Here is a 144,179-nt window from a genome sequence, read left to right as displayed (position 1 = left end):
TGGATGAAGGCACTAAAGCCAATGCGGGGCCGTCTACGGCCATACCACCCTGAACGCGCCCGATCTCGTCTGATCTCGGAAGCTAAGCAGGGTCGGGCCTGGATAGTACTTGGATGGGAAGCCAATGTGGGGCTGACTCTAACTAAAAAAGTCACAAAGCCCAGACTCAGTTCACCTGCAGATTAAGTGGACTCACACCTCACTATTGGCATACCCTTCTAAGTAAATATTTACTTCACTGTCTATCCGTCTTCAATATAGAGGTTCTCATAAACAATGTTTTTTAAAAAGTTGTTAGATATGCAAAAAAGCAGAAAAATTTTAACTCATAAGGCAAGTCAATACAAGGAGACCCACAGACAGGATGATAGAATTATCAAAGACTTTAAAATACAAATAATACACATGTAAAAGAATCTAGTAGAAAAGGTGAACATGCATAAATGAATAAGGAATTTGGCACAGAAATGGAACCTACAAGAGACTGAAACAGAAATGTGACACCAGAAATAAATAATTTTATTCAGTAAAAGATAACAGTAGACTGGAAACCATGACAACAAAAAAATCTATATACTTGAGGAAAATAGAAATATCCAAGTGAAAACTTAAAACAAACAAAAAAAAGCATTAAAAACCAGAAGACGATTTCAAATAATCTAGAATACAATTAACTGGAGTCCTAGAAGAAGGAAAGATAGAAAAATATTGGAACATAATGGCCAAAATTTTTCCAAAATTAACGAAAAGACATCAACCCACAAATCCAAAAACCTGAGTAAATCCCAGGCAAGATAAATTAAAACACACAGATACACTCTGAAGTACATAAATAATGCACATATATTCAAACAGAACAATAAGAATTATAGCTAATTTCTACTGGGAACATTAAGACAATAGTACTTTCAACAGTGCTGAAAGAAAAAAAACATTTATATCCAATAAAATATTGGATATTTTAAGAAATATTAAAATTTAAGAAATATTAAAATATTTCTTTTAATATTTATATTAAAAGAAATATTAATAAATACATTTTGTTTTAAGATTTTATTTATTCATTTTTAGAGAGGAGGGAGGGAGGGAGAAAGAGAGGAAGAGAAACATCAATGTGTGGTTGCTTCTCGCACACCCCCTGCTGTGAACCTGGCCTGCAACCCAGGCATGTGCCCTGACTGGGAACAGAACTAGCAACACTTTGGTTTGCAGGCCCATGCTCAAATTAAATACATTTTTAGACAGACATAAACAGAGACTGTCTCCAACACATCTGCACTTCAAAAAAAATGTTAAATAAGTTCTTCAGACTGAAGGGAAATAAATACCAGATGGAACCTCCCATCTGCATGAAGGAATGTAGAACACCAAAAGGGTGAATAGCAACAGGTGAATAGAAATGAACTTTTGACATACACACACAGACACACACACTTCTATTCCTTAAAAACTATTGATTATTTCAAGCAAAAACAATCATGTATTATGGGGTATACAAGCAGGTATAGAAGTGGATCTATGAAAACAAGATCAAAGGGCGGGGGAAGGTAAAATGGGAATCTGTGATGGTTCTTAGTTCATAAAGTAGTGAAGCCCCACGTGAAGGGAGACCGGGAGTTCACACTTTATAATCCGGGTGGCATTACAATCACTAAAGGAAATGGCACAAAGGCAACAGGGCCATTACAGAAAGTCACAGAAGAAAATAAAATCATAAACTAAAAACACTCAAGTCACTTCAAAGAAGGTCAAACAAAAAGGGAAAGAGGGGCAAAGTAAATACAAAAAGAGACAGGAAAAACTCAATACCAAAATCATTAAATTAACCCACCACCACCGGTAATTACATTAAAAGACTAAAAACCATGTAAAAGGCAAATAGCCTGGATGAAAAAACCTGTATATTTAAGTTGTGTAAGAAAAGCATTTTAGATATTACTTTATACCTGTTAGAATGGCTATTACCAAAAAGACATAACAGAAATAACAAGTGTTGGCGAGGATGCGGAGAAGAGGGGACCACTGTGCACTATTGGTGGGAATGCAAATTGGTGCAGCCAATGGAAAACAGTTTGGCGGTTCCTTGAAAATTAAAAACAGCCCTGGCTGGTGTAGCGCAGTGGATTGAGCGTGGGCCTGTGAATCAGAGGATCGTGGTTTGATTCCCAGTCAGGGCACATGGCCTGGGTTGCAGGCTGGTTCCCTGCAGGGGATGCAGTTCCTGGCAGGGGGCACAGAAGAGGCAACCATACATTGATATTTCTCTCCCTCTCTCCTCCCCTTCCCTTCTAAAGATAAATAAATAAAATCTTTTTAGAAAAAAAAAAAGAAAGGAAAATTAAAAACAGAACTACCATATGATCTAGCAATTCCACTTCTGGGTATTTATCCAAAGAAAATGACAACACTAACTTGAAAAGATATATGCACCTCATGTTTACTGCAGCATTATTTTCTTAAATGTTTTATTTATTTATTTTAGAGAGATGGAAAGGGACAGAGAAAGAGAGGGAGAGAAACATCGACATATGAGATACATAAATTAGTTGCCTCTCACATGCCCCCAACCAGGGACCTGGCCCCCAACCCAAACCGGTGACCCTTTGGTTTGCACGCCGGTGCTCAATCCACAGAGCCACACCAGCCAGGGCTCATTTCAGTATTGTTTATACTAGCCAAGATACGGAAACAGGGTAAGTGTCCATCAATGGATAAAGAAATTGTGGTGTATATATACAATGCATTATATATATATTTTAAAAAAGAATGAAATCTTCCCATTTGTGTAAACATGGACTGACCTTAAGGGCATCATGCTAAGTGACATAAGGTAGAGAAAGACAAATACCCTATGGTCACCCTTTGCTGGAATCTAAAAAAAAACAAAGGAAAACCAAATTGAAGCTCAGAGATAAAAAGAACAGACTGGTCGTCGCCAGAGGTGGGAGTTGGGAGGTAGGCAAAATGGGTGAACTGGTTTTTTCCTAAGTGTAAATAAATTGAGTAATTTATGTAAAAATAATACACTTCATATTTAAAGTAAGAAAGAAGTTAAAAGTAAAGGGTGGAAAAAGATCAACCACACAAAGACACAACGAAAGAAGGCTAGTATGGCTGTCTATATTAATGAAATCAGACAAAAGACATTCCAATGAAGGAGTATGAGCAGAAATAATTATAACAACATCAATTCATCAGATAAATATAATGTCACAAGTACACACATCTTTAAACAGTCCCAAAATGCATGAGAAAAAAACTGACAGGAGAAAAAGCTATCCATAATTGATAAGCAAGAAGACCAAAGTAATAATAAATAAAACCTGGAGCTACAACAATTAGATATTCACATGGGGAAAAAATGAGCCTTGATCCTCATACATAAAAATTAACTGAAAAGAAATCACAGACCTAAATGTAAGAACTGAAACTTACAAGAATACAGAAGAAAAATCCTGTTATCTTAGGGGCAAAACCAAAGCAAAACACCAGCCTCTCTTTCTGCCACCTTGGAGCCTGCTGAGAAGAGGACTTCTAAAATTACAAATATGGCCCTGACCAGCCAGTGTGGCTCAGTTGCTTGGGCATTTTCTTGTACGGCTCAGGGTTGTGGGTTCGATTCCCAGTGGTGGTCCATGCCTGGGTTGCAGGTTCAGTCTCCAGTAGGAATATGCAAGAGGCAACCAATCAATGTTTCTCTCTCATATCAGTGTTTACCTCCCTCTCTTTGTCCCTCTTTTCCCCTCTCTCTAAAAATAAATACATCTTAAAATAAAACAACAAATATGTCTGTAAGGCTGTGGTCCAAGGCCATTTCTGCCGCCTATAAGCAGGGTCTCCAGAACCAGATGGAGCACTTTTCTTAAATTGAAGGTGTTTATGCTTGAGGTTAAACTGAATTCTACCTGGGCAAGAGAGTTTATGTGTACAAGGCAAAGAACAACACAGTGACACCTGGTAGCAAACCAAACAAAACCAGAGACATCTGGGGAAAAGTAACGTCTTCATGGAAACAGGGGCACGGCTGGAGCCAAATTCCAAAGCAGCCTTCCTGCTCAAGCCACTGGACACAGAATCTGTGTAATGCTGTCACCCGTCAAGAATTTAAAATTATTAAAAAGTAAAAAAATAAAAGTGGATTAAAAACAATGTTAAATTGGACTGGATCAAAATTTAAAACTTCTCAAAAGGCCCTATCAATAAAATGAAAGGCAAATCACAGACAGGAAGAAAATATCTGAAGTGTATATAATCTCAAAAAGGACTCATATCTTGAAAATATGAAGCATTCCTACAGTCTAATAAAAAGATAAATGACCCAATAAAAATATGGGCAAAAGATCTGCACTGATACTTTCCCAAAGATGAGAGAGAGAGAGATGGAAAACAAGCACTTGAAAACATGTTCAAGATCACTTGTCGTTAGGGAAATACCAATGAAAACCACAAGGATATACTACTACTGCAAGTCTTATGTGGCTAAACACTGAACGTATAAACTACTGGCAAAGATGTGGAGAAACCAGAATTCTTAAAACACTGCTGAAGGCAATGTAAGTGGTTATAACCACTTTGGGAAACTGCCTGGTTGCTTCTTAAAAGGTTAAACATACACACACCATAAATGCCCATACAAAGACTTATACACTAATGTTTATAAGAGCTTTATGTATTATAGCCAAAAAAACCCCACCCAGAAATAATTCATCAATAGGTGAATGGATAAACAAATTACTATACATACAATAGATTATACACCCCACCAAAAAAGTATACCCTATATGACCTCATTTATAAAAAATGTCCTAAGATATAAAAACAAAGGAAGATCAGGGCCCTGGCTGGTGTAGCTCAGTGGACTGAGCGCAGGCCTGTGAACCAGAGAATCCGGGTTCGATTACCAGTCAGGGCACATGCCTGGGTTGTAGTCCAGTTCCCTACAGGCCAACTCCCAGCAGGGGACACACAAAAGGCAACCATACACTGATGTTTCTCTCCCTCTCTCCTTCCCTTCTAAAGATAAATAAATAAATAAAATCTTTAAAAAAGAACAAAAAAACAAAGGAAGATCAATGGTTACCTACGGAAGAGGGAAGAGGGAAGGCATGGGGCAGGACGAGAGAGAAAACTTACAGAGGAATATGAAGAAACTTCAGTGGGGGGAGGGGTGGCATTTTTTTTTTTTTACCTTGATTGTGGCAACAGTTTCATGGGTGTGAACATATGTCAAAACTCAGCAAAGTATACATTTTAAACATGGGCATTTTGTTCTGTCAACTATACCTCAATAAAGGTATTTAAAAATGGATAAAAAAACGCACACTCCACTACCACTACAGAAGATGTACAGATGCTAAGCTTGTGAAAAGATGCTCAGTATCATTATTAGGAAAATGGAATTTAGAACCACAATGGAATACTACTAACCACTTACCAGAACAGTTAAAATTGAAGACTGACAGTATTTTTAAAACCACCACCAGACTAAGTCTCTGTCAACTTATCGTGTTCTCAATGTACTTTATTTAATGATTATTTTTAAAATTGTCTTTCCCTTTAAAGATCGTATTTTATTTAGAGAGGAAGCGGGGGGGGGGGGTACAGAGGGAAGCATCCTTGTACCAGATACTGGTTGCCTCTCACATACCCCTAGCCAGGGACCTGGCCCACAACCCAGGTCTTCCATAGATACCTTCTCTGTGAACACTCTGACTTTTTCTCCCGCATTCACTGAATTATCTTAAGTCTTTCTCAACATCAGTACTTTGATTTCTAGTCAAGCCTATTGTTGTTTATACTCTAAATTTATTATATATATCACATTGCGTGGCTTGGTTTCCATAACAATTCAATTTCCCTTGGCATCTCATGGTTTATTTTCTCACCTTTGACCTCTTGGTTTCACTGAATTCACTGTTCTGTATCTTAAAAAATCTGGTGGGAATTAGGTGTTCCGTAGATCGTTTTCTTCCAGATATAGTTCTTGACTCATTTTTGTATGTTCCATTCATTAAATTTTGTGGCCCACAGTGTAATTACGTGAGTGGCATTCCACTTCTCATCAAGCTCATACCCACGGGGCAACTCCATGTAGACCACCCATGTACTCCAAGATGGTGTGTTGGGTTTCTTCCTGGTTTCCCGTCAGCCTTCTATCTGAGGTCCGTTCTCTCTTCTCCAAGTGCAGTTTTCATTTCCTCTACCTTTGTGTAGGTGGTAAAAGACAAGGAATTGGGTGGGGTAGGACGTAGTTCTGCTAAGACTGGATGCAATCTTTACTAGTAACACTTGGGCTTTGTTTTACTTCCCAGAAAGGGTAGAAAGGCCCATGTTGGGAGAGAGCCCACTTACATGGGGGAGTTGCCCTTGACTTCCCTCCCTATCACGGCTCTAACTCGTGGAACCCAGTAACTTTTGTTTCTGAGAGGTAATCCCTAATTCCACACCCCATCACCCCCGACTCTTTGTCCAAGAGACAGTTCCACTATCCTCCACATCAGAAAATACAGATTTTCCTGTTTCCTTCTTTCCAGATTCAAAATTATTAGTTTTCAGAATTTTGTGACAAGAGGGATGCATGGTTAGAAACTGCACTAAACCATACCAGAGATTTCTATGCCTTTCTTTATAAAGAGTAAATCAGGTACATATACGAATTCATATGATGCACAGAATAGTATTAGACATTTTGATACTATATCATGAGCTGCCACTTTTGAGTTTTATAGTATTGTTTTTATTTCAATTCTAATGGAAGGGATTTTTTAAAATATATATTTTATTGATTATGCCATTACAGTTGTCCTATTCCCCCCCTTCATTCCCCTCCACCCTGCACACCCCTCCCCCACCATTCCCCCTTTAGTTTATGTCCATGTGTCTCAAGTTTAGATTCTCTATTTCCCATACTATTCTTGCCCTCCCCCTGTCTATTTTCTACCTACCGTCTATGCTACTTATTCTCTGCACCTTCTCTCCCCTTCTCCTCCTCTCACTCCCCTGTTGCTAACCCTCCATGTGGTCTCCATTTCCATGCTTCTGCTCTTGATCTAGCGGTCCTCTTAGTTTGCTTTTGTTTTAGGTGTGGTTGTTAATAACTGAGTTTGCTGCCTTTACACTGTTCATATTTTTTATCTTCTTTTCCTTAGATACATCCCTTTAACAATTCATATAATAAGGGCTTGGTGATGATGACCTCCTTGAACATGACCTTATCTGAGTAGCACTTTATCTGTTCTTCCATTCTAAATGAAAGCTTTGCAGGATAGAGCAATCTCGGATGTAGGTCTTTGGATTTCATGACTTGGAATACTTCTTTCCAGCCCCTTCTTGACTGTAAGGTCTCTTTTGAGAAATCAGCTGACAGTCTGTTGGGAACTCCTTTGTAGGTGACTGTCCCCTTATCTCTTGCTGCTTCTAGGATTCTCTCCTTCATTTTAATCTTGGCTAATGTAATGATGATGTGCCTTGGTGTGTTCCTCCTTGAGTCCAACTTCTCTGGGACTCTCTGAGCTTCTTGGATTTCCTGGAAGTCTATTTCCTTTGCCAGACTGGGGAAGTTAGTTTCCACTCTTGGCTGTTCTTCGTCCCCTTCTGGTATGCCTATAATTTGGATGTTGGAACGTTTCAAGATGTCCTGGAGGTTCCTAAGCCTCTCCTCATTTTTTTGAATTCTTGTTTCTTTATATTTTTCTGTTTGGTCATTTTTTTCTTCCTTCTGGTCCACTCCCTGGATGTGAGTCTCAGTTTCCTTTCCACCACTATTGGTTTCCTGCGCATTTCCCTTCATTTCAATTAGTTTAGCCTTCATTTGTTTCTCTAATTTGTGACTGAAAACCAATTCTGTGAGCATCCTGATCACGAGGATTTTGAACTATGCATCTGAAAGGTTAGCTATCTCTTGGTCACTTTGAGCCGTTCTTGAGCCATGATGTTTTGGTCTGTTCTCACCTGTTATGTATGAGGGGCGGAGGCTTAGGTGTTCACCAGGGCGGGGCAACTCAGGTCACTGGGTTGTGATGCTGTATGTGGGGGTGGGGTCAGAGAGGGGCAATGGCATTTGTTCCACTCTCTCTCAGATTTCTGTCCCCTCTGCCACTTCCCACAAGCAAATTGGGCCCTTCTGGTGCTGGTTCCTAGGTGTGTGGGCTTGTGCACCCTCCAGGACCCTGTGGGTCTCTCCAACGAACTCTCTGTGAGCCTGGGAGCCTCTCCCGGCACCTCGACCCCAAAAGTCTTTCCAATTGGTGCTTTCAAGCTCTAATTCCCGTCGCTGGGGCCCTGACCTGAGCAGTCTGTCTCACTGCTCGCTCCTTCGCTTGTTTTATCTGCATGCGAATGTGGGACCTCGGTCAGCCAGACGCCTTGCGCCCTTATTGGGTCTGCCCGATGCCACACCATGCCTGGGGGATTTTCTTTTTAATATTTATAGCTGGTCCTTGAACAATAACGTCAGAGGCACCCACTTAGTCCAAAGTGAAGGATGACCTGTGACTCCCCAAAACTCTGTCATCCCTTGGTATACATGGCAGACTGGTTTCAGGACTTCCAGTTACCAAAATCTAGGGATGCTTATGTACCTTATATAAAATGGTGTAGAATAATGCATACAACTGGCCTCTGCACCTGCAATTTTCCAAGCTTGGATAAATACTATCCTGCAGTCTGTGGCTGCCTGAATCTGAGGGTGTGAAACCCCAAATACTAAGGGCTGACTATATATTTATTTTAAAAAAATGTGTAAGTGAACCCCTGAAGTTCAAATCCATGTTGTTCAAGAGTCAACTAACTGTATTTGTTTTTTTCTATTTTATTTTGGCTTATTTTTATCTTTCATATTTATTGTGTCAGGTATTGGGGGAAAAGACCATTTGATTTCACTATGCCTACTTTATCCAGATCCATTTTCACAAGTTTTCACTGTCATTATTTTTATATACACCTGCTGGGTACACCACTTCCTCTGAGGCCTCACTGGCATGCTACTTAAAAAGTCTTTTACTTTCCTCACTTATCACTTCTGGAAATCGTAAGACATGTGTTTTAAATACTAGAATATAAAAATCTTAGCCCTGGCTGGTGTGGTCCAGTGGACTGAGCGCCAGCCTACGAACCAAAGGGTCACCGATTCAATTCCCAGCCAGGGTGCACGTCTGGGTTGCAGGCCAGGTCCCCAGTAGTGGGTGCATGAGAGGCAACCACACATTAATGTTCCTCTCCCTCTCTTTCTCTCTCCCTTCCCCTCTGTCTAAGCACAAATAAACAAAATCTTTTTTAAAAATCTGTAAAAAACAGGAACTTTGTGTCATTTCCTGCTGTATCTGCAGTACCTGTAACCGTGTCTTGCATCTAGAACAGACTCAATAAATATTTGCTACATGAATGAACATGTTCACACCGCACTGAATCCTCCCTATAAAGCAGGGATTAAGCCCACTTTACAGAATAGAAAATAACAGTCACGTCATCTGCCCGAGGCAAAATCTTCTAATGTCAAAACCAAAGCTCTTTTCACCCTCACCTTGTTTGAAAAGGCGTTGCTCCAATGAAGACTCAGTGAAGTATCGACTATATGTGGGCGCTGTGCTTCGCACAACAGTTATATACTGTCCTCACCAACAAAGAATTTATAGACATCAGGTAATTCAGTAGACTCCTGTCCTAAGATCACAAAGAATTCATAAATATGCCGCTACTACTAAGAGATCCTAACAGATGTTTCCCCAAAATGTAGAATCGATTTCAAACAAAAGTTAGTATTTGTATGCATTTTACCGAGTATTTCTAGTTACCACCTCATTTAATTCTCATGGGAATCCTATGAAATAGGTAGTGGTATCATCACCCTTACTTTAGGGATAAGGCTCTGAGTGAGGATAAGGAGGTTAAGAAGGACTTGGATTCAATATCCTATACAGCACTGCTACTTACTACAAAAGTAGTATTTCTTCAACATACAAAGCTTGTATAGTAGAATGCATTAACAAAACAAAATACAGAGTAGTGACAAAGATTTAATTAATAAAGATTTAAACCAAACCGACAAGAACACACTTTGTAGTCCAAGGAAAAATCAAGACCCCTGGGCTCCAGATGACAGGCTCAGCAAGTGTCCAACCTCACAAACGGGCACCTGGAAACCACTTCTGTTGCTGTCCAACCTTTTCCTCTCAGACTCGGCGGTCACCAGACCTGCCATTACCCACGCATCTCCCAATTTATCTCCTCCTCACACCCTGGGCCGTGCTCCAGACCCTCTCACCATCTCTCACCTGGATTCCCTTCTCTGAGTGACCGTAACACTTCCCTGGCATCCCTCACCATGCAATAAACAAATTATTTAGGAAGAAATGGGTTGAAAACATGCTGACCCATGGACTGGGTCAGATGAGCACCCAATCCATGCCAGTACTAGGTACCAAGCATAGGGGGCACCTAGCCTGAGAAGAAGAAAAACAAGGGTATATGTCCTAAAGGAAGTCAAGGTACGGAACTGCTCTCACTTCAAACACTGCGACGTCTAGCTCAATGAACTGGCCCGTCCCCACCACTACGCATTTGGGTACCTTTTTCCTTAGTCAGTGACCTCTCTGACTTGGAGCATTCGTGCCTTTTAGTCCATGCAGCAGGGCTCAGGGCCCAAGCCTGTCTCTTTTGCACGATGCCTTCCCTGAGGCACCAAGGCACAGGCCTCTCTCAGCCCTCCTCTGTTTCCTGCACACTTGTTCACAGCTCCATTGTGAACACCTGTCATGGCGTACAATGCTGTCTGCCTCCCTGACCAGACTGAGTACTTTTGCGATCAACACCAGGGACAGTAGTTACTGGTCTTCCTCCCACCCCAGCACACAGTAGCTCATCCCTTCAGTAACAGGGGTTCACTGTGGGCAGTGAGGGAAGTAGCCCCTCCCAGGGGATGATCTCCAGCTAAGAATCATGGCTGCTACCGAGGTGCCACGTGCTTAAAAAATTGTTTGAAATGAATATCCTGTTGAAGATAGCATAATCTGGGCATGTTTCCATGAGGTCATATGTTTTATGAAATCTCCAGTTGCCACACCTAATTAACATAAAGAGAAATAAAATAAACTTATTTGCACCAATAAAATTAGGATGCAGGAATCAAAAGTCTGACTTTGCATTAAGTAGTAAAAACTACAGCCAAAAAATACATAGTAAGGAACTGAAACAAACTGGATGGGAACATTTAAAAACCTAGTGATATATATAAATACATATGAAAGCAAAGTAAAAAAACAAACAAATCAAGAAAATCAATCATAATAAAGGGTAATCTTCCTAATATATGAATTCCTAAAAATCAAAAGAACCAAGAACTTATGGAAAAATGGGTAAAAGATATGGATAGAAATGATTCAAACACAGAGAAAGATAATAAGAAGAAAAGCAAAGTAAAATTATACCAAGATGCTCTTCCCTCCCTGAACTGAAAGCATAAAGCTCACACTATGGGTAAGGTTATGGGAAAAGAGACACTTACAGACTGCCAGTAGGAATTAAAAGTTTGATATACTGCCAGGAGGCATTGAAGTCCTATGGGAGTCAATTTGGTGGTGTCAATCACAACTACAACTGCACAGGGCTTTTGCTTAACTATCAGGGAATGTACCCTACAAATACACTTGCACACACGCAGGATATCATAGGTGCAATACTGTTCATTAACATAATTGGTAATAGCAAAAGTTTGGAAACAACATTAAATGTCCATTAAAAAGAAGTACTGATGGGGGGAGTGGTGAGGGGAAAATGCAGACAACTGTAATTGAATAACAATAAAATAAATAAAAAAACAAATACTGACATAGGGCTACAGTACTGTAAAGATTTTTTAAAATAAAATTCCCAATGTAGTAAAAAGAATACAGTACTCCTAGATATAATGTAGAGTTAAAAAAGCAAGAATGTGCCTAGAATGCATCATTTTGTGTACAAAAAAGGAAAGAAAAATGTAATGACTGTTTATGCTTATACACGCATAAATAAACTGTGAACACATGCAGGGAACTAGCAATAGTGGTTGACTCAGTAGATTAGGAATGGTAAGAACAGACATACATTTTTTAAAAAATCCTTATCCGAGGATATGTTTACTGATTTTGAGAGAAACCTCGATGTGAGATACAAATGATCAATACACGCACTGATTAGGGACCGAAACCACAACCTAGGAATTGTGTCCTGACATGGAAAGAAGGAATCAAACCCTTTGATGGATGGGACAATGTTCCAACCAACTGACCCACCAGCCAGGAAACATATGTGTGCATTTTTATATTGAGATTTAGTAATATATCACCTATTGAAAATTTAAGTTAAAAAAAAAAAAAGAGCCCTAACCAATGTGGTTCAGTGGGTTGGGTGTGGTCCTGCAGACAGAAAGGTCGCAGGTTCAATTCCTGGTGGGCACATGTCTGGGTTGTGGGTTCTGTCCCTGGTCAGTTCAGTCCCCAGTCAGGGCACATACAAAAAACAACCAATCAATGTTTCTCTCCCTCTCTTTTCCTCTTCCTCCCCTTTTCTCTACAATCAGTAAACATGTCTTCAGATGAGGATTAAAAAAAAAGAAGAAGAAGAAACATTTTGAAGAGTTTTTTTAAAGATTTTATTTATTTATCTTTAGAGGGGAAGGGAAAGAGAGAAGGAGAGAAATATCAATGTATGGTCTCTTGTGAGTCCTCTGCTGGGAACTGGCCTGCAACCCAGGCATGTGCTTTAACTGGGAATCGAACCGCGATCGTGTGGTTCGCAGGCCCATGCTCAATTCACTGAGCTACACCAGCCAGGGCCTCCATTATATTTTTAAAAAATACACAATACCTACCTACATGCATGCATCCAAATGTATATATAAAAAAATAAGTGAACGTAATACACTGAATCTTAGCCTCTCAGTTTGAGGAAAATGGTGGATTCTGGTTTCCTTGTTTTACTTTCCTGTGTTTTTCCAAACTAACATATATTACTTTTATAAGCAAGAGAAAAAAATGGGAGAAAATGCACCTTTACCTCAAAATCTGCTCCTGACAAGCAGCAATTCTCTTCATGAATTTGTAAAATATCTTATCTCCACTTCTAGTTATGGTCTTCTCATATTTTTCATTACCATCACTAGAAAGACTAAAAAGAGAAGCAGAAAATACTTTTGAGTGTCTATATCCAAAGAATTACAGTATTTAGAAAAAAAGACAAGATAATTAAAAAAATTTTTAAACCAAAGTTAGCATATGCACACAATTTAAATATCACAAATTTAATGTATAACAGTAATCCCCTACACACCTTTTCCCAAGTCCTACTACTTAGCCATTTTCAACTCTGGGATCATTATTTACTATTTAAAAAGTTATGGCCCTGGCTGGTGTAGCTCAGTGGATTGAGCTCGGGCCTGCGAATCACACGATCGCGGTTCGATTCCCAGTCAGGGCACACGCCTGGGTTGCAGGCCAGTTCCCAGCAGGGGATGCACGAGAAGCAACCATACATTGATATTTCTCTTCCTCTCCTTCCCTTCCCCTCTAAAAATAAATAAATAAATCTTTTTAAAAAGTTATTATAGGCCCTGGCCAGGTATTTCAGTTGGTTAGAGCACCATCCCAGTATACCAAGATTAAGGGTTTGACCCCTCGTCAGGGCACATACAAAAATTAACCAATGGCCCTGACCAGTGTAGCTCAGTTGGTTGGGCGTCATCACACAAAGGTGGCCGGTTTGATTCTTCGTCAGGGCACATGCCCGGGTGGCGGGTTCCATCCCTGGTCAGGGTGCATACAAGAGGCAACTGACTGATATCTCTCTCTCACATCAATGTTCCTCTCCCTCTTTTTCTCCCACCCTTTCCCTCTCCCTAAAAAATAAATAAATAAGTAAATAAATACTTAAAAAACAGAATCAACCAATTCATGAGTAAATAGAATAATAAATCAATGTTTCTCTCTCTTCCTCTCTCTAAAAATCAAAATAAAGACTTCCAGCCCAGATGGAGGCGTAGGTGGAAACACTGTGCCTCCTTGCACAACCAAGTTTAAAGACAACAAAGTTTTAGTAACAAAAACACAACCAAAACACAGAAAATTGAACTATACAAAAGACCGACAATGAGCCATTCAGCCAAACTGGTAAGAGGGGCAGAGACAGCGACTGGCAGAGCAGGGTCGCACAGGAAAACTGGGCCAGACCGCCCCAGTCGCGTGGGCGGTGGTTGGCAGATCCCAGGCTTGGGGTTGTGATGGGCAGACCCAGTGAGGGTGCAAGGCGGCTGGCTGACCGTGGTCACACATTCACCCACAGATAAACCAAGTGAAGGAGAGAGCAGTGAGATGGAACGCGCTAGTCCCAGCAGCAAGCAGCAGCAGAGGGGACCACCACTGCCCCTCTCCGACCCTGCCCCCACATACAGCATCACAACCCAGCAACTGAGTTGCCCCATCCTGGTGAACACCTAGGGCTCTGCCCCTCATATGTAACAGGTGCGAACAGACCAAAATATTACGGCTCAAGAAAAACTCAAAGCCCTAGAGCCAATAACTCTAAGTGACCAAGAAATAGCCAACCTATCAGATGCACAGTTCAAAATACTGGTGATCACGATGCTCACAGAACTGGTTGATTTTAGTCACAAATTAGAGGAACAAATGAAGGCTAAACTAATTGAAATGAAGGGAAATGCACAGGAAACCATTAGTGGTGGAAAGGAAACTGAGACTCACATCCAGGGAGTGGACCAGAAGGAAGAAAAAAATGACCAAACAGAAAAATAGGAAAAAACAAGAATTCAAAAAAATGAGGAGAGGCTTAGGAACCTCCAGGACATCTTGAAACGTTCCAACATCCGAATTATAGGCATACCAGAAGGGGAAGAAGAACAGCCAAGAGTGGAAACTTATTTGAACAAATAATAAAGGAGAACTTCCCCAGTCTGGCAAAGGAAATAGACTTCCAGGAAATCCAGGAAGCTCAGAGTCCCAGAGAAGTTGGACCCAAGGAGGAACACACCAAGGCACATCATCATTACATTAGCCAAGATGAAAATGAAGGAGAGAATCCTAGAAGCAGCAAGAGATAAGGGGACAGTCACCTACAAAGGAATTCCCATCAGACTGTCAGCTGATTTCTCAAAAGAGAACTTACAAGCAAGAATGGGCTGGAAAGAAGTACTCCAAGTCATGAAATCCAAAGACCTACAGCCAAGATTGCTCTATCCTGCAAAGCTTTCATTTAGAATGGAAGAACATATAAAGTGCTACTCAGATAAGGTCATGTTCAAGGAGTTCATCATCACCAAGCCCTTATTATATGAATTGTTAAAGGGATATATCTAAGGAAAAGAAGATAAAAAATATGAACAGTGTAAAGGCAGCAAACTCACAGCTATTAACAACCACACCTAAAACAAAAGCAAACTAAGAGGACAGCTAGATTGGGAGCAGAACCACATAAATGGAGATCACATGGAGGGTTAGCAACAGGGGAGTGGGAGGAGGAGAAGGGGGGACAAGGTGCAGAGAATAAGTAGCATAGACGGTAGGTAGAAGATAAATAGGGGGAGGGCAAGAATAGTATGGGAAATATAGAATCTAAACTTGAGACACATGGACATAAACTAAAGAGGGGGAATGGTAAGGGAGGGGTGTGCAGGGTGGAGGGGAATGAAGGGGGGAATAGGACATAGTAATGGCATAATCAATAAAATATATTTTTTTAAAAATCCCTTCCATTAGAATTGAAATAAAAACAATACCATAAAACTCAAAAGTGGCAGCTCATGATATAGTATCAAAATGTCTAATACTATTCTGTGCATCACATGAATTCGTATATGTACCTGATTTACTCTTTATAGAGAAAGGCATAGAAATCTCTGGTATGGTTTAGTGCAGTTTCTAACCATGCATTATATATATTGCATTATATATATTGGGAATGGTGGGGGAGGGTTGTGCAAGGTTGAGGGGAATGAAGGGGGGGGAATAGGACAACTGTAATGGCATAATTAATAAAATATATTTAAAAAATAAAAGTAAATAGAAATAAAAATAAAAATAAAAAAAAAATAAGGTCATTATATCCATTGATTCTCCATGTCTTTCTCCATTTCTGCATTATTTTCAAACACCAACATATCTTGATGCAACCGAACATTATCCTGGAAAAGCTTATAACTGAAAGAGCTCTGATAGAGAATCAAGTCATCTCTCTAAACATCCCATTGTAATTTTATTGTAATAGCCAAAATAGTATTTCTTACTCTTAGAGGGCTTTGGTTTATATAATCTTTCAGGACCTACTCTCTCCCTTGACTTCCAAAACCACCTGATGAGACAGGGACTAGATATCAAAATCACTCCCACTTCACGGGTCAGAACTAAGGCTCTGGAAGGATCTCTCAGGTCCTAGGCCAGTTTTTGAATCATAGCCAACAGTCAATGATCAAATGGCACTTTTCTAATTTATCTCCTTCAGTTATACACTTAGAAACAGAAAACAAAGTTGAGAGAGATAGTGAATACTTCTTCTATAAATAGTTGGCATCCCTGCCTTGTTTGTTCACTTTCTTGAGGGTGCTTCGAAATAGAACAAAGTGTTTTCAAGCTAACCCAAAGGTGGCTAAGATCCCCTGGTCTCTGCCTCCCTTTTTCGCCCAAGAGGACTAAAACACAAAAGTCCTACACATACAGTTCTGCCTGAAAAAGTTTTCCCAGGAACCAGGGTAAAATCAAAGGGTATCTATCTAGTGCGGCAGCTTTCTGATCCAAGTTACTTCTTCACCTCAGCCGCACACATTCTCACCTTTGGGAAAGCAACTGTTCCGTATCAATTCCTTCTCGCTGTTGATACTCCCTGAGAAGACTACGAGCGTGATCTAGACCGACAACACCACTGTAATCATCCTCCTCTACGACACAGATGTAGTAGGACAGGAAATGGGGCACCGCAGAAGGCACCCTAGGAAGCACAGGAACAGCAGCACCTGGTACAGTATCCTGAAGGTGCAGGTCTTGGAGCTGGGCAGTCCAGTCTATGTCTTTGGCGCTGTTAGAATCATTTCCAAAATCCAAGGTAAGCTGTGGTGAAGGCCTCTCCTCATTATCACTTCCCCAGTCATCTGCACCTTCACACCAATACTCAGCTGCAAGGCCATTTTCCTGTTTCTGGAAAAATATCCAGTGAATGAGGTCCAAGTACACTTAGGAAATCTCACCTATTCCCTTGGCTTTAGCCACTTGTCCTTTCACCCCCACCGAGGGAGACTTCACACCAGCCATTTTCCCTCTGGCACACTCTGATTCACTCACTTCCTGGGCTCCATTTACTCAAAAGCACGTTGGAGGTGTCAAATAGCGTATTTCCTTTTTAGAGGCATTACAGCAGATGTAGTAAGGTGTCTTCAACCACCCATTCCAAACTGCATTGTGCATCATGTAATGCAGAATCTGGCAGGAAAGAACTACATTTCCCAGACTCCTTAGCAGCAAGTGATCCAAATGTGATCAGGGTTCTGCTAATCAGGTCCATTAGCGGGAGAAACCAACTTGTGAGGCCATGAAGCAACAGTCTATAGATGGAGACAGAGCAAGGCTCTGGGGTTGACGGTGCTGACAAGGGCAGCTTTCAGTTCACCTCTGCTCCTGACTGCAGCAGAGGCGGACACGCTCCCTGGCAGGCCAGTTCTGAGGTGTGGTTCTGGAGGTCATTCCTGGAGTTGCCTTCTCCAGGTTGTCCAAATAAGTTGGCAAAAAGCTAAGTTTAAGTCTGTCTCACCTGGAATAAGTCAAAGTGCTTTTCTGTGACTTTCAATTGTACCCTGACAAATATAGGCAGACACCACGCTCATCTTTTTATTCACAGTACTGCTAGTACTATGCCTGGCACATGTAAGAACTCAGCACATACATAAAGCGATATTTACAAGCAAAGGGAGGTTAAATTCTGTTCTGAAGCTACCAATTTGCCTGACTTTTGGATTATTAAATTCAAATTTCACCTTACTAAATGTGTACTACATGTGTACATAAACACATACCACAGTAAGAATATTTACTATAAACACATGTATGTATTACACACAACCGTGTGTATATACTTACTCATACTTTTTCCTCAAATAGAAAAATCAATAAGCTATTGGGTCTCAAGACCGTCGGTGCATATTAAAAGAAACAAAACCTTAAACAAACAGCATTTTATGGTCCAGAAAAGAGCAAAAATCACTCCAAAGTATTTCAAAGAACACAGCTTAAACTACTTCTTAAACGATATTCTGACAAACACCCTCAAATCACAGCAAATGCTAACATACACAACCGCTTTACCTGAGTGTCCGGCGCTTCTTTCTCTGGCATTTGTAGGGACTGGGAGCGGAACACCTTCCAGCTGAAAGATAAAGACAACTGCTGTGCGGGCTCCACGCCGAACTGCCTGCCCGCGGGCCAGCCCCTCTCCAAGTGCGCTCGGTACCGCCCCTAACTCCCGCCCGCTCCGCAAAAACGCTCGGAGGGAGCTCTGCATCTCGCTCACCTACCTGCGTGCCCCGCTGCTGCCACACGGAGGGCTGGGGCAAGCGAACACGTGCAGGAGCCGATGAAACGGGGAACTTTCCAGCGGACAGTACACCTGCACGACCAAGGCGAGAGGCTGCCTGCAACGTTCACACACCGGCCTCGGCACAGCTACCGCAGGTAAGGCGTCCTAAGGGAAGGGGCGGCGCTCAGACCCGACTGCCGCGGAACGGAGCCCACTCCTTCACCTCGTAGCCCTCTCCAGCACCCGCCGACCCCGACTCCGAGGCCCCACCTCACCGGAAGGCCGCCAAGCTTGCTAGCAGTCCAGGCGCCCGACCCAGCAGGGTAGCCATGCACCGCTACATCCCGAAGGCCAAGCAGCACAGGTTTCCGCAGGGCCGCCATGACGACATCGCGCCCACGTGAAAAGACGAACTACGGAAGCCGAGTTGGTACGCCCTCTGCGCAAGCGCACTTCCTACTCCCGCGAGCTGGGCTTGCCGCTTAAGATCATTTCCTGGAACTAAATTAAAATAAAGGTTCTAACCTCAGAAAAGCTGGGGGAAAAAATCCTTTCCTAGGGTGGCATGCTGAAGCCATATAGGCGACTTCCGCTGTTCTGGCCTCAAAGTCCGGGATCCCAGGCTTTCATGTGTCTCCTGAAGCACCGCAGTAGGAGTACTCACAGTCTACTAGGAAGTGGTATCGCCACAGTTTTACCTGGAATAAGCGGGAAGATAGCATTATTGTTAATAAGGAAAAAAAAGTCCTTAACTTTTAGAGATTACACATCAAAATGCTTACAGATGAAACATCTAGGGCTTGCCAAAACATGTTGGAGGGGTAGATAAAATGAGACCTTGAGTTAATAATTACTGAAAAAAAAATTTTTAAAGATTTTATTTATTTATCTTCAGTGGGGAAGAGAAGGAGAGAAACATCAATGTATGGTTGCCTCTCGTGAGTCCCCTGTGGGGAACCAGCCTGCAACCCGGGCATGTACCTTGACTGGGAATAGAACCGCGATCGTGTGGTTTGCAGGCCCGCACTCAATCCACTGAGCTACACCAGCCAGGGCTAATTACTGAAATTTGGTGTCAGGCACGTGGAGGTTTTTTTATACTGTTTGTTGTATGTTTTGAAATTTTCCATAATAAAGTTTTTCAAATGCCTGTGTCACAACATAGGTGAACTTCAAAAACATGCTAAGTGCAAGAAGCCATATTCTAGAAACAGGGTAAGCTTTAAAAGATGAAGAAATCAGCCCTGGCTGGTGTAGTTCAGTGGATTGAGCTCGGGCCTGTGAAGCAGAGGATGGGGGTTGGATTCCCAGTCAGTGCACATTAACTGGGTTGCAAGGCCAGTTCTCAGCAGGGGAGCATGAGAGGCAACCATACATTAGTCTATTAGTGATCCTTTCCCATGGAAGAAAATGGGACTAGCTAGAGTCGGGGGTGAAAGGCATAGTTTCCAGGGCAAAGCAAGGTAGGAAAAGCAAGAGTGGCTGAAGACCAGGGTGGTAAGCCCCTGGGGTGGCCTGAGGCTGGGTGGCCGGAGAGCCAAGAACACTAAGAGCACCCCAAGCCCCTGAGGAAGAGTGAGTCTTTTGTTCTCAGGACTTATATAGTTGGTGGGATGGGAGGGAAAAAGTGACATATTGATTAAGGGGAAAATGTGGTGCAAGCTTTCCCAGGTGCGGGGAGGTGACTACCCAAACTTAAGCGTGTGTGGGGGTCTGTTAGCCCAAATCCTTATCTTGTTCTGGACTCCATTTGTTCATCTTGTAAAACAAATACGTGACAGGAGGCGGTTAATTAAAGTTGAGACACTTTCCAAAGTTATTTATGGGCTCTTTCTGTAAGCATTTGGGACTCCCTCATAAAACAGATAGTGACCAGAGGCAGACAATTAACTAAAATTTTCTTATGGGCTTCTTTGGGTACCAGAGACCCTCTCCCACATTCCAGGCCCTGGAATGAAAGCAGTTTCAAGGCTTTCTTTCCCAGATAGTGGAAATGTTACATAGAATTTCAAGGACTTCCCTTCTTTCTTGCTATTAGTGTTTCTAGTGATGTTGGAACACCTGACAGTATTACTGGACCAGGCTCAGGACTGAGTGTGTGAGACATGTCTCCTTCCCCCTCCTTGCCTTGGTTTACTGTTCCTTCTGCCTAAGTGATAAAGGTGTCTCCTGGCAACCAGGATGCTAGACGGCGGCCAGTAAGAGCAGTGCAGTCTCAGACTTCTTCCTATGCTGTCTCCTGCCTCAAAACCAGTTTACTCCTGGTTTATCAATGCCAATCTGATAGCTTTAAAAAGGGCTGTGAACCCTTGCTGGTGTGGCTCGTTTGGAGTTTTGTCCTGCAACTGGAGAGTTCAGATTCAGTTTCCGGTCAGGGTACATGCCTGGGTTATGGGATCGCTCCCAGGTGTAGGCGTGTGCAGGAAGCAACCAGTCGATGTTTCTTTCTCTTTCCCTTCCTCTCTCTTCAAAAGCAATGAAAAAATGTCCACGGGTGAAGGTACAAAAAAAAAAATTATTTTGAAGGGCTGTGAAATCTGACCTTGGTGTTCACTTCAGGTCTATCCAAAGAGCTGGATGATTTGACATGTTTTCCATGACATATATTTATTTTTATTTTAAAGATTTTTATTCATTTTCAGAAAGGGGAAGAGGGAGATGTGCGACAGAGACAGAAACATCAATTGGCCCGCAACCCAGGCATACGCCCCAACATGGAATCAAACCGGCAACCCCTCAGCTTGCAGGCCACAGGGCCACACCAGCTAGGGCTCCCATAACATATTGTAAATTATAGCAAGAAGAATCAAACTTGAAAATTCTTATTATTCATGCTACCACAGTAATAACAGCCTCCAACTATCACTGATCACTCTCCAACATCAGTCATGTGTTTACATCATAACATTACCTCTTACAATGAAGTAGGAGGGCAGCACGAAGGCCTGCTATGGAAGATGAATTTTCAGGACGTTAACTGCTGCCACATTCTAAAATCTCAGAGGCAATTTAACATCAAAGTTGACAATTACATCACTGCAGAGTCCTTGGAACAATGTAACAAAAAAGTGCTTACACGTGTGACTTGAGAGATCCAACTTAATGCATGATGTTCTAGGGTTTGGATTACCTGACAAACTCACACAAATCGACAAGTTACAATAGAGTTTATACGAGGAAATACAGAATTAAAGATGTCGAAAGCTGCTTTAATCTCACACTGAGGAGTTAGCCACCTGCTTGTGACGGTTAACTTCTCCTGTGTCAGCGGGGCTAAGGGATTCCTGGGTAGCTGGTGAAATATTTCTGGGATTGTCTGGTGTTTGCAGAACATCTGAATCAGCAGGCTGAGGAAGGATGAGCGCCCTCCCCAGGATGGCTGGGCATCAAGAGCTTGAATAGAATAAAAGGGACGAAGGACAAATTCTTCTTGAGCTGGGACATGCACCTTCTGTTGCCCTTGGACCTCTGAGCTCCTGGTTCTGACCTTGACTCTGGGATTTACACCAGCGGCTCCGCCCGTTCTTAAGCTTTCACTCAGACTGTGGTGCACCCTGGCCTCCCTGGTTCTTCCGCTTGCAGACAGGGTATCGCGGAACTTTTCAGCCTCTATAATCACATGAGCCAATTCCCAACAGACCCATAGTAAACCTCAAATTACTACATGTATATCATGTTGGTTCTGTTTCTCTAAAGAACTCAAATTCATACATTGTACAATACTTGGAACAATAGACAGCCTTGGGACATTTAAGTGGAAGCCACGAGTGATGACAGTGGGACTGATGACGGGTAGAATAAGAAAAGGCAAAGTGACATGTGGCCAGTTGTCATGTGCCACTTGCTTCTGCATAAGACACGAGAACTGGCAGCTGGCCCCCAGCAGTGGCCCCACTGCTAAGAGATCTTTCACGTGGAGCCAAGTTAACCCAAAGGTCTGCTACCTTGAACTTTTCCTGTCTGCAGACTTTTTTGTAACAGAGGAAGTGGTTCTGACCGGAAAAGACTTTCACTTTATATAAGCTATATTAAGAAAGGAGGCGGGTCAGGAGGAGCATAAACAGAGCTCAGCTGTCAAAGAACGTGTATCACCTGCAAAGGTGGGGTGAGAGGTGGGCATTCCCTTCTGTAAGTAATAAAAGTAAACCTGCTTCACCAATAGAAAGAGGAGAAGTGCTGACAGTTTCCAAGTCTCATTTAAAGTGGACATCTGCACCTACATAACCACTTTCAAGAACCACAATATTCACTGAGACTATGGGGCTGCAGTCTGCCTTCTTAAGGGAGCAAAAAAAGTATGAATCCTGGTTTTCTGTCTTATGGCAGATCTGTGACCAAGCCAGAGTACAGCTCAGAAGTGGGTGACCCAGGAAAGAATGGGCTACACGCAGCCCGGATGGCAGCACACGTTCCCCGGGCGGGTTTTGTTTTCTGGGGTAGGAGATAAGTCCTGAACACTCAGGTCTAGCCTTCTCAGCCATTCTGCCCATCACTCTCTAAAATTCCTTTTCTGCTTAATGAGCTGGAAATATTATTCAATAACTTGAATAAAAGATAAAAGAGTAGTTTGTTTAAAAACCCTTTTTTCCTACCTTATAAAAGGAAAGAATTACCTGGGCCTCTGGTAATTCTTCTGTTCAGCACAAAACAGATATGGTTTTTGAAACCATCCAGTGAACAGAAGTATACAATTCCTCCAAAGTCACAGAGGTGAGGAGCGGAAGACGGAGAAGAGATTTGATTACAGAGGCCAGGTTGCCCCTGCGACTCTGACTGGGCCCCACCTCGCCCAGTCTCTTCTCAAGGGCCCACCCTCCATTCTGGACCTGCTCTCCACTTACAGTCAGGCCTCAATCAAGGCGCCGCGCTCCACCTACCAACTCTTGCATAAAGCACCACCTCAGGAAGCAAGAGGCTGAGCTTACAACCTCCTTTGCGGCACCTTTATTTTTCGACCTGGCACGGGAACAATGGTGAACGTGGGTCAGAACAATCAGCTGCACTGAAACACTCCAGCTAATTGTAAATCAGAGGGGCGAGGACACGGAGGGTGGGATGGCAATTCCAGACCAGCTTCCTCCAAGGGCTCGTGGTCTAAGCCTGTGACCAGAGGGTGCTCTGGGTAGGACCATGCAGTGCAGACTCTGGTGAAGAGGGACAAGGAGGACAGTCACAATGGGGACGGCAGCCCAGCATGGGTTTATTGGCTTATGGCTTCACGCTCCTGCTTGATGAAGCTGATCAGCCCGTTGGTGGAAGAATCGTGAGAGGTCACTGGGCTGCTGCCATCAAGCTCAGGCTCGATTTTCTTAGCCAGCTGCTTTCCCAGCTCCACTCTGTCAGGAAGAGGAGAACGAATGGGGTGAGGAAGGTTCTGGTATTGGTAGGAAATTGCAAAAGCATCGCCCACCCTCTCCTTGAGTCAACAACTCACCCCCACTGGTCGAAGCTGTTGATGTCCCAGATGATCCCCTGAACGAAGATCTTGTGCTCGTACATGGCTGCAGAGGTGGCGGACAGTGCACGTTAGGGCCCGCCCAGCCCAGCCCAGCTTTCCCCAAGCCGGCGGGACCTTCCCCACTCACTCACCAATCAGGGCTCCAAGAATGAATGGTGTGAGCTTGGTGAACACGATAGAGTTGGTTGGACGATTTCCTTGAAAGACCTTCAGAAAACACCCAGGGATGTCCCCCAGTTAGTGGTGATCCCTAAATCCTCAGAAGGGAAGCCCATCCTGCCCCAGAAGCTAGGATAGGTAGGTCTTTGAGAACAGCCCCTCCTTCTGTGTAGGGCAATCCAGGCAAACCATGAGCCCCTGCCTCGGCCCCAACTCCGGGATGCCACCTGATGCCCTGTGCTGACCTTGTGCGGCAACAGCTTCTCCAAGTCCTCCGGACTCTTTCCCGCAGCCTGGAGTTCCTTCCGAGCCTCCTCCGTCGACTTTCCCTTCATCAGGGCCTCAGTCTGGGCCAAGAAGTTGGCCAGGAGGATCTGATGAGAGAGACATCCAGTTATGTTTGGAAGCGCTGCCTGAGCTTTAGGCAGAGGGACAGACCGCTGGCCCCCACTCTGGAGCTCGCTGGATCACAGGCAGAGGCACCAAGGCATCTGATGACACTGGAAAACAGTTAACTCCCTTAAGGAACAGGTACTACTTGCCAAGGGCCCTGCTAAGAGTTTCACCGACATGTTCAGGTCTTGAGGAGGAAAGGCATCACATCACGTAGTTGAGCCTCAGTTTCCTCGAGTGAACAGCACTGCCTTGCAGAAGCAGGGAGGAGAAGACTCTGACTTTAAACCCAGGTGCCTGAGTCCAAAGTCGGTGCCCACAGTGACCCGTGCTACTCTGCACACCCGAGGCAAGGGGTGACCAGTCCTCCCCAAGGACTTGGTCAGGTGAGGAGCTGGATGATTTCCCCTTTGCTGCCGTGGTCGGCAAGGCCCTGGCTCCATGATCGGTGCCCCTTGCTGACACACCTGTGTGCGTTATGTCACATGGCAAAGGGATTTTACACATGGAATGAAGGTTACAGACCTTAAGATATAGAGATTAGGCAGGTGGGACCAATATAATTACATGAGCTTTTTAAAATATATATATTTTATTGATTATGCTATTACAGTTGTCCCACCCACCCCCCTTCACTCCCCACCACCCTGCACACCCCTCCCACCCACATTCCCCCACTTTGGTTCATGTCCATGTGTCATACTTATGAGTTCCTTAGGTTCTACATTTCCCTTACTATTTGTACCCTCCCCCTATTTTCTACCTACCATCTATGCTACTTAGTCTCTGTACCTTTTTCCCCCTCTCTCCCCCTCCCCCTCCCCTGTTGCTAACCCTCCATGTGATCTCCATTTCTGTGGTTCTGTTCCTGTTCTAGTTGTTTGCTTAGTTTGTTTTTGTTTTACAGTGTGATGGTTAATAATTAGGGGTCCGCCGTCATTTTACTGTACATGTTTTTACTACATGGGCTCCTAAAAGCAGAAGAGGAAGGCAAACGAATCAGTCACAGAGATGTTGCAGCAGAAGCGGCAGGATCGAAACTTGAGTGGGACTCAACCCACCACTGCTGATTCTGAGATGGAGGGGACTATGAGCCAAGGTGGCTCTGAGAAGCTGAGAGTGTCCCCCAGCCACCAGCCGGCAAGGAAACTGGACCTTGGTCCTAGCAGAGACTCAGAAGAGCCTGGTGGACTTGGACCCTTAGAAACCAATAACAAATGGGTGTGGCTTTACACCACTAAGTTTGTGGTCATTTGTTATGGCAGGAATAGAAAACAAGTCTCACTGCCGACCAGTGCCTCAGGTCGTAAGAGCTCTGGGAGTGACGTGAGCCTAGGAAAGTGTGGGGAAGATCTGGATGGGGGCATGAGGGGTCTTACCTTGTGATGCAGACCCTTCCTTATTGGGTGCTGAGTCTGGACCGGGATGAGAAAGTCACAGGGTATCATCTTGGTGCCTGTGAAGGGCACTGTGGTCACCCAGGCGTCTACCCTAGCCCACCGGGACAGCACTGACCTAATGGACAGTCTGCAGCGGCGGACCCTCTCCCTCCCAGCAGTACCCGTGCCCAGGCCAGGCGGGCCCTACCTTGGTGGATGAGCTGGTAGAAGGCATGCTGGCCATTGGTCCCTGGCTCCCCCCACACAATGGGGCCTGTCTGATGGTCCACACGGGCGCCGGACTTGGTGATGTACTTCCCATTGGACTCCATGTCACCCTAGAAAAGACAGCAACCGAGCCCTCTGTCTGCAAGTGTTGCTCCTTTGCATGCTGTGCCCAACTCCTGCCTGAAACGCACCAGGCATACCCGCCCTGCCCTGGCCCTGTGAGATTATCTTCTTATCTTCCCTCACCTGTGAAGACACAAGCTCACAAGCTTTCTACCTTAGACTACTCTGCAGAGAGGAACCATGACCAGGGGGAGGTGGACATGAAGGTTCCAGAAGACCTCCCTAAGAGCAGAAATTGTTCACAAAATCTTCAACTGGTTTCTTAAGGGAGAAGCAGGCCAGCATTCAGTGTGAAGCCTTTGAGGGCTGTCACCCCAACTAGGTCTGGGCCTCAGGGTGTCTTTGCCTCACCCTCCAACAAAGGACTCTCCTCCAGGTGTTGGTGAAAGTGCACGCACCTGCCCAAGGGCTGCAGGGCAGGGGCCGGGATTGAGCTACACGAAAGCAGGGACAGATGTGGAAGGGCCGCTGCCCAGAGCAGAGGCTGAACTGGGAGAGGCACTCTGGGAGCTCTGGAGACTCCAGGGGAACAAGAGGCACCACAAACTGGGGGTGAACTTGCTTTCCTTGGGGGGGGGGGACACAAAGGCAGTACAAGCCATTGACATCCTGACATGTGGCCCCACCCTAATCCAGGCACACAGAGTGATGTCCAAGGAAGAAATGACCCAGATGAGAAACACGCCCAGAGCCACGTCAGAGCCTGACCAGCCAGAGCACCGTGATAACCAGTCATGCCCCTTCCATGAAAGTCAAACTCAGCTGACCCTCAGATCAAACAGATCCTGGATGCAAACATTCACCATGACACGAGGAGCAGAGGCAGGCCTCGGTCATGCCCAAGGGTAATGGGGCAAAGGCCACTGGAAGTGCAGGAAGCTGGGTAACTGGGCTTGTGGGCCTCTCGGGCCCCCCACAGGCCTGCCTGGCAGCTGGTACCTGCTGGAAGTAGGCAGCAAAGCGGTGCAGGTACTGGTCATAGGGCAGCATGGCATGCGTCTCACACCCAAAGCAGTTGATGTACCAGATACCCAGCAAAGCCAGCAGGACGGGGGCGTTCTTCTCCAGGGGGGCTGTGCGGAAGTGCTGGTCCTGAAAGAGAGCAGGTGGGTGAGCGCTGAGCAGCTGCCCAGGAGGGAGGGGGAGGGAGCTGGACGGAGCTGGACTAGCTTCCGTCTCTGGCCAGCCCTGGCAGAGAACACGAGCCTCTGCACTTACCATCCAGTGAGCCCCCGAGAGCAGCTGCTCGAAGTTGTCAAATCCTGTGGCACAAAAGCAGCGTCAACAGAAATGGCCGTGCCCTAAGCTCTCCTGGCAGTGGGCACAGCTCCTTCTGGAACCGGGGAAAGGCTGGATGTGGGACCAGAAGAAAGAGGACCTGGAAGGAACGGGGCCTCTCTAACTAGAGCCAGCTCTGAGAGCAAAGGTGGATCTAACTGCCTCACGTGGGAACGAGCCTTTCCAAACCCTGCTCTGGGAAACACACAGGACTGCAGTTGTGAGGGGCACAGAGAATGGCCAACCTGCAAACCCCAAAGAAAACTCAGTCCACCCTTCATGACCTGAAAGAAATCTACCAGGCCGAGGGAGGCGAGGCCAGCAGCCTGTGGGGGCGGGAAGATGCTCAGTGATATGAGACCACCCAACCTGAGATTTTCAGCATCGTCTCCCAAGCCGTAAACACACTCACCCACGTGCAGAGCGATTGAGAGTCCAATGGCTGACCACAGCGAGTAGCGTCCTCCTACCCACTAAGAGAAACAGGAAAAAGTGCTGAGGAAGGGTTGGCACACCCGCCCCCCTCCCTCCTGCCACAAAACATACCCCCTTAGACCAATGCTCTTCCTCAGGTGCAGCTCAGAGGGCCTGGGCCCAACCCGCCTCTGGCCAGATGCTGGGACTAATCACAAGACCTTACCATGACTGGCACTGTCTTCTCAGACACTGAAAGACCCAGTCGGTGCCTTTTACCTGTGCCAGGTCCAGCCTCTTCAAACACCGACAGACGCAGAATCTCATACCTGTGCCCCATTTGGTTTCCTCAGACACCGACAGACTCAGTGCCTCATACCTGTGCCAGGCCTGGCCTCCTTAGACACTGACAGACCTGGCCCCTCATACCTGTGCCAGGCCCAACCTCCCCACGCCTCATACCTGTGCCTTGGCCACTGACAGATCAGAATCTCACCCCTGTGCCTGGTCGTGCCTCCAGAGACTCCAACAGACCCAAGGCTGCATACCTGTGCAAGGCATCTTCAAATACTGACAGGCCCCGCCTCATACCTGTGCCAGGTCCCACTTCCTCAGACACCAACAGGCCCAGGGCCTCTCACCTGTGTCTAGTCTCTGTGAGCACTGACAGACCCAGCACCTCATGCCTGCACTAGCTCACCTGCTTGGACACTGACAGATCACAATCTTATACCAGTGCCATGCTCTGCATCCTCAGACTAACAGGTTCAGCTCCTTGTACCTGGGCTCAAGCACACTTCCTTGAACAATGACAGGCCCACACCACCTACCTGGCCTCCGCCCCACCTCTCAGTTACTGAGAGACTCAATGCCTCAGATCTGAGCCTGGCCTTGCCCCTTCTGACAACCGACAGACCCACCTGTTGAGATACTGACTCTTGAGATACTGACAGGTCCCATGGCTCATACCTGGACTTCCCTGATCACCTGAGCCCCAAGACACACAGAGTACCTTTTCGTGTACCACTGCAGACTCCACTTCGTATCACCTGAACCCTCCGATCTCCACTCCCATCCTCCTAACAACTATTTAGAGAGCCCCCAGCACATTCCTCGCACAGGAAATGGAAACAGTTCACGGGAGAGAAAGAGGTTAATGAAACAATCATGCTAATAAATGTGACAGAGATTCAAGCGTGTGGGAGAAAGGAAATACAGTATAGATACAGCTATAAAAGGAATCTGAGGGGTGCCTGAGCACAGATTTGAGGAACAGGCATGACACAGGGAAGCAGGGAGAAAAAGCATTCAAGCAGCCAAAACAGCAGATGCAAAGGTCCCGTGGCAAGAGCAGCCTTTTCTCAATAGTGAGAGAATTCATCTCCACAGCAAAGGCTTTGAGTGACTTCTCACTCTTCCAAGGACAGTCCAAGGCCACTACCCTTCCAGATGCAAAGGACAGATGCTAATTTGATTACAGTGGATGGATACCTTAAGGCACTAGAGCTTNTGGACACTGACAGATCACAACCTTATACCAGTGCCATGCTCTGCATCCTCCGACTAACAGGTTCAGCTCCTTGTACCTGGGCTCAAGCGCGCTTCCTTGAACAATGACAGGCCCACACCACCTACTTGGCCTCCGCCCCACCTCTCAGCTACTGAGAGACTCAATGCCTCAGACCTGAGGCCGGCCTTGCCCCTTCTGACAACCGACAGACCCACCTGTTGAGATACTGACTCTTGAGATACTGACAGGTAGGTCCCCATGGCTCATACCTGGACTTCCCTGATCACCTGAGCCCCAAGACACACAGAGTACCTTTTCATGTACCACTGCAGACTCCACTTCGTATCACCTAAACCCTCCGATCTCCACTCCCATCCTCCTAACAACTATTTAGAGAGCCCCCAGCACATTCCTCGCACAGGAAATGGAAACAGTTCACGGGAGAGAAAGAGGTTAATGAAACAATCATGCTAATAAATGTGACAGAGATTCAAGCGTGTGGGAGAAAGGAAATACAGTATAGATACAGCTATAAAAGGAATCTGAGGGGTGCCTGAGCACAGATTTGAGGAACAGGCATGACACAGGGAAGCAGGGAGAAAAAGCATTCAAGCAGCCAAAACAGCAGATGCAAAGGTCCCGTGGCAAGAGCAGCCTTTTCTCAATAGTGAGAGAATTCATCTCCACAGCAAAGGCTTTGAGTGACTTCTCACTCTTCCAAGGACAGTCCAAGGCCACTACCCTTCCAGATGCAAAGGACAGATGCTAATTTGATTACAGTAGATGGATACCTTAAGGCACTAGAGCTTAATTCTCCACCGGAAGCCCACTGAGGCTGGCCAGGAGGAAGCACAGAACAATCTAGAAGACGAAGGAAGGTATGGGGACTGGAGGGGAGAAGCTGAGAGGCAAGGCTGGAGAAGAAAGAAGTCAGATTGGGGTGGGAATGGAAACAGAAAACCACCCGGGACCCCCAGTGGTCACCCAGAGAATGACACTGTCCTGCAGGGTGCAGATTCAGCAGGTTCAACCAAACAGGAGGAATCAGGAGGATTCAAGGACAAGTGTGGCCTGGAGGTTTCTGCCTCAGGTAATCAGGTAAATGCAGGGGCCTCCACTGGCAATGGGTCCGGGTGTGGGGGAACCTTACCTCACAGACACAGTTCCGCTGGCCACACCATACCTGACACAGGCTCTCAGGTGTCACCAGACTCTAGTCCAGAAACTGGATGAGCAGACAACCAGCACTCAGACAGACAGATTCTAGGCTGCTGCCCTTGGCTGAAGCTAAGTCATCAGACCTCACTTTTTTGGAAAGCCCAACAATGTCAGTGCCTGATTTGAGCCTCTGAATCCTCCACCTGCAGACATAGATCTCTAGAGCTCACCTACACCTCCAGTGGGCCTTAGACCACACCTTACAGATGTAGCTCCTCAGTCCATTCAGCATTCTGTGCCTTACCTGCACCCCAGACCTCGCTTTGCCTAACAAGGTATAATCCTGTCTTTTCCTCTCCTGGGAAGTCAGACCCTTGCCTCCAACACTACAGACCACACCTCAGACTCGTTACAGATCCTTATGCCTCTGCCACACCCTGAGCTCTGCCCAAGGCACCTGACCAGGATGCTGACCCGGCTCAGGGCGTTCTATCTCTTACCTGACCCTAAAGGTTCTCAAGATCTTGCCAGGCAGGCCCAGGTACAGATACCTAGAGCAACTGTCTCTTCCTTGATGGCAGCCCCACACTACCCACCTACCCATGCACAACCCTACCACTAAAGGTCCCACCTTCTCAAGGCCTCATCAGCCGTATCAATTATGCATTCCTGGGCCAGATCCTGCCCGCTTATTTTGCCTAACAAGCCCAAGGATGCCAATTTGTACCTGAATGCAGGTGGCAAGAACCCACCTAAAGATCACATTTCTACACCTCTGCCCACGTGACCCTAGATCCATGGACTCACTGACAAAGCCAGGATTGGGCATGGGTGCAATGGCTTCCCCTGGGGGGTTAGCTCTGTGTTCTACTCCAGTCCTCACACTGCAGGGTTCTACACCTGTCAGAGGCAGGAGCTAGACAGCTCAGCTAAAGGACCAAGTTTCACGTACCTGTTTGAGCCTGGCCCTTGCATCTCAACCTATACACCCAGGTCCACCTCCCTGGCCCAACTGAGACTACTCACATCTTCTGGAGAGATCCAGCTTTACCTACATGGACTCCCAGGTCTACCTTGAGAGACCCAAGTCTGCATCCTATACTTGACTCTGATCTTCCAGACAGATCCTATACCACCAACACTAACAACCCTTGGTTGACTTGGGCGCCAATACCTCAACAATAAGTCACAGACCTCATCAGACACGAACATCTCTGCACACCTGGGCTCCACAGACCCCACCTGAGTGACGTAGTTCTACCTACTGTGACTAGCACATGCTCCCCAAGCCCAACCTATAAGACCTGGGCCAACACACCTGAGCCAGATCCATGCTCCAGGAACTTCACCTGCAGGATACAGGTATACATACCTCTAGCTCCCAAGTTCTTGCTTGAGAGCCTTATCTACCTACCTGTTTCTAACTTTGGCCCCTGAGGCTCTTATAAGCCCCACAATGCTCTCTGCCTGACCTAGAAGGCCGCTATACCCTGATGTTTCAGGCCTCACTACTAAGAACCAGGAGTACCCACCACCTGAAACAGTCAACTCTACCTACCTGTGTTCAACCCTAACTCCATAAGCCTCTTAAGACATTGCACTTGGCAAGTGGGTAGGTAGGCAAATATACTTTGTCTACCTACCTTTGACTCTGGTTCCTCAAACCACATGTGGTCAGCCAGCTCCACCTACCTATGGATTGATCCTGGGGCCTCAGACTACACCTGACAATCCAGCTGTTCCTTGCTGTGTATGACCCTGGCTCTCTACACTGTACCTAGTGGGCCAGTTCTACCTACCTGTGCTTGAGCTTGGCTCCTCAGATCACACCTGGTAGAATACTTCTACCCACCTGTGCTTGACCCAGGATCCTCAGGTGGCACCTGGCATGCCAGCTCTGCCTACCTTTGCTTGACTGAGGCTCCTCCAACCATAACTGGTGGGCCAGTTTTACCTACCTGTATATGACACTGGCTCCTTATACTGTATCTAGTGGGCCAGTTCTACCTACCTGTGCTTGACCCTGGGTCCTCAGACAGCACCTGTCAGACCAGCTCTGCCTACCTGTGCTCGACTCAGCCTCCTCCAACCACAACTGGTGGTCCAGCTCTGCCTACCTGTATGTGACCCTGCCCCTTATACTGTAGCTAGTGGACCAGCTCTGCCTACCTGGGCTTGAGCTTGGCTCCTCAGACTGTACCTGTGGGACAGTTCTACCTACCTATGCTGGGGTCCTCAGATAGTACCTGGNCTGGGACCTCAGACAGCACCTGACAGACCAGCTCTGCCTACCTGTGCTCGACTCAGCCTCCTCCAACCACAACTGGTGGTCCAGCTCTGCCTACCTGTATGTGACCCTGCCCCTTATACTGTAGCTAGTGGACCAGCTCTGCCTACCTGGGCTTGAGCTTGGCTCCTCAGACTGTACCTGTGGGACAGTTCTACCTACCTATGCTGGGGTCCTCAGATAGTACCTGGCAGGCCAGGTCTGCCTACCTGTGCTTGCCCTTGGCTCCTCTGACTGCATCTGATAGGGCAGTTTTACCTATCAGTTTTACCTACCTGGGCTGGACCACGGGTGCTCAAACCACTCCTAGCAGGCCAGCTCTGCCTACCTGTGCTTGACCCTAGGTCCTCCAACCTCATCTGACAGGTCAGTTCTATAAATCTATTGACCTTGGCTGCTTACACTGCAGCTGGTCGGCCAGCTCTACCTACCTGTGCTTGATCCTGGGTCTTCAGACAGCACCTGTCAGACCAACTTTGCCTACCTGTGCTTGACCTAGGCTTCTCCAATCGCAACTGGTGGTCCAGCTCTACCTACCTACCCATGTGACCCTGGCTCCTTATACTGTACCTAGTGGTCATTTCTGCCTACCTGTGATTAACCCTGGCTCCTCAGAACTCACCTGGTGGGCCAGCTCTACTTACTACCTGTACTTGACCTTGGCTCTTCAGACCACACCTGTGAGCCAGCCCTACTTACCTGGAAATGACCCTGGCTCCTCATACTGTACCTAGTGGGCCATCTCTGCCTACCTTTTCTTGACTTTGGCTCCTCAAACCACACTGGGTAGGAGAGTTCTACCTACCCATGCTGGACTTTATATCCTCAGACAACATGGCAGCCAGTTTTACCTGTGCTTGACCCTGCTTCCTCAGACTGAACCTGGCAGGCCAGCTCTACCTACAGATGACCGTGGCTACTTACATTGTAGCTTGTGGGCCAGCTCGACCTACCTGTGCTTGACCCTGGGTTCCAGAACACGCATGGCAGGCCAGCTTTGCTTACCTGTACTTGACCCTGTGTCTTCAGACCTCACTTGACTGGCCAGCTCTGCCTACCTTTGCTTGACACTCACTCCGCAGACCTCACCCGCTGGGACAATGCTGCCTACCTGTGTTTGATATCGCCTCCTCGGAACATACCTGGAGGGCCAGTTCTGTGTACTTGTGCTCGCTACTAGCTGCAAAGACTGCACACAGTGCGCAAGCTTTGCCTACCTGCACCTCATTTGCTTACAGTTCATCAAAGGCATTCAGTTCTTACCTGAGCTTAACTGACTTTTCAGATTTCACTCAGCGGACCTAGTTTAACTTGCCCTGAACCTGGCTCCCTAGACCTCACCTGGCAAATCCTGGTCTACCCGCCTGTGCCTAACTCACACTGACCCACCCAAAGATACAAACCTGTGCAGGTGCAGACTCCACAGATCCCATCAGAGAAACTCAATTCTGTATGCCTATACCCGGCCACAACCCCTCAACCTCACAGGACAGGCAGAGGTGCAGCTTCATCTGCCGATCTTGATCTGACCCGAAGGACCCAGGTCTACTCACTGCACCCAACCCCAGCTCCTGCAACCTCCCCCGACAGACCTTGCTCTATCCACCCGCCTTCACTTCACATTCTCAGGGGTCACCTAAGAGATTCAGTGTTTTTATAGATGAGTCTAACCCCGGCTCCCCAGGCCTTACCCACAAATCTGCTCGACCTTCCTGTGCCTGAGCTCACCTGTGAGACAGAGTTGAATGAACCTAGCCATGGCTTCCTACCTCCACTTGCCCTTGGTTTCATAGCTATTACTTGAAGGACTCAGGGCCACCCAGCTGTGCTTTTCCCAGCTACTCAGAAGTATAGTACAAACCAGGGCCTTGACCTTACCTGTTCAAAAAGACTAATCTAGGTATCTCACTTCCACTCCTCCAAGCTTACCTGACACACCCACTTCACGTACCTGAGACCCAGAATTCACAAACCTTCCACACGGATGCAGTTCTACACCCCTTTGCCTGACTCCAGCTCTCAATCTTCCCCCAAGGGACCGGGACTGCTGAACTCTCTGGTGTGCAACACTGCTCAGCCCTCACCGGAGGACAAGGCTCTGACCTCGTTCTCACCATGGTCTCCACCTGTCAGACTCACCTGTGTCTCTGCCTCTGTCTCTGCCTTTGGCTCCAGTGTCCTTACCTGACCGATCCAGGTCTACTTAAATGTGCCTACCCTTGGCTTCTCGGGCCTCCTTAAGACACCTAGTTACACACACCCCACCTGAGTCCAGTTGCTGAGACTTCAGACAGGTGTGGCTCTACAGACCACCGTGGAGTTAGGAGAGCCACTCGGCTACCCTGGCTCGGGGCACTTTCCTACGTTTGTCTTATCTGGCGCTCTCACCACTGATGTTGGCTTCTCAGAACTGATCAGACAGACCACAGTGCACATGCCCGTACCAAGCCACAGACCTAAACCTCAATTCACAGATCCAGATTTAAACACCTCGATGCAACTTGGGATGCTCAGACCTCACTCGACAGAGCCATCTGTAAATACCTGTGTCTCCTCCAGAATTCAAAGACCTGTATCTTTTACCTGTCCTGGCACCTCCTAGAACTCACCTGTATCTGTACTGGTTCCTGTTCAGACCTCACCAGGCAAAATTAGCTCTTCAATGTGTGCCGACAGGCTGATCCCTGACACAATGTAGTGCCATGCCCCTGCCCGACCCCAACACAGGAAGCTGCCCCATGACCTACCTCAACAGATGGGGCCCCACTTTCCACACCTCTGCCAGACTGGATTCTTCCAACCCTACCTCAGAGGCAATGCAATATCCCTATGTCTGACCTGATGCCTCTGCCTCACCTGAGACACTCTAACTCCAGAAACTTCACCCGTCCCTGTTCTTGGCTTCTCAGGCGTCAACATCTCAGTTCAACATTATACACTTTTAGTGAACCAGGCTACTGTCTGGACAGGCCCGGGAGGCCTCCACTGTGCCTGGATACTCACTAGCCTGCCGGGGCCCCATGTTTCTATGCCCGGGTGTCATTCCTAGGCCTTACCTGAGAGAGACAGTCCTCTCCCTAAGCCACACCCCATCTCATCTCTGCATGCTGAGTAGTTACAGCACTGGCAACCCAGACTGGGACACAACGCTGCTCTGCTAGGCTCCCTGGCTAGCGGGAGCACCCACACGTCCCTGACCACCATTCGCTCAGGCTCCAGATCCCGAGGAGGAGGTGAAAGGTGCCTCCCCTCCTTTGTCAGGCATGCAGCATTTGTTAGGAGCTGCAGTCTCTCTCCACCGGGCTTCCTCATCTGAGCCACTGGATGCGGAAAATGACTTGAGTGACTTCTCAATTCTTCCAAGCACGGTACGTAACTAGTTCCATTACAGAAAGAAGTTAACTCATTACACACAATAGATGCCTTAGGGCTTAATTCTCTCCCAGACTCCTCAGCTTTCAGAGCTTGCAAAGGTTCCATTTGTGAATAACGCCACCGTGCAAAGAGCTTCCGGTCTAAAGGCCTGGAAATGGTCGCAGTGAGATCAAGCCCTCTCTGGTGCGTCTGCTGGGGTCATGCCCACTGCACCCACAGCACCACACCCTGCGCTGGACCCCTGAACCCCAAACCTTCCCTGCTTTCCACAGCCAGAGCCCTTCTCACACCACTGCTGCTCTCGGCCACACTGCAAGTACAGCTCCTGCCCACTGCGTGGCACCAGCTGTGGCTCTAGCAGCGATGAGTCCATGGGACCACCTGCCACTTGAGTGGCCTGCAGCTCTACCACTCAGTCTAGGGTTGCTCTGCAAGCTGCATGGCCAGGCCCTACCCAGGCCCGGAGCCTGGCGCCTCCCCTCTTTGCCGCCCTCAAGCTGCTCCCGCAGCTACTTTCCAGGTCTGCCTGGCCATGCCCCCCTGCCTCTGCCCTGGCCCTTGACCTTTTCAGACTGTGGCTGTAGTTCCTGAGAAAGGTCATCACTGAGAATAACTCACAACCTGAGCTTCCTGAAGCGGGTAGAGGCAGCTCCAGTTACCCCACTGTGGGTGCTGCTGGCAGGCACCCAGGGGACTGTCACCATGGCCTCGCAAACTTGGCCCACCCTCGGTGGAAGTGGAGCTCTCCTCCTGACTGGGCTGCTCCTGCCCCACAAGCCTCTCTGAGGGCCTCTTGGCTCTTCTCAAAGCCAAGCATGCAGCAGGTGCTCAATAAATGTTGCTCTGACCCCATGGGCCCCTTATCTGTGCTCACTGGTCATGACTTAGCAAAGGACCCATAATTAACCCAGCAACAAGTGCCTTTACTTACATCCCAGAACTCGAACATGTTTTGAGGATCAATTCCAAACTCCTTCACTTTGGGCTAAAAGGGACAAAGGGAGAGGGAAAGAAGGAAGCACGTATTAGCTGGGCAAGAACAGGAGCTCCAGGGTAAAAAGGGTTATACAGTCCAAGCCATGGGAGCACCCCCACCTTCCAAAGAACCCCAGATGGGACAGGGCTGCAACAGCCTAAGAGTCCAGGACAGGGACCAAGAGCTTTCATCCTGCAAAGTTGGACACGAGGCCAGCTCAAACCCAGCACACCAGTGGTTCAGCGCCTGGGAGGACTTCCTGCTGAGGAGACTGCACACCCAGTATGAGGACTGGACCTACACACTGCTCGGGCAAGACCTACCTACACGCCTGTCAGGGTACCAGACTGACCCCCTAGGACATCTGGGAAATGAAACCTAAGACTGGAACCCAAGCCCTGGCAGGGGCTACCTCCCAGGCCAGGGCCACACAGCCAGAACACCTGCCCAGCCCTTCCAAAATCTGGGTGGTGACTCTACCAACGAAGCTTCCAGGGGACAAGCAATCCTATTCCTCAGGTGCCCCAGTCCCCCAGGCAGACACACCCTACTAAGCAATCTGAGCTCCACTTGCAGGAGCCAGACGGTCATGCTGTGGTCAGCCAGCCTAAAGATGGCTTCCTTTCCCCACCAGTGGGCAGGTCAGCAGTGGAGGCAGGAAGGGGTGGGAGGAACAGAGGGGAGCCGTCAGGGAGACCTGGGTGTGGTTCCAGCTCCGACACAGCCTGGTACCAAGCCCACCACACAGCCAGTGCTCGCAAGGTTTGCCACAGTTATTACTCCTGGAACTCCCCCACCCTGTCGGCCCCAGCTGGCCCACCCTACCTTGCATACCCTTTGGTCAGCCAGACGGTGAGACCTGGCTGGCAGGTGACCCGCATTCTAATCCCAGAAACCACCGGGCAAAAAGTCACATCCCTTCATTGGGGCCAACACCCTTATGTAAGAAATGAGATGCAACCTCCACCCCTGGCCAGCATTCCCATTTGGGGAGAGGCTGGTGGCAGGGTAGCGCAGGCCCGGGAGGTCATATGTCTGGAGTGTTAGGCCTGGGGGATGGATGGGGCTGACACAATCTCATTGGCTACCAAACCCTCACTGGAGCTGCAGAAACTTGATGGGAGAATGTAGAAAAGACAAGGACAGTCTGCAGCTCGCCTGCTTCATAGGCGACTAACCCTCGTACCCCATCAGCCAAGCCAAGATCCCCGAACCTGTGAGCCACATCTTGGCACGTGTGTTCTGAAAGGCCACGCCCTTGCCCGGGCCGGGCCCTCCCTGGGAGGCAGTCCAGGGACCCACGTGAGTACTCACCGTGTTGGTAGACAGGGCAACAAAATGCTTCGCAACAGCTGAAGGCTGCAAGAGACAGAGCCCAGTTACACAGAACCCATCCCAGGGTCCTCCCAAGGGACAGAACACTCCCATCTCCAGAAAAAACAAGTTTCTTGTTTCTGAGGCCATTGGAGGAGCCCCACGTCGAGGTCAAGAGGACAGAGGAGCCGGAGGCCAGCTGGCCCATCTTACCTCCCTAGCATACAAGGCCCAGGAATCGCCCTTCCCATAAAATGGGTGTGGCCAGGGATAGAGAGGATCCCACAGGACCAAGGGGCCTTAAAAGAAGGGCCCCCAGCCAATTAGATCAGGTTCTGCCACATCTGGTGTGTCTGCAGCTCGAAAAGCCAAATTTCTTAAGCAGAAAACTCAGGCACCAGAGAGGCTGCCTCCTGTTACATAAAGGGGAGCTACAGGACTAGACTCAGCCACTTAGGTGGATGGGCAACCCCTCCCACACGTCCTTCCTGGCCTACACGCCACCCACTGCCCACCCACCACTCACATCCTTGGCCGACTGGAGAAGCCACTCCTTCGCTGTCTCTGCGTTCGTGATGGTCTCCTGGGTGGTAAAAGTCTGCAGCCAGAGAGTACAACAGTTGGTCCCAAGCTCAGGGCCTGTGCAGCCTTGAACCAGGGCTTAGCAGCAGAGGCCATGTAGGTGCCCAGTTGTCACAAGGAGCATGACATCACATAACCTCTACCCACATGTCCACAAAGCCACGATGACCGGCTGTGTTGGGCTAAAAGGGGCCTGGAAGTAACAGCATCGCCCTGTGATTCCAGGACTTCACAACCAGAGGGAGGGAAACCCTAGTAAGAGCCACAACCTACCCTCCATCCCCAATCCCTGCCACAGCTCAAAGGCCGATCACCTTCCAGGAGCGGGGCTGCAGCCGCACCTGGACCTCCCTTCGGCCCAGGCCAGGCTGCATCTCAGAACCCAGAAAAAATTCTTATTATACTGTGTGCATCAATGAGACTGAACAGCACAAATGACAACAACAAAACGCTTACATTATCTGAGCAGAGCTCTGGGATCAGAAAGGAGCAGACACTGGGGACAGAAGATCTCTAAGGCTGAGAACAGTCCCGGGCTGAGCACAGATCCCACAGAGTGAGTAAGCATGGCCTGAACACCGAGATTCAAACTGATCAGTCCAGGCTTTCATCAGGGAAACAGAGCCTGCTCCTAGACAAGGGGCCTTCTGAGGGCAGCTGCGCCATCCCGATTCACAAAGCACAGTTCACTGAGAAGTCGCGGGTACACACACAGGAGAGCCGGTCTAGGTTTGAGGCCCGTACCTTGGAAGCAATGATGAACAGGGAGGACGCCGGGTTCAGGTTGGCCAGGGTTTTGGCTATGTGGGTCCCATCAATGTTGGAGACAAACCAGACCCGGGGGCCTCCTGAAGAGTACGGCTTAAGGGCTTCAGTCACCATGAGGGGTCCCTGTGGGGAGATGCAGCATCAGAAAACAAGATCCCAGGGCCAAGAGGTAAGGACAGCCAGGTCCCATCACTGGAATAACCAAGGCTGTGGATGGGACCCCTCACCCCATCCCAAGACTATCCTCTCCTTACCAGGTCCGAGCCACCGATGCCAATGTTGATGACGTCTGTGATGGACTTGCCTGAGTAACCCTTCCAGTCGCCGCTGCGGACACGCTGGTACAGAGCAAGAGATGTGATCAGCCCACAGCCTTCAGGATAAGCTGCTGCTCAGAAACAGCATTACTTCCTCAGCCTTACACCTCAGTCCTAACTTCCAGGCCCTCGCGGGGGCCTACTGTGTGGCAGCTCTCTGCCACACTCTACCCCAGCTATTTCATCACCAGCAAAGTGGGATGCCATCCCCACCTCACAGAAACACTATCGGGATTTATAAAACAAGGACGTACTCTCCAAGAACCCAACACACCAGAGACCGAGAGATGTGAAATGCCAACCACTGTGACTGGTCTGTACTGGAAAAAGACTATCGGACCAGCAGCCAGCCTCCACACGGACCTCCATGATTCTTGCCTCCTGGGAGTCACACCCCAGTTCAACCCAATGCTGAACAGGGCTGACCTGTGCTCCCCTTAGGATGCTGCGGACACGACGGAGCGTGACTTCAGAAGCTGGGGCATTAGAGGCCTTGCAGGTTCAGCCTTTCTTTCCTGTGTCACTCACTTTTGGTGAAGCTATCTACTCTGTTATAAGGACACACAGGACATCACAGGAAGAAGCCCACGAGGCAAGGAACTGAGGTGTTCTCCCAACGGCCAGGGCAAATTCACCAACCGTGAATGCAAGCCACCTTGGAAGAAGACCCTTCAGAACCCGCCGAGCATTCAGACAAGCACAGCCTTGGCAAGCATCTTGACCACACCCTCAAGAGAGACCCCCCAAACCAAGCCCAACCACTTAAGCCACTTTATCATTTCTGACGCATAGAAACTATGTGAGATAAACATTTATTACTATTTTAAGCCAAGTCTGGGTGTAATTTATTATATAATGATAAATAATTAGTGCAGACTTTTTTTTTTTAAATATGTTTTATTGATTATACCATTACAGTTGTTCTATTCCCCCCTTCAATCCCTTCCACCCGCACCCTCCCTCCCCCACCATTCTGCCCCCCTTAGTTTATAACCACGTGTCTCAAGTTCTTTGGATTCTATATTTCCCCCACTATTCTCACCCTACCCCCTATCTATTTTCTACCTACCATNGCCAGGGCAAATTCACCAACCGTGAATGCGAGCCACCTTGGAAGAAGACCCTTCAGAACCCGCCGAGCATTCAGACAAGCGCAGCCTTGGCAAGCATCTTGACCACACCCTCAAGAGAGACCCCCAAACCAAGCCCAACCACTTAAGTCACTTTATCATTTCTGACCCATAGAAACTACGTGAGATAAACATTTATTACTATTTTAAGCCAAGTCTGGGTGTAACTTGTTATATGATGATAAATAACTAGTGCAGACTTTGATACCAGAAATCTCTACCACAGTAGAATACTGCCATAACAAAACCCCCAAATTTGTGGGCAAAAGCTAAAAGAACCTTTAGGGCAGAGTTGGAGAAAGCCTAAAAAAACACTGGGAGAGCCCTGGCTGGTGTAGCTCAGTGCATTGAGCGCAGGCCTGCGAACCAGAGGATCGCGGTTCGATTCCCAGTCAGGGCACATGCCTGGGTTGCAGGCCAGTTCCCTGCAGGCCAACTCCCAGCAGGGGGCACACAAAGGGCAACCATACATTGATGTTTCTCCCCCTCTCTCCTTCCCCTCTAAAGATAAATAAATAAAATTAAAACAAAACAAAACACTGGGAGAGATGGTCAGTGGAAGGTTGACAGTCCTCAAAGAGGCTGCTTACGTGGATTTCAAGCAAAAGGAAGAAAACATGATTGGAAATCGGAGGAAAAAGAATCCTTGCTATGCAGGGGCAGAGCTGCCTGCACTGGCGGGGAAAGTAAGAGACACACCTATGCGCGATCTGGACGATCTACCCCCCGAGATTTTTGCTGTATTAAAGGACCTGCCTGGATTTTTGGTGCTTAGAGTGAAAATACAAGAGGAGAAAAATACACTAAAGGAAAAACTTCTAAACAAAAAGAAGCCAGGGATTGCTGGGTTGAAGATTCCCAGCCTCCCCAGCAAAGCAAGTGATGCTAAAGTTAAGAGAGAGCTTCTTGGCAAAGACCAGATGTGGGGCGCTGTCACAAAAGCACATTATAAAGTCAAATCTGACAGTGGAGCTGTAAAGTCCTTTGTTAAGACCTCAGAAAAAGCTAAGGCTGTAACACGGAGAACCTTCTGGTCAAAGATCAGGCTTCTAAGGAGCTCAAGAATACTGTCCCTGCGGTCTCAAAAGGAGGACTTTTTTTTTTTTTAAAGGTTTTATTTATTTATCTTTAGAGGGCAAGTGAAGTAGAGAAGGAGAGAAATATCAATGTATGGTTGCCTCTCGTGAGTTCCCTATTAGGAACTGGCCTGCAACCCAGGCATGTGCCCTGACTGGGAATCGAACCGCGACTGTGTGGATCGCAGGCCCGTGCTCAATCCACCGAGCTACACCAGCCAGGGCTAGGAGGACTTATCTTGAAGAAATTTGTGGGTATTGCTTTTGCCTAATGGAGTGAAGTCCCCCCCATAAGTTTCATAGGAGTTTCCATAGGAGACCCAGAGTTTTTAAGATACTCTGAATTGTCAGAAACACCACCAACTTGGACTAAAAGGGACAGAGATGGTATAAAGAGAAAAGAAGCCTTTAGATACTCACATTTCCACAGGCAATAAGCAGGCTGAGGGAACTGGGCACTTGCAAACAAAGTACCTCTCACAAAAAAGGGATAAATGAAGGCAAAGCCCAAATCCCTAAGGAATGATTCCCAAGCCTTGAGTGCTAACCTAGCAAAATTGCTTTGGACCAATGGCTCCTGTATGCCTCCCATTTTGCCCCCTCTTCTTGAAAAAGAATTATCCTAACAGTTATCATATGCTTATCTCATCATTGTATTTTGGGTAGGTGAGGGGGTAAATAACTTGTCTCTTTAATTTACATGTCTTCAAATCAAAAGGAACTATATTTATGCTGAATTGAAAGAAATTCAGGTATTATATACCTGTACCTAACTTGGATGATGAGGTCTTTGACTTCTAACTGATACTACAATGGGATATCACCTCAGAAGGTGAGAGGGGACACTTTGCATGTGGAAGGAACATGACAAATCACTGGGAGCCAGAGGGCAGAGTATGGTAGCCAACTTCCAAGATGGTTCCCAATGATCTTCACCTCCTGGCATTGCATTCATGAAATGCTTATGTGGTCCCCTCCCACCTTATGTGGTCCCCTCCCACCTTATGTGGTCCCCTCCCACTGATCACAGCTGACCGGTAAAACAAAAGGGTATTACACAAATCAAAGAGTGTAATTTTATATGCCAGCTCTTAAAAGACCTTGAGGCACTCTGGATCATTCGCTCTGGGGAAAATCAGCTGTTATGTCACGAGAACCCTCAAACAGCCTGTGGAGAGGTCCACCTGCTGAGGAACCGAAGGGTCTCAAAACCCAGCACTAATCGCTAGTGAACCACTTGGAAGCAGATCCTGCAGGTCCAGACTTTAAATGAGCGTAACCTTGCCCTGGCCAGATAGCTCAGTTGGCTGGAGCATTGTCCCGATGTGCCAAGGTTATGGATTTGATCCCTGGTCTGGGCACATACAAGAGTTCAATCAATGAATGCATAAATAAGTGGAACAAAAAAATCAATGTTTCTCTCTCTCTCTGAAATCAACACAATCAATCAATCAATCAATCACCTCATGAGGCCTGAGGCAGAACCAGCCAGCAGAGACACTGCAAATTCCTGATTCACACAGATGTTGACTGTTGTTTTTAGCTGCTAAATTCTGGAGTAATTGGAAGACCCAGCAACTTTTATTTTGCTTTAAATAATAAAGTAATCAACCTATGAAAAATTTCCATCAGTACAGAAAGGAAATAAGCCACATATTTTCTCAACCTTCAATCTCACCATTATTACAACAAAATTTCTGTTGTAATAAAGTGTCTCAGAGGGGGAAATGTGTATATTTTTAATAAAACCACATGTACACTTTATTTGACCAGATGATATTTTACAACATGTGCCAATTCTGTAGCTTCCTCTTTAAACTTCAAGGCATATCCTGAGCTTTCTTTCTTTATTTTTTAGAGAGAGGGAAAGAGAGGGAGAGAAACATTGATCGGTTGCCTCTTGAACGCCCCCAACCTGGGACTGGGCCCACGACTCAGGCATGTGCCCTGACCGGGAATTGAACCGTGGACCTTTCACTTTTCAGGCCACATGCCCAACCAACTGAGCCACACCAGCTGGGTCTGAGCACACAGTGATTGATCGAACTTATAGAATAGCAGGCTTCCCAGGCATATCAGCTCTGCCACTCAAGCAGATAGCTGGAAATGTCCTTCCTCACACCCAGGGGCCTTCCCACATACCAACCACTGTTATGGAACATTCTGGAAGCCAGATTCCCATCAGGATCCCAAGCCTTCCCCACCCTGGGAAGCACTACTCATTCGGCTGCCAGGCCTCTAGGATTGATGCCCAGATGACCTCCTGCCATTTCAGGTCTGAAAATGGCTCTGAGCCAAAGCAAGCAGACTTTGACCAGCCACACGCTGGCCACTGCGGTCAGGCACAAGCTGGCCACTGCGGTCAGGCACAAGCTGACCAGAGCCCAGATGATCACTCCCAGAGCACACATAATGAAGGTGCACACACCCGCACAGACCAATAAGCACACCCACAGACATCACCCTTGTACTCCAGGCTCGAGGACGTCTGCCACCCAGTGCAGAATCACGTCTGGGAAAGGCACCGAGGCAAGTGTTGATGTGGTGAAACCTCTCGCTGGTCTGAGGCTGCACCTCTACACCCCCGCTCGGGAAACACCATGCACGTTAGCGCTGACATGGGGACATCCATTACACATTTAAAAGTACAAGTAAGCTGCAGGGCAGCAGGTGAAAATGCCCCCGTAAGTGTGTGTCTGTACGGGTATGTGCATATTCCCAGAAGGAGAGGACAGATGTACACGTACACGCAGAGGAAGCCTCTGCAGAGGTGTCTAGGGGTGTGGGCAAGGAATTTTAAAACATTCATTTTAGCTGGTTCTAGAGTAGGCAATAAAGGCCATGACTAAAGAGATTACAAGCAGCCAGTGTGTTCCCTGCTCTCCCATCCGTCAGGAGCCTCACTTTTCTTTTCAGATCTCAGCCCCTGGCCAGTTGGGCCAGGCGCCCACAGGCGTCTACGGCTCAGGAAGAAGCTGCTCTCCTGCTGCCAGTGGTGGGCTTCCTCAGAACAGGGGCAGGGGGTTCGTGCACCAGCAGAGGCCCCAGGGCTAGCGATCACACAGACCGCTCACACCTCGGGCTGCACTGAGGGCTCGAGTGCTCCCTAAGGAGAGTGGAGGGGTGGCCCACCAGGGCCCCCCAATTCCCAAATACATGGATACATCCAGCTAAAGGCAAGTCCAGCCCAAAGCTCCTTACCTGACAGAAAGACTTCATCTTCTCCAGGACCCTGTTGACCTCTGGCATCACATCCTTGCCATCCACTAACGTGGGCGTGTTTGACCGGTTCCGCAACGCCACGTGCAGCACTGCCCGATTCTGGGGACGAGAGTCAGAGTGAGAAGATCCCCACCCCAAGGGCAGCCACACTCCCAGATGGGCATGGAACAGTGTGGCCCCGAGAGTCGGCTTGGTCCCCTGAGGTTTCTGTCAGCACCATGGTCTCCTACCAAGAACCCACTAAGTACTTCTGGAAGTGGAGGCTACCCTAGGCCCCAGGAAAGGTAAGGCGTGTGCCACTGCCTTACGTGCTGCAGACAGTGACCAAGGGACAGAGACTGGAACCAGCCATGAACAGGACCCGGGACCCATAGTTATTCAGTGCGTGAAAAGCCGAGGAAAGAGGCACACAGAGGTGACAACACACGGCTGCGATGAGCAATGATGTCAGAGGACATGGGCTCATAAAGGCTAATGCTGGCTCATCTTTCTGATGAGAATACACGGTATTTGCTGGCGTCTTTTGAAAAGTGGCCCCAGCCCCTTGAATATAAGGCAAAGCAGGCAACTCAAGCTTCCCTTACCAAGCAGCCCCAACTCCCCAAATGCCAAAAACACACCAGACCCTAGTCTGTGATAGGTGTCAGGCAGCTGGCCTTCTCAAGTAAGAGCAACAGTCTCATCAAGCTGAAGCCAGGAGAGGAGTCCTTGAAACAGAGGGAAACATATCTAAAAATACCAGGTAAATAGGAAAGAGATGATCTGGGGACTCCAACCCCCAGGAAGAGGCTCGCGACCCTGCCCAGCCCCACTCCTGTCTCGCATTCAAAAGGCAAATGCACCCCTCCAGGAAGCCCTCCTTGATTTCAGCCTCTCTCAACCTAGCCCAGTAGCGCAAGACCGGTTGTGTTTGAATCCTGGCTCTGCCTCTTCAAGATCTGACATCTTAGAAAAGCAACTTGACCTCTGAGCCTCAGGTTCCTCCTGTGTTAAAGGAGGATAATATTCTGAGGTCTAGACTCTGAGTGCTCAGTGATTATCAGGCCCCCAGGCTTCTACAGCCATTCAGGCACAAGGCCCCCAAAGCCTGGCCTCACCACTGCTTCTTATGACTCCTGCCACTGAGGAGGTTGATCTTTTGCCATGAGATTCTTCTTTTTACTAATAAAACTTGCAGCAAAGCTGCATCCAAGTTAAGTTCTCCAAGTATGCCTCTACCTGCAGGCTTAAGATGTGCTCTCCCTAGGCAGACACCGGGACCCATTCCACACTCCCCAGATCCAGACCATCAGTCTTGGGGAAGACACACACCAAGGCTGGGTAACTTGCTGGAGAAAACAGACCTTCAGGCCCCTTGTTAAGCAAAAGTGTTGCCTAAGAGGAGGGGTGAAGACACAGTGAGGCTAACGGTCAGTGAGGCTAACGGTCAAGGGAACTCTAAAGGGAAGGAAGAGGCCCCGGAGAACCTGAGAAATCTTGTGCCACCCAGGCCTGCTCACCTCAGTGAAGTTGATCTTCTCACCAGAGAACATGTGCTCCCGGGCAGCCTCCACACCCCTGGACTTGGCCTGCAAAAAGAAGACACTGAGGCCTAGTCCCACCCATGTTCACCAACAAGAGTCCAAACTCCCAAGCATAAGGCCCGGTGCAGCCCCAGGTGGGGCCAGCAGATGCCCGCAGCCTGGTGCCACCCCCTCCCTGCCACCACTGCCTAGGAAGGGTCTGTTCGGAACCTGAGCCCAGGCCAGGAGCTAGGGGCTCGGCCCTGGCACACAGACAGTTTCTGAGGTCCACTGAGAAGGAAGTACAGATGCTCAAAGACGTGGGGCTCCCAGGCACCCAGCTGGCCCACCTTCCATGGGACACAGGCCAAGCCTCCCACAGCAGAACATTACCAGGTCCACCAGCATCTGCATCACACCTTCCGTCACCAGGTTCTTGGAGTAATCCACCAGAATACGTCCATGGTTGGTATTGAGTGTCAAGCTGCAGAAAGGTGGCATAAGCCGTTCACCACCACCCCAGGTTTCCCCGACTCCAGCCTGCTCCCAGACCTGAACTGCTTCTTACAGGAAAAAAAAAAAATCCTTCCTGTGCCACACCCCAAAGAGGCCTCAGCTGCCCAGCACAGAGGTGGTGTCTGTCACCCGCCTGCCCACCAAGTTGAATGGCAGCAGCAGCAGACTGAAAAGGGCCACCCCTTGAATGAAGATGCTATCTCTGGGTGAGGAGCCATTCCTCCCCTGTTACTGAGCTGGGGGATGGGAAGACAAGGGAGCCAGGTGCGCTCCCCCTCCCCAGTGAGGCTTCCACTGTGGGGCTCAGCATACTCATGGAAGGGCCCAGACGACAGGGCTGGCCATCAGGGACTTCCAACCCGCGCAGCCCCAGACCACCTCTGCCCAACAACACACCTGCAAAAGAGCACGCTCGGCCCCATTCCGGCCACCCCCCAAGATGTCCTCTAATAGGCTCATTTCCATTTCCTGGTCCTTTACAAGTCTCTGGACCTAGCTTTTACTGCAAGAATCACATCCTCACACCTCCACCATTCCACCAGGCTACCCCGGGAGCAATCCCCCGGGCCTGCCCCACCCTGACCGCACCCCGCAAAAGGTCCCAAGCTCTCAGCCAGGAGCGAGGGGAAGGTACAGCCCTTCCCCGCCTGCCGCGTCAGCGAAGGCCCTCCGCACAACAGCTAAAGGAGTCCCTTCTCGCGGGGGGGCTGCACGGTGGCGACAGAAGGAGGGTGAGGGGATGTTTCCGTTGAGGGGAAAGCGCCAAGGGGCCCACTTCTCAAGACCAAACAGTCCTGGGACCACCGGCTAGTCCCCGGAACCTGCTTCAAGGAGGCGTCAAGGACGAAGTGTGGCCTCAGTCCTGATCCGTGGCCTGCGGCCCCCATGGACCGCCGGCCCAGCCCGGGGCCCCGGGCCCCGGCCCCTCACCCTGCACACCTTGAGCGGGTGTGCGACGGCTCCGCGCGCCCGGATCCCGGCCTGCACGCCCCGCCGGCCTGTGGCCCGCGCGCACCTGAAACGATTGAAGCGTTCCTTGTCCCCTTCGAAAAGGTGGCGCAAGTTGAGGTCAGAGCCATGCTCACGGTACCATTCCTGCAGCTTCTGGAACTGCGGATTCTTGGTAAGCGCGGCCATGGAGAGAGGAGCTGGGAGCACGGACCAGGACGTGGGCGGAGAAGGAAGAGCGGGCGACACACAGCTAGCGGGGTCTAGGAGCAGCGGTCTTTATGGCGCAGGCGCCTGGGCCCGCCCCGCCCCGCCCCGCCTACGAGGCCACGCCCTCAGCGCCCTCTGGACGACCTTGGCAGCAGCCTGGTTCTGGGGCCTGGGGTTGGTCTCTCCCTGCAACAGGGTGGTTGGTCACTTGTGCTGCCCTCCAGTGATCCCTGCCTGGATGTGACTGAGGGACAGAGGCCGAGCTCTCCGTGCCCAGGCTGCTTCATTCGTTCATTCATTTAACACAAGTCTGAACACTTTGCATGTTACAGGTGGTGTCCCAGGTGCTGTGGATACATAAGTGACATGCAAGTAAGTAAAATATATGGTACGTCAGATGCTGGTAAGTGTCATGGAGAAAAGGAAAGCTTGAAAGGGTGCTGGGAATGGGGATTGAAGTTTTTAATGGAATGGTCAAGGGAAAATCACTCATGAGGTGATATTTAAGCAAAAGCCCGAAGAAGGCGAGAAAGTGAACCAATGGGCTACCTGGGGGAAAGTGCTCAGGCAAAGGGAAGAACAACTGCAGAATTCCCTCAAGCAGCATGCTTACATGTTTCAGAAGCAGCAGGAGGCAAGTTGACTAGAGTGGAGAGGAGGGGGGGAGGGTGATAGAAGATGAGCCAGAAGGGAAGGAAGGCAACCTGCTTGAACACACCTTGAAAGTCATTATGAGAACTTGAGTTTTTATTCTGAGAGAGATGAGAAGGCACTGAAGGGTTTACAGCAGAGAAGGGACATCATCCCACCTGTTTTACAAAGGACCAGACCCACAACTCAGCAGGAAAGGAAGGAAGGACAACAGAAAACCACTGCAATAATGCTGGCCAGGAACAAAGGTGGCTTGGGGCAAGACAGTAGGAGTCGGGCATGGTGATCTGGACATGTGGTGAGTGAAGAGCTACCCATTTCCTGGTGAGAGAGAGTGATTGGTCAAGGGTGACCACCAGTTTCTAACTGAATTCCGGGGAAAATGGAATTGCCATTACATCTTGCAGAGATGCAGGTTTGGGGGGAAAGATCATAACCTTAGTTTCTGACATGTTGAGTTTTCAAAACCTAACTGACATATAAGTGGAGGTGTTGAGTGTTCATGTCTGGGGTGCAGGCTGGAAAAGGTTCCAGCTGGAGGAAGAACTTGGGAGTCATCTGTGAATAGAGAACATTTGAATTACGCCCTGCAGGGGAGAGTTTGAAGGAGAGGGAGTAAATATAATCAGAGAGGAGAAGGGGCCTTCGGTGCTGGTTCCCCCAGAGAAACCAGCAGTCCGGGAGTGTGCCCCGTCCTGCCACAGTCCCAAGTATAGACCTTCTTCCTGCCCACCTCCCAGCTCCCTGCCATTGATGCCACCTCTGGCCTCTGCAAATGTCTTGTCTCACCTTGCCCAGAATGATCTGGGGTCCTAAAGATGAAGAAGAAAAATAGAGAGGGGTTAAAAACTGAAGAAATGAGTGGTCACAGTACTTTGCAGGGAACAGCCCTGTCCACGTGACCCTTATTTACTCAGAGGAGTTTCGGATCAACAACTACTGACTCTGAGATGTAACTGAGCTTCCCATCACCAGCACAACTGTGACAGCACTCAGTAGCGTCTGTTCTGCTAGAGTGCGGGAGAAACATCCAACCAGGGTTTCCCACCCAAGCCAGCTTTACTTGTCTGCACAGAACAGCACTCCCAGCCCTAAATCCTGTGTTTCAGAACAGAACCTCATCCAATAGGACAGCCAGTCTCAGTAGCCACTGCGTATCATTTACTTGCCTAATGACTCGTTGAATGACTTCTAGCCCAACACACTGACTCCTTTTTGTAGTAGGCTGTTTTTGGTGGCTGTGATGCGCATCTCTTGTCTTTGTCCAAAATCACTACCTCCACCCTTGTGTTTCTTCCTTTGACTCTTTGATTGCATCGGAGATGAACACATGACCTAAGTCAGCCAAACAGGGTCTTTTTCTGTGACCCTGGTGGCAGCCCCAGAAACTCCCAGCTTCTGTTAATTTGTATTTTCTAAAGATTTTATTTATTTTTATTTTTTAATGACTTTATTTTTAGAGAGGGGGAGGGAGGGAGAAAGGGAGGGAAATAGCAATGTGCAAGGAATACATCAATGGGTTGCCTCTTGCTTGCCCCTACTGAGGATCTGGCCTATGACCCAAGTATGTGCTCTGACTGGGATCCAACTGGCGACCTCTAGGCTCAATCCACTGAGCCACACTAGCCAGGGCAAAACTCCCAGCTTTTTTTTTTTAATCCTCACTTGAGGACATATTTATTGATTTTATTTTTTTAAGATTTTCTTTATTTATTTTTAGAGAAAGTGAAGTGAGGGAGAAAGAGAGGGAGAGAAACATCAGTGTGTGAGAGAATTATCAATCAGTTGGCTCCCTCTTGCATGCCCCCAACCAGGACCTGGCTTGAAACCCAGGCATGTGCCCTGACTGGGAATTGAACCAATGACCTTCGTTTTGTGGGTTAACGCCCAACCCACTGAGCCACACCAGTTAGAGCTGTTTATTGATTTTAGAGAGCGAGAGAAAGAGACAGAGAGAAACACTGATTTGAGACAGAAACATCAATTGGCTGGTTGCCTCTTGTATGTGCCCCGATTAGGGATCCGACCAGGGATCAAATGCACCACTCAGGTACGTGCCTTGACTGGGAATCAAACTAGTGACCTATAGGTGTGCGGGATGACGCTCCAACCACCTGAACAACCCAGGCAGGGCATAACTCCCAGATTTGTGTAGTTTCAGTTACCCTTTTGGAAAGGACAAACCTGAGGTTCAATCCCTGGTGTTAAGTAAAACAGTGGAGAGAGTGACCCCCTAAGAGATGCCAGAGTGAACCTCCCAGGGCCCAAGGTTCTGGGCCGGGCCACCTCTGTCTGCAGCTGGTACATGAACCAGTGATTTCTCTCAGAGGTGCGGTGTTTTGAGCTGAGCTGTCATTTACAACCCCAAGCCTTTCCAAAGGTTTTATGGGTGTTCACCTGGCCACTGCCACATTGTCTTCTCCAATATCCTCTCTCATCCACCAAAACCCATAGGGGTGGATTTGGGTACTGAAGAAGAGGCAGGAGATAAGGCCTCTCTGATCATTGCCTTTTTGAAGGTGACATCTTTTGACATTCCTTTTTGTACTTCTTCAGAAGTTTGGTCTCCGTGGTTCCCAGCAGCTTCAATTATTCTGGATTTTCCCCATAATATTTTAGGTTTACTATTGTACTTTAACATTCTAAAGTTACATAGATTTTTCTACAGTAGCAAAACACTAGGTTCCCACCTGGAGGGTCTTAAATCACAGTAGTTAAAGAAAACACAAAAAGGAGCAGACAAAGGAAGATAGTTATTCGTTGAAAGCTATTAGTCATTCAACTGACACGGTTACTATTCCTGCCAGTTTACTCTGTGCGAGAGCTCTGTGCTAAACTTTCTCCTATGCAACCTTCAAAGCAGCCCTATGTTGTCCTCCCCATTCAACAGACGGGTTAAGAAATCTGAAAACAGCCACTCTGCTACTAAGTAGAGAGTCAAACCACAGCTGCCTGATTACTGAGCTTTGTTCTTAATCAAACCCTGTCCTGTCTGCCCTGGCTGGTGTGGCTCAGTGGACTGAGTGCTGGACTGTGAAGCAAAGGGTCACAGGTTCGATCCTCAGTTGGGACACCTGTCTGGGTTGCAGGCCAGGTCCCTGGTAGGGGGAGCATGAGACACAACTACACGTTGTCGTTTCTCCCCGTCTTTCTCCTTCCCTTCCCTTCTCTCTGAAAATAAATAAAATCTTTGTTACTAAAACTTTGTTGTCTTTAAACTTGGTTGTGCGAGGAGGCACAGTGTTTCCACCTACGCCTCCATCTTGGCCGGAAGTCCACAAATAAATATAATCTTAAAAAAAAAACCCCAAACCCTGTCCTGTGTGCCATTCCCCATCATCCCAATTTTGTTTTAACATCAATTAGGGCTCTGATTGACGGGGTAGAATTTTATAAGTGGAAATGGCCAAGAATGGCATCTCCAACAGAACAGCAGCATGGCAAAGGCAGAGGTCGGAGAATCCAGCCACTGCATCAACACTGCTCCCCTTGGCACAGGTCCCAGCATCTGTGCAGGGAAGGGAGGAGAAACCCACCAAGGAAGGTGCAGTATGTGGAAGAGTGATCAGTCATTGACTTGAGTGTGAGGGTGGCACCTCTGATCAAATCTTGGAAAGTGGAGTGGGATCTGTAGCTTGCAAAAATATCAGTGTTAGGTACTCATTTTCTGACAAAAGTGGAACCTACTGTTTTTCTATCACCATCACCACAATCAGCATCGTATGTTGTGCAAAGCCAGGTCTGCAAACCCCAGAGTTTGGAGTTCAGGATCCCAGGAACCCTGAGGGCAGTGAAGCTCCGAGGGGTCTTATGTGCCCCGACCAGGGGGTGACTAACCACATCCGGGGGTGTGTGCGTGGGGGGAAACTGGCTCACAAAGTTCGAGACCTTGCTTCAGCTCCAGACACCTTCACCTGTCTTCAGCAGGTCTGGCCCTGGAGAGAGGAGTGGATGGGAGGGTGGACCTGAAAGCAGGGACAAATTAGGAAATCGAAGGACAGTCTTAACTCTCGATAAGGATTAATGTCAGAGCCTAGCACAGTCTTGGAAAAACAAGTGGCTTCCACTGGCTTTTGCGAAATTAGAGCTTGCTAAGCCTGTAGTGGGCAATGTTCCAAACAAGAGCTTTGTTGTACAGATGGGGAAACTGAGGTATTGGCACTTAGGTAAGTTAGCTCTTAATTTAGGGTTACTGGACAGAGGCAGGACCTGGAGACCGAGGGATCACCGGGTGAGGCGGTGGCGGAGGGCGAGGGGCTGAGGGGGTGGGGAGGTGGTTTTGCAGCAGAAGCCCGCGGGTGGTCGGGCGCGATGGGATCCACCCCGATTAATTTTCACAAGTTGTTCCTGTTCCGGGTAGGCGCCCCCAAAGGGGATGCTGAGTCACGTTGAACAGACGAGGACTAGGGCACCCACTCTCGCGAGGGGAGGTGCACACGTCTCTACACTGCGGGAGGGCGGGAGCCGGGCAGGTGAGGGGCGGGGGTGCGCACGCGTCGGCGTGTGGGCTCGCACGTCCTGAGCGCACTTGTGCGCATGTCCCGGAGCTCAGTAGCGAGCTGGGCTGCGGAATCGCACTCTGGTAAACGCCTCTGTCCGCACGTTTGGGATGGATGTAAGTGCGCATGTGCGCTTACTCTGCGTGGGGATGGACAAGCGCATGCGAGGTGTGGTACGCGCGGGGGCGTCGGCGGCCTCGAGGGATGCGGAGTTCGTCTTGTGTAACCGCGATGCTTTGGGATGTTGGGATGTCGGCCCAGGGTTTCTGTGTGAATCCGTTGTTAGCTTTTAAAAACTTCCCCGCAGCACATTGGCGTGGGCTTCCACAAGAATAAATAAATATATACACTTAAGAAAGGGCTACAGAGTTCCATCCACAATTCCTAATGTCATTCTGGCCTTGCGGTTGTTGTACACACTCTGGTCATCATGTATTTTAGTCCCAAATGAGACAATTTCATCTTAAGTCTAGCTCTACTTTTTTTGCTCCATGTTACAATTTTGCCTGTGGCGCCAGCAACACCTTTTTATCTGACTTGTGTGGAGTCCCTTCCTGCTGTTTTGCACTCTGGACATGGGGCCATGAATGACTTGCTCCTTCCTCTCAAGAAGCCTTGGTTCTAGTGAGGGACAAATAAATGCAAAGCCATGGTTCCAGGGGAGTGCTAATTGCTGTAATGAAAAACAACTGGGTAGAGGCTGGGTCCCTGGCCCAAGGGAACTGATGGAGGCCTTGAGCCGGGAGTAGTCCAGGGAGCAACAGGCAGGGGGGCACCCCACCACCAAGCAAGGTGATGTGGAGGTAGTAGGGGTGTAAGGAAAACCTGAGGCCAAAGAAGGAAAGCAGGAACCGGGTGAGGGCAAGGTTGATGGCAATGGACATGTTAAGCACGGTAGAATTTAAATGCATGTAAAGTTACACTTCTAGGACTTCCTGATTAATTGAATGAGGAGACTAAAGAAAATCAAAACTGTCTTCTAGAATTTCTGCCCAAGAAACTGGGTGTATGGACGCTGGGAAAGATGGAGTTGTCTCCCTGAAAAGACTAAGTTTTAGGGCAGAGACTGTCCTTTGCAGCCCTGGCTCCTAGGTGACTTTAATGAACTTTGAAATGAACCTGACAGGCCTGAAACAATCCTTCCTTTTCAGCCCATATCCCCAACTCATTTCCAGTAAAAGCCACATCCAGTCCCTCCACAGATGCACACAAGCCTGGGCCCGGCCATTCTACTTGTGGAAGCATAAGGCTAGCTATGTGTTACTTCCAGGATCTTGCGTCTGGAGTTTCCTTACTCCTGGGCACATGGTTGGAAGTCTGCTAGGCATGCTGTCCACATGCAGGGCTTTTAGGCAGTTAAGGAGCTGGCCATCAGAACAGTGTATTTCCTCATTTTCTCCAGATCAGGAAGCGGATTACAGCAGGAGGCACAGTACAGAGGGCCATCCCCTCCAGGGCCATGGTTGACATTTGGCATTTTAGCTACGCTTCTACAGCTGGACACCACTTCTCTCCGCTTCTCCGGGATCCCCCATCACAGCCTCACAAGGATTTCACTGGCCCTGTGTCTCCCTCTATTTCTTAGCTGGGCTGAGGCCTCCAAGGACCCTCTAGGGACTCAGATGTAACATCTGTTCTGCATCCATCCCCATCCATCCAGCACATGCCAGGGCTACAAGACTCCTATTCCCACCGCTGTGGTGAATTGGCACTGGGTAGTTGTGTTAAATAGGAATGTGCTTGGATGAATGTGTTTTTCCAGCCAGCTTTTAATATGAACTTTCCTTAACACACTCATGCAACATGGCTGTTACTAAGCAACCTTGTCCTCAGGTGCGGGTCCACATGCTCAGCTTCTGGCAATCTCAGCAGAAAGAAGTGTGAGTGGTATTTCGATTATACATTACTGCTCACACACAGTTTTCCTAAGTTCATGGAAAAAAGTTTACATCAAGTGCTGTCTTGTTGTAAATGAAAATGGGTTGAAATTCCTCTAACTACAGCCTCTTCTTGTGGTCCCAATGTACAGTCTGTTCTTCTGGTTAGCAGGATGGTCATCCAGTGAGACTGGTCCTCCTTGTCCCTTTGAGGTGGGGTCTCTGCCAGATACGGGGTGGTTGGAGGAATGGTGGGAGACCTCATCCCTCGGTCTGTGCCTTGGAAGGGCTGCCTGGGCAGCTGATAGCACACGCTCGGTGGAGTGTGAGTGTTGACAGACCACAACCCATGGGGAGAGCTTGCATCCTTCTAGGTGAAGACACTGGCTTTGCCTGCACAGGGGCCTCAGTGTTGGCCTTAGGGAAGCCAGTAGGAGAGGTGTGGAAGGTGTCTTGCTTTCTGCTCACCCACCCCAGTTCATCCTATACCCTCAGGGGTCTTTCCCCTTTCAAGGTCTCAGAGTCAAATGACAGGCTGATAAAAACCAACTCGGGGACAGCTTTTCAAATGAGTCAGGGCAGGGCTTTTGACGTATCTGTTGAGGTTCATTTTAAACAGACATACAAAATATATTATTAAATGTATATTTTTAATAAAGCCAATAGTTAATTTACTTATAGGAGCTTTAAAAGTAAGATACAAAATGTAGAGTTCCAGTTTGGAAGCGTTAACTATTCACACAATGTCCTGCTGACGCCTGAGCAAGGCAGCCATGCCCGGCCACGCAAAGGACACACACACTCACACACACGCGCGCTTAGGAGAGACTCCTCTGCCAAACGCAGCACCTGGAATTACCAGTGTTCAGAGCAAGGCGGTGCTGAGAACACAGCACCTACCAGGAAGCCACACAAACAGCTTCACACAGTCTCACAGCCCATGGAGATGTAAATTACAAATGTCTTAAGAAAAACAGACTAAAATGGGACAATCAGCAATGCTGATGTCAGCTGCGCTGGGGCATCAAGGACTGACCTCTGACCAGGGTGAGGCCTTGGGGAGGCACTATTAAAACAAGGGTACTTCAGTATAACAGAACTCGAAATACGGGGTACTCTGGACACATTACCGAAGGAAATAGGAAACTATCTTACAAGTCGAACGGCTACAAACAATTTCAACAGAGATTAGTGCACACACTGTGACAGCTAACACAGACAAGAGCCACGCAGGGTTGGTGCAAAGCACGTGCCTAAAAAAGTCTATGTACAAAATAGTTCTCTGTAAACATGGTGAGGTGAATGTTCAGAACCCACGGTGAAAGGATCGTAAGTACAGGCAGCAATGGCATCTCCACACAGCACAAGACAACACCCGAGGCCTGGAAAGAGCCTGGCAACACAGTACTAGAAAGTCAGATGGCTGGGCTCACACACCCTAAGGGCCCTCTATACTTAGTGTGTATACATACATATATATATTTTTTCTTTTTTGGTATTTTTAAATATAAATTTACTTATATCTGTAGAAAAATGAGAACATAAATGTGTTATTACAATCTTTGCTGGAAAAGGTTATATGGAGTTAGAAAGAATAAACCATTTATTAGTAGTTAACATATATTAAAATGGTTTAATGATTTAAGAAAATATAAAAAAAATATTAATACTGTCAAACTTTCATACCAGAAAATATTATGGATTTTTCTCAATTAGACTTTTTCAAAGATGAAATATGAAAAATTTAAATAAGTTTTATATAAAGAACTTCTGTAACCTCAATTAATATACAGTGGGGTAGCTATTCTATATAGATATATTTATTATTATTTCTCAATTTAAGCACCATTCAATTCTTCTGGATCCATTCTGGCTGGAAAATATCCCTAAATCCACAGGATATTATCTATATAATGGCACGTGTTAACTAAAAATGAGGTGGGTTTTTTTTTAAGAAAATACTTTAAATTAATTCCTAGCTACATCTTAATTGGTTTGTCTTGAGCCAGCTCACAAAAGTTACTGCAGTATCACACGAGGTGTCTCTGTGCAGCCCCTGCCCACCCCCCACATGTGAAGCGGAGCCGAAGCCTCTGGCCATCAGTGTCTGTGGCAGGACCTGAGAGCGACAGGTGCACCTCTATCTCGCACAGACAGCAGCCAGCGGACTCCTCTCTGTGCACCTCCAGGAATGCACCTCCAACAGTTTTATGATGTTGCTTTTGTAAATCTGATACAGACTGCAACCCCTGGGGCTGCTGGGGTGGTGAAGGACTGCCCACACGCACAGAAAACCCAGGTGATTGCTTCTGATCACAAATATTCTATGTTGCCCATTTTGTATACACTTAAATAAAAATAGTGTTGAACAAACCTCCAGCCACTATATTTGTTATTTTAAAAACTTCAATGCATTTTAGGGAGATGTTTTAACTAAAAACCTACATGAAAAATAGCTACAAAATACAGTGACTAGTGTGGTCATCACTCAGTACATTAGGAGGGGGAAGGTCTCAGAAGAATGGTCGGTTCTGCAGTTGGTCATCAGGCCTGGTGCCTCTGTGGCAAAATGGGACTACAAACATGACGGCCATGTTCTCAGAGTGTGGCCTATGACCCAACTGCATCAGAATCACCCGAAGTGCTTATTAAGCTCAAAGATCCCAGCATTTCCCTGAGGAGGGTCAGAGACCTGTCTTCAGCTGGCCCTCCAGGGGTCTGATGCTTTCAAAGTTTGAGAAGCAAGGCCTTAGAGACTTGGAGCTGCCAACCACCCCCATCCCCAAGGATCCCTGCCTGGGACAGGGGTGCACTGGTCCTCTGGGGGAAGGTGCCAGCCAGTCAGCCCTGGGATGGGGACACTGGCCCCAACAGCTTTGGGCAGGTAGGCAGGCCTGGCTGGTCAGTACTGGGGCAAGTAGGCCGGCCTGCGCTCAGCCTTCCCAGGGAAGGCTTTGAAGCCCTTGGGTGCTGCCTTGTGTGCTGGTGGGGGTGGGGGCTGCGGTGGGGTCTGCACATAGGTGAAGGAGGTGGCGCTGCAATCACTGGTCGCAGCCCACACCGGCGACTGCAGCATCTGCATGGTGTCGTTCCACTGGCTGCCAGGGCTGGCGACTGCATAGAGCGGTGCACTTGGGCTGGGCAGTGTGCTGGGCAGTGCAGAAGGGTGCTGCCAGGGTGCTTTGGGTGGCCACGTTTTGGTTTTGTTATCCTGAGAGACAGAAGAAGGTTCTTAGTGGCATTCTGGCAGTTTATCATCCTTCCCACCTCCCCAGTCTCTGGCCTGACTCTCACCTAGGAGACAGGGTGAGAGCCCCTCCCCCTCCCACAGCCCTGGAGCTTGCAGTGACAGAAATGTTCTGTCCACAATGTTCAGTATAGTAGCCACTCCCCAGTTATGCTAGTGCAGTTGAGGAACTCAATTTTTATATTTAATTTAACTTCAAACAGCTGCATGTGGCTAGTGGCTATCCTGTTGGACGGTACAGTCCCAGAGCTTCCTCTACATGTGCTTCTGAGTCAGCTGAGCTGGCTAATCATTGAGACAGAATCATGGGGAAAATAGTTGTTATTTCTTTGAGGTCCTCTTGAAACTTCAGCTTTGGAATCCTGCTCATGGTCTCTATCCCACAGAGCCAACCCTCTGGGCCAGAGCAGTGCCCACAATACCTGATTCACATCCTCCACTGTGGTAAGAAGAGGCGGGGAGGACAGCGTGCTGGTCTCCTGCTCTCCACTGCTGTGTTTCCTGAAAGAACCAAGAGCGCAGTGTAGTGGCTGGTTGGCTTCCTGCCCAGCTTACCTCCAGGGGGCGCCCTATCCACTTGGCTCTGACATCTGGGAAACTGGTTCTACATGAGGGGTGGGGGCTTGGGTACACTGTGTGCAGGGGCATAAGGCAAGTCACCACCAAGTGCTGCACTCCTGCAAGCCATCGCACGGCTGGGGTGGGGTGGGGTAGGAGTGCCAGGCATGAGGACAGGCACTGGCTGTTTTAGCTGCCCCGAGTCCATCAGCTCTGGCCTTTTGTTAATTTATTCAACAGATATTATTTACCACGTAAAGTGTATATGTGACTAAAACTAAAAAGCTGTTAAGTTTCACAAATGACAGGAAAACATTTGTTATAATGTTGAATGAAAAGGGCAGGATGTGGTAGGCTTGGAGCCAGGTCAGTCAGTCTGTCAACTCGCCTGCGTGCGGACAGCAGTCTCTGCAGAGGTGGTGCTGCAGGTGACTTCCTGGTGTCTGACTGGCCTTTACGACCTCCCACGTCTCAAACAGAAGTCTTAAACCCCACCCCTGGCTCCACCCTGCTCCTCCTGCAGTCCTCCCAGTCTTGGTTCTTGGAACCCTCTTTCACACAGATAGATGCTCGGGCCCAAAACTTGCCTATCATCCCTGCTTCTTCTCTCCCCCAGTGTCTCATCAGTTGCTCCCTCACTGTGTTCAGCTTTCTGCTCCCTGACTCATTCTGAACAGAAGATCTACCTATCCCTCGCAACCTCTGCCCTCCCACCCTGCTTTATTTTTCTTCACAGCATCTAATCCAATCTGACTTTTAAAAAAAATCTGCCTTCCTGCAATAGAATATAAATTCCACAAGGAAGAGCACTTTGTTTTGTTTGCTGCTACATCACCAATGTCTCCCTGGTATAGGATAGTTGCCAATGAATGAATGAATGGATGGATGAATGAATGATTTTAACTGAGCCTCAGTTTCTTCACCTGTGAATTGGGAGTAAAACAATACTTATATAATAAGGTGGTTGCTATGGCTGAATTGTGTCACCCCTCGTCAATTCATCTGTTGACCCCCAATTCATATGTTGAATTCCTAACTCACAGTAAGTACCTCATACTGTGGGTGTATTCTCAGATAAGGCATTTAAGCAAGTTAAAATGAGTCATTAGGGTGGGTTCCAATCCGATACCACTGGTGTCCTTGTAAAAAAAGAGATTAGGACACAAACACACAGAGGGCGGATGATGCGAGGACACAGGGAACATACGGCCATCTGCAAACCAAGGAGAGAGGCCTTGAAGGAAACCGACCCCGCTGACATGTTGATCTTAGATTTCCAGTTTCCAGAACTGTGAGAAAATAAGTATTTGTTGTTTAAATACAAAAATTTAGTGCTAGTCTATGGTATCTTGTTACGGTAGTCCTAGCATATACATAAATAAATATAAATATAAATATAAATATAAATATAAATATAAATATAAATATAAATATAAATATAAATATAGTGGGTGTGAGAACTGAGTGAGCAACTGTACACAAATGCTTACCCAGGGCCCAGCACTCAGGAAGCGCTCCGGCTTGACTAGCAATCGCTGCTGTCACAACGGTTACTCCTCCGTGCATCCAGACTCAGGTGCCCTTGCCTCTCATTTACCCACTCCCCACGACTTACAGTCATCAAAGGCCATGTAACCTGGCCTCCCTTTCTCCTCCACAGCATGACTTGCTGCCCAGGCAGCCCTGCCTGCTACTGCCTGCCCACATCCTTTAGACTGCCACCTTTGGTCCTCAGCTTCCTCACACCCACGAAGTCTTTCTACTTCTTTGTAACAAAATTCTCCTCTTATTTCAGGGCCCATTTTAATTTGTGACTACTTCTGAAAACTTCTTAGATCTGAATAAACTATATTACTATTTTACTCAACTTTGAAATACCACTCAAAGGTCATTTTATCCAGATCCACTTTGACAAAGCAACTGAAGGTCAGTCTGGGCCAAGTCTTTGTTTGGGGCTACAGAGCCTGTTGGTGAGTCCTGGTTAGAACTGGGTTGTCATGGTCCTGCTCTCCCCGCCCCCACAAAGAGCTGCCAAGGCACAGACCAGTATCAACAGACCCTCTCAGAACCCTCCCTTATCTGACATACTGGCATTTTTTGTCTACCACTAGCACGATCCTATTCTGCCAGCAAAAATTCACCCTAATGTTAAGTCACCTGGACTACAAGTCTACGTGATGGCCCCACAGAGGCCTCAGCAAGACACTGCCAGAAAAAGCCCTCTGCCTTTCCCACACAAGGCCGCCTGGGGACAATGGGGCTCCTGAGCTTCCCAGAGGAATAAGCTGTGGATCACATGCATGTGCCCCTCTGCCCTGTGATTTGGGAATCTCTTCATACCTTCTCTGCTTGACAGCAGCAACGAGGTCAGGCCCTGAAAACATGGAGAACAAGCTGTCTCCATTGGCGGAAGATGTCTCATCACTCGAGCTGGCTGAGTCTCCCTGCGTACCCGACCAGCCACTGTGCAGACCATCCCTGAAAGCCAAAGAGATAAGGTGGTCCCAGGACTCCTCTAGCCAGCCTGGACACTGGCTGGATAGGCCAAGGCCACCCCCCACCCCCCACCCAAGCTCTAAAAGAACAGTCTTTACCCTGCACTCAGCTCACAACCAAACAGTGGTCTCTTGTCTCTTATACACAGGTCTGCATGTAAGTGGATCTGCACAGTTCAAACCTGTCTTGTTTAAGGCCAACGGTATTTTCAATCCATGCTTAGGAATCCCTACATATGGAAAGTCGACTTAAATTATACACAGATTTTCTAATGCACAGCAGGTTGATGTTCCTAACCCCTGTGTTGTTCAAGGGTCAACTGTAATACATCTATGTCACTGCCCTTTATTCCTCTCAGAAGACTGTGATTTACATATGAAATTCGTTTTAGAGCAAACAAAGTTGAAGTGGTCTTTAGCTGTCCAGATTTACCAACCAGGTGGCAATAAAAGATGTGCAAAATCAATCGCCAGTCGTCTTAAATGATGGAAATCCACAATTCTCCCCATGTACTGGAACTGAACCACTGACGGTTGCCTTTTGTAGGCTCTAAGGGTCACATTTCATAAATCCCACTGGATTCACAGCTGTGCTCATTTCAGCATAAAGACTATGTTAAACGTGCAACTACTTTACAAATACTATCAAATAAGATCCTTGTCTAGGGCAGAGGAGTGTGTCTTGAAAATCAGTTTTACACCAGTGGTGTGTTTACAGAGACACACAATGCCACCTGGCATCCTACAGTTAACCACAAAACTGGACCCCTGAAGATCTGAACATGTATCACTCTCACATGCAGGCTTGGAATTCAACTGCTTGGTAAGGGTGCACCAAGGCCACCTGTGGAACACCCAGATCTCAAACTCGGCTTTACCGCCACACCCAGCACTCACCCTTCTGTGAAGAACTCTGGAAAAGGCCAGGTCCGATGGGCATCATCCATGGGTGGCCAGTGTCCCCGGGGGTTGCCTGGGCGGCGACCATGTTGGACCTGCCGCTTCTGCTGCATGGCCTGGCTCACTCCAGCCACGTAGCGTGCAAACTCGGGGTCTGAACCCACTGTGTTAAGACAAAGAATTAACAGGGTTTGGAGCCAAATTTGCCTTTTTTCCTCTCCTACCTTCTGAGGATGTGCTGGCCACATACACAGTGAAAGATGGTGGGGAACTGCCAGGCCTGTGGCCCAGGGTTGGCTGCAGGACGTGCCTCGCAGTCCGCAGTGGTGAGGTGGGGCCTTCAGCACCCAGATCTGAAGTTCACACATGATGTACATATAGGGGCTGTCAGGAAGGCTTATGCCTAGGACAGAGGCAGGCTCGATGTGCACAGAAGACAGAAAAACAAACACAAATGCTGTGTTTTATCCATGACTAAATATTAAAGACAAATATTTCAAAAATTCTAAGGCCCCTGGCTGGCATAGCTCAGTGGATTGAGCGCGGGCCTGCGAACCAGACGATTGCGGTTCAATTCCCAGTCAGGGCACATGCCTGGGTTGCAAACCAGTTCCTTGCAGGCTAACTACCAGCAGGGGATGCACAAAAGGCAACCATACATTGATGTTTCTCTCCCTCTCTCCTTCCCCTCTAAAAATAAATAAATAAATAAATAAATAAATAAATAAATAAATATATTAAAAAAAAAATTCTAAGGCCTAACACTATTTATATAACAACTTAGAAAATCAGATGATCACTTCAGCCAACTGATAACCTGGAAATTATCAAAGCACCAGGATCAGTCGGATAGAGAACATGCCATTCCCACTCGGGCGCAACTCTGATCGAGGATTTTCCTGGATAATGGGTGGAAAACCTGCCCATTACCCTGAAGATAGTAAGAGTAGTAAAGAATAACAAAATTTCAGAAAGTGTTAGGAGATGGCTGGAAACATACTGGATGGAGCTGAGTAAGGATGTGGAGGGAAGCAAAAGTGGGAGAAAAACCAGCACAGAAGGTATTTAGAGAGTCAAATAAGCTATGGCAGAAAAATATCTATGGGTTACAAACTGAGTATGACTCAACAGTGTGTACATTTTAGCCTCAGGCTGGGAAAGACACTAAAGCAGAATCCCATTGTTAGCTTGTTCTCAAGGCACTACCATGGAAGCACTGCATGAAACCAGGCCGTCTTGCAGGACTGGAGAGTAGGGGCTGAAATCAAGGTCGTCCCAGGACTCAAACCAAGCCTCCAGGGGCTGTGTGTGCCTGCCTGTCCAGTGGAGTGCCCTTGGGGCAGGGTCGGCAGAAAGCTCCAATGAAGACTTAAAGGTTAGACAGGAACATCCAAAAGGAAAAGCTGGTAGGATTCTCAGGCGAAGGACATAAAGCCTGTCTGGGCCTCAAACAAGTATCAACAGTGATATAATTCTGTCAAAGTTATCATCTCTACTCTGTTTGAATTACATGACCATCAAAACCCATACGGGCTGTCTATGGCAATCAAGAAAATATGCCACACCTGGTCCAGCAGGTGCCAAGGTGGGCTTGCTCCTCCACAGCAGTAGGAACTGTTCGCTGTGCCTGTGCCCCAGGGTACAGGGTTCTCCACATCCACCCACCCAAGGAAAGCAAGAACAAGAAAGTATGAGTGGTGGCTTGAAATTTTTAGAAGACATAAAACATTTCTGCCCTTTAACAGTTAATGATGGGTTGTTTTATTAGGGACTCTCCTGGTGGTTACGTAAATATTCACTGTACTTATTTACAGTATTTCACAGTGTTCTCCTTGTGAATGAAATGTATTTTCCACTTCTGTATACCCTTTGCTCGATTAGAGAAAAAAGTAATTAATTTCTATATACTTATCTTGTATCTGCCTGCTTTACCAGATTTGCTTATTCATTCTAGGTTTCTTTTGCCAATTCGATTGCCAGCAAAGCGATGTGCTTTATAATCTATCCTTCTATAAAGCTCACACCTGGTTTCCCTTGTTTTTTGTCTTGCTGCATTTGCTAGAAAGTTCAAGACAGTTATATACTGTTGGTAGGGACACTGCCACTCATCTGACTGTAACTGGAATTTTGTTTTACTGTACAAAGTGCTACTTGCTACTGGTTTTTGGAAGTCTTTTATATATTTGAGGAGTTTCCTTTTGTTCATGTTTTACTTTGAGGGATTTATTTTTTAAGCATTGCTGCTAACTTTTATTAAATGTCTTCGTGTCATCTATCGCTATGTGAATTCTTCTCATAACTGGTTGATCTAATGGATTACTGGACAGTAGGAAGTTCCCTTATTCTGAGCTGCTGGATTTTCTCACATCCATCCATACTCATTAAGTAAGATGCACTATAATTTCCTTTTTGTAAATTCCTCATAAAGTGTTTATGATAAAAATCATGTTGGCTTCATAATTACCTTCCCAATCTCTTCTACTGAAATAGATACAGGCGGGTTTTCTATTTCTTGGTACAATTCTGCTAATGTATATTTTACTAGGAAAGAATCCATTTTCCATTCAGTTTTCAAATGTTTTGTCATCAAGTCATATGTAGTAATATCATAAAGTTCTTTTAATCTCTCCTATACCTATAGTAGTTATGTCTCCTTCCTTTTTCCTAATCTTGTTTCTCTTTGCTCTCTCTTAATCAGGTTTATAATAAATTGATTTATCTATTTTACTGGTCCTCCAAAGACCCTTCTTCGAGATTTATTTACAATTTTTACTATGTTTTTCTTTAATGAATTGTGGTTCTTATCCTTAATTAATGACTCCTAATTTATTTTTGTTTTGTTTCTAAGTTCTTTTTCTAATTTCCTAAGATAACTCAGGTGGTATTTTCATACTGTCTAGGCCAGGAGAAGCCATTATTTTATGAAGGTAAGAAGGTACCCTACCACTTTCATAGGTCCTAGAGTTTAGGCAAAGAAGAATCGCAGAACAGGAAAAAGTAGCCCACAAAGGGCCAGCTGTCTTGGCTCCCATGAACGGGAGGGCCCAGATGGGGGCCCACTTGCACTGTGGGACTTTAAGCCATTCAAGTAACTTTTCTTATGCCTTAATCCTGTCCTCTGTAACACTGAGAAAAAGAACTCTACTTACCTTCTCAGCCTCATTCTCACTGCTTCCTTCCTTGCTGGATCTGCCCCATATGTGCCATCAATCAGTGAGCAGGGTTCTCTAAAGTCACTTTCCCCCATAAGTAAGGCTGTGGCAGTGAGGCCCTATGAAGTCCTCAATGATTACATTTATGTTAAAACCCTTAAGTGGGAAGTGGGGCTCACATACCTGCAGGATCAAAAGGCAGAATCTCTCCCAACATTCCAAAGACTCCTTCACTTTGGTCACGGTTTGGCCAGGTATTATTTCTAGGTCCCTGTGGCTTCTGTCCCAAAACCTCTGACATCACATTATCCATATAGCTGCTCACCAGACCCAAGCTGTATAAGTCAGAACTGAGATCAGATATGCCAGGCCATTGGCCAAGAGGAGACAGACCTGCTCCAACAGGCTGTGCTGGCTGCTGGGATGAGCCATGCACCCATTTTCCAGGGGCCCGAGGCTGGGATGGGGGCTGCTGTGGTCCAATGGGTTGGAGCAGGTGTTGGTAGTATTGGACCTGGGGTTGTTGTTGCTTTGGGGACTGCTGCTGAGGTGCCAGGCCTGGCTGGGGTGTCAGAGGTGTGTGTGCCCCAGTCTGGGGTGGTCGTGGTGGAGGGGGCACAGGCAGTGGTGGCTGCTGTGGCTGCATAGCTCCTGCCTTCTGTTCGGTCACCATGGCTGTAGCAGCAGAATTACGCCTTGTCACTAATGGGGAGCCCTGATGTGACTGGCCCATATTAAAGCCCGAGAGAAAATCTATAACCTCCTGCATTTCTTGATCGGTTGGTAAGTTCATACCCTTCTCGTCCTTGACATCATCCCCTTGCAGAAAGTTGTCACGCCGTTCCATGAGAAAACCATTGGCCATTTGATTATTGGAATTCTGAGCTGACTGTGAAGAGTCTACAGTTCTAGGGAAATTACCAATGTTCAAAATGCTTTGTAACCTTGAATCAAGATTACTGGGCATTTTGGCCTTCTCTTCTGAACACCCAGCTATGAAGATGTTTTTGGAAGGTGTACTTAGGATGGAATAATTTGTGCTGCTGCTAGAGCTGGTACATGACGCTTTCTTGGTGAACCGGGATGTTAGTTTGGAGAACGTCTTCTGCAGACCACCCGAAGGTTTGTTTCCATTTCCAGGAGGCAGGTCGGCCTGGTTCCCGAAGTCACAGATCTCCCTTTGGAGCTGGATCTGAATGCAGGGCAAAGCTTGTTCCCTATTTAAACAAAAATGTATTAATGAAACGGATCTCTTAGAAAGACTTTAAGAACAAAAAAGACCTCACTGGGTGGTATTAAGTTCACTCATTTTATGGAAAAATAAATGAACACCTGAGAGTTTTCATGAATACAATTTAAGTACTTGCTCTCTACATTTATTACAAAGAAATCAACACAGCGCTGTAAAAACTACACCAGGATTCTGGCCTGAGGAGTGTGAGCAAAACTCTCTCACTGCAGAACAGGAAAGCAGAGCACAGCTAGAGTGGGGGACATAACCGCCAGAGACCTGAGTGTGCCTGGAGGACAGAGACCGAGTCTGGCAGATCCAGCAGAGGGACTATGGACAAATCTACACAACAAAGGGGTGGGTGGGCAGGACTCAGGGACACTAGGCAGCACTGCTGTCCTTGGAAGTAATATACAGACAGTGCCAAGAACATGTGGTTGTTACTTCCAAAGATTTCCAAGCATTTTTTTTTCCAGGGCTGAAAGAGAGCCCTAGAGATAGGGCACTGGGTAGGAGCTTAGGTGGCTGATGGCTGGTGCAACCGTGGATAAACCACCACACTATTCTGGGCCTCTGTGAGTTCATGGGTTAAGAAAAGGGAGAGAGCACATGGCTAGATGTTTAAGGTCCCTACCTAAGGTTCACAAATGACAAAGAGATAATCTTGCAACTGCCAGATGCTTTCAGAGATAAATAAAGTTCATGCAGGACATGAGTAAATTTTCTAAACACTGTTTTGCTCCTAGTTCATAAAGAGAATATGAATTGGGTTAAAAATCCTTTAGAAGGACTTATTCTCAAGTGATAAAACAAATGAAGGCAAAAATGTTAACAAAATGGAGAGTCTGAGTGAAGGGCACAATGCAATTTGCTGGACTATTCTTGTAAGTCTTCTGTAAGTTTGAAATTATTCCAAAATAAAAAGTTACCACCAATTTTTCTTTCTTGTCTTATGTACTCACATACTATCAGTGACATGAGCACACATTAAATTGTATGTGGTTACACTGTCCCTTGGTGTGGACCTGAATGCAAACCAACTCAAGTGATCCGCAGGGACACCAACCTCCCCGCCCTCCAGCGGCTGAGGTCCAACACAGCCGTGTACAGCACGTCCACAAGACCCAAGGTCTTCTCGGGATCCAGGCTTCTTTGCAGCAGGGACATGGTAGCAGGGTCTTCTTTCAGGCACCTAGGTACAGACCACGCTGAGTTAGTCTGGACTGCACTTCTCCACAAAGGTGTTTCAACAGGTCTCACACAAAAAGCTACAATTTTTATGTACTTTTACACTGAATAAAAATTAGTAATTATAAGAACATTTAGAGAATGACAGGGCTAACCCTGAATCTTGCTGCTCTGCAAAATGAAAGGGAAGCAAAAGGATCTGGAGCGTCCATGGATTTCCAACAATTTTGAGTTCCGAATGCCCTCTCAGTGTCCAGCGCAGGCTCCGCCCCTGCCTTTCCTCCCGACCCTGCTGAGATTCTGTGGTCTGGCACAGCATCTACACCTTTGCACAGTCGGTCCAGGACACCCCTGCCCCTCCCTTCCTCTATAGCACTTCACACCTACCTGAACCCAAGAAACTGAGGGTCAAGAGGGGAAAAAACCCTCACAGTATGTGACCTGGACTCACTGCAAATTTCGGGTAAGCAACAAACATGACCCTCCCATAGATTAACTTCCTTTTCCAACATGACTGTTCCACACCTCCCCCCCATCTCTCCTCAAAGCTCTGCTATCCCTGCCACCTTGCTCATTGCATTGATCTCAAGTGTCACTTAAGTGAGAAATACATAAATGTGAGATCTACTCCATCTCCTGTCACAATGATTCCACCACCTCACCTGTGCCCCTGCCCACACACCCTGTAAAACCCTCTCGTCCCAGCAGAACACAGGCCCTGCTCTTACCATAGGCTGACCTCCCCGATGCTGCAGGCTTTCCCAAGGGCCTCTCTCTCATGCAATCACCCCATCTCTCCCCTGTGTTAATCACTTGGGCAAACAAAACAGTCTCACCAACCACCTTCTTCCCCCCCACCCACATTCTCCTCCAGATCCTTTCCCAGTTCTCTGCTCCCATTTTAGCCACACTTCTGAAGCTACCCTAAGAAGACAACAGCACTCTCCAACATGACTTTGGGAGGAGAAATACATCTGTGAGACGGTGAGCTGGCCAATTTCAGGAACACTGGAAAAGGCAACAACGCAACTCTGACCATACCCCAACCAGCCCCTGAACTCCTGGGAGAGAATCTTGGCCAGTGGACCTGGCCAAGGTTCATGCACCGAATTCCCTCAGCTTGAAATTGCTGTAATTAGGAACACTTGCTCTGTGTTCCCAAGCCAACTTCTGCTTGTGATCTGGCTCGGTCACACACGAGGAGAGCATTTGCTGGTCATGCAGAAAGGAGTACTAAAGTTCCTGTGATGATACCTCTCTTTCTGAAAACCAACAAGCTGGCACTTTTATTTTATTCATTGATCTCGAGAGCAGTGCCCTTAAGAGGCTAAACCTATTGTCTTCACAGATTCCTCAGACTTGCTAAAAACCCTTTACCTGTTCTTAGATAAAAATCCAAGTCTCTTAGGGACCTTGCAAGTCCTGGGTTCTACAAACTGCCTCCTACCCACCCCCCAAACACCCACCCCGCCGTCATCATCATCATCGACTGTTATCTCCCCAGCCATGCTGGGCTATTCCTCATGCCTCTGCCATTCCTTCTGCCTGGAATGATTTCCCAATCTGCTCTTCGCATGGCCAGCTCCTCTTAAATGTCACATCCTCAAAACAGCCTTTTATGACTGATGTCCTCATCCAAAATAGCCTCTCTTACCCACCTCTACCTCAGTTATTCTCTATCACATGACATCATTCTACTCTCACTCCCTTCACACACTTGCCAGTTTTTCAACTTAACTCTTATGCTTATTAGTAGCTCTTTCCTCCCAGTCCCCATTACAAAGTCAGATCAGTTAGGAGCAGGGACCTTGTCTTTCTTGCTCATGACGAAATTATCAGAGCCTAGGCAGTGTCTGTCACATAGCAGGTATTTAGTAAGTATTTGTTGAAAGAAAATGGATAGCTTATAAGTATGACAGTTTAAAAATCTAAATAAAGTATACTTCATTTGGAAAAAAATCTGGCAGCAAAAGATATAATAAATTCTTGACTGACTGCTAATAATTTCATTTTCCTGACGGTGTAGTAATCACTTGATTTCGTCTGTATCAGCAAGCACGTATTTCATAATTTGAAAGAAATAACAAAAGAAAACTCCGTATTTTACCAAAAGCAACCACCAGAGGGAGCCTACAGAATCATAGACCAGAAGGTCTTTAATGGAGGTATAATGAATTACAAAGGAAATCAACCAAAAAAAAAAAAATAGACGGTTTTGAAAGTAAACTAAAGTGTTATCATTTCAGTACTAGCTATTTATATTCACTCAAATATCCAAAAGTTTTCTTCAAAATGAGAATCTGGGTTAAATTAAATATTTTTCAATAAGAACTTGAATTGAAAAACAAATTAAGAATTAGGGAACACAAAAATCTTACAGAAAAGTGAGCTTTAAAATCACTGTTTGATAGGAATAAAATATGTATATAAATAATTGTTCATTTCAGGAAATGGTATACCATCTGAATAATCAAATTAAAATTTTTCGTGGTAGAGAAACTTATAGATGGGAGATCTAGAGGCATGAAGTGAATGGTCAGCCCCTACTTGATGTATCAACTAGTTCTAAAACTTTGGGCAGGATCTACCACTGGACCTTCACATTTCAAGGGAAAATGATTTAAATATGATCTGCATTACCCAGCTCTCACTTCAGTTCACACAGGCACCAATAGTGCCATTGTTCTTCATTATCTCTATTCCTACCTACATGCTTTAAATGTATTTTTTAAGATTTTATTTATTTATTTTTAGAGAGAGGAGAAGTAGGGAGTGAAACCTCAATGTGTGGTTGCCTCATGCATGCCCCCTACTGGGGACCTGGCCCTCAACGTAGGCATGTGCCCTGACTGGGAATTGAACCTGTGACCCTTTGGTTCTCAGACTGGCATTCAATCCACTGAGCCACACCAGCCAGGGCTAAATATATTCTATATAGTTAAATATTCATTCACATTCTAATTCTAATTACAAAAGTCTTCCGATATATGCTTAATTTTTGCTACTCACTGATAAAGCTATGATGTTGATACTTATAGCTGAATTTATGGAGATCACCAGGATAAATCCCTACAGGAGGAATTGTGGAACTGCTGAGGTCATTATCTTACATTTTAGGCCTATGATATATTAAACAGCCATACAGAAAGGCTGTGTAATTTATTCAACAACGTCTGTGCCTACTGTTGAAGTATTTTTACTCTAAAATAATTTAACATGATGGACATGATGATATCATTGTTTCCTTATTTTGCTTTTCTTTATTAGGTGAGGTTACATATTTACTTCATGTATTTGTTGACCACATCTTCTGATTTACCTGTTCATAAACCATGCCCATTTTCTTACTGATTTGTAGGAGCTTTTGTTTTAAATTATGTATTTAGTTTTAGAGAGAGGGGATGGAAGGGAGAGAGGGAGGGAGAGAAACATTGATGTGTGAGAGAGACACTGATCATTTTCCTCTTGCACACTTCCAACTGGGGACCTGGCCCACAACCCAGGAATGTGTCCTGACTGGGAAATGAACCGGCAACCTTTTGGTTTGTGGGACGATGTCCAACCCACTGAGCCATATCAGTCAGGGTAGGAGCTTTTGTTTTAATAAATTAGGAATATTTTATCTACTATAAGTTTACAAATATAGTTACATAATTAAAAATAAAAATGGTTCAGCCCTGGCCAGTGTGGCTCAGTTGGTTGGCAAAAGGTCGCAGGTTTGATTTCTGGTTGAGGCACACGCCTCAGTTGCAGGTTCAATCCCTGGTCAGGGTGCACATAAGAGGCAGCCGATCGATGTTTCTCTCCCTTTCTTCCTCCCTACCCCTCCCTCATAAAAAATAGACTAAAATAAAAAGAAAAATGGTTCAATCTGTCTTCTGATTTGCAGTAACACTGAGTATGTAATGACACAAACTTGAGATCATTAGGGTTGTTGCTGGGAACAGACAAAGGAGAAGAAATTCTATGTTCTGGACTCAGCTTTTCAAAAACACTGGGTGACTTAGCGAAAATGATATACTGTTTACAAGCTGTGGACACAGTAACAAAGGAAAGCTAATACTACTCATTATGATTCATGAGTATATAACATTTTAGTTGTATTACTAGTCCATCACACTTGGCTTCAGGCATGCTGGCTTCCTTATCATGGGTCGGTAATCATGACATGGCACTAACACACCGTCACTACCCATAAACCTGTACAAGCAGAACATGTGTTCTGTCAGCCAGCATGGAGTTTGTCCACAACATAGCAATCTTTCCAAAGATGTGCATACTTCTATTAGAGCTTAGGCTTGTGTTTATATAGGAGTCACGTTACCATGTGGAGGGGACTTGAACCACGATTCTGGAGCCTTCTAAACTGATTTGAGGGGCATAGGCTTCTTTATTTTCTATCTGTGCTGTGTCAACTACCACCTAAGAGAGAAACAAAAATAACCATCAGCATTCAGAGAGAAAAATGAGTCGCAAATCGAGTACATGAACCTGCTGATGCTAAGTGACTCTGGAAAGAACCATTGCTCCGGGAGGGCAGTTATACAGAGGCCAGTCAGGAGCCCCATGGAGACAACAGCAGGTGATAAAGATGACTGAATACAGTAATACTTCAATAAACGGAAACCAACTTCTGGGTGCAGGATGTGCTGAACTTCGCAAGCACTTGTAGCACTCCTTCTAAACTATAAATGTTAGTTAGGAATTACTGTTTCCTTTATCTTAGTATTTTTTGAATTTATATACTTGAAAGAAGTAAAAATGTCACCAAAAAAATCAAACCAATGCTTCAGAAAAGCCCATTTGTAATGACTAAATCACAAGCCAGAAGTGGATGAAACTGTTTTTTAAAGAGCATTTTATTCTCAACCATCAATAAAAACAGAACCACTTCAGGAAAGATAAAGAACCAGCCCCTTTCTCAATGATTTCCTATTTGGAGGACAGTCTTCAATATTGTATCAGATACTACAGTATTCTATACAGAGTTTGACAAAGTGATGACTATATTTTTGAATAACTAAAAGAATTTTAAGAAATCAATCATAAAACACGTTAAAATCAAATCTGTAACATATCAGAAGGGGTAAAACCATGAAGAGTTGCTTATTATGATTCAGCCTGTAATGGAGGTAATTTCCATCGCTGTAAACACAGTTCCCACAGCTGGTCTGTAACATCCTTTGGAAAGACTTCCTGTCCAAGTAATAGCCATTGTTGGACCAGGCAGGTGTTTCCTCTCTCCTCCCATCCCCAGAACCATAACCTAAAGGTTCTTTGTCAGCCACTTAACAAAGGTGCCCTGGGATCAAAGGGCAGGGATCTAGTTAGTTTCTGATCTCTGAATACCATAGAACTCTTTTTTCAAAGCCTACAATGTTTCTCAGAACAGCCTGGGTGTCCTTCTGCTTTAGTTTGCACACTACTTTCCAGAGACCTTACTGACATGGTCCTTCTACTTTCATCCAGGTTTTTGGGAGTGTGGCCCAATCTCCTGAAGGCGGGTCGCTCCAGGTACACCTCTCTGAGGGGCCCCTACACGAGGGAACAGGTCCGGAGGGAGTGACTCACCACTGTGGACAGGCCCTCCTCCTGCCCTCTTCACAAGGCAGCCCCATCCAGAGCTCAGACACCAAAGACTCAACCCCATCAAACAAAAGGACAGCACCCTCCCAACACTACTTTCACAGAGTGGAAATCAGACTAAGAAACAGTTCCTTAATTTCCTTAATTTCTAATTAGCTTCCTTTAGCCTCTGACTAAAATACTGTAGCTTTTCAAAAAGTAGCCACTTAATTCTAGAAAGTGGGATCAAATACATAAGGTTACGTGGGAGACAGCAGGGTCAAACAGAGAGCTAAACGGGGACTTCAGAGAGCTTAAATATCACCTCTAAGAGACCTCAGTGGTATCAGTAATGCCCCCATCTAATTTTGGCAAAAGTTATTCCTCTCTCCAAAGGTGATAAAAGACCACACTTATTTCTGATTTGATACTGTTATTTCTAAGGAAACAGAGAGCCTGGATAAAGTGACTGGATGGGGCATTACTGATACCACTGAGGTCTCTCAGAGGTGCTATTTAAGCTCACATCAGGAAGATGGGAAGAAGTGAGTCATGTGGTAGTCAGAGAGAAATCTTCTCCGGTAAAAGGAGCACCAAGTGCAAAGGCCTAGATAGGTAGTACCTTGGTGTATTTGAGCAACACATTGACATTCACTATAGCTCCAGAGTAGTCAGGTCAGGTCCAAGGACCCTATCAAACCACTACTAATGTAATGGCTTCCTTAAAATGGGAAAGCCTACATCATCATTTTGCATCTAAGTTCCCTGACAATACATATTATTAATCTATAAAAGAAGGGGAAAAAGGCTTTTTAATGCTGCTCTTTCTTTACCTTTTGTGTTTGGTCTAAACTCGGTAGCACTAAAGAACTTTTAAAATTATTCAGCATTGAAGGACTTCCGCCAAGATGGAGGCATAGGTGGAAACACTGTGCCTTCTCTCACAACCAAGTTTAAAGACAACAAAGTTTTAGTAACAAAAACGCAGCCAAAACACAGAAAATTGAACTATACGGAAGTCCGACGACAACGAACCATTCAGCCAGACTGGCAAGAGGGGTGGAGCCAGCAGTGAAGCAGGGGCGCACAGGAAATATCCCCCAACCCAGGTGCGCAGGCAGCCGGGGCTGATCCAGGTGTGGGGTAGCAAAGGGCGGACCCAGTAAGGGCTCAAGGCGGCAGGCTGACCGCGGTCACACATTTGCGTGCATATATACCAGCTAAGAACTGAGCAGTGAGACAGATCATGTAGGCCCCAGTGGCAGGAAGCAGCAGAGGGGACCACCATTGCCCCTCTCTGACCCCACCCCTACATACAGCATCACAACCCAGCAACTGAGTTGCCCCGCCCTGGTGAACACCTAAGGCTCCACTTCTCATTCGTAACAGGTGTGAACAGACCAAAATATGGCTAAAGAACTCAAAGCCCCAGAGCCGATAACTCTAAGCGACCAAGAAATAGCCAACCTCTCAGATGCACACTTCAAAACACTGGTGATCATGATGCTCACAGACCTGGTTGATTTTAATCACAAATTAGAGGAACATATGAAGGCTAAACTAATTGAAATGAAGGGAAATGCACAGGAAACCAATAGTGATAGAAAGGAAACTGGGACTCAAATCAAGGGAGTGGAACAGAAGGAAGAAAAAAATGACCAAACAGAAAAATATGAAGAAGCAAGAATTCAAAACAGTGAGGACAGGCTTAGGAACCTCCAGGACATCTTTAAATGCTACAACATCCGAATTATAGGGGTATCAGAAGACAAAGCAAAAGAGCAAGTGGAAAACTTATTTGAACAAATAATAAAGGAGAACTTCCCCAGTCTGGCAAAGGAAATAGACTTCCAGGAAATCCAGGAACCTCAGAGAGTCCCAAAGAAGTTGGACCCAAGAAGGAACACACCAAGGCACATCATAATTACATTAGCCAAGATTAAAATGAAGGAGAGAATTCTAGAAGCAGCAAGAGATAGGGGGACAGTTGCCTACAAAGGAGTTCCCATCAGACTGTCAGCTTTCTCAAAAGAGACCTTCCAGGCAAGAAGGGGCTGGAAAGAAGTATTCCAAGTCATGAAATCCAAAGACCTACAGCCAAGATTGCTCTATCCAGCAAAGCTTTCATTTAGAATGGAAGGGCAGATAAAGTGCTTCTCAGATAAGGTCAAATTCAAGGTGTTCATCATCACCAAGCCCTTATTATATGAAATGTTAAAGGGACTTTTCTAAGAAAAAGAAGAAAAAAATATGAACAGTGAAAGGACAGCAAACTCACAGTTATTAAAAACCACACCTAAAACAAAAGCAAACCAAGAGGACAGCTGGATCAGGAGCGGAACCATAGAAATGAAGATCACATGGAGGGTTAGGAACAGGGGAATGGGAGGAGGAGAAGGTACAGAAACTAAGTAGCATAGATGGCAGGTAGAAATAGATGGGGGGGGGGCAAGAATAGTATGGGAAATACACAATCTAAAGAACTTGAGCCACGTGGTCATAAACTAAAGGGGGGGAATGGTGGGGGAGGGGGTGTGCAGGGTAGAGGGAAATGAAGGGGGGGAATAGAACAACTGTAATGGCATAATCAATAAAATATGTTAAAAAAAAAGAAAAAAAATTATTCAGCATTTTCCCACATGCCAGTACCACATCCTCATATGCCTGAAATGCCATCTGTCCCTACTCTATGAGTCTCATTTGTCAACACATTCACTCACCAGTCCAGCCTGGCCAAACAGCAACTGTACGGCAGTCTTACAGGCGCCTCGCCATGTGGATGGGCACACCTGGTTCAGAACTTCAGTTACAGGAAAATCGTCCCTTGGTGAGATTCCGTTATAGCAGCCTGCCTCCTTGATCAGCTGTAACATTGTATGCTATAGATTGATAACAAGAGAGTTCATAGCTCACGATAAAGCCACACAGGTTCTAAAATTTGTAGACTGAAATGCATTTACAGGTACGCAACAGTCCTCAAAAGAAAAGTATTTTAAATACCCCAAACAATGGAATTCAATGCTTTCTTTTTTTTATCCTCACTCGAGGACATTTTTATTTTCATTGCTTTTAGAGAGAAAGGGAGAGAGAGAAACACTGACGCAAAAAAGAAACATCAATCGGTTGCCTTTATATACACCCAGACCAGGGATCAGGGATCAGGGATCGAAGATTGAACCTGCTAGCTAGGTATGTGCCCTGACTGGGAATCGAACCCACAACCTTTCAGTTATGGGATGACGCTCCAACCAACTGAGCCATACTGGCCAGGGCTGGAATTTAATTTCTTAAGTAATTATCATCAAACATCCTCAGAGACTTTTCTTAATCCTGTCAAGTGAATGATTAGACATGGATACACATGCATTAATACACATGTGGTTATTTCTATACCAGCACAAAATATAGCATTATTGAGCAATCTGCTAAGGCAAACTGGATGAAGAATTTTGAATTCTGAATCCCTCTAAATAAGGAAACAAGATCATCTGGTAGAAGTAAATACCAATGAAAACCTCAACTTTTATTTTGGATGACCAAGTGGTCAGGTATGCAGGCTCTGGAAACAGACTGCATAAGCTCAAATTCCAACTACTACTTTCTAGCTGTGTGACCTTGGGCCATAGTTCCTCTGTCTCTCCAGTGGAGAAAAAGGGTGTGCTCATGGTGATCATTAAAGGAGACAATGCATGTGAAATGCTTGGCACGGTGCCTGGAGCACATGATACTCCACAAATGGTCACAATTACTGCTGTACTATGACAAGATTTCTCCTCTTATTTTTTTCATGAAAGTCCACTAAAACATTAATCGTGAACAGTATTTTATTTTACTTTTAAAGATTTCATTTATTTCTTTTTAGAGTGGGCAAGGGAAGGAGAAAGGAAGGGTGAGAAACATCAATGTGCGGTTGCCTCTCACACACCCCCTAAGGGAGACCTGGCCTGCAACCCAGGCATGTGCTTGAACTGGGAATCGAACCAGTGACCCTTCAGTTTGCAGGCTGGCACTCAGTCCACTAAGCCAGGGCCATGAACAGTATTTTATAATGTACTTTCAAAACCCTTTATGTTAAACATTTGAACAAAATTATAAATAAAACTAACTTGGCAAATGTCTCATTAAAAAAGTCAACAGAGATCTGGCTGGTGTGGCTTAGTAGACTGAGCACTGGCCTGAGAATAGAAAGGTTCAATTCCCAATCAGGGTACACGCCTGGGTTTCGGGTCACGTCCCTAGTTGGGGGTGTATGAGAGGCAACTATTCAATGTATCTATTGCACATAGATGTTTCTCTCCATCTCTTCCCTCTATCTAAAAATTTAAAAAAAAGCCCCCATAGCCTGCTTTTAGATACCAGTTTACAGAGAAAGGTTAATGCTTTCTGTCTTAACTTCAGTTTTGTTTTTTAATCTATATTATTTTTTAATTTTTAAAAATGTCTTTAAAAAAGATTTTATTAATTTATTTTTAGAGAGGGGAAGGGAGGAAGAGAGGGAGAGAAACATCAATGTGTGGTTGCCTCTCGTGCACCCCCTACTGGGGACCTGGCCCACAACCCAGACATGTGCCAGGACTGGGAATTGAACTGGGGACCCTTTGGTTCACAGGCTGGCACTCAATCTAGTGAGCCACACTAGTCAGGGCTAATTTTAAAAAATATCTCTATTAATTTTAGAGGGGGAAGAGGGAAGAAAGAGAGATACACACACAGACAATGTGAGAGAGAAATAGTGATTGGTTGCCTCTCGTATATGCCCCACCAGGGAATAAAACTCCCAGCCTTTTGGTGTATGGGATGATGCCTTAACCAACTGAGCCACACCAACAGGAGCTTAATCTATATTCTTTTGAAGCCCGCAGGTTTCCTAAAGAACTCTGTTTTCAAGTTCACACCCGGGTTGTTGGAACCCCATAAAAAACTACCGTCTTAAGCTTCAGATTGTCAGCGGCTGACTCGTTGAAGGAGACACCCTTCAGGAAGTGTGATCCAATCTGCACAGGGACAGTGGGAAGCTCACACTGCATGGGTTGTGGGGGTGTCTGCCTCCGGCCTGTTTGCTGTGCTTCTGCCTCGCTACAGCAGCCCTGGAAAAGATGTGGAGGGGAGAGAAGAGGTGACCCACAGCTCACCTGCCATGACACTCGTTTCACTTCAGATAGAGACAGTACCACGCCATAGCACCCAGAAAGAAAAGCGTACCTGCAAACTGGCTTCAATTGCCTTTGGATTCAAGTGGAAACCAGCTTTCATTGCATATTCACAGTGGCCTAAGCTTTCCAGAGCTATTTTATATGCCTGCAAAGAAATTATTTTCAAGCATCAAGCTTAAACAGATTATAGAATGACAAAGTCTACTGTAAATAGAAATGTAAAGTTTCTATCCTTTTTAAAACACTTATGAACAACTACTATCTTATCACTCTTTCCAACTGGTTCAATATCACAACTTTAATTCCCTCCCTTGTTCCTATCCCTCAGGTATCACTGTGCCAGTTCTGAAAAACTTACTTGCAAAGCACTGTCAATTTTTATGTTCAGTTCTTTTAGCTGGTGCTCAGGAATTGCTGCACTTTGAGAACAGAAGAGCTGCTGAACTTCAATTCCTGCCAGGCGGCCATCACAGCCTCTGTCTCTTAGTCGAGATGTTGCCTGCAACATAAATAGTTACTGGTAGGCAAAATAAGATGCTACAGATACTAGCAAAATTAAACAAAACCAAAAATAACTGAACTAAAGCAAGAAATCATCTAAGTATTAGATATAAACCAGATATTCTGGATTGTTCGTATTACAAAGTGGGGAGCCAGAAATTTTGAAAGAGCTAAGTCAAGTATCCTGAAGAGAAATAGAACCTAATATAGTACTACCTTATTTAAGAAACCCTAGGAAAAAAAGACTTCCCTATCTGTTATTTATTTTTTATATATAAAAATATTTGCATTTAAAACTCCTCTACTTTAAAAAGACAGATAACTTAGAATATCGGCATTTGGAGTTTCCAGAATTTTTTTTAAAAAGAATGTACATGTTTGGGTGTTTCTATATACCAAAGTTAAAAGCTGCACCAATAAGGAATAAGAAAAAGTGCACTGAAACATTAAAGGAAAATGTTCCCTTAATGTTTAGTTCAGAGCTTTTGAACTATGCAGAGAAAAATTAAATACTTATTGTTCAATCATTAAATATGTTTATGAAGAGTATATAAGCAAGAGAAAAAGAAGAAAAAAATCTGTGTCTTATGACAAAATATAAGTTATCTATATATATGGTTCAGGATTAGAGAATATGGCAAAATATGTACCTCATTTATTAGATAAGATGAGAGCTTCAAATGAACTCTCAATTCTCCAATGTCTATTTCTGTTGTAATAATATTTGTGCAACAAATAACATTTTTAAACAGTTAATACTTGTTCTTCTAGGCTAATGTAGTTTAAATGTTTACCAAAATTGTAGGATTAAGGGAAAGTAATTAGCAACTATAATGCTATAAAGTTCCAAACCTGAGCGAGGTATGTACGTATACCATTCCAACCATTCCCTGAAGAGACAACAGTCTCTTTCTAAGGACCTCTCAGGAAAACACTTAGCCCACAAGGCCTTGTTGGGTGTCACTGGATAGACAGTGAAACACAAAACCAGGTCCCTACCATCTTGGAGCTCACAGCCTCATGGCCAAAAGGCAAATAAAATTTTAATAAAATTAAAATGGATAAACACACATGGAAGGAAACAGAACTGTAAGAGAAGCACTCTAGATACTAAGAAATCAGCATTTAGGCTGAAAGTTTAAGGAGAAGAAGATAGTCAACCAAAGTGGGGGCAGCAGTAGGACAGGGAGACATGTCAGCAAAGAAACTAGAACCCAGTGAGTTAGGGGGACAGGAAGGCTGGTGAGCAACGTAGAAGCCAGACTGTGTAGGACTAGACAGATCATAGAAAGGCCCACACTGTACCCTAGGAAACTGATGTGCAGCAGCACCCAATTTTCAATGAAAAGAGATGAAGGATGGCCAGACAGGACAGGGAGAAAGGAGTCCAGCCTCTCCAGCTATCAGGAGGGAGTAATGAACTAGGGCACTGATAGTGCACATGGAAAGAAAGGAACAGGTCCAGGATAATATTTGGGGGTAGAACCTGTAAGCCTTTCTTAGAGATTAGATGTAAACATAACAGAAAAATTGGAGGATAAATCTCAGGCTTCTCGCACGGACAACCCAGTGTGGGATGGTACCACTTGCTAGCATGGGGAAGATCTGGACAGGTTTATAGAGAAAAGTTAAGCCAGTGCCACCTGGATGGCTGAGGTAAACGGAAGCTGAATACAGGGACCATGAGCCCATAGGAAAGAGAAGTGGACTGGTCACACACACTTGAGGGCCCCTGGTACACAGGCAGTTTTTAAAGTCCCCAAACTAGATGGAGACACCTTAATGGGAAAGGCACCTGGAATTGAGCCTTGAGAAACTTATATTAGTAAGTTGTGTCAAAGAGAAGCTAGTGGAGTAGATGGACAGAACAGCCTGAGAGGCAAAAGGGTAACTAAGAATGTTTGGTTCAGAAATGCTACCAGGAGCAAAGATTTCCAAGCACTCGTGTTGCTATGAGCTGCTGGATGGAGTCAAAGCATTTCCTGGATTTGGCAACACAGAAGGCAGCAGTGACCTTGACAAGAAAAGGCACTTTCTTGTGTAGGAGTGGAAGTCAAATTTCAGTGACCTGGATGATGTCATTCATATAAAATTTCATACTATATAAAATAATACCTTATACTATTTATGAATACATGCAATATGGAGTAAAAATATTAAAAAATACGCACAGGAGTCACAGACTCCATATTCAAAAGAGGTTATCTCTAGAGAGAAAAGAATGTGAGCAAGACAGTGGAGAGCTACAAAGAAGATTCATTTGAATTTGTAATAATATTTTTCTATGAAAAATAAAAGGTATTTTTGTGTCAGTTTTGTGGCAAAAAGTTAAGATTCATTTGACAGGTCCTGGCCAGGTAGCTCAGTGGGTTAGAGCGTTGTCCTTATATGCCAAAGTTGTGGGTTTCATCCCTAGTCAGGCCACAGATAAGAAATAGCCAATGAATATATAAATAAGTGGAACAACCAATGGACTGTTTCCCTCTTTCTTTCTATTTATTTAATACTTTATTTATTTTTAGAGGGGAGGGAGGAAGAGAGAAAGAGAAGGAAACATCAATGTGTGAGAGATATATCAATCAGTTGCCTCTCACATGCCCCTAACTGGGAACTGGCCCACAACCCAGACATGTGCCCTGACTGGGAATGGAACCGGTGATCCTTTGGTTCACAGGCTGGCACTCAATCCACTGAGCGACATTAGCCAAGGCTCTAAAATAAAAATTTAAAAAATTTTTCATTTGACAAAGCTAAAAGGAAGAAAGATGGGTATGAGTGACATTTCCCATATGCTTGAATGTTTCACAGTAATATTTTTTGGAATGAATCAAAGGTGAGGTGGACAATTCTAAGAAGCTGGCTATGAAAAATAGCAGAGAAACTGGGTAGGGCAGGGGGGATTTTTGAGTTTGTAGGCATGAGGGCGGAGTGTACTGAAAGGGAGAAAACAGAGGGTCCCACTACAAAAATCTTGCAGAGTGGGGACGGGGCAGGCCCTGGACAGGAGGTGAGGGAACCTCCTCCACTTTAATAAAGGGGAAGGAAGAGAATTGGGTCTAAATGGGGAGAGGGGGTACCATTTTGGTGATGTGTAGAGGAGGGGCTGTTACCAGGCAGATTCTATTTTTTCCGTGTACTGTGGAGGACTGTCACTGGCTGGAAGTAAAGTAAGAAAGGCAGAAAGGCCTAGACAGATTGAAGTGGGTGAAGGAAAAGGTCAAGGTGAGGAAGTCAAGGGACTGCCAGGAGGCTTCATGTGCACTGGATTCCCAGCATGAATGATGCTAGCAAGCAGAGTGGAAAAGATGAGAGATAGGTACTAAGTGTATGAATGGGAGCTGCATGAAAGGTTGAAGTCCAGTAGCCAGGAAGGCACATGCAAGGTTGTAAAATGACAAGCTGAAGATCTGGATCCCACTGCTCAGCCACCTGCAATAAAGTTAACAAGTCCCACTTTCAAATTTGATCCCCAATCAGCATTTCAGGGGTGCTCAGATAAACACCAAGAAAGGCAAGAAAAGCCTTTGGCATGAAAGGAGACCAAAATAAACAAGCAAACAAGAAAAAAGAAAATTAGAGAATGTAAAATGTTAAGATGTAAAACAAAAAAATCATGTTTAAAAATTTGATTAAAAACATTTTCTAATACATAAAATGAAACACTTCACCAATTTAATTATGGAATGATTCAAACTAAGTATTATATAATAAATCAATGTTACTGCTTAACTATAAATTATCTTTTATTCTGTAAAACAAAACTAAGTGCTAGTTACAGCCTCAACTTATTTGAAAAGGCTTTTTTACCCTTGCCTTGGAAATAAAGGAATATTGAAATGCCTGTAAGAAATGTGTTGTCACCAATTACTACATCCCCACCAAGCTGCATGGCTGACTACTTACCCTCTGTAGCCGGCTCTAGCTGTTTTTACAGACTGAGGCTCCATCCTTTTCTCCCTAGTCCCTCTTTCTAGAAGTTTTGCTGCACTGATCCTAGTTGGAGACAGGCCCCTTCCTCTGAGTTCCCACACACCTCCATCACAGCCCCTTAACTAGTTTTTCTAAGGAGGCTGTGAGTAGAAGCTGTCATGCACAGTGCCTGGTGCATGCCTGACACAAAGTGGGCATTTACAAAGACGCTTACTGTTAAATGAATGAACAAACTACTGATACCAGTTTGAAACTCACACTTCTCAATGAAAAGACTCTTTTAAGAACCAACAGGCAAAAGCCTCTCCTGTTTGAACACAGGGCAGCAATCTCCTCCCAAATCAGGGTTACCTCAGCAGCCCCCCGCCAGGACCGCACAGCTTCCTCCAGTTCAGGTATGTGACCCATGCCAGATAAGCTGCTGCCACTGTTGCTGTTCTTTTTTTCAGGCACAACCACCTCAGCAAAGCAAGAGTGAGCCACTGGCTGGACCTTCTGTAATGCCTGGGTCAAAAACTGGAAATGGACCTGCACCACGGTCAGAAAACATCGTCCCAACACCTGTGAAAACAAGAAAGCCAGGCGCTTTTAGTTTATGGGTTGCTACTGCATTAATGTAATATATCCTCAGCCATCAATTTGAGGACAAGGTAACAACTAACTGAAAATGTGAAATTACATGACGTTAAAAAGCCACCATGCTTTTGAAGGGTTTGCCTTCATTCTCATCTTTGGACTTGGGTGCCTGATGCCTACAAGCCAACCAAATAGTGAGGCCCAAGGTCCAAATGGGCCTTTCAACTTCCCACCCAGCCTCCTCCATTCCCGTTCTCCACTGCCCTCATCTGGACTCTGGCTCACATCAGCCCTGTCTGTCTTTGACCTCATACTAAACCAGAACAACCCACAAATCCAACTGTGTCAGACTAAAAGCCACGTGATTAAAAATCTGGAGTCAGTATGGCTATAAGAAGACATTCCACTGTATATGGAATCCAAAGATACAGGTTATTTTGGTAACAGTGTTATTACTGTAGCTGCATGTCACATTTCTAGTCTTACGAAACAAAGCTGAAAAACCAGTTTTCAGTTGTCCAAAGGAGTCAACAAAACCTACTGGACAATTCCACTTGTTTGTACTGTAGAAACCCTCACCTGATCCATATTAGTGGTTGGTTGATAGAGTAGTCCATTAAGGTAGCAAATTCATTTAAAAAATATCACATACATAATATTATTTTGAAAAAGATTTTATTTTATTGTTAGAGAAAGAGGGAAGAAGAGAGGGAGAGAAATATCAATGTGTGGCTGCCTCTCAAGCATCCTCTACTGGGGACCTCACCCACAACCCAGGCACGTACCCTGACTGGGAATCAAACTGGCAACCTTTTGGTTCACAAGCCAGTGCTCAATTCACTGGGCCACACCAGCCAGGGCTATTTGTTTATTTTTAGAGAGAGGGGAAAGGAGAGATACAGTGATTGGCTGCCTCCTGCATACCCATAATGGGGGAACTGACCTGCAACCCAGGCCATGTACCTGAGGTTGAACCAGTGCCTGAGAATTGAACCAGTGACCTTTCAGTTTACAAGCTGTTGCTCAATCCACTGAGCTGCACCAGCTTGGGCTTTTTAAAAAATTTGCAATTTTATTTATTTTTAGAGAGAGGGAAAGGGAGGGAGAAAGAGAGGGAGAAAAAACCTTTTTTTTAATGGAAGAGCCAGGTTTTTTTTTAAGATTTTTAATTTTTATTTATTTATCTTTAGAGGGGAAGGAGAGAGGGAGAGAAACATCAGTGTATGGTTGCCTTTTGTGCGTCCCCTGCTGGGAGTTGGCCTGCAGGGAACCAGCCTGCAATCCAGGCATGTGCGCTGACTGGGAATCGAACCGCGATCCTCTGGTTTGCAGGCTCGTGCTCAATCCACTGAGCTACATCAGCCAGGGCAGAGAAAAACATTTTTAAGATAAAAATGCATATTTATTTGAGAGCTTCTGGCACTGGCTAAAGCTATTTTCTGACCTTGCTGGTCCCCATTTGCCTGCTTGTGTTAACCCCAGATACAAGGTGTTCTCTGTTAACTGTTTCTTTTCCTTTAAAGGAGAGCAAGAACTTGCAACCTGAAAAGCAATCTGAGCAGAGACCCTCCAGATTATTGACATTTCCCCTAATCTTTTACTGTTGTTTTGCTCATACCAAATTTGACAACAAAAACTTTCTGCAACTTTTATGTTCCATGACATTCCATTTTTTTCACGGAATGTATTTCATATTTCACTGGCTTATATAGTAGGTTACTTACAAAAATTTACTTTAAATTTGCAATTTATGTAACTGGTAGGAGCACAACTGAGAGGGCCCACTTGCTGCCAGCACCCAGTGGACTGGGGAGGTGGAGAAGGTCAGGGAACTGTTCCCATCACCTTTTACAGGGAACTAAAATCTGACCCCAGTGCCCACCCTCTGGCCCAGTCCTGTCCCTTGGAGCAGCCAAAAATAAGATTCAACCGTGGACTGCTCATTTCCTAGTGCGCATTTCAGATGCTGCCCTTTTCTATCCCCACTGGTCAGAGTTCTGCTTCCTGGAGAAAGGGAGTCAGGCAAGTTCCCAGTGGTGACACATAATCCCTCTGAATTATTTTCCTCGGTGGAAATCACCAGGAAGAAACTAAAACAAAGGACCAAACTAAAACAAACAAACTCACAGAAATCTCCCACCAAAGCATCCACCCTCTATAGCGTAGAATCAGAATTACAGGCTAAACCTCCATCCAGATCTCCTGGATTTGTACTCACACCTCCCTCAAAGCTGCCACCCCATCAAAGAATGATCTGTGCCAGATGAGGTAGGGTGAGGGACACAGAGAAACTGGACTTTGCAACCTAGAGACATGTGATATGAATAGAATAAATGGCACTTATTCAGTGTTGTACATAATAACAGCCAGATTTAATTGAACACTCAGCATGTATTTATCCTACGCTAAAGATTTCACATGGATCATCTCATATAATCCTGGGAACAACCTCTCAAGTTCACTCTCATTTAACAGACAATAAGGCCAAGACATAGAAAGGTTATACAACTTTGTCAAGAAATGCAACAGAGTGGTTAGCCAGTGTGTCTCACTGCCTTCAACAGGCTCTAAAGAGTTGGATACAGCTGTGGGTTGGTTGCACTAAGACCAGGGACAGGACAGAAACTCAGCCTTAACCGGTCTGTGCCAGAATGAGTGTGTTCCGAAGCTCCACACAGTACAAACACAGGAGGAGGAGCAGAGCTGAATCCTCAGGCACACACACTCTTCCTCCTCCTCCTTCCTCAGCTTCTCGGTAGGCTCTGGCAAAGGTGGGGAACAAATGAATACGTATATACAAGACTAGGGGCTACTGGAGGAGGAACACTAACAGGCAAGGTGGGAAGAAAAAGGCTCTCTAAAGAGAGGACCAAGAGAAGAGAAAGTCATCCCACCCTCTTCTAAAAAAGAAAATGTAGGAAAAGGGCCCCGTGGCCTGATGCAGAGTGCAGAACAGGACATTTTCGGACAGTGCTAGTCAATGGCAGGATGGGGTTGGGAGTGTGGTCTTACTGTTGAGTGGTAGAATTATGAAAGGAGGAGGGTGCTGCTGGAAGAATAAGGGGTGGGGGAGATGCTGCACTGTTTTAAAAGGCAGACATTATGTATGTTGTCTCCACTAACCAACTACATGTTTGACCTTGGATGAATCATTTAATCTAAATTTCTTCTCTCTATATAAGGACCAATGAAAATAAGAACTCAGCACCTTTCTCCTCCTACCCACGATCTACGAGATGCACGGAGTATCAATCCAAATGTTTGTGACAAAATATCTGTCATAAACAATTCATTAAAAGCCAATCAAACCAGTGGTTACCCTGGACCTCAAAAAAGCCACTTTACAGAATATCTGCTCTAAAAGTTTGCATGAAGTAACAGATGCATAAATAGTACCTTCTCCTGAGAGAGGATAGAGCTCAACCTCCAGCTTGTCGCTACCCATTTTTTCTCCACAAATCTTCTATCTTAGCCCATGCTCCCCCTCCAGTAACAGACCCGACCCACCCAGGGATGGGCTAGTCCTTGGGGTCTTCCTGAGAAACCTGGAAAGAAATTTAAACTGGGAAGCATGTGACCCCAGGGCAGTGGGTAGCTGTTTTCACATGGAGAAAGTTTCCCAGACTGGGAGATTCCGTGAGGTTGCAGAACAGATGTGGCAAGCTGGGGAACAAATGAGTGCAGTGGTCAGAGACACATTTGAGTTTAAAATGCCAGTGGAGCTGTGGTTACAGCTCCATCAACAACTACCATTTATTGGGGGTTTAACCCATACCAAGCGCTTTATATGCAATGAAGAAACTATGGGGTGATGACAATTTGTCCATTTACAGATGACAGCGCTGAGATTTACAGAGAGAAACTTGATCCAGTGTCAAGCAGGTAAGGAGTGGTGCAGTAGAGATCCAACACTAGGTCTGTTTGGACTCCAAAGGCTCTTTCTAACCACAAGGTTGCTCTGAGTTTCTATGACAAGATCCAAGATGCAGACACAACAGTGGGTGGACATTAAAGAGGAAAGGAACCCTGACATCCTCCACACAGTGTCAGGCCTCGGGGTGGGAATGGAGACCTAACAGCATGGCTTAGTCTTCTCTGACAGTGGGAAAGGGACTGGGGCGAGAGGGACTGGGGTGGCCTGTAGAACTCCTGTGGTGTGGCATGAGTCCTGACATTTATGATCTCCACTGTAGACAACAGCTGCTAAGACTGGCTGGAAAAAGCAATGATACACAAGGGGGAAGGCACACGGGGCTTGGGTGAAAGAGCAGCTTCTACCACCTGAGGAATTCCAAACCCCAAAACATCTGTCTAGTCCTCCAGCATATCAGTCTCATATAAAAATTATGAAGAAAGCAGTTGGATTTCATCTTACCCTCAGCATTTGCATTTTTGAAAAAAAACCACTCACCCCAATGCATCCCTAGTTGATGGAATTTCAAGTAGCAACAGGCCATTATCAGACTTTCCATCAGAAGAAACCTTTTGGTGTGACAAATTCCTCATAAAGGCCCAATTCCTGATTATGATAATCAGTGACCTTGTAACTTGTGCCTCCATAGAACATTCTGGATTATAAACAGCAATGAAGGATCTACCAAAATGAAATCGTCTTTTCTGGGAATCCCTGATGGAGGAGGGAAAGGGTACAGATTCACTTTCCCATTCCCCCATATGTACCACACCCAGTTACTAAGGGTGTTATATTCATAAATATAATCAGAAAACCTTTTCTTTTTGGTAATTTTTACATTAATTAAAAGATTTTAGTTTAAGGTCACTTTATTTTGAACCCCAAAAGATCAACTTTACTTCCCAGACTATTTGAAAATTTGTTTTTCATTATTCCTCTCCTAGAGTTGGGGCCTGACTCAGCCCTTAATATCCATATGTTGGAATCTTGGAGTGTCCAAGACTACCCCATTTCCCAACACATCTTTGAGATCATCACATCAGTGATGTGATGATCAATCTCACTTAACAATTTGTCTTTTTCACATGTGCCATAGTGCCAAAAATTTCCAGGGATTCTAGCATTTGTTTCTTACCAGTTTAAAAGTCTAGAGTGAATGAAATGAGGTCAATTAGAATTGGCTACTTTTATTAGAAATTCCAATGTCAATCATTTCTTTCTCTTCAAACCTTAATTACACCTTAAATGTTACATTTGTTTCCAAGTGTCTTCAACCTTGCTCTTTTGTTCTTATGACAATTCCAGAGTCTTTACTTAATAACCTAACCAAAAAAACCAAAAGATGATACAAAGACAGAAAGGCATCTCCAGAGAGACAGAGAATGCAGTGGACCATCCTTGGCCTATGCAAAGTACCTTATGAAAATTAGATTACATTGTAAAAATGTAAAAAACAAGCTTACAGAAACTAACATGTATAGTCTGACCTAAAATTGGACTATAGTGAGTGCTTAAATATTAAAAAATAAAAAAGCAACAAGCAAAACAATAACAAATTTTTTTCTGTAGTCAGTATTAACGTAGAGCAAAAAGAAGCTGCCATTCTATGTTTAGGAGAAAGAATCAGGGAAGAAGAAAAGCTAACACATACCTAAGCGTGGCTGAGGCAACAGCAAATGCTAATTACTCTGCCCCTGGACATGCTGCTTTCCTGTTGTTGAAAATATCAACAGACAATTTTTGAACTCCTACTAATGTGCCAAGCACTGGGGTGCACAAAACCTTTTACATCAGTAATACGTACCCACCCCAGATAAATTAGGGGGAAAATGACCAACTACATAAATAAATAAATGTAACAAACATTACTAAATAGAATAACTACTGATTACATGTTTTCTATACAGCCTACATTTGTACCTGTAGATGGTTTTTGGAAAAATTAAATCATGTTATGGGTCCTGATTTATGGCCTGCTTTGCAAAATAAAATAGGTAAAAAATTATTAACACACATAGGAAGTCTTGTATTTCAGTGATATTGCTATAAATCTTAACATAACTCATAAGGATAATTACAAAATATCATCCAGGATACAAAAAAGTTAAATGCAACACAAAGTAACTAGGTGCACACTAATTATAGTAGACGAGCAAATACTGTGGGTTTAACTAGGGCAGGGATGGACTTATATGTAAGTCACACTCAGACAGCATATGGACTACAACATTCTTTTTGTTGATATGAATGTATTTATTAAAAATTGTCACTTCAACCAATAAATACTAAATTACCCCAGCTAATAAACTGAGTAAAAGGCAAAAGGAATTCTAAGTGGAAATTTGACTCCATAAACATATTCATCACTTAGGAGAGGGGCTCATGAATCTTAGGTGATGTGATACTAGATGCCTTACAGGTGTTAACTTCATTGACTAGGGATCCCATCCCCATTTGACAAGGGCACTCCCAGCCACTTTTATTCACATGGCATTCCAATTGGTGATAACTGTAGCAAGTCTCGGGCTGAGGCAGAGAAGGGGGGTCTCACACCTCCTCCCAGCAGTATCTGAGATGGAGGGCCTTCTTGAATCTGCTTTCCTTGGCTTTTCTAAACAAGAAAGGTAGACTGGAGGAAATTAGCAGGGTTTCTTCTCTCTCCCATAGAGGCTACTTTCCACACAGGAAGCCTTACAAAACAAGACTCATTTCTCTTCCTACTCAAAATCTTCCAAAGCTTTTCCATTACAATCAGAATAAAACCCAGCCCCAGTGGGTGGCTCGGCCAGCTGGAGCATCTTCCCATGTACCAAAAAGGTGGGTTTGATCCCTGGTCGTGGCACATAAGGGAGGCAACAAATTGATGTCTCTCTCCCACTTCTCCTCCCTCTAACATCAATAAACATATCCTCGGGTAAAGATTAAAAAAAAAAGAATAATCCAAACTCCTCGCTGTGTCCTACAATATCCTACATGGATACTCAGTGGATTGAGTACCAGCCTGCAAACCAAAGAGTCACCGGTTCAATTCCCAGTCAGGGCACAGGCCTGGGCTGCAGGCCAGGTCCCAGTTGGGGGTGTAGAAGAGGCAAACACACACTCATGTTTCTCTCCCTCTTTCTTTCTCCCTTCCCCTCTGTCTGAAAATAAATAAATAAAATATTTTCAAAAACTTTAAAGAACAGCTTCCATCTCAAGTCTTTTGCACAAGTAATTTCCACTACTTCAGGGTTTCTTAGCTTCAGCACTACTGGCATTTGGAGCCAGGGAATCCTGTTGTGTGTGTGTGTGTGTGTGCGTGCGTGCGTGCGTGCGGTGGGGCTGTCCTATGCATTGTAGGATCCCCTTAGCAGCAGCCCTGGCCTCCACTTACTGGATGTCAGCAGCACTGGTTCGGAGAGCAGCCACCACAATCGCTCAAGATCATACTGTTTTGAATAAATTTTGAAATTTTTACTATTAAAAAAAAAGCAGAGTGTAATCCCCTCCTACTCGGGTGACTTCTGGTAAAATACTTACCTGATAAGATGAAGCGAGGTGAATGACAAAGGTGTTGTGACAGGGACGACTGACATTCTGACTTTAAACGACAAGCGCTTGACAGCTTCTCTCTGGCGTGCCTGAAGTGCCTGCCAGCATCACTCCTCTCATGCTTTGGAACCATATATTAAGTAACATAAGGGTGATGTGAACACCAGCACTGTGAGACTGCACAGTCCATCTGATAAGCAGGACAGCTTCTAAGTGCCTAATGGGCAGGTGGCGTATAAAGCATGGATACACTGGACAAAGGAATGATTCACATACTGGGCAGGACGGAGCAGGAAGGCATGAGATTTAATCATGCCACTCAGAATGATGTGCAATTTAAAACTTGTGATTTGTTTATTTCCAGAATTTTCCATGTAATATATTGGATCAAAAGTAACTGAAACTGCAGAAAGTGAAATCATGTATAAGGCAGGGGGACTACAGTACATTGTTTCACTGAGAGGTAATACAGTGCTACAGTCAAGTTTGTACTCTGTAGTCAGACCGTCTGGGTCTAAAGTCTGGATCTGCCAGGAGTCTTTTGAGAACTTGAGTAACATCTTCCCATTTAAGTCTCCACATCGATAAAATGGCAACGTGAATAGAATCTAACTCATAAGGCTTATTACATAATAGCATCCAGTGAGTTAGTGTGTAGTCTTGTGAAATATATGGTGATGGGAGGAGACAGTTTTGGGTGGTGAACACACAATGTAATATACAGATGATGTATTACAGAACTGTATACTTGAAACCTATATAATCTTATTAACCAAAGTTACCCCAATACATTTTTAAAATGTGAAAAAAAGGTGTAGTCTCAGAACAGAGCATAACTATTTTTCTTGCTTTTCTTTGTTGTTTAAGGTATTTTCAGTTTGGTTTCTGTCACTTGTAGCCATAGTGATTTTTAAATTTACTTATTTGTTTGTTTGAGAGAGGGGAGGGGGAAAGAGAGGGAGAGAAATGTTGATGTGAGAGAGACATCAACTGGTTGCCTCTTCCTTGTGCCTCACTGGAAACTGAAGCCACAATCTAGGCATGTGTCCTGACTGGGGATTGAACCAGCAAAGTTTTGCTTTGCAGGATGATGCCCAACCAAACAGCCACACTGGTCAGGGCAGCTCTAGTGATTTCTCAGCAACTTAAATATCAGTCTCTTGCTCAAAATCCCCCTTTAAAAAATCCCATCTCATTCTGTATAAGACCTAAACTTTTATCAGGGCCTTCAAGGTTCTCTGCCCTATCCCTACCTACCAGGGTAGGTTCTGGTATGGGTCCTGAGTCCTGTCGTCGTGAGCTGGGTAGAGGAATACTGAACCAATCTACAGTCAGACTTGAGGCTATCTTCCAATGCATCACAGCACTCATGATAACTAATGTCACAGTCTACTTATTTGTCTCACCCACCAGGCCTGGAACACTTTTGATTGTTCTCACTCATCTCTGCCAGTATGCAGCCAGCTCATCTGTACTTTATTCACGTGGAAGCAGCTAGGTAAAGAGGAAAGCAGGCCAGATGACTGGGGCCTACTCCTGGAGTTAGTGGAGCCTCAGGAAAAGTCCTGGAGTGACCATTGACTCACAGGGGTTCCACAACATTAGGATATTTCCATTTCGCCGACTCTGAATGTTTTAGCATTAGTTAGAGGTCAGAAATCCCAATCTCATGGAGCAAGGACACTGAAAACAAGCCCCTCTGTAGGAAAACTGCTTGGGCCTGAGGAAGCAGAGGATACAACCCCTGTGTATGCTGGTCCCAGAGGATTTGGGGCACATGTCGTTTCTCAGATGCTCTGATTCCTGATTTGTAAAGATGAAAAAGGCTGCCGAAGAATCCTGTGAAATCTCACAAATTGACCAGCAACCATAACAATTTAGAATAGGCCCTAGCCGATTCAGCTCAGTGGACTGAGTGCTGGCTTTCAAACCACAGGGTCATTGGTTTGATGCCCAGTCAGGGCACATGCCTGGGTTGCAGACAAGGTCCCCAGTTGAGGGTGTACAAGAGGGAACTGATCAATGTATCTCTCGCACATCGATATTTCTCTTTCTCCCTCTTTCCCCTCTCTAAAAATGAATAAAATCTTAAACCTAATTTTCTCCTTATGTCTAGTCAAATCTCTTTAGCAACTATGAAATTTTAAATCATATCCTCATAAAAGAAAGGATCATTGCCATTTTAGTCACCAAGATTAGGACCACACCATTTTTTTCCCTCAATTTCTACCTGCTGCTGGGGTCCTACCTTCAGAGGTATCTTTTGTCTGTTCTTTTTTAAAAAAGATTTTATTTATTTATCTTTAGAAGGGAAGGGAAGGAGAGAAGCAGAGAAGTATCAATGTATGGTTGCCTCTTGTGAGTCCCCTGCTGGGAACTGGCCTGCAACCCAGGCATGTGCCCTGACTGGGAATCGAACCGCGATCATGTGGTTCGCAGGCCCAAGCTCAATCCACTGAGCTACACCAGCCAGGGTTCTCTTTTGTCTGTTCTCATTTTCTTCATTGACTCACTTTCTAAAAAATTTAGATGGTTCAATAATTAAAAATGGTTAAAGGCAGCATTTAAACAGACAAATATTTCCTATTATTATTTATTACCAACTTTAACTATAATGACTCAATCCAGGCATGGTTTACCAAAGCAAACTGAAATGCAAGTATCAGAGCCGTAGGATGCTAAAGTCAGTAACTTGAACCTCAGGCAGAAGATTTTATAAACTAATATAATCAATACTGAACTCAAGGTGGTATATGGTATTGTTAATTTGCCACAGAAAATACAGAAATTCCATTAGTTTTTTAAATTAAATTTATTGGAGTAACACTGATTAATAAGGTCATATAGGTCTCAAACATACATTACTATGACACGTGATCTGTATATTGCATTGTGTGCCCACCACCCAATGTCGAATCATCTTCTGTCACCATATATATGGACCCCTTTACCCTCTACCACCCCTGAAACCTCTTCTCTCTGGTAACCACCATACTGTTGTCTGTGTCTTCAAGTTTGTTTTTTTGTTTTGTTTTGTTTTTTAAAGATTTTATTTGTTTATCTTCAGAGGGGAAGGGAAGGAGAGAGGGAGAGAAATATCACTGTATGGTTGAATCTTGTGCATTCCCTACTGGGAACTGGCCTGCAACCCAGGTATGTGCCTTGACTGGGAATCAAACCGCCATCCTTTGGTTCACAGGCCCACGCTCAATCCACTGAGCTATGCCAGCCAGGGCTTTTCAAGCTTGTTTTACATCCCATGTGAGTGAAATCACATGGTTCTATACTAAGTGAAATAAGTCAGAGAAAGCTCTTTTAAAAAAGCTTGAGCCCTGGCTGGTGTAGCTCAGTGGATTGAGCGCGGGCCTGCGAACCACACGATCGCGGTTCAATTCCCAGTCAGGGCACATGCCTGGGTTGCAGGCCAGTTCCCAGCATGGGACTCACAAGAGGCAACCATACGTTGATATTTCTCTCCTTCCCTTCCCCTCTAAAGATAAATAAATAAAATCTAAAATATATATTTAAAAAAAAAGCTTGATTCATTTCTTGGCCAAGTAGCTCAGTTGGTTAGAACATCTCCCAACATGCCAAAAAAGCTTGATTCACTATTGTCTTCATTGTCCTGCTTTTCATCCCTCTACCTTACTCTGTAATATTTCCTGGGATATTGTGACATTGTGATTTACAGGAAGAAATAATTTGGTCTTCTTCCAAGGTTTGAGTCACAAAGCTCCCTAAAATGCTTGGAATTTTCTAATAAGAGAAATAAAGTACCTTTTGTTATTTATAGCAAACCTTTTTCATCCAAACCTGAGTTTATGTTGATGACTTGTTGCCAGAGGAACAACCAAAGGACTAGTGGTTTGGAACTTCCAGACTACCCCTCTGGGGAGCAGAATGGGCAGGAGGTGCAATCAATCAGTCACAGACAATGATCTAAGCAAACACACCTATGTAATGAAGCCTGGAAAAACCTAAAGGCCCAAAGAAAGGGGTGCAGAGAACATTCAAGTTGGTGAACATGTGGAGGTGCTAGGAGGGTGGCATGCCTGAAACGGGCATGGAAGCTCCACGCATCTTCCCACATACCTTGCCCTACACATTTCCTCTATCTGGCTGTTCCTGAGTTACATCCTTTTATAACCTAGTAAATAAATCAAATCTGTAAAGGGGTGGTGGAAATCTCTCATTCATAGCCAGTTGACAGGAAGGACAGGTAATAACACCCTGGACTTATGATTGATATCTAAAGGGGACAGTGGGCAGTCTTGTGGTAGTGAGTCCTTAACTTGTGGATAAACAGTGTCAGAAATGACCCAGAACTGCTTAGTACTGGGGAAAATCTCCACCACACATTTGGTAATCAGAAGTGCCAAAAGTGGAGTATTCTGTGAGTAGACAGAAAACAAGGAAGTTTTCCTAAACATTCCCCTTTCTATTAGAAAACCACTTCACATGCACAAATCCCTCCGTGAAATTAAACCACTAATTGGATATTCCTGATACATGACTCCTATCATGGAGGCGTAAGTTTCTCACTCCCTTTTCTTAAATTTGGAAAATGTCCAAACATACACAAAAGCAGAGTATAACAAACCCCCATGTACCCATCAAAAAGCTTCAATAACCACCAACACTGTGTCATTTTTTTATCCTTCTCCCCATCTCTACTTGTCACTGAAATGTTTTGACTTCAAATCAACCAAGACCTAGTACATACTCAAATTTCACAATTATCTTTAAAATGTCTTTTATTTCTGTGTGAATCTCAAACCCAAAAGGCATATTTTATTTGGTTGTTATTGTATGTCTTCTCTTTTTTAATTTCGGTACCGTCTACCTAATTTTTTTCATGCTACTTGACTTGAACAAATCAGGTCAACTGCCCGTAAAATATGCCACACTCTGGATTTATCTGATTGCTTCCTCGTGGTGTTGTATAACTTGTTCCACTAGGCCTCACATTTCATTCTAGAGGCTTAATTAGTTTTCTTTCACCCTGCGGGGAAAGGAGGAGGAGAAATACAAGAATATATTATGCAGGTGCTGCTATGCAGTTCTTATCAGGAGACATGATCACCTGGTTGTATCACATTCAGTAATGCTAAGGTTGACCAATGGATTTGGCTGGAAAAGGGCTGATATCTTCCTTCTGAAATTCACCTATAACTTTTCACCAAATGGTTTTATCTTCCTCTTCTAAATATAAGAATCTCAGTATTATTCTGTGGTATACTATAATGGTATACTATATTCTGTATATTGTATGAGGTCTGTCCAGAGAAAGTCCAACCATTGTTAATGGTTTGCAAAACATCGATGTAACCTGGCAGCCAAGGAGAGTGAACTGGAATGTGCACACATGAACAATAACAACTTCACTGTACTAGTCAGTGGTGGCGGTAGACACCATTGAGTAAGTATGTGTACTGTGTGGCCATGACATTCAAAATGACTGAACAAGTAGAGCAATGAATCTGCAGCAAAGTTTGCATTAAGCTCAACCATTCCTCCATAGAAACTATTTGGATGATTCAAAGGGCCACAGCTATGGGCAATGAGTGATTGGCAGTTTCATCACAACAACATAACTATATCCCCTGCAGTTTTTTGGTGAAATATCAGATCACCCAGGTGACTCAGCCCCTCTACAGCCCAGAAGTGCCCTGGGACTTCTGGCTTTTACAAAATTGAAATCACCTTTGAAAGGGAAGAGATTTCATACCATAGATGAGATTCAGGAAAACAGGATGGGGCAGCTGATGGAGACTGGGAGAATGGTGTGAAGTCCCAAGGTGCCTACTTTGAAGGGGACTGAGGTGTCACTGTCCTATGTACAATGTTTCATTATTATATGAAAATTTAAAGGGATTTATTTAAGAAAAAAATCAAAACTATGAACAATAAAATGGAAATAAATATATATATATCTATCAACAATTGAATCTAAAAAACAAACTAAGCAAACAAGAGGAACACAGAATATAGACACAGAGAGTGTTTTGATGGTTGCCATATAGGAGGGAAGTGTGGAGTAATGGGTGAAGAAGAGAGAGGATTAAGAAGTACAAGTAGATGTGACATGGGGACATAAAGTAGAGCATAGGAAATGGAGGAGCCAAAAAAATCATAGGCATGACCCATTTACAGGAACAATGGTGTGGGAATTCCCTGAGGGAATGGGGGGTGTTAGGTGGAGCAGGGCAAAGGAGGAAAACTGGGACAACCAAAATAGCATAATCAATAAAATATAATTTAAAAATAAATAAATGTCTTTTTCATGACCTTGTATACTCTATACTATATTGCAGAATACACTATAACATATTCTAAGTAGAAGAACTGACACAGAGAAATCTGATTAAGATCACTGAGGAGGAAGGGGCTGTAGGGAGAAGTTGCCCAAGGCAATGGGAAATAGCCTAGGACTAAATTTAACCTGAATGCCTCTAGAGGACATGGAATTACGGGCGAGAAATCTGGAAACAAAAGCAGCACTCTTGGGCTCACTGGCTCCCTGACTGGCTGGTTCTGGCTCTTGGACTTTCTTCCTTGAGGATGCCTCCATGATCTGTGCTATAGCTGACTCTGTTTTCCAAGGATGGTATTCTGAATGGGAAGAAACTCCGGGAGCAGCCTAGGGTCAGGCTGGCCCGGCAGAGGGTGGCAGGGTTATTCTTCTTTGGGTGTTCAAGAGCAGGGGTCCCCAACCTCAGGGCCACAACCTGATATGGCTCCTTGGCTTGTTAGGAACCAGGTAGCAAGCAAAGCTTGCCTGAACTTCACCTCCTGTTGTCTCAACCCACCCCCCACCACCCTGTCTTCCAGAAAATCAGTCCGTGGTACCAAAAAGTTTGAGGACCACTGTTCTAGAAGGAACAACCTTCGAGGCAGAAGCCTGCCATTCTTCCAAAATTGTGTAGCTTTTGTATCTTACGTTGCTTTAGTTTGTAAACTAACCCTATGGAAATAAGATAATTAAAACTAACAGGGGAATAATAGGAGAACAGGGACAACAGGGGGTTATAAAGAGTTGAGCCTTAATTGATAGGCTTAAGTGACTAATGCATGTGGAAAGCTGTTATTCCAAAACTGTGAAGCTTTTGAACAGATTCCTTTCTTACATGACCAAACCTTTGCCTCTGGAATTTTGCCTAGAGGGCAGCAATGGGACCCTATGTGCTGTTCGGTAACAGAATCTCAACCATTAGAGCTATTTGGTTATCCTGAAAAACAATCTGTACTGGAAAAGCAAGACATTTGTGTAATTTCTTTTTTTTTTTAAATCAATGTATGGTTGCTTCTCGTGCATCCCCTGCAGGGAACTGGCCCCTGCCAGAAACTGGCCTGAAACCCAAGCATATGCCCTGACTGGGAATCGAACCGCGATCATCTGGTTGACAGGCCCACGCTCAATCCACTGAGCTACACCAGCCAGGGCAAGACATTTGTGTAATTTCTCATTTTTCTCCTTTTAATTAGCAATTTTCAGGATAAGCAGTTGGTTGCAGTCCTGCCTAGTGTGGCTCAGGGGATTGAGTACCAGCCTGCAAGCCAAGTGTCACCAGTTAAATTCCAAGTCAGGGAATATGCCTGGGTTGTGGGCAGGGTCCCCGGTGTGGGGGGCATTTGAGGGGCAACCACACATTGATGTTCCTCTCCCCTGTTTCTCCTTCCCTTCCCCACTCTCTAAAAATAAATAAATTAAAAATATATACACACACACACACACACACACACACACACACACAAAGAAGTTGTTTGCATAGCATGTCTCAACTAATCAAAGTCAAGGGGTCCAGTCCCCCAGAATGGCTTATGCCCTCTGACTTCACTGGCTTCTATCCATAAGAATGGGCTGCGCAGACAGTGAATCTTTGTTGTTCAAATGAAGTTCACAGAGTCACCCAAATTCCAACTACTTAATTCATTATAGCTTCTTCTAAAGGCTAAAGTCTGAAAACAATTTAATAACAGAATATTCACCTCAATAAAAGAATAAGCCAAAAAGAATGAGTAAAAATTAGCAACAGCCTGAAAACTGGGTTTGTACAAGCCTTTTATAAAGTGAGGTATAGTTTTTGATTAAAAGCAGCAATTTGGGTATTCATGTAGCTAGGAAATATTTACTCCGTAGTCTGATGTGGAAGATCTACTAGTCAAAATGAAAAAAAAAAAATCTCACCTTTAGGCAACCCCCCCCAAACAAAACAATAACAAGAAAAACAGTATGCAGATTTAATTTCATTAAGGTTGAAGAAAAACACATTTTGAAACAAGCTTCTAGTATTTTCCATTACTGTTACTCTGTAATATTTTGGTATATATCTATCCCAAATAAACGTTAATATGGCTGAATTAAGGTCCTTAAGAGTCCGTCAGTGCTCAGAAATTATTTCAGTTTCAAAGATAACCACGTAGTATACAAAAGACATCTGTCAGTGCATCAAACTGAAAGCCAAGGTTCAATTACATAAAGATTTCCTTTAAAGATTGCCTGCCCATTTATAAGGTGCACTAGCTGTTCTCCCTGCCTGGAGTTGTCAACATGGCTTACCCCGTCATCCCCTTTAGATCTTTACTCAAGTGTCCCCTTCTTAGCAATGACTTCTAATTATCTAAGACTGCAGCTATCTTCTATCTACACAAAGGCAGAAATGTCTGTCTTATTTATCTCTGTATCCTGTGCCTGGAATAGTACTTGGCACAATTAAAGTGTATAGTGGATATTTATGGAATGAACACATGAATCACAAGTCCACTTGATTCTTTTATTTATACTTGCACTAAAAAAGTAATTTTACTTAAGATAAATGGCAGATATTTGTAAAAACAGGTGGACATTTGTGACTTTCTAGTGAATAGAAAACCAAGTTTCAGGGTTGTCTATATTTGTTCAATATGAACTACATATTTTCATTGAAAATAATCCTTAGGATAACAGATTTCTAGGACAAATGAAATTGAGGTAGACAAAATCAAAGAGAAATAAGCCACTCAATCCAGCTAGCCTGGCATTTTACAGGAACACTGGAATTCACATAATCATAAAAACCACTGGTGGAGACGCTTCAAGACTCAAAAAGAAAAGATACAGAGAGCTGGTCCCACGCAGTCTACCTCTGAAAAACATTTGGGTAGGATGTCAAAGCTTTGTACAAAGAAAAAAAATCAATAAACCATCTTTCCCCAGAATTCACATTTTGGCTGGACTGACAGCGTGAGACTTATACAAAGGAAATCTCATGAAGTACTGAAGATCTATGCCTCATTTTGGATAAAATCGTCCATATGCTACGTAAACTACACATTTGTTATAAATCCAGTGAGGGAAAAATGTCAATTGGCTTGTCCAAAGGTTCTCAGCTACTGCAAGTGTATTCATTCAGTAGAGCACTACCCCCCATCCCCACACACTACTTTCCCCATGTCCCATTCCAGATGCAAAGTGAATGGAGCAATTAACTATTGGTGGAAGAGGTTCTCTCAGGCTTTTACACTGAAAAGGTTCTGAAAGTTCTTACATCAGGCAGATAATACTCCTTCTGCTTTACAACACCAGTAGAGTAGATAGATAACACAGAGGGAAAAGGAAGGTGCCTATTTTCAGGAACAAGGAAAGAAGCCAGCAGAGCAAACGCTCTGGGAGTGATAGATTTTTGCACTTAAAAGAGAATAACTTACTGCACACTGTTCTGATGTTGGTTTTGTACATAATGTGCTCTGCATTTCAGACAAGGGCTAATACTACCTTTCAGGCCACGATGGAAGCAATAATAATAAATGATGATGATAACTAACTGGGTACAGAGTTTCACACACACCAATTGCTTCTGATCTTCACAAGAACCCTGGAAGGTGGGTGGCAATTCCATTTTATAGATGGGCAAGCTGAGACTTAGAGATGTCAGATTTCCTAAAGGTCAGCAATCAGTAAGAAGCAGTTATATATTTTCAATCCAGATCTTCGGACTCCATGCACCATATAAAATGTCACAGGCACTAGTTAACTAGTGAAACACCAGAGTCACAACTCATTTCTCAAACAGTGAGACTGTGAGGGTGAACCACCCAGGGTAAGGGACAAAGTCACTGATAAGTACAGACAAGAAAGGACTCACATACACCCAGCCTTGCCCCTGAACACATAGTAGGCAACAGCAGTTCAGGATCTGTCAATCAATGAGCATATCCCAAACTGGGTTGTAAACAAGGAAACATTAGAAGCATGCTCTGGGGTACCCTCAGGGTGGGACAATGGGATTGGTACTTTGTCTTAGGTTTAAAATGGTCAAGCATTTGAACACTGAATTCAGGGCTTTTCTCACCCACAGTTCTGGGCTCAGCTCCTGAGTAGTGCTCATCTAACCAGTCAAGCTCAGCAATATTAGGCCACAGACTTTTTCCCCAAGGATGAAGGTTAAAAAGCCCTCTCAGGACCCTGCTAATAAAATCCTAGTAAGAACAGGAAAAAAGGAAAACTGCCTAGCTAGTCCATATGAGTTGATAAATATTCTGAGAGAGACCCTTACTGGCCCATGGCAGTACATAAATTCCAAATACAACAAATACTGCTCTGTGGAAAAAGCAAAATGCTAAGTCTGCAGGTCTATATTTGGCAATCACATTTTAGAATTAACTTAGAGGTCAGCTATTTGAAGCTTAAAATATACTCATAGATTCCAAAAGCCATCAATAGCACTTAGTTTCCAGTCTAGCTCTGAAACCTGTTTACCCTATTATGTACAAAAGCAAGGTAGCATTCTAGCTAACCTAATTACATTTCAATGGCGAAAGCTAAGTCAAAATTCCAAACCACAACAATAACATAATATTCCCCTTCTCAACTCAAGTGGTCAATGCTGGTGGCCCCAGGTAAGCAGAAGGGACAAGGAAGGTGCTATTGTGCCTCAGCTCCTCGTGGTTGGTTCATCCTCTAGTTGTCTTGACTTGAAAAAACAACAGCACTTGCCTACAGGGCTGAAGGGCAAATGGCCTTGCAGGTTTAGCTCTGTCTCTTCCAGCAACTGGCTTGAAGAAGAGCACAATAATGTTCAGGTTAAAATAAAAGGCTTCCTTATTTTCCAAACTACTCTTGTCTAAAATTCTAAATCAAGCTAAAAGTGCTTATGTCATTACAGGATAATAGCTGTTAACAGTATGAATCTAATATTGTTCAAAAGAAGGCAAAGAGTCCTTAACTGCTCTTGCCACATTTCTACAAAGCAGTGACCACGCACACTGTTGGCTGAACAACTTGATTCTTTATATAAAACAAAACGCTCAAGCCCTGGCTGGTGTAGCTCAGTGGATTGAGCGCAGGCCTGTGAACCAGAAAACAAAACGCTCAAGCTGTATATCTGTACAGGCATAAATACTTAATCTATACACGCAAAAACAATAGCCTGGAATGGCACACACCAACCAGTTAATGGTGGTTACTTCTGGGAAAAAGGAAAGAATAGGATAGGAGAGTATAGTTTTGCTTTAATTTCTTTTGAGAGGTACATTTTTTTCTTTTTTGTTTTTCAAGTACAGTTTTTGCTTCCCCCCCCCACCCCTCCCAGCCTCTCTCCCCCATTTCCACTCCCTCTTGTTGTTGTCCATATGTCCTTTATAATTGTTCCTGTAAACCCTTCACCCTTTTCCCCCTTTATCCCCTCCCCTCTCCCTTCTGGCCATTGTCAGTCTGTTCAATTTCAATGTCTTTGGCTATACTTCGCTTGCTTGTTCATTTTGTTGATTAGGTTCCCGTTAATGGTGAGATTGTATGGTATTTGTCTTTCATCTCCTGGCTTATTTCACTTAACATAATGCTCTCCAGTTCCATCCATGCTTGAGAGGTACATTTTTTTAAAAAATATGTTTTGTGTGTGTAATTTAAAAACTATGTAATTTCACCCTGAGTGGTGTGGCTCAGTGGACTGAGTACCAGCCTGAGAACCAAAAGGTCGCTGGTTCAATTCCCATTTGGGGCACCTGCCTGGGTTGTGGGCCAAGTTCCCAGTAGGGAGTGCGAGAGAGGCAACCACACACTGATGTTTCTTTCCCTCTGTTTCTCCCTCCCTTCCCCTGTCTCTAAAAATAAATAAATAAAAATCTTTAAAAAACAAAACAAAAAAAACTATGTAATTTTAACTATGACAAGCCATTTTAAAAACACTTCAAAATGATGATTTCCCTGAATATAAAATATGACCATAGTAATCAGAAGTTATAAATATATTTAGATAGATTCAAAACAGAACCACCCAAGGAAGTTTTACATCTATACTAGCAGGTTCAGCAAACTATAGCCAATGGGCCAAATCCAGTTTAATAGACAGGCACAGATAAAACTGGTTTTAACACTTTATTTATTTATTTTTAAGATTTTATTTATTTTTAGACAGAGGGGATGGAAAGGGAAGGAGAAAATAGGGAGAGAAACATCACTGTGCAAGAGATACATTGACCATTTGCCTCTCCCATGCAACTGGGGACATGGCCTGCAACCCAGGCGTATGCACTGACTGGGAATCAAACTGGTAACCTTTGTTTACAGGCTGGCACTGAATCCACTAAGCCACGCCAGCCAAGGCTCGGTTTAACATTTTTAAAGGGTTACATATATTTAAAAAAAGAAAAGAAGGAGAAGAAACAGAGACCACATGTGGCCCACAAAGCCTAAAATTTACTATTTCCCCTCTACGGAAGAAGTTTGATGACTGCTGAACGACAGCAAGAATATCATGCCTTTTCCAAAATAGTTTTAAATTCCCTTTGGAAATTTCATCAAAATCACTTTCAAACAGCCCTGGCTGGTGTAGCTCAGTGGACTGAGTGCGGGCCTGCGAACCAAACAACCGTGGTTCGATTCCCAGTCAGGGCACATGCCTGGGTTGCAGGCCAGTTCCCAGCAGGGGACTCATGAGAGGCAACCATACATTGATATTTCTCTCCTTCCCTTCCCCTCTAAAGAAAAATAAATAAAATCTTTAAAAAAATCACTTTCAAACAAAATAAAAATCAGTTGTATTTCTTAATAGCTACTTCCCCCCACCCCAAACCCACTGCAGTATAAGACAGCTTAATAGCTTATTCAGCCAATTCAATCTTCAGACTTGCCTCAAAAAATAGGTGATTTCCTAAAATCAAATTCATTCCCAGGATGGGGAAAAAGACACTCTCCCTGCTAACATCCTGGAATCTAACCTATGACGTGCTGCTAAAATGTACAATAGAAAATTCAAGCTCAGAAGAACTCTCTGTGCAGATAAGAATAATTTTCAGAAATCTAACAATGACACTAATATAACAGATCACGGTTTAATAATCAGTTCCTAAATGAAGGAAGGAAAAAGGTCATCTTTATTCTGAATGAAATTTGTATTCTAATCTGACATTCTAGCCTAGAGCCTTGAAAAAGGGAGAACATTTCATTTTGACTACCAAAGACGCTAAAAAGTATTGAATAAGAATCAAATGCATCCAATTGTGAACAGCTGTGGATTTAGAACTATAAAAATAACCTAAACATGTGGAATTTTCTATAGTGAACCAATGGTTCTACGTAATGACAATTCACAAATAAAGTTCATAATCACATTTAGAATACTTAGTCTCTCCCTGTACTTTTAATCGTATGTTCTCTGGAAATTAAGTTACAATTTGAAAATTTAAAGAACAAAATATAGTTTGATTGTTTGTTTAGTAATCTTTTAACCTACTTAACTTGAAATGAAAGCAATTCAGAACCTGGCATACACAATTTTTTTATAAGAAGAGAGTATCAATAGAAAGAGGATGAAGACCATTATTACGGTGATCTGGGGAAAAACTAAAACAACATTGTCACTTACCTCTGGAACACATTTTGCCTACCCAATTATGACACAGAAGATACATTACCTCAATGTCCTGAAGACTGAATTCCTTCTGATCCGTAAAGTTTGCGGCCCCAGCACTAAGTTCCATCAGCATCTTGGCAATCTCAGGCTTTATGGCTGACGTTAGCCGACTGGCTGCTTCCATGACATGCTCCTGCACATCTTTGAGCTGCATGGCTGCCTTGGAGTAGTGAGAGTTCCTGAACACAGTGCTGAAGAGATCTGTGAGGAAAGTGCTGGCACGGCAGAAGACATTGAGGGCATCCAGGTACTTGGAGATGCCCTGCTGGATGTCGGCGATGGGAGTGGAATGAGGCATGGCATGATGGCAGCTGCCTGCAGTGGTCAGGCTGCCCAGGGGGGCAGTGGTGGCCGTAGATGCCAGGGGAGCACTCAGTGCCCGGCCCAGCTCGGGCATTGGGTACTGCTGGTGCTGCTGCACCTTCTGCTTGGACCCGCCAAGCAGGAAGCGCCTCTTGTAGTCCATTTTACTGTCCTGGGCACTGCAGCAATACATGCGGGAGAGAGAACTGTCCCAGTGATTGTGAATGGGTCAGGGTTCTGAGTTTTCTCTTCCCTAAAATTGTAGCTAGGTATAAAAATAGTGGAGTTCTGAAAATCTAAATTTTAAAAAAGGCATTTCCATGAGGCAGGTGACCACGTGATCCAATGTAGATATGAGAAGACAACAGGTTTATATAATTAATATTTTCAGTGTAGGCAAGACCTCTGACAAAAAATAAAAGTGTGTCCAAAATACTGGGTAAGAACTGTTATCATTCCACTCTCTTAATAAAAAGATATGCTTGCTGAGAAAAATCCTTTGCTCTATAATTGCTTTGCAATAATATTTTGATACTTGTATTTACAATGGCAGAAAAATAACTTAACTTTAAAAAACGTAATATAATGTATTTTCAATACACCAGAAAAGTTAGAACCCAAAACCCACAAGCTGATCAACAGCAATTTAAAAAGCAGTACAGAATTGCTTTACACTAAGTCTTTAAGAAGGAAGCTCAAACCTCTGCAGAATTTTGACAGAGCCTGCCTGCCAAATCCATTTACCTGAAAAGCTTCTTTTGAATGCAAATCTTTTCCAAATTTCCTTTAATATTTTCTGAAAACAAGTTTTGTTTTTTTAAAAATGGCATTTGTTATTATACATCTTTTCCTTTCCTTTTGTTTGCTGAGGTAGCGGTTTCCTTGTAACATTAAGAAGAGGTGCTTGCAGACTGGGTTGGCCCTCAACTGTAAAGTCCAAAGCAAGAATGAACAGATGTAATTGTAAGGCCTCTAAGTCATATCCTGTTAAGACGGAAAAACAAGATAAAATTAGGAAAGTTACAGAGCAATGAGTAATTCTGGAACATTAATTCTTAAAATGCTATTATCCACAAAGGTGGTCTATAAATACATAAGAAGTCATATTATAACCTTACAACAATAGGTACCACAGTGAGATTTGAACTATGACATGATGATTGCTAGAAAATTCCTTGGGTTGTAGTACAAAAATAATTCAACAAAAAGTTTCATTCCCATCAACCACTCCAAGTTAAAGCCAAGGCTCGTAACTGACACATGGAGCAGGGCTTGGATTCATGTTGACAAGTAAAGCATCCACAAAACTTTAAGGGGATTTAAAAAAGGGAGTGATAAGCAAAGAGTAAAAGAAATCAGGAAGGTTGTTATGAAGAAAATGTTACTTTGATGTAAGCCTCGACTGTAGGATAGGTTTTGACAAATGTAAAAGCAATGGGCGGAGCTCATCAGGTTAAAGGACCACCATAGCAAAGGCCCTAAAGCAGGATGACATATGGTCTATGCAGGATCCCCAGCTGAACCAAAGTGCAGCGTACAGAAAGACAGAGCCCGGAGAGGTGAGTGGCTGGAAGGAAGTTTGCAGACACGATTCTTCCCATCCTCACTCAGGTACCAATTTCCCCTCTGGATATTCAAATGAAAGCCTGGCAGAGTGTGCTGGCCTTATACCATGGGGTACCTTCTATAGGACCTCTGCCTCTGGATAGGTTCAAATAACAATGCCTGGTTTGTTTCTGGTTGTAGCTCCTTATACCTACAACAGTGGAGTAGTGCAGTTCTCTCATAGCTAATCAGGGCTCGTTCTTGTCTGAACTCTGTTCTCCCAAACATAACAATAGTTCAAATACATTTTACTGAGCTATACTTAGTCTATATTAAACTTCAACTTGTATGATGTCTGTATACAGTTTGGTCTACTTATTATAACTGGGGTTTTCTTTCTATTTTCCCTATTTTGTAGATAATAATAAATACAAGTCACACTCTGTCACTCATCATGGCCACAACACCATGCCTCCTTTATGGTTCTGTGATTGCATAAGGAACCTAGGGAGCTAAATATATAACAAGAGCAAGAGATGAGAAAAGTGCAATGGATACAAACACTAAAAGTGTAACTATCCTAACCCAGCTAGCATATAAATTAAATGAAACTGGCCACCAACTGCAGCTCTGTGTTCAAGAAAATCTTCACTCCTAAAATCTCATAAATTTTGCAAGAAACATCATATCAAATAGTTACTTGTAAGAAATATGTAAGAAAATAGTTATTTGTAAGAAATAAGACAACAATATCGATCCCTATCCCAGTGCTCCATTATAATCAACGCAGCTTTACAAACTGTGAAGGACAACAGAAGTGCTCTACAGGGATGCTGAAGGAGGAAGGGCGCTTACATAAAACCTGCGTGGTCTGTGCAGGAGAAACATCCTCTTGAGTTGGCCATAGTGAATCTTAAGCAGCCCCGAGGACTCCTTCTTTGTCCAATCCCATTACTCTGCCAGATATTCCCAAAAGGCCAAGAAAGAACCATACAGTTAACCTAATTTTTTCTAAAAAGCTACATAAACTTTTTTAGTTTATGTTTCCAAAATTTATTTAAATTTGTAATGCTTAAAAATATTATCACCAAGTTCATCTACAAATTCAATGCAATCTCTACCAAAATCTGAATTAAGTTTTTTACAGCAAGCTAATGTTAAACATCTTATGAAAATGCAAGAGACTCAAGATGACCAAACAAATAGTAAAAAGAATATGTGGAGGACTCATACTTCCTGACTGTAAAACCCACCATACAGTTATAGTAATCAAGATAGTGGAATACTGGCATAAGGAAAGATTTTATATATATACTTTAAAATTGAGAGTTTACAATAAACCCATATACCTATGGTTAACTGATTTCAGAAAAGGCTGCCAAAACTATTTGGCTGGGAAAGAACAGGATTTTCTTTTTTAAAAATATATTTTATTGATTATGCCATTACAGTTGTCCCAATTCCCCCCTTCATTCCCTGCAACCATGAACACCCCTCCCCCACCATTCCCCTCTTTTAGTTTATGTCCATGTGTCACAAGACCTTTAGATTTTATATTTCCCATACTATTCTTGCCCTCCCCTCATTTTCTACCTACTGTCTATGCTACTTATTCTCCCCCCTTCTCCTCCTCCCCCTATTCCCCTGTTGCTAACCCTCCATGTGATCTTCATTTCTATGGTTCTGCTCCTGATCTAGCTGTCCTCTTAGTCTGCTTTTGTTTTAGGTGTGGTTGTTCATAACTGTGAGTTTGCTGTCCTTTCACTGTTCATATTTTTTATCTTCTTTTTCTTAGATAAGTCCCTTTAACATTTCATATAATAAGGGCTTGGTGATGATGAACACCTTGAATTTGACCTTATCTGAGAAGCACTTTATCTGTCCTTCCATTCTAAATGAAAGCTTTGCTGGATAGAGCAATCTTAGATGTGGGTCTTTGGATTTCATGACTTGGAGTACTTCTTTCCAGCCACTTCTTGCCTGTAAAGTCTCTTTTGAGAAATCAGCTGACAGTCTGATGAGAAGTCCTTTGTAGGTGACTGTCCCCTTATCTCTTGCTGCTTCTAAGATTCTCTCCTTCATTTTAATCTTGGCTAATGTAATTATGATATGCCTTGGTGTGTTCCTTCTTGGGTCCAACTTCTTTGGGACTCTCTGAGCTTCCTGGATTTCCTGGAAGTCTGTTTCCTTTGCCAGACTGGGGAAGTTCTCCTTTATTATTTGGTCAAATATGTTTTCCACTTGTTGCTCTTCCTCTTCCCCTTCTGGTACCCCTATAATTCGGATGTTGGAACGTTTCAAGATGTCCTAGAAGTTCCTAAGCCTCTCTTCATTTTTTAAAATTCTTGTTTTTTCATTCTTTTCTGTTTGGTCATTTTTTCCTTCCTTCTGGTCCAATCCCTTGATTTGAGTCTCAGTTTCCTTTCCATCACTATTGGTTTCCTGTGCGCTTCCCTTCATTTCACTTAGTTTAGCCTTCATCTGTTCCTCTAATTTGTGACTAAAATCAACCAGGTCTGTGAGCATCCTGATCACCAGTGTTTTGAAGTGTGCATCTGATAGGTTGGCTATCTCTTGGTCGCTTAGAATTATTGGCTCTGGGGCTCTGAGTTGTTCTTGAGCCATAACGTTTTGGTCTCTTCATGCCTGTTAGGTATGAGGGGCAGAGCCTTAGGTATTCACCAGGGTGGGGCAACCCAGTTGCTGGGTTGTGATGTTGTATGTGTGGGCGGGGTCAGAGAGGGGCAATGGCGTCTGTTCTACTCTCTCTTGGATTTCAGTCCTCTCTGCTACTTCCTACAAGCAAGCCGGGCCCCCCTGGTGCCGGCTCCCGGGTGTGTGGGCCTGTGCACCTTCTAGGACCCTGTACGTCTCTCCAACAATCTCTCCGTGAGCCTGGGAGGTTCTCCGAACACCTTGACCCCAAAAGTTTTTCCAACTGATGCTTTTAGGCTCTAATTCCTGTCGTTGGGGCCCTACCTGAGCGGTCTGTCTCACTGTTCGCTCCTTTGCCTGGTTTATCTGCATGTGAATGTGTGACCATGGTCAGCCAGCTGCCTTGCGCTCCCACTGGGTCTGCCCGTTGCCTCCCCATGCCTGTGATCTGACAATGGCCGACTGTGCGCCTGGGTCGGTCTGGTATGGCAGCTTGTTCCTGTGCGACCCTGCTGGGCCAGCCAGACTCCGCCCCTCTTACCGGTCTGGCTAAATGGTTCGTTGTTCTCAGACTTCCGTACAATTCAATTTTCTGTGTTTTGGTTGCATTTTTGTTACTAAAACCTTGTTGTCTTTAAACTTGGTTGTGCGAGGAGCCACAGTGTTTCCACCTACGCCTCCATCTTGGCTGGAAGTCAAGAACAGTATTTTCAATAAATGATGCTGGGACAACTAGACATCCACAAGCAAAAGAATGAATATGGACCCTTATCTTACAAAAACTAACTAAAATGATAAAAGACCAAAAAATGTAAGAGTGAAACTACAAAACTCTTTAAAAAAATGTGTAAAGCTTTGTGATCTTGCATTACACAATAGTTTCATGGACATGACATCTAAAGTACAAGCAACAAAAGAAAAAAAATGACAACTGGATTTCAAAATTAAAGGTATTTGTTCAGTAAAGGTCACTATCAAGGTGAAGAGACAACCCACAATATGGACGAAAATATTTAAAAATCATCTATGTCCTAAGGGTCTAGTATCCAGAGTATATAAAGAACTCTTAAAATTCAACAATAAAATGACAAATGACCCAATTAAAAGATGGGCAAAGGATTTGAATAGACATTTCTTCAAACATATAAAACTGTCCAATAAGCAAATGAAAAAAATGCTCAGCACTCTTCTGGCCAAGATGGAGGCACAGACAGATACACTTTATCTCCTCATATAACTAAAAGAGAGCAAAAACAAATTTAAGAACAAAAATAAACAGAATTGCCATAAAAGCAAACTGTATGGAAGTCCAACAACCAAAGAGTTAGGAAACATTCATTCACACTGGTAGGAGGGGTGGAGACAGGTAGCAAGGGTGGAGAGGACAAGTGGCAGGCAGCAGCTGGAGGAGTGGGCGGTCCCACATTTGCCAGTTGGTAAACCAGGAGGAACAACTGGGAGCAAGACAGACTGCGAAACCCAGCATTCCCGCACAGGGCAATAAAGCCTCAAAACCTCTGTGTGTAAAAACCTGTGGGGGTTGCAGTGGCAGGAGAAACTCTCAGCCTGTGAGGGTTGCAGTGGTGGGAGAAACTCTCTAGGACACTGATGGGTTGGAGAGACCCACAGGGTCCTAGAACATGCACAAACCCACCCACCCCATATTTAGCACCGGAAGGGCCCAATTTGCTTGTGGGTAGTGGGCAAAGTGACTGAAAGATGGCTGAGAGCTGAGCAAGTGGCATTGTTCCCCCTCTGACCCCTCCCCTACATACAGTGCCACAAGGCAGTGATGTGGGTTGCCTAAGGCTCTGCCCCTTACAACATAACTAGTGCGCCAAGACAAATAAATATGGCCCAAATGAAAGAACAGGTCAAAACTCCAAAAATAGAACTAAGCGATGAAGAGATAGCCAACCTATCAGATGCAAAGTTCAAAACACTGGTAATCGGGATGCTCACAGAAATGGTTGAATAGGGTTGCAAAATAAAGAAAAAGTGAAGGTTATGCAAAGTGAAATAAAAAAAATATACAGAGAATCAACAGTGAAGAAAAGGAAACCAGGACTCAAAGTTTGAACCAGAAGGAAGAAATAAACATTCAACCAGAACAGAATGAAGAAACAAGAATTCAAAAAAGTAAGGAGAGGCTGAGGAACCTCCAGGACAAGTTTAAACATTCCAACATCCGAATCATAGGTGCCAGAGGAGAAAAGGAAGAGTGGAAACTGAAAACATATTTGAAAAAATAATGAAGACAAAATTCCCCAATTTGGCAAAGGAACTAGATGTGCAAGTCCAGGAACCTCAGAGAGTCCCAAAGAAGTTGGACCTAAGGAAGCACACACCAAGGCACTTTATAATTACATTACCCAAGATTAAAGATAAGGTGAGAATCTTAACAGTAGCAAGAGAAAAGGAGGCAGTTACCTACAAAAGAGTTCCCATCAGACTGTTGGCTGATTTCTCAAAAGAAACCTTACAGGCAATAAGGGGCTGGAAAGAAGTATTGAAAGTCATGAAAGGCAAGGACCTATACCCAAGATTATTCTATCCAGCAAAGCTAACACTTAGAATGGAAGGGCAGATACGGTGTTCCCAGATAAGGTCAAATTCAAGGTGTTCATCATCACCAAGCTCTTATTATAGGAAATGTTAAAGGGACTTATCTAAGAAAAAGAAGATAAAAAATACGAACAGTAAAATGACAGCAAACAACTACCAACAACTGAACCTAAAAACAAAAACAAAAATAAGCTAAACAAACAACAGGAACAGAATCACAGAAATGGAGATCACATACAGAGTTATCAGCGGGGGTGGGAGGAGAATAGAGGAAAAACGGTACAGTGAATAAGAAGCATAAATGGTAGGTACAAAATAGACAGGAGGAGGTAAAGAACAGTATAGGAAATGGAGGAGCCAAAGAACTTGTATGTACGACCCATGGGCATGAACTAAGGGGCCAGAATGCTGGTGGGAGAAGGTGTAGGATGGAGGGGAATAAAGGGAAGAAAAAAATGGGACAACTGTAATAGCATAATCAATAAAACAGATTTAAAAATAGGAGCCCTGGCTGGTGTGGCTCATTGGATTAAGCACTGGCCTGCAAACCAAGGGGTTGAGGGTTCGATTCCCAGTCAGGGCACATGCCTGGGTTGTGGGCCAGGTCCTTAATAGGGGGCACACTAGAGGGAACCACACATTGATGTTTCTCTCCCTCTCTTTCTACCTCCCTCTCTCTCTAAAAATAAATAAACAAAATATTTAAAAAACGAAAAACATTTAACACAATTAGTAATTAAGGAAATACAAATCAAAACCACAGTAAGACACCACCTGACACACTAAAATGACTACAATGAAAACAAACACAAAATGAAACAGAAGATAACTGTGGGCGAGAATGTGGAGAAACTGGAACCTTCAGGAGGTGCTGGCAGAAATGCAAAACGATACTGGCACTGTGAAAAGCAGTTTGGCAGTTCCTCAAAATGTTAAACTGAGAACAGCCATATGACCAAGCAATTCAACTCTTAAGAAGCCAGACACATAAAGCCACATATATTACATGATCCAACTGACATGAAATGGCCAGAACAGGCAAATCCACATAAACAGAAAGATTTGTGGAATGGGGAGTAACTGCTAATGGGTTTCCTTTTGCAGAGTGATGACAAGATTCTGAAGTTGGAGAGTGGTGATGGCTGCACAACTCTGAATATACTAAAACACATATGGTATGTGAGTTGTAGCTCCATAAAGCCGTCATTTAAAAAAAATTATTTCAGCCCTGGCTGGTATAGCTCAGTGGATTGAGCGCGGGCCTGCAAACCAGAGTATCGCGGTTCGATTCCCAGTCGGGGCACATGCCTGGGTTGCAGGCCAGTTCCCAGCGGGGGACACACGAGAGGCAGCCATACATTGATATTTCTCTCCCTCTCTCCTTCCCTTCCCCTCTGAAGATAAGTAAATAAAATCCTAAAAAAAAAAAAAGAGCTCTATGGCTCTCAGGCCTCTACAATCTTAAAAAAAAAATTATTTCATCTTTCATTGCCATTTTCTTTATGTAACATCTTATTTAACAGATACATAATTCCTTTTGTAACTATAAACAAGTACATAAAAATAAGTTTCCCAGGGATACCTTTAATGTCACACTTAATGTCCTTTTTATATTCCAACTAGAAATCTGGATTTAAATGATGCTATCCAGAACCTGTCCCTTAAAGACCACCTTATTTGAGCCCTTCGATTTACAGATGAGGGGGAAAAATGCCAGGATATTGTAGTTCTTGCACAGACCACACAGTGTATCAAACTTGTGTATCTTGAGTCTCAGAATTAAAAGCACATAAATGTTCTGTTCTGAACTACCCAGACTGGAGACAGATTAAGCTACACTGCAGTCACAAATCTTAAACAAGAGGCCTACCCTAATAAGATTTATTTCTTGCTCACATTAAGTTCACTGTGCATCTGGCAGCCCTTCTTCAACTTATAGGGACATCACTAGAACTTGTGTTTTCCAGAGTTATGTCAGCATGAAGAAAGGAAAATCATACCCATTCTTTACTGTTTCCCACTGTAGTGACACACATCATCTCCCTTGAAAGCCCTTTGGTCAGAATTAGTCACTTGGTGCCAATGTATCTACAAGGGAGGCTGGGAAATGTAGGGAGACTTGGGATAATGAGAAAGCATGCCAAGTTCGTCATAGCTATCCATCCAGTTCAGTTGTGTGTAGCAAAGTTCTGACCAGATGGCAAAAGCAAATCTGATTCCACCCTCAAAAGGCAGTATTACATGTGCAGTCCTCACAGTTGCTTTCCAGAGGTCAGGTGATTCTTATACAGGCTGCAGGAGTTTTTTGTTGTTGCTGTTGTTGTTATTGTTGCATTTTTTTACACAGAGTAAACAAGTGAAGGTCGGGGAAGGGAAAGGTCACAGATTCCTTTGAGACGTTGATAAAAGAATACCCCTTATTCAAAACATATTCAAAAACATCAAAGCTTCCACTCATTTTTAGCACTGGAGCCCCCGGTGAAGAAACATCTGTCCTCTACACTACCTGGGCTTCCCTTCCCCTACATTGAGTTACAAGCAATAGGTGACATGGTCCAAACTGAGCCTCACTTTCTGTATCTAGTGTTGGTCCTAATGCTCAGGCTAATGCATTAAAGGGAACCAAAGAAAAATACATCTGGGACCCTTTGCACCCACACCACTCACTACCTGCACCCATATGTTGTCAAAGTGTGGTCCTTAGACCCATGAGCATCAGAATCGAATTTTCCAGGACCAAAGGTGCACCTGCACAAGGATAAGTCTGTCCATAGGTCATATCAGTGTACAGGGGTGGTCATAATGGCCACTAAACATGTTACTAAGAATGAAAACGTTTGCCCTAGCTGGTGTGGCCCAGTGGATTGAGTGCAGGCCTGCAAACCGAAAGGTCACCGGTTCAATCCTTGGTCAGGGCACATGTCTAGGTTGTGGGCCAGGTCCCCAGCTGGGGGCATAAGAGAGGCAAACGATTTATAGAAGTATCTATTGCACACTGATCTATGTTTCTCTCCCTCTCTTCCTCCCTCCTCCTCTCTCTAAAAATAAGTAAATAAAATCTTTAAAAAAAGAATGAAAACTTTTAAAGCAAGCTTTTTGCAAGATGCCATATTAACATTAACCTTATTAAGACTAGGATGAAAGAAAGAAGCAGCCAATGAAAACCACAAATGGCTTAAGGGCTTCCTATGCTGATATTAGAATCAGAAAACCACTCTAAATAGAATGACTATCAAAGTGCAGATTCCTGGATACAATCCAAATGTAAAGAATCAATCTTTGGGGGTAGGAGCAGAGAATATGCATTTTTTCAAAAGCTTCCCAAGTGATTCTGATGCATGCTATAATTTGAGAACCAAAATGCTCAGCTGAAAATTTGCTGAAAGTGAAAAGGATTGAGGGCACCTAAGCATGGACACCTAAAGACACTGACTATATGAACACCACTTAATGCGACTGAGGTATTTCACCAATATTCCTGTTCATTCAAGAATCCAGAAGGGAACATGCTACCCCCATGTGATAAATGGCTATTTACGAGAACCAAGGGGCTCACCGGACAATTCAATGAAAATTTCCATTTGTATCATAATTGCTTCTAACACAACCATTAAGATACCATAGTGAAGCCTGGGGTTCTCTTTCAGGCAGAGAAAACAAACTCCTTAAGATGAAAATTGGTTTTAATTTATTTTTAACATATCTGGCGTTCCTATGCTGATCTTTGGTCTAATCGCAACTAGATAGTGTTGAGTCCTGATGGGTTTGGCCCAGCAGGTTGGGCATCACCCCTGCAAAGTGAAAGATCACCTGATAGATTTCCAGTCAGGGCACATGCCTGGGTTGCTGGCCAGGTCCTGGTTGGGGATATGCAAGAGGCAACCAGTCAATGTTTCTCTCCCTCTCTTTCTCCCTCCCTTCCCCAGTCTCACTGAAAATAAATAAAATCTAGGAAGGAAAGGAAGGGAAGGAAAGGAAAGAAAGGAAGGAAAGGAAGGAAAGGAAGAAAGAAAGAAAGAAAGAAAGAAAGAAACTGAATTTAAGGAAATGTTATGGAACTATCAATAAAACACCATTCAAGTTCTTTCATTTTCAAATCAGATTTTGCCAAGAAACTATATGCAGAGAAGGAGGTGACCTCCACCTAAGGAGTCTTCACAGAGGTGAACATAATATTCCCTGGCAAGATAGCGTTGAAAACTGAGGTTCATCATATTATTTGCTCTACTGTTGAATTTGACCGAACATTTCTTTTTTAAAAATATTTGATTTATTTATTTTTAGAGACAGGGGAAGGGAAGGAGAAAGAGTGGGAAACACCAATGTGTGGCTACCCCCCATGTGTACCCCACCGGGGACCCGGCCTGCAACCCAGGCATGTGCCCTGACTGGGAATCGAACCGGCCCATGCTCACAGGCCCATGCTCAATCCACTGAGCTGCACCAGCCAGGGCGATCAAACATTTCTGTAATAAAAAGTTTAAAAGGCACACAAGTATGCATCCCATCACCTAGATATTTCACTTTTTTTAAAGTAAAATTATTCTCAATGCTTGTCTTAACTCTATTTTGCCTGAAGGGCTAAAAATGTTCTTAAATTTTACTGCTGCCTAAGATTCTCAAACATAGAGCAGAAAATGACACTTTAGTAGATGCTGTATCTTTTCAAGACCACAATAATTTGCAAAAGTTCTCAGTACATTAAAACTGAATTCAGACCTGGTCACATCACTTAAAACACTCCTTTCTGCCCTGGCTGGTGTAGCTCAGTGGATTGAGCGGGGGCCTGTGAACCACACGATCGCAGTTCGATTCCCAGTCAGGGCATATGCCTGGTTTGCAGGCCAGTTCCCAGCGGGGGACTCACGAGAGGCAACCATATATCGATGTTTCTCTCCTTCTCTCCTTCCCTTCCCCTCTAAAGATAAATAAATAAAATCTTAAAAAATAAAAATAAAAATAATAAATAAAACACTCCTTTCTACAATGAATGTTATCAGCAATTTCTATTTTAAACAATAAGAAAGAACATGTTTGAAATTACATAGAGTTTCAGAGAGCTTCTTATACTCATAACTGATAATATATAGAGTTGTCATCCTGAGAAAATCTGAAGAGCTTCCCTTCAGAGAGCAGAGTGGACAAAGGTGGCCTCTGAGGAGACTAACTGGGTGAAATCCTGGCTCTGCCACTTACCAGCTATGTGACCTTGGGCAAGTTCTTTAACCTCTCTGTGCCTCAGTTTCATCATCTGCAAAATAGATATAGTAACAGTAACTACTGTTATTGAGTTAAAGAAATTCATACATATAAAGCACTTAGAATCATGTCTGGTACATATGAAGCACCATGTTTGATCTTATTATCATTCCCATACAATAAAGGCCTATTACCTCTGCTTTTCTGGAAAAAAGTTACTGACAAACAAGAAAGGTCTTGTAAAGTCACCTAATCCCTGAAGAGAGTAAAAATCTATGTATCCTAGGGAGGGGAGCATCATGTTTCAGTGAAGTGATAGCTATAATTTGTGATTATAGAGAACAAATTTTAAATCCATTTCACTTATTAATCCAACAGACAAAATGGAGTGAAAAGAAGTCCTCTTGACAGCAATGATATAGCACAAAGTAGTTTAATTTAAGATGACAAGCTAAATAAAAAAGCATATGTACTTACCTCCCTATCCTCCCCAAACCCCAGTGACGTAACAGTAAAGACATTCACAAAGGGAATCATAGTGTAACAGTAATGATAAGGGCTAAGGGATACAGTCTATTTTAATGCTGGTCACTTTCCAGAAGATGGAGAAGAAGCAGTTAACTGTGTGACAAGACAGACCAGAGAAGAGCTAGACACTTCCCAGAACATGCAAAGTCAAAAGTGGGCAGAAAGGCAGAGCCCTTTTTCCTGGAGGAGCTGGATAAAAGCCCAGCTTTGAGTAAACCATGTAAATATTGTACATAACTTTTAAAAAGTAAATTAAAAAGAAAATAATCCTTAAAAATAAACAAATAAATCCAAACTATTTATCAAGTAGGTGGCATAACGACACAAAGATTTATTTCCACCATATTTTTTTATTTTCAGTGGATTGAGTGTGGGCCTGCGAACCAAAGGATAGAGATTTGATTCCCAGTCAGGGCACATGCTTGGGTTGCAGGCCAGTTCCCAGCAGGGGATGCATGAGAGGCAACCATACATCGATATTACTCTCTTCTCCTTCCCTTCCCCTCTAAAAGATAAATAAATAAATAAATAACTTCTGACTAAGATGGAGACGTAGGAGGAAACACTGTGCCTCCTCACACAACCAAGTTTAAAGACAACAAAGTTTTAGTAACAAAAATGCAACCAAAACACATAAAATTAAACTGTACGGAAGTCCAACAACAACCAACCGGTCAGCCAGACAGGTAAGAGGGGTGGAGCTAGTGGCTGGCGGCCCAGGTGTGCCCAGGCAGCGGTTGGCAGATCCCAGGCATGGGGTTGCAATGGGCAGACCCAGTGAGGGCACAAGGCGGCTGGCTGACCTCAGTCACACATTTGCGCGAAGATAAACCAGGCAAAGGAGCAAGCAGTGAGACAAACCGTGCAGGCCCCAGCAACTTGTGGGAAGCAGCAGAGGGGATCTCCATTGCCCCTCTTTAACCCCACCCCCACATAAAGCATCACAACCCATTGACCTGGGTTGCCCCGCCCTGGTGAACACCTAAGGCTCCACCCCTCATACATAACAGGTGCAAACAGACCAAAATGTTATAGCTCAAGAACAACTCAAAGCCCCAGAGCCAGTAATTCTAAGCAACCAAGCGATAGCCAACCTTTCGATGCACAGTTCAAAACACTGGTTGGTGATCAGGATGCTCACAGAAATGGTTGATTTTAGCTACAAATTACAGGAACATATGAAGGCTAACCTGATTGAAATGAAGGGAAATGCACAGGAAACCAATAGTAATGGAAAGGAAACTGGGACTCAAATCAAGGGAGTGGACCAGAAGGAAGGAGAAAATGACCAAACAGAAAAGAATGAAGAAACAAGAATTCAAAACAATGAGGACAGGCTTAGGAACTTCCAGGACATCTTGAAATGTTCCAACATCCAAATTATAGGGGTACCAGAAGGGGAAGAGGAAGAGCAACAAGTGGAAAAATTATCTGAACAAATAATGAAGGAGAACTTCCCCAATCTGGCAAAGGAAATAGACTTCCAAGAAGCCCAGGAAGCTCAGAGTCCCAAAGAAGTTGGGCCCAAGGAGGAACACACCAAGGCACATCATAATTACATTAGCCAAGATTAACATGAAGGGGAGAAACCTAGAAACAGCAAGAGATAAGGGGACAGTCATGTACAAAGAAGTTCCCATCAGACTGTCAGCTGATTTCTCAAAAGAGACTTTACAGGCAAGAAGGGGCTGGAAAGAAGTATTCCAAGTCATGGAAGGCAAGGACCTACATCCAAGATTGCTCTATCCAATAAAGCTTTCATTTAGAATGGAAGGGCAGATAAAGTGCTTCTCAGATAAGGTCAAATTCAAGGAGTTCATCATCACCAAGCCCTCATTATATGAAATGTGAAAGGGAGTTATCTAAGAAAAAGAAGATAAAAAATATGAACAGTGAAAAGACAGCAAATTCACAGTTATGAACAACCACACCTAAAACAAAAGCAAACAAATCAAACAACTAGAACAAGAACATAACCATAGAAATGAAGATCACATGGAAGGTTAGCAACAGGGGAGTGGGAGGAACAGAGAGGGCAAAAAGGTTTAGAGAATAAGTAGCATAGATGGTAGGTAGAAAATAGACAGCGGGGAGGGCAAGAATATTATGGGAAATACAGAATCTAAAGAACTTGTGACACATGGACATAAACTAAAGGGGGGGAATGATGAGGGAGGGGTGTGGAGGGGAATGAAGCAGGGGGAATAGGATAACTGTAATGGCATAATCAATAAAATATATTTTAAAAAGATTTTATTTATTTATCTTTAGAAGGGAAGGGAAGGAGAGAGGGAGAGGAATATCAATGTATGGTTGCTTCTCATGTATCCCCTGCTGGGAACTGGCCTGCAACCCAGGCATGTGCCCTGACTGGGAATCGAACCGCAATCCTTTGATTCACAGGCCTGTGCTCAATCCACTGAGCTATGCCAGCCAGAAATAAATAAAATCTTAAAAAAAAAAAAGCAGGTTTATTTCAAGTAAAAACACTGTTTTGTCTGTACCTCTCTGATGTTACTGTCAACAAAGGAGAAGAGACGTGAATACAGAAATCAAAGTAATAAAAATCCTCTGAGTGAGCAGGTACAGAAGTCAGGAGTGGAAAATAGGTTCATCTACCTCTCCTCCATACTTCTTACTCTGGTCAATGAATCACCAAACTCCTATTAAGGCAAGAGGACTGAACCTTTTGTCAATTACCTATCTCAGTTCTTCACTGACACAGATCACTAGATAGTGAAAGAAAACCAAGAGGACAAAAAGGACAATTAAGATGAAAAGCAGATCATTATTTATTTTGTTAGCTTAGCATCTACATATATTTCAAAGTATTGACTGAAGGTAATTATAGAGGATATTTATTGAATCAGTGATTGCATTTTGAAATCACTGTAATTATATTTTTGGAAATGCTCAATATATATTATAAAAGATAAACATTTTTAAATTAAAAAAAGCAGGTCAGACCCCAGAAGAAATACCTTTTTGGTCCCAGAAAAACTCTTGAAAAGAAATTCTGGTATCTGCAGAGAGATCTGAGAAGCAAGCAAAATCATAAAGGAAGTAAATCATAAAGTAAGCAGAAATCAGGAAAGACTTCTTGGAAATAAGAAATATGATTGCCAAGATGAAAAACAAGGAAAGAAATGAAATAGGAGTAGAGTAGGGCATAGGGAGTATACACACACACATTTTCTTATATATTTTTAAAATTAAGCAATGGAAGAACAAACCAAAAACCAACAAAAACGTTTACCTATGAGTTATAGAAAGGAACAAAAGCAGGAAAGACATACTTCTCTCTGTCTACCCTGCTTTATAGTTATATCTTTAGAACCATATAAATATTGTATAACTTTAAAAAAGTAAATAAAAATAAAACAATCCTTAAAAATAAAGAAGAGACAAATGAACCCAAACTATTTATCAAGTAGGTGGCATAACCTCACAGAGAAGGTTTATTTCAAGTTAAAACACTGTTTCATCTGTACCTCTCTGGTGTTACTGTCAACAAAGGACAAGAGACATGAATATAAAATTCAAAGTAATAAAAATCCTTTAGCCCTGGCTGGCGTAGCTCAGTGGATTGAGCGTGGGCCTGCGAACCACAGGATTGCAGCTCAGTTCCCAGTCGGGGCACATGTCTGGGTTGCGGGCCAGTTCCCGGTGGGGGACTCACGAGAGCAACCATATGTTGATATTTCTCTCCTTCTCTCCTTCCCTTCCCTCTAAAGGTAAATAAATAAAATCTTTAAAAAAATCTTTCAATCCTGTATTTGAATTTGATATATCAGTCTGAAATCATGATTTATTGTTTTCTTTCTGAAAAATGAATACTGACTTTACAGAAAAGACCTAGAATTCACATCCCAATTGCAACAAATTCTCCTAATACAATTTCCCACCAAAAAGAATCAGAGCTCCTTACAGAAATGGCTGACTCTAGATCTGGAGTCAGAAATGACAAGATAAACGCAGGATTTCTTTCTTTCTTTCTTTTTTTTTTGGCAATCCTCACCCGAGGATATGTTTATTGATTTGAGAGAGAGAGAAACAAACACTGATGTGATAAAGAAACATCAATTAGATGCCCCTTGTTCGCACCCCAATTGGGGATCGAACCTGAAACCTAGGTATGTGCCCTGACTAGAAATCAAACCCACAACCTTTTGGTGTACAGGACAATACTCCAACCAACTGAGCCATCTGGTCAGAGCAGTCCAGGAATTTTTATCACACCAGAAGCAGAGAATCCATCTACTACTACCTGGCTCATGTCAAAAGGACCCAGGGTCAACCTAAAAGAAAAGCTCTATTAATGGCCAATAATGGGACAATTTAAACATCAACAATAATAACTCTTCTGGAGAAAAATTAATTAAACATATAAAAATTAATGAGTTTGGACTTGGCAATTTCTTGAATAAGACATCCAAAGCACAGGCAACAGAAAACAGGCCGATTAGACTTTATCAAAATTAAAATTTTTGTACATCAAAGGACTTATTAATAGACCGAAAAAGCAGCCCATAAAATGGAAAAAATATCTTTAAATCATATATCTGAAAAGGAATCAATGCCTAGACTATATAAAGAACTACTACAACTCATGATCACAGCCCACTGGATCAATAAACCAAACAGTCCAACTGTAAAATGGGTAAAGGACTTGAATAGAAATATGTCCAAAGAAATAGACAAAGGGCCAAAAAGCACATGAAAAGATGCTTAACATCACTAAACATTAGGGAAACACAATGCAAAACCACAATGAGATACCACTTCATATAATAGCCTAAGGATGGCTATTATAAAAAAAGGGAAAAGCCCTGCCTGGAGTAGCTCAGTGGATTTAGCACAGGCCTGTGAAGCAAAGGGTCACCGGTTCGATTCCTAGTCCGGGCACATGCCTGGGTTTTAGGCCAGGTCCCCAATAGGGGGGACACATGAGAGGCAATAACACATCAATGTTTCTCTCCCACTCTTTCTCTTTCCCTTCCCCTCTCTCTAAAAATAAATAATAAATACATAAAATATTTTTTAAAGGGGAAAACACAGAAAATATTGTATTTTAGGACTATAAAGTGTACTGGACCATAAGATGCACCTACGTTTTAGAGGAGGAAAATAGGGAAAACAATTTGAAGCAAAAAATGTGGTAAAATATTTAATGACCTGTGACCCCGTTCCATCGCTGCCCCCCCATACACAGCGAGTCAGGCAAACTACATTTGCCTTTCCTCCCAAATTTGGGGGATGAGTCTTACAGTCTCAAAAAATAGGGTAATGTGTTGGCAAGGATGTGAAGAAATTATAACTCTGCATGGCTGGAGGGAATGTAAAATGGTATAACCACTGTGGAAAACAGTATGGCAGTTCCTCAAAAAATCATATAATTACCATAAAATCCAGGAATTCCAATCCTGGGTATATACACAAAAGAACTGAAAGGAGGAACTCAAACAGTTATTTGTACACCAAGGCTCACAGCAGAATTACTCACAGTAGCCAAAAGGTGGAAATAAGCCAAATGTCCCTCAACGAATGAATGGATAAACAAAATGCAGTAAAATGATACAATGGTCTATTATTTAGCCCAAAAAGGAAGGAAATTCTGATACATGCTTCAGTATGGATGAGCCTACATTCATCTATGTGGCAAACTACTGCTCTACTTGTCAGGCCACTGGTTTGCAGAAACCTGGCAGTGGCTGCAGTTTCTGTGGCCTTTGGATAGTTGCTGTGGGAAAGAAAGCAAAGATCACAGTTTTTATTTCAGAGCCACAGCTAAAGTAACAGGATCATCAAGCACCCCGCTTCTTAATCTCAGGCTTGATCTGGATGGAGAGTGCCGGCTATTTCTCTGGGGAGCCTTCGTCATTTATACCAAGGATGTCAAACTTGGTATAAACATTTGGTATAAACTTGGTATAAACTTGTCAAACATTTTCACCAAGGGCCACATCACCCTTGTGGTTGCCTTCAAAGGGCCAAATGTACATAATTTCAACTCCTTAACAGTTACAGGTAGTTACATAGATACAGTCCTAAAATTATTTTGAACCTTTGAAGGCAACCGTGAGGCTGATGTGGCCCCCAATGAAAATGAGTCTGACATCCTTGATTTATAGGTTTACAGCATCTTTCACTACACACACATATATACACTTTTCTATCATTTCTCTAGTCAAATGTTCATCCGTTCTACAGCTGCAAATTTTGCAACTAAATTTACCTTGCTGAAACTGATGATCAAATACAGATCAAATCTGAAGATATACAAAATGGCTAATAAGCATATGAAAAGATGCTCAAATCATCAGTAATCAGAGAAATGCAAATTAAAACCACAATGTACTACTTCACAGCCACTAGGATGGCTATAATTAAAAAAGACAGACAATAACAAGTGTTGACAAGGATGTGGAATGATGAGAATTCTCGTATACTGCCCATGGGATGTAAATGGTGCAGTTTGGAAAACAGTTTGGCAGTACCTTAAAAGGTTATAATATAGAATTACCATTTAATCAAGTAATTCCACAATTATGTTTATACCTAAGAGAAATAAAAAAAACACAAAAACCTGTAATTAAAAGTTCAGAGCAGGACTTCCGCCAAGATGGAGGCATAGGTGGAAACACTGTGCCTTCTCCCACAACGAAGTTTGAATACAACAAAGGTTTGGAGAACTAGGACACACCCAAAGTCCAGAAAACGGAATTATACGGAAGTCCGACAACTACGAACCGTTCAACGGGGACGGTAAGAGAGGCGGAGCCAACAGCGGGGCTGGGTTGGGCAGGACAGATCCCCTGACATAGGCACGCAGTCAGCCCGGAACCAGTCAGGGTGTGGGGCAGACTGACCGAGGTGGCACATTCGCGCACAGTGAGACGGACAACACAGGCCCTGGGGGGCGAACCCAGGGGTGGAGGGCTGACGGTGGTGGCACACTCGCATGCAGTGGAATGAAACGCGCGGGCCTGGTGATGGTGGTGGCTGCAGCGCCGAGGTGGCAGGCGGCAGATGGGAAGCCGTTGTCCCTCTTTGACCCCGCCCCCACATACAACGTCACAACCCAGCGACTTAGTTGCCCTGTTCTAGTGAACACTTTAAGGCTCCGATCCTGCTACGGAACAGGCACGAACAGCCCAAAAGATGGCACAAGAAGAACTCAAAGTCCCAGAGCCAATAACTCTAAGCGACCAAGAGATAGCCAACCTATCAGATGCACAATTCAAGACACTGTTTATCAGGATGCTCACAGAACTGGTAGATTATAGTCACAAATTAGAGGAACATATGAAGGCTAAACTAATTGAAATGAAGGGAGGTGTCCAGGAAACCGATAGTGATGGAAAGGAAACTGGGACTCAAATCAATGGAATCGACCAGAAGGAAGAACAAAACATCCCACCAGAAAGGAATGAAGAAATAAGAACTCAAAAAAATGAGGAGAGGCTTAAGAACCTCCAGGACATCTTTAAACGTTCCAACATCCGGATTATAGGGGTACCAGAAGGGGGAAAGAAACAACCACGAGTGGAAAACTTATTTGAACAAATAATAAAGGAGAACTTCCCCAGTCTGGCAAAGGAAATAGACTTCCAGGAAATCCAGGAAGCTCAGAGAGTCCCAGAGAAGTTGGACCCAAGAAGGAACACACCAAGGCACATCATAATTACATTAGCCAAGACCAAAATGAAGGAGAGAATCCTAGAAGCAGCAAGGGATAAGGGGACAGTCACCTACAAAGGAGTACCCATCAGACTGTCAGCGGATTTCTCAAAAGAGACCTTACAGGCAAGAAGGAGCTGGAAAGAAGTATTCCAAGTCATGAAATCCAAAGACCTACAGCCAAGATTGCTTTATCCAGCAAAACTTTCATTTAGAATGGAAGGACAGATAAAGTGCTTCTCAGATAAGGTCAAGTTCAAGGAGTTCATCATCACCAAGCCCTTATTATATGAAATGCTAAAGGGACTTATCTAAGAAAAAGAAGATGAAAAATATTAACAGTGAAAGGACAGCAAACACAGTTATTAACAACCACACCTAAAACTAAAGCAAACCAAGAGGACAGCTAGATCAGGAGTGGAACCATAGAAATGAAGATCACATGGAGGGTCAGAAACAGGGGGGTGGGAGGAGGAGAAGGGGGGAGAAGGCACAGAAAATAGCATAGACGGTAGGTAGAAAATAGATAGGGGGGAGGGCGAGAATAGTGGGGGAAATATAGAATCTAAAGAACTTGAGACACGTGGTTATAAACTAAGGAGGGGAGAATGGTGGGGGAGGGAGTGTGCGGGTGGAGGGGAATGAAGGGGGGGAATAGAACAACTGTAATGGTATAATCAATAAAATATATTTTTAAAAATGCAAAAAAAAAAAATAAAAGTTCAGAGCAACAGTATTCAAAATAGTGAAAAAGAAGAAAACCACCCAAATGTCTATCAACAGATAAATGGATTACCAAAATGTAATATAAGCATATAATGGAATAATATTACTCAGACAAAAGAATGAATAAAGTACTGATACATGCTGTAATATAAAGTGAGCCTCAAAAACATTATGTTGAATGAAAGAAGCCAGACATAAAAGGCCACATATTGTATGAGTCCAATAATATGGAATGTCCAGGCAAATCCACCAAAACAGAAAGTAGATTAATGGTTGTGTAGGGCTGGGGTGGCTGGAAAGAATGAGGAATGACTGCTAATGAATACTTTTTTTAGAGTAATGAAATGTTCTAAAATTAATTGTAATGGTAGTTGTTTAACTGTGACTATCAAGCACCCATGCTAAAAACTACTGAATTATACATTTCAAATGGGTGAATTATATGTATATTAGCTCTATGTCAATAAAACTTATTTTAAAAAAAGATGAACGAGCCCTGACTGGTGTAGCTCAGTGGATTGAGCAAGGGCCTGTGAACCAGAGGATTGTGGTTCGATTCCCGGTCAGGGCACATGCCTGGGTTGCAGGCCGGTTCCTTGCAGGCCAACTACCAGCAGGGGATGCACGAAAGGCAACCATACACTGATATTTCTTTCCCTCTCTCCTTCCCCTCTAAATATAAATAAATAAATAAAAATCTTAAAAAAAAAAAAAAAAAGATGAACGACTCCATAAACAAATCACTCTTCAGAAAAAAAAATACAGGAAATTATTTCCTCTCTAGACCACAACAATGTAAATTTAATATCTACCCTTGTTAATTAGAGACATTACAGGAAATTCTTTAGAGAGATTCGTTAAGTTTTGTCTATGAAGTTTGAAGCCCAACCATTTCTATGGGTTTTTTTTTTTTGGTCAGTTCAGAATGACACAGCCATATTTAGAAATGCACTCCAGAAAAATGCTTTGAAGACTTTTATTCACAACATTCATAAATTAAAAATACCTACCCAGGCAAGAAAGAAAATGCCTGAATAATTCTGTTTTCTCTCTTCTTAAGACTATCCTTTTTTTGGCTTTCCTTCTATGTTACCACATTAAAAAGAGTGATATGAAAAGATGGTACTTTTCCTAGCTCTTCTCCTGCCCCTCTGGCTATTCTCAGTTGTCTCTATGAGCCACACACTCCCCACCCCCCACCACTGCCTCCTCTGATGGTCCTGAAGTGCTGTGTGGCTCCTCAGAGCTCTATGCTGTACTGTATAAAATCAACATATTCTCCCTGGGCAGGGTTCCCCAATCCATCTCTCTAACCCAGCTCTTTCTCCTAGGTTCCAGATCCCTACTGAACAGGTCTCCAAGTAAAACGTCCAAAACCCACTCTCCCTAGTCTTTCAGGGTTCCCTCCTCGTGTTGATAAATGGCATCACCACTTACCTACACGAACAAGCCACATTTATATCCACTTAATCATTTAGTCATAGTTTCTCTCACGTCTTTCCCCTTCTCTCTATCTTCACTGCCAATCCAAACTTCAGACCATCTTTACCTCTTACCTGAATTACAGAGAGCTTCCTGAGTGATTCTCCAAATGCCTGTACTGCTCCCCTCTTGGAGTTGTGTGACTGTTCTAGAGCCAGTTCAATCATGCCACTCTCCTACTTAAAATCCATATGGTTCTCCACTACATTTCCCAACTTTCTTAAACCACGATCCCCAATCTCTGCCTAAGGCTGCCTGGTTCTTGCTGAGCCATCTTCCCTCTCACCATCTATACCTTCAGTTCCCTCTGCCTGGAAAGCTCTCCTGGCTTACTCTCACTCCTCCTGCATATCTAAGTTAGACATCACCTCCTCTGAGAAGCCACCTTGAGGAAGACTGAGTTAGGAGTGACTTTGTATGCTACCATAAGGCCCTGTTTTTGGTCTCGTCTTAGCATTATCTTTGCTGTACCATTCTGTTCACAACTGCCAGTTTCCTTTGTCTTTCCCTGCCAACTCCAACCCCTAATATCACAGAGCTCATTCGAGATATTCAGGAGTGCTAAGCACACTGTAAACATTCAATAGATATCTGTTGAATGATTAGTTCATTATTGGTATTATTGAGTGACCATTTCTTCATAGCATTCACACAGCCTTGCCATCAAAAAGGCAGGAGTTAAATCCTAGATATAAAATTCTGCTTTATAAGGAAAAAAAACTACTGATGACATATTATGTTTATACAAGTACTCTTCAATAAAATGAACCATTCACTAAATGCCTACATTGGGTCAAGCATTATACCTGGAGTGTTAAATACATAATCTCATTTAATGCTCACTAAAACTATACAATACAAACAACTAACATTAACTTAATGGGTACTAAGTGCCAGGCATTTTGCACTTTACACTGCTACCTAATTTAATGTTCACAATGACTCTGTGAGGTAGGTGGGACATCTAAAGAGGTTAAGTGAGTTCTTCAACTTCTTGCCACTTGGACAAGGTAGCAGTCACTAACAGAGCTGAATTTGGGGCATAGTAGTTTGCCCACAGGAGGCTGAGTGCTCCATCACTGTACTATTCCACCTCTGTCCAATACCTAGGCAAAAACATTGTTTCTCACTCTTAGGAGATGATTTTTTAAAAGATTTTATTATTTATCTTAGAGGGGAAGGAAAGGGGAGAGAGAGAGAGAGAGAGAAAAATATCAATGTATGGTTGCCTCTTATGCGTCCCCTGCCGGGAACCGGGATCTGGCCTGCAACCCAGGCATGTGCCCTGACTGGGAATCAAACTGCGATCGTGTGGTTCGCAGGCCCGCGCTCAATCCACTGGGCTACACCAGCCAGGGCACTCTTAGGAGATGATTTAAATAAAGCTGTAGACTTCTTGGAATTGACAGGAAGTAGAACTAGAGTGATGAGAAGTAATCTGCCCTAGCTGGTGTGGCTCAGTGGATTAAGTGTAGGTCTGTGAACCAGAGTGTAGCCGGTTCGATTCCTGGTTAGAGCACATGCCTGGGTGGTGGGCCAGGTCCCCAGTGAGGGGCATGTGAGCAGTAACCACACATTGATGTTTCTCTCTCTCTCTCTTTCTCCTTCCTTCCCCTCTGTTTAAAAATAAAATAAAATCTTAAAAAAGAAAAGAAAAGTAATCTATCTCTTTTTAGAACTGCAGTCCCCAACCTTTTTGGCACCCATGAACTAGTTTCATGGAAGACCGGGGGGGGGGGGTGCAGTGTGGCACAGGTGACAGCCTGGTTCCTAACAAGCCACAGACCAGTAACATGGGTTGGGGATCCCTGCTTTAGAAGATCATACCCATTGCATTGCTGATGATATTCAAGTTCAACTCTCCAGTTGAGAACTCTCTCTCCCAAGACCAGTCTCATAAAACATCTCCTCAGGTCCTTCAGATTTACTAGTCATCCTTCCATACCCTGCTCCTCCTGCTGTATTTACTGCCAACCCTGAGCCTGAACCTTACCTTTCTACCCTTTATATCCAATCCTACCAACCTTGTTCACCACTGGCACCTGTTCTACAGCAACTACTCTATAAATGTCAGCTACTGTTACTATCATATCCTAAATGCCTTTCATCCTCTCTTTTACTCCCTCCCCATTCAGCTTCCAAGGAACTCCCCTTCCAGAGCAAGCATTTAAGGCTGAGAATGCCATTTTTGAGGACCAGAAGACAGGCTGTTAGATTCTCAGGCTGCAGCTCTTTCAATGAAAACACACAGAAGGTATATCTCAAAACTAGCTGATAGACAGAAACAAAATCTAAGTAGCAAACTAAAAATGTATGAGAATGTCGGATACTAGAATTAGAAACTAACAAATGGCTATCCCAAGGAACCAAACATTCTATTTTATTCCACTTCGCAAAATTAGTAAATCAGAATTCAATCTATCAACACAGTGGTTCTCAACAGTGGAGATGATTACACATGCATACATGCCCAAGGGACTTTTAGCAATGTCTGGAAGCACTTTTTAGTTGTCGTAACTGGGAGAGCACTAGTGGGTAGGGCCAGAAATGCTGTTAAATATCCTACAATGCACAGTACAGCCCCCTGTCCACCTAAAGAAAAAGAATTATCCACCCAAAAGGTCAAAAGCGCAGCTATTGAGGAACTGCTAAACAAATGCCTTGAGCTCCTTCCATTAGGTACTCCTTCCACTAGTATAAAACGTTACATCTTCCCGGGAAGATGCATAAAAACGTTACATCTTCCTGGGAAGATGATACAAACTTCCACATAAATTAAGCTACAACAAGTCCATAAGGCAGTAAGAGGTATCACTTGGAGGAGATGGGTAAACGCTAGGTGTTTTAGAAACAAATGCAATGAGTTTAGAGGAAGGAGAGTGCCATAGAGCTGAGGTCTGGTCAGCGATCTCCGAGAGCAGATGGGTCTCCTTAGTTCACCTCAGGCCTGCCAGTCAGGGCCCCCAAAGAAACCAGAATCCACCTTTCCAGCCTTACTCATAACAGGTCTCTTCAACTGACCCTCTGTTCCTGCCACACTGTTCACCCACAATAGCTAGTCCACAGGGTCACTACCTCCCACCACTACTGTTACAATTGAAAAATCCCTCACCTACTTCACAAAAGCTCTGCCCTCCATTTGAGCTGCACCTGCCCCTCCACCAAAGCTGAGGAGGACATGCTGTCATACTAACCCAATGGTGTGCCCATGGAAAAATGCTTTAAATGGCTCAGGCCCTAAGGCCTTGTCCTCCCCCACCTAAAATCAGTGTTTAGCAGCAGCCAGCCAGGAGCTGCCTCATTTCCTGTAGCTGCTTGGTAAAAATAGGAAGTGGGGGAGGAAGTTCACAAAGCAGAAACAAAAGTAATCACTGCCCTGCTTCCTGAACACAAATCACTAAACAGGGAGGATATCATTAAAACATCAGAAGTGAAGGCAGGCATGGAGAGCCAAGGCCAGAGGAAAGGAAGTAACATTTTTGGGTTCACCAAACCCAGACTTCCCCAAAGAAAAAATATGTGTAACACTGGACACTAGCCTAATATAAAGAAAAAGTCTCCAAGGAATTAATTTAAATAATAAATAAATTAAAAGCACACTAATTTAAAGAATCATGTGAAATCCTGAAACATTAAATTCTTATCAGAATAAAAAATATCAGTGAGCCCTGGCTGGTCTAGCTCAGTGGATTGAGCCTGGGCTGCAAAGCGAAGAGTCGCCTGTTTGATTCCAAGTCCAAGCACATGCCTGGGTTGCAGGCCAGATGCCCAGTTGGGGGCATGTGAGAGGCAACCACACACTGATATTTCTTTCCCTCTCTTTCTCCTTCCCTTCTCTCTAATAATAAATAAATAAAATCTTTAAAAAAAGACTTTAGAAAATATCAATGAAAATGTTTTAAAGAGAACAAGATTAAACTATTTTCTTTCCTTCTAGTCAAGAAGTTACAACTAAAACTATTATTAAAACAAGACAAAATAAAATAAAAAGTTACACCCTGGCTGGTGTAGCTCAGTGGATTGAGCGCAGGCCTGCGAACCACACCATCGCGGTTCAATTCCCAGTCAGGGCACATGCCTGGGTTGCAGGCCAGTTCCCAGCAGGTGACTCATGAGAGGCAACCATACATTGATGTTTCTCTCCTTCTCTCCTTCCCTTCCCCTCTAAAGATAAATAAATAAAATCTTTAAAAAAAATTTTTTAAGTTGCTAAATAACTGATTGGTTGACAACAATCTGAGGCCCATGTTATCCTACATTGAGCTATGAAAACTCAAGTAGAAACAACACTACTAAATAAATACTCTAATCACAGAATTCTAAATAATTCTAATCAGAGTTTGAATCTATCATAGTTAAAACAAAGGCGCTTCCACACCTGCACCCCACCAACAGTCAACCCTGTAAGTTGGGCCTGGATGCTTTAGGCACCCCAGCATGCAGACACTACCAGTGTCTGCTGCCAAGGAGCTTCAGGTCTGCTTCCTCATGTGACACCTGATTGCCGTTTGTGTTGTCACTTGCTGTATAACAATTTTGTCACCAGAAAATATGACATTCCTCTACAAGACAAAGCAAGTTATTACCAGATCTGAAGAGCTTTTACATTTGGTAATCTACAAACAATTGATAATTCCATTTAAGCAGAAGGAAAAAAATTCTAACACAAGTTAATAGAGTTGAAATTTAGTTTCTAAATAATACAGATTAAAAAACATAGGCCAAATGTGTTAAACAGTCACATAGGTGAAGGACAGTTTAATTTTGTTAAAACTGAGGGTTATTTGCAGGGTGGGGGAGAAGAGGAAGATCAAAGGCTAGTTTTCTTCAACAGTCAGTATATAAATAAGTAGAAAAGTAAATGAAGTGGAAGGTAATCACCATATATACAGTTTCATTAAAAAATTGTGAACAAGGCCCTGGCTGGTATAGCTCAGTGGATTGAGCACAGGCCTGCGAACCAGAGGATCGCAGTTCAATTCCCAGTCAGGGCACATGCCTGGGTTGCAGGCCGGTTCCCAGCAGGCCATTTCCCAGCAGTGGACCCACAAAAGGCAACCATACATTGATGTTTCTCCCCCTCTCTCCTTCCCCTCTAAAGATAAATAAATAAATAAAATCTTAAAAATAAAATAAAAATAGAAACTTGATAATGAAATAAATTTTTTAAAAATTGTGAACATTTAATTTTTTAAAATTCCAATATTACTTGGTCCTGCTGAGGACAGACCTAGCTATCTGTCTGACTTATGGTAGTAAATCAACTTACTGTATTCCAAGACTCGTATTTAGTCTTCTTATGAAGTCAAAAGACTAACTCTCAAAGTCTGCTGCCATTAAAACAAAACAAATACTAGAACTTTTGAAAGAATTTTATTAGAAAAACACTCTGAGTCTAAAATATCTTTGTTAAACAGAAACCCTCAAAAGAAAACCAAAAGTGGGGTTGGGAGACAAAGCATGGCCAAGAAAAGATTTACTTATAAACAACTACCACACATCACGAAAGGGTGAACAAATCAATTCTTAAAATTCCGAAAAAGTTTGCTTAGGAAAAATGAAGTTTTTATCTTTGGTCCATAAAATGGCTTTGGACCATTAAAAATTTTTATGTCAGCCCTAGCTGATGTGGCTCAGTGACTTGAGGGCCGACCTGAGAACCAAGGGGTTGCTGCTTTATTTCCCAATCAGGGCACATGCCTGCGTTGCAGGCCAGGTCCCAGTGGGGGTCACGAGAGAGGCACCCACACACTGATATTTCTCTCCCTCTCCCTTCCCCTCTCTAAAAATAAATAAATAAAATCTTTAAAAAATTTTTTGTATCAAATGCTCCCAAGCACTACAAAAACATTCCCAACAACAAACTGTGCTCCTTGATGGAAATTCAAGTGTATATCAGGAATGAGAATAACTAACTACTTTAAGTAAATCATTTCTTAAAACCACAAAGCACTGATGTGATTTTTCAATCCCAATTTATTTTTAAAAATTCCAAAAAAACCGACATATATTAAAAACCTGTAGTTTATTTTTGTTACAATGTGTTACAGTATAAAAAAGCCACTGAGCAGTTGTTTAAGCCTAGTTTTAGCCCAGTTATACAAAAAGTTTCCAAATTTGTAAAAGCAAGCTGAACTAGTGAGAAGTAATATATCAATTAGAAAGTTATTTGAGAAAACTTAAAATTCTATAGTGCCACTAGTTCTTAACAATTTGCACTGTGAAACCTACCCATAATTGACTTCAAATGAGAAAAACAAGTATTTATCAAGAAGCATTTAGACTTCCAGCCAACACAGAGGCATAGGTAGATATGCTTTGCCTCCTCGCATAACCATAAGAAGGATCACAACTAACTTCAAAACTAGAAACAACCAGAACTGTCAAAAAGTTGAACTGTATGGAAGTCCAAGGATTTAAAGAAGAAACATTCATCCAGACTGGTAGGAGGGGTGGAGACAGGGAGCTGGGGCAGAAAGGACACAGTGCAATGGAGGTGGCAGCAGCAACTGACAGAATGGGCAGTCCCACGTTCACATGTAGCAGATAAAAACCGAGATGGACACCTGGGGAGAGAGTGATCTAGCCCCAGGCCAGAGTGTGCAGCCCAGGATTCCTGTGCCAGGAAATAAAGTCTACGGACTTTTGGCTGTAAAAACCAGTATGGGGTGGGGCAGCAGAAGAAACTGCCAGTCTCTCAAGAGGGTCTGTTTGGTCCTGGAACGTACGTAAACCCACCCACTCTAGTATTCACCACCAGAGCAGCAGCTGGAAGGGCACAGTCGCAACCAGGAAGTAGGGGAAATGACTGCAAAGGGGTGAGTACTGACCAAAGGGCATTGTTCCCTCTCTGACCCCTCCCCAACATACAGTGCCACAAAGCAGTGAAGCAGATTGCCTTGCTCTGGCAATACCTAAGGCTCTGCTGATAACAGGTGTGCCAAGACAGGAGTCAAAGCAGCTCTACCTAACACACAGAAACAAACATAGGGAGACTGCCAAATTGAGGAGACAAAGAAATATGGCCCAAATGGAAGAACGTATCAAAACTCCAGAAAAGAAACTAAGCAAAACGAAGATAACCAACCTATCAGATACAGAGTTAAAAAAAAAGATGTTCAGAGAACTCACTGAGTACGGCAAATACAACAAAATGAAGGTTACACTAAGTGAAACAAAGAAAAATCCACAGGGAACCAACAGTGAAGGGAAGGAAGCTTGGGTTCAAATCAACAATTTGGAACATAAAGAAGAAATAAACAGTCAACTAGTACAGAATGAAGAAAAAATAATTTAAAAATAATGAGAGAATAAAAAGACTCTGAGACATCTCCAAATGTCCCAACATCCGAATCATAGGGCTGCCAGAAGGAGAAGAGGAAGAGCAAGAAACTGAAAACTTATTTGAAAAAACAATGGAAAAGGAAAAAAACTTCCCCAATTTGGTGAGGGAACTACACCTACAAGTCCAGGAAGCACAGAGTTACAAATAAGTGGGACTAAAAAAGGGACACACCAAGACACATCACAGTTAAAATGCCAAAGGTTAAAAATAGAGAATCGTTTTTTAAAGACTTTATTTATTTATTTTTAGAGAGAGGAGAAGGGAGGGAGACAGAGAGGAAGAGAAACATCAATATGTGGTTGCCTCTCCTGAGCCTCCTACTGGGGACCCGCCCCATAACCCAGGCATGTGCCCTGACTGGGAATTGAACCAGTGACCCTTTGGTTCCCAGGTCAGTGCTCACTTCACTGAGCCACACCAGCTAGGGCTAAAGAGAGAATCTTAAAAGCAGCAAGAGGACAGAAGAGAGTTACCTACAAAGGAGTTCCCATAAGACTATCAGCTGATTTCTCAAAAGAAAACTTGAAGGCAAGAAGGGGCTGGAAAGAAGTACTCAATGTGAGAAAAAGCAAGGGCCTACAACGAAGATTACTCTCTCCAGCAAAGCTATCATTTAGAATGGAAGGGCAGGCAGATGAAGTGCTTCCCAGATAAGGTCAAATTCAAAGAGTTCATCATCACCAAGCCCTTATTATATGAAATGTTAAAGGGACTTATTAAGAAAAAGGAGATCAAAACTACGAACAGTAAAAATAACAAACTCATAACTATCAACAACTGAATCTAAAAAAACAAAAACAAAAATAAACTAAGCAAATAACTAGAACAGAAACAGAATCACAGAAATGGAGATCATTTGGAGGGTCATCAGCAGGGAGAGGGGAGGGGGAGAGAGAGGGAAAAGTACAGGGATTAAGCAGCATAAATGGTAAGTACAGAATAGACAAGGGGAGGTTAAGAATAGTATAGGAAATGGAGAAGCCAAAGAACTTATATGCACAACCCATGGACATGAACTAAGAGGGGATTGCTAGAGGGTGGGTAGGGGGCTACCAAGCAGAGGGCGGCATAGGGGAAAAAATTGGGACAACTGTAATAGTATAATCAATAGAATATACTTTACAAAAGCATATACACAAATGGGTAAATCAAACTATAATTTCAAAATTATCTTACTATGGACAGGAATTATATAAATTTTAGAAAAATACACTTCAGATCTAGGATCATTTCTGAAAATTTAAGGCATCCATAGAAAATTTTATCAATGGATAAGTGTAGCAGATTCCTCCTCCAGGCTGGGAACACTGACACCAATTTTATACACCCAGCAAGCCTGCTCATCCCTGAAAAAGAACAGCAAGTTAGAGTCACAGCGAGGGAGCCCATTCTTCCCCACAAACATTCCAGCAGGTCAAATATTTAGCAATGAGTACATTTAAGGAGTCTCCTCCCCACCACTCCCACAGGCAGGGATGAAAGCCTCAGAGAGCAGTCCTGCAGTGGCTCACCAGACTGGCTTTCAGAATCTGTCTCTCATCTAGGCTCAGAGGCTTTACATACTTGAACATTTACTTAGGTCCTACTATGTGCATGGCACTGCTCCAGGCACTGAAGATGCAGTAGTGAGTAAGACACACAATTATTGCTCTCTAGGAGATTACTTCCACTCTTAACTAAGAAAAAAAGAGAAAATACTCATGTTCTTACCTTGTAGGTAAGATGCTCCAATAAGAGATTTCACAGAAACAGGCACTGCCAAAGTGTTGGAGTTATGGAGTTAGGGTTTGGGAGTCAGACTGACCTAGATCAGAATTCCTCTCTCAGTAATTATCAGATGAATAATGACACTTATTAACTCTATGACCTTAGGCAAGTTACTTGAACTCTTATGCCTCAATTCCCTTAGTACTATGCTGAGGATTAAGTCCATAAAGGACAGCACTTGCCATAACCCTAAATCTCGCTCAGTAAATGGAAACTATTGCTCTCAACTGAAATCTACTGAAATTCCTCATTCTGACCTACCATTAGTAAAATAAATAAATAAGTAAATATATTCCACTCGCTTCAAACTACTGCATAGTTTTAGCAACTTTCAAAAAGATTACTTACTTTCCTGTAGCTCTGGCCTCCCAAAGTCCTGGAAACAAACTAAAAGGAGCGCTGCCCTGTGTCCTCCAGAAGGAAAGGTCACAGCTCCTTCCATTTCCCTGCTCTACTCCCTCCTCTTTCAGCCCCAGGCTAGAAGAACAAGGACACTGCTGAGGAAGGGATCCTCTGGAATTACAAAGTTACTTTAAGTACTAGGATGTGGTGTATGTATTCTCTACTACATTGAGACCCAAGGGCCAAATAGGTGGATTCTTCTGAGCCGGTTGAGAGGGACCACTTCCACCTCTCCCAGCGTAGGTTAAAACAGCCTGCAGCAAGTACTCAAGTCTGGGAGCCAAGCCAGTTTTCCTCTGCCTGTGTTCTCAGGCACATATATCCACTTCTGGGAGGAAGTGGATATATGTGCCTCTTGCCTCTATGCAAGAGGCAACCACACTGGTATCTCTCTCTCTCTCTCTCCTTCACTCTCCCTAAAAATTAATAAATCCTTAAAAATAAATAAACAGATTTTATTTGTATTAGTTTTTAATTGAAATACAACATGCATACACAGTGAAAAAAATCATACTACAAAAGAATATAAAAGAAAAGCTAGGTCAGTCTAACAGCCTAAATTTCTGAATCCTCATCCCAAAGGGAATCACTGTTTCTTTTATATTATTCTAGAAATTTTTGTACTTAGAAACCTCTTTTCGATATCTTTCTCTTATTCCTTCATTCCCTCTCTGCCTTCCTTTCTTTTTTTCCTCACCAGAGGACACTGTTTTTAGAGAGAGAAAGAGGTGGGGTGGGGGTGGAGAAATACAGAAACATCAAATGGTTGCCTTCTTGTATACATCCCAAATGGGGATTGAACCCGCAACCTAGGTATGTGTCCTCACTGGGAATTGAACCTGCAAACTTTTGATCTATAGGATGACGCTCCAAACAACTGAGCCACTTGAGCCAGGGCTTGCTTGCTTGATTGTTGTTGTTTAAACAGAAATGGGCACATATACATGTTGTTCTGTATCTTGCTTTTTTCACTTAATAGTATTTCTCTGAGCTTGATACATATCTGCACCCATGCTATTTTACTCAATTTTAAGATACACATATTTTCACAAACTATCTTTCCCCAAGATAGTTTCACGAAGTCAGAGGGTCTTGGTTGGGCTTGGGCTCCATCAGGAAATAGAAGTCATGATAGGCTTTTAAACATACAAAGACATCAAGAGTTAGCCTTTCAGAAATGTGCGTGCTGAATCAAGAGAGACCTACCAGATATTCAACATGTCACTTCTCCTATGATAGTAATAGGAAGTACCTACATCCTAGGGTTGTTAGGAGGACTAAACAACATAAGCACTTAGCACAAAACCTGACTAGCACAATGAATCTAAGAGATTAACATCACACCTGCGGCACTGTTAGTAGCAAGTTATTTTTACTATTTCTTCAAGAGTTGGCCCCACTTTCCAATACCATTTCCCTTTACTCCTCTATTCATTCATACCTGTCCTTCCTTCACCCTAAATCTCCTGCAGATCACATACTTCATGCTTGCTCACATCTACACTTTTGTATCTATTATTGCCCTGCCCAAGTCTTCTCCCCTTACAGAGGTGCTAGACTCATTAACTTTTTCCCACAGCACTCAGCTCAAGCACAACCTTCTCTAAGAAAGTCTTCCCTGACAACGGCAGCTGGATTCTCTGAAGGAGCAGTTTGGGAAGATCCTATCTGTCATGACTTCCACCTTCTGGTGCTCAGCTTTGTCAGTGCACTCAGGTTCAGCAGGACTGATTTAAGCTATCTAAGTTCAAAGATGACTGAAACATTAACCAGAAGGCCACTTACCAAGTTTACATATACTGATGAGAGTTAATACTTACTGAGCCCTTAACAGATGCCATGGCAGAAAGGAGGAGGTGTTATTACTATTATCTCCATTCTACAGAGGAGGAAACAGATCAGCCAGCTGATCCAGCCACTAGTAGTCTGGATGCAAAGCTCTCACATTCTCTCCTTTGCGGGAACTCTGAATGTGAAGTCATGTTCTAACCAGAGGGTATTAGGAGCACGGAAGCAAAGCAAAGGTAAGATTCTCCTGGCTAAAGGCGTCAACAGGGATGCACCCATATGGTAGTACAGAGGCCTGGTGGGGAACTACACACAGCTCCTCTGCTCAAGGCACCCACACAGTGCTACAGACATCACCCAATTCCTCTCTTGGACCCACCACCCCAATTTCCATAAACACCGTCCCAACTCCCTTGTTCTAGAAACAGTCTTTCTTCTGAGGATACAAAATTAAGTTTAAGCATTCAGGCTACAAAGCATTCCAATCATGCTTTCCTGGGGTTATGACTGGGTTATTTTGGTTGAACTTAAAAGTTTTCCCTGAAATTCTTCAAACTACATTTATAAAATGTCTCTTGGCTTATATGTTTTCTATAGATAGCTGCTTTGTGTAAAAATTATTCTGATTTCATTCTTAGATAATCAGATTCATTCATTTAACAAAAACATAATTATTCCAGAACATTATGTTCTAGGCCCTGGAGATAACAGCACTGAACGAAATAGGCAAGATCTCTAAAACCTGGTCGAACTTATGTGTCTTCTGCTTTTCTAGGCACTTATGATACTTTATGGCAATCACTTATTTGGTTTTCTTTCCCAGACTTGGCCTTGTGGTTAGATCTTTCAATCTTCCAGTATAGTAACTGCCCTATACTGCAAAAACTTCTTAAATATAAGCTGACTAAATTTACTGAATTTCATCTTTCTCATCCAGGTGGAACCAGATTGTCTGAAATCCCTGAGCAAAGGTACAAATTGTACCCTATATATTGTAGGGATAGAAAACATGGAAAGCCCAACCCAAGTCAAGAAGAAAGAAGAGATGTGATATGTCAGCGAATAAGAACCCGAGTAATGAAACACAGGTCATTGTGGGAGGCAGTGACGGGCTCCATCATCTGGAGAAAGTAGCCTCAGGAACATGTCCAGGGTCAGTTATAGGGAGATAAAAAATCACCTGTATCAAAGCCTGAGTTGGGGTGACTGAGTGGAGGCAGGGTGAGGGGGTGAAGTCTCTACCTAGAAGTCACATACTGAATGAGTGGGAAGGAGCATGATTGGGGAACAGGGATAGAGGCATGAAGACAGGCCTTAGAAAATGCTCCCAAGCAGAGGCAGGAAGAGAAACAGCAAAAAAACAGGCACAAAGTTAAGAAAATGACCAGAACAGCTCCAAGTCAAGAAGGCCAATCAACAGGAGGTCCACAACAGCAAGAAAGAATGGCTCACCATGCCAAATATTTATGGCCAAGGTCAAAAGAAATGAGTAAGCAGGAGCCACTGCATCTACCAATCAGGGAACCCTCAAGAGGGCAGTTTCAGTAGAGGTAAAGACATTTGAAGCACAACCCTTGACACATTCAGGCTCTCTGTGAACTTGCACTAAGAGAAAATGGCACCCTGCCTTTTCAGTAACTCCAAAATGAAGCAATTCCTTGTTCAAGCCAACATTCTTTTTCTACCTAGGAAAATCATAATTTTCCACTAAGGACAAAAATCACAGGAGGGAAAAGAGAATGGACACCCAACTCATCTGATGCCCTAGCCTACCAACTCTCAGATGTAATTATTTTCCTATAGACTTGGAAGACTCACAGCTGGTTTACTGGATGTCAGGTTTTCAACAGAATAAATATTTAGTAAAATTTTCAACAGAATCATGTGCAACTTGTTTAAAAAATTTTTTAAAGATGCTTAAAACATGCTGTCTTCCAAAAATCCAGAGATAATTTTAGATTGAAAAATCTAGGCTTGCCAAGGGAATCTGAGAGCTTTTCTATCTTGGTCTCCAATGCTAACCTACGTACTCGTGTGCAAAAATAGAGGAAGATTAGAATCTCAAATACCAGACTGAAAAGTTGCCACAACAAATCTGAACTCCTCATATGGTTTGTTATCTTGTCAGCAAGAAAACAAATGAAACAGCAATAAACTATTTACTTTAAATAGTTTCCTGGATTTGTAAAGGAACATAATTTTTTAAAATACTGTAAATAGAATTTAAAAACAGCATACACAAAATCTAAACATCCAATGCGTAAGTAATCCTTTTACAAACACATACGTAGAATTTTAGACCTAAAATATAATAAAATGGCAATTATAACTTTTGAGTAAAATTGGGACAACTAACCCATTTGGAAAATATTTCATATCTTACACCAAAACCAAATTTTAAGTAAACAGCTAAAAGTAAAAGAAAAAAAACCCCTGTGAAATGAGAAGTAAACATGAATGGAATTTAACATTGGGATGAAGACTTTTTTTTTAACTTTTAAATTATATTTTATTATGTTATTACAGTCGCCCGGATTTTTCTCCCTTTGCCCTCCTCCACCCAGGACCCCCCCCCCCCCCGCCCGACTCCTCCACATATAAGTTTTTTGGCTTCTCCATTTCCTATGTTGTACTTCACAACTTCATGGCTATTCTGTAACTACCTATTTGTACTAGGGATGAAGAATAATTTTTTAAACATGTCAACAAAAGGAAGAAAATACTACGTATTTTTTAAAATGAATGTTACCTTTTCCTTCATTTGTAAATGTATCCTATAACAACCATCAGAAAAATCCTTTTAGCTGAATTGTTTATATTGTAACAAACGGGAAACAATCTAAATGTTCAACTGTAGCTAGAGCTTAGTAAGATTTATGACATACAACGGTATACTATTAAGTCCACAAAAATGATAATACATGCTGGTATTTATTGATATCACCAAAATGTTGGCAATGGTTGTCACTGATAGGTTGGCGGATGACTGTCATTTTAAAAAGTACTGTCACAATACTTTTTGCGTGGTCTTGAATGTGAGAAGAGAATGAATTGCTTTTTATAAAGGAGGTGAGGGGCGGAAACCAGCTATCTCTACATTGCCCCCTCCCCAAGCTAAGTGTTTATGCGGCCAATTTTGTGAGGACTATAAACAAAATTCTTATCATGCCAAGCAGGCATGCTTCTTTCCTTGCCCGGTGCGGAGCAGGAAGACACACCCCTGACCCTGCACTGGCCGCACGCGCGCGGGTCCTTCATCCCCCTCAGGCCCGGTCCTCCAGGGGTCCCCGCGGAACCACCCCCAGCCCGACTGCGCCAGCGAGCTCAGCGGAGCCGGAAAACCGTGTTCTTCGGCGGCCCACCGCAGGGAAGGTGCGTGCAGCCAGCCGGACAGCCGCGGGGCGGCGTGAGGGCCACGTCCCCAGCCAGTCCCGGCGGACCCCGGCCTCCCACAGGCCGCCGTCCCTCCGCCGACCACTCTGAGAGCTTCCGTAGCCGGTCTCCGCGCCCGCCTGAAGGAGCTCCTCGCCCCGCCCCTCCAGCTCCGCGTCCGCGGGGTCCCCGCCGCCCCCCGGGCCCGGGCACGAGACAGGAGGGCCCTTCGGGCTTCCGTCCGCCCGGCCAGCGCCCCCAGAGCCCGGCGTCCTCCACAGCGGACGGGCAAGGGGCGGGAGCCTAGGGCTCTGCGCCTTGTGGTCCCCAGCGAAGCGGCGCCCCACGAAGTGGTCCATTTTCCAGACCCGCCCGCGACCCACCGGCCACACGCCGCCCCCAACCCCTCCCGCCCGCGCCAGGCATAGCCTTCTTGCGCTCGTTCCTCACCTGCGACGCGCCCCGGCCTCCAGCGCACCGCCCGGACCGGCTGTGTACACCGGAAGTGACGTCCGCCGGCCGGCCCCGCCCCCGGCCGACGCCGGTGTGGCTACGGACCCAGCGGCTGGGAGCTGAACACCTCTTGCGCGAGCCGGACCTAGGCTGCCCCTCGCCTCCTTCCTTGAAGACCGAGGACCTTCATGTGGGACACCTCGGGCTGGGAATGAGGATAGGCATACCCCAATCCTCTGTGGTGTCTTGGCCTCAGGACGAGAGGGGTCAGCTGCGTCCTTACGGATTTTTTATTGCAATAGATTACTGAAATATTGAGCGCTTACTAGATGCCAGGTCCTGACAGGCACTGTAGGACCGGCTAATGCCCTCACCCTCGTAGGTTTATTCTCTGGTGGTGGAAACAATAAAATTGTCACAAATACCCGTGATGATATAGTGCCAGTTGTGACAAGTGGTAGGAGGGGAAAGTGGAGGAGGAAAGGAGAGTGTCCCCTGACCTAGTTAGTGAAGGCGGGTGATCAGGAAGTTCTTCCACGAAATGAGCAGAAGTTAAGGTCCTAAAGGAAAGAAGAAGAAGGAGAGGAAAAAATCCCGAAACTTGGAGAAATTAGGAGGAAAAGATATTTCAGCAGAAGAAACAG

General features: G+C 44.3%; 3 protein-coding genes and 1 long non-coding RNA gene across 6 annotated transcripts in view; all 4 read right to left on the bottom strand.

Annotated features, from left to right (window-relative positions):
- PDCD2L (programmed cell death 2 like) overlaps positions 1 to 18,964 on the bottom strand; it is a 20,999-nt gene extending 2,035 nt beyond the window's left edge. Inside the window, exons 1-5 of the mRNA XM_037030787.1 lie at positions 18,819 to 18,964; positions 18,542 to 18,708; positions 18,333 to 18,393; positions 16,810 to 17,171; positions 13,030 to 13,140 (exon numbers count right to left, since the gene is read on the bottom strand). Of these exons, the coding sequence (XP_036886682.1) occupies positions 13,030 to 13,140; positions 16,810 to 17,171; positions 18,333 to 18,393; positions 18,542 to 18,708; positions 18,819 to 18,926 (809 nt within the window). The 5' untranslated portion in view covers positions 18,927 to 18,964. The remainder of the gene's footprint in view (positions 1 to 13,029; positions 13,141 to 16,809; positions 17,172 to 18,332; positions 18,394 to 18,541; positions 18,709 to 18,818) is intronic.
- A 4,479-nt stretch (positions 18,965 to 23,443) lies between these two features.
- Positions 23,444 to 48,930, bottom strand: GPI (glucose-6-phosphate isomerase). The gene is made up of 18 exons (XM_037030808.1): positions 48,724 to 48,930; positions 47,586 to 47,676; positions 47,190 to 47,258; positions 45,670 to 45,789; positions 40,200 to 40,283; positions 39,922 to 40,068; positions 39,122 to 39,193; positions 38,596 to 38,640; positions 37,237 to 37,290; positions 27,974 to 28,034; positions 27,502 to 27,545; positions 27,223 to 27,375; positions 26,141 to 26,270; positions 25,933 to 26,009; positions 24,406 to 24,534; positions 24,133 to 24,208; positions 23,978 to 24,044; positions 23,444 to 23,879 (listed from the first exon to the last, which is right to left on the bottom strand). The coding sequence occupies exons 1-18, from the start codon at positions 48,843 to 48,845 to the stop codon at positions 23,744 to 23,746; spliced, it is 1,677 nt and encodes a 558-aa protein (XP_036886703.1). The 5' UTR covers positions 48,846 to 48,930; the 3' UTR covers positions 23,444 to 23,743.
- LOC118976352 (uncharacterized) lies at positions 30,457 to 33,896 on the bottom strand. Its single transcript, XR_005064254.1, has 3 exons — positions 33,880 to 33,896; positions 33,118 to 33,781; positions 30,457 to 32,889 (listed from the first exon to the last, which is right to left on the bottom strand). It is a non-coding gene; the product is annotated as an uncharacterized LOC118976352 (long non-coding RNA).
- Positions 48,931 to 56,524: 7,594 nt separating the features above from the next.
- On the bottom strand, positions 56,525 to 143,589 carry GARRE1 (granule associated Rac and RHOG effector 1). 3 transcript variants are annotated; one of them, XM_037030824.1, is made up of 14 exons: positions 143,533 to 143,589; positions 105,727 to 107,012; positions 84,165 to 84,374; positions 79,741 to 79,881; positions 79,432 to 79,527; positions 79,155 to 79,316; positions 76,950 to 77,108; positions 72,989 to 73,086; positions 68,543 to 68,668; positions 66,429 to 67,462; positions 63,091 to 63,256; positions 62,039 to 62,176; positions 59,563 to 59,641; positions 56,525 to 59,104 (listed from the first exon to the last, which is right to left on the bottom strand). In XM_037030824.1, the coding sequence occupies exons 2-14, from the start codon at positions 106,219 to 106,221 to the stop codon at positions 58,796 to 58,798; spliced, it is 3,213 nt and encodes a 1,070-aa protein (XP_036886719.1). In that variant the 5' UTR covers positions 106,222 to 107,012; positions 143,533 to 143,589; the 3' UTR covers positions 56,525 to 58,795. The 3 variants fall into 3 exon arrangements, with proteins under 3 accessions (XP_036886719.1, XP_036886720.1, XP_036886721.1); XM_037030825.1 differs by lacking the exon at positions 143,533 to 143,589 and adding an exon at positions 117,990 to 118,041; XM_037030826.1 differs by lacking the exon at positions 62,039 to 62,176.
- Between the last annotated feature and the right edge of the window lie 590 nt (positions 143,590 to 144,179).

This window comes from Sturnira hondurensis, unplaced genomic scaffold (assembly GCF_014824575.4).
Source record: "Sturnira hondurensis isolate 20B ecotype Veracruz unplaced genomic scaffold, ASM1482457v3 Scaffold0020884, whole genome shotgun sequence".
NCBI lineage: Eukaryota > Metazoa > Chordata > Mammalia > Chiroptera > Phyllostomidae > Sturnira > Sturnira hondurensis.
Note: the sequence above shows the minus strand (reverse complement) of the source record. Positions and strands in the feature narration are given on the sequence as shown.

What these genes read in the sequence shown, in the direction of transcription:
- GPI (XM_037030808.1), bottom strand. Translation starts at nt 48,845, where the DNA reads ATGGCCGCGCTTACCAAGAATCCGCAGTTCCAGAAGCTGCAGGAATGG. An exon ending in GAACGCTTCAATCGTTTCAG is followed by an intron (nt 47,677 to 48,723) that starts GTGCGCGCGGGC and finishes ACCTTTCTGCAG; the next exon opens with CTTGACACTCAATACCAACC. An exon ending in AGATGAAGTCTTTCTGTCAG is followed by an intron (nt 40,284 to 45,669) that starts GTAAGGAGCTTT and finishes GCTCTGTACCAG; the next exon opens with CGTGTCCGCAGCGGCGACTG.
- GARRE1 (XM_037030824.1), bottom strand. Translation starts at nt 106,221, where the DNA reads ATGTATTGCTGCAGTGCCCAGGACAGTAAAATGGACTACAAGAGGCGC. An exon ending in TCAGTCTTCAGGACATTGAG is followed by an intron (nt 84,375 to 105,726) that starts GTAATGTATCTT and finishes TTGTTTTCACAG; the next exon opens with GTGTTGGGACGATGTTTTCT. An exon ending in AGCCGCTGGAGGGCGGGGAG is followed by an intron (nt 67,463 to 68,542) that starts GTTGGTGTCCCT and finishes TTGTTTAAATAG; the next exon opens with GGAACAAGCTTTGCCCTGCA.